At 42.1% G+C, this 144,179-nt stretch overlaps 2 protein-coding genes across 5 annotated transcripts; one reads left to right on the top strand and one right to left on the bottom strand.

The window, feature by feature from the left end:
* Nucleotides 1-33,017: 33,017 nt before the first annotated feature.
* On the bottom strand, nt 33,018-97,641 carry LOC139551090 (potassium channel subfamily T member 2-like). Of its 4 annotated transcripts, XM_071362481.1 has the most exons (29): nt 97,295-97,641; nt 97,017-97,096; nt 96,667-96,766; nt 92,081-92,125; nt 91,436-91,484; nt 91,192-91,251; nt 90,732-90,806; nt 90,198-90,281; nt 89,859-89,953; nt 81,225-81,405; nt 80,382-80,546; nt 79,981-80,117; nt 79,634-79,697; nt 71,442-71,550; nt 71,103-71,211; nt 70,692-70,841; nt 66,052-66,254; nt 65,565-65,781; nt 64,613-64,718; nt 64,155-64,327; nt 62,537-62,608; nt 62,047-62,181; nt 51,211-51,322; nt 46,702-46,803; nt 46,186-46,269; nt 45,101-45,262; nt 38,233-38,545; nt 35,496-35,586; nt 33,018-34,574 (listed from the first exon to the last, which is right to left on the bottom strand). In XM_071362481.1, the coding sequence occupies exons 1-29, from the start codon at nt 97,387-97,389 to the stop codon at nt 34,460-34,462; spliced, it is 3,483 nt and encodes a 1,160-aa protein (XP_071218582.1). In that variant the 5' UTR covers nt 97,390-97,641; the 3' UTR covers nt 33,018-34,459. The 4 variants fall into 4 exon arrangements, with proteins under 4 accessions (XP_071218582.1, XP_071218583.1, XP_071218584.1 ...); XM_071362482.1 differs by lacking the exon at nt 92,081-92,125 and having other exon boundaries at nt 45,134-45,262; XM_071362483.1 differs by lacking the exons at nt 62,537-62,608; nt 92,081-92,125 and having other exon boundaries at nt 45,134-45,262.
* A 14,190-nt stretch (nt 97,642-111,831) lies between these two features.
* Nucleotides 111,832-137,968, top strand: LOC139551285 (protein crumbs homolog 1-like). The gene is made up of 9 exons (XM_071362752.1): nt 111,832-111,880; nt 114,263-115,285; nt 116,700-117,253; nt 126,798-126,963; nt 132,895-133,816; nt 134,012-134,053; nt 134,246-134,368; nt 135,201-135,428; nt 137,680-137,968. Exons 1-9 carry the CDS (start codon nt 111,832-111,834, stop codon nt 137,966-137,968), a joined length of 3,396 nt encoding a protein of 1,131 aa, XP_071218853.1.
* Nucleotides 137,969-144,179: the final 6,211 nt, after the last annotated feature.

Raw genomic sequence — 144,179 nt, 5'->3', positions numbered from 1 at the left:
ACGCAGCCATCATACCGCTCAGGAAGGAGACGCGTTCTGTCTCCTAGAGATGAATGTACTTTTGGTGCGAAAAGTGCAAATCAATCCCAGAACAACAGCAAAGAACCTTGTGAAGATGCTGGGCAACGAGTCCTATATCGACATAACCTGAAAGGCCGCTCAGCAAGGAAGAAGCCACTTCTCCAAAACCGCCATAAAAAAGCCAGACTACGGTTTGCAACTGCACATGGGGACAAAGATTGTACTTTTTGGAGAAGTGTCCTCTGGTCTGATGAAACAAAAATAGAACTGTTTGGCCAAAATGACCATCGTTGTATTTGTAGGAAATAGGGGGAGGCCTGCAAGCCGAAGAACCCTTTGGAATTACCTGGATTTCTGCATAAATTGGTCATAAAATGTGATCTGATCTTCATCTAAGTCACAACAGTAGACAAACACAGTCTGCTTAAACTAATAACACACAAACAATTATATGTTTTCATGTCTTTCATTGAACACACTGTGTAAACATTCACAGTGTAAAATGGGGAAAAGTATGTGAACCCTTGGATTTAATAACTGGTTGACCCTCCTTTAGCAGCACTAAACTCAACCAAACGTTTTCTGTAGTTGCAGATCAGACCTGCACAACGGTCAGGAGGAATTTTGGACCAGTCATCTTTACAAAACTGTTTCAGTTCAGAAATTGTCTTAGGATGTCTGGTGTGAACCGCTCTCAAGGTCATGCCACAGCATTTTAAATCGGTTTGAGGTCAGGACTCTGACTGGGCCATTCCAGAAGGTGTATTTTCTGCTGTTGAAGCGTTTCCGTTGTTGATTTATTTCTGTGTTTTAGGTTGTTGTCCTATTGCATCACCCAACTTCTGTTGAGTTTCAATTGGCGGACAGATAGCCTTACATTCTCCTGCAAAATGTCTTGATAAAATTGGGAATTCATTTTTACGTCGATGATGGCAAGCTGTCCAGGCACCGAGGCAGCAAAGCAACCCCAAACCATGATGCTCCCTCCACTATACTTTACAGTTGGGATGGTTTTGATGTTGGTGTGCTGTGCATTTTTTTCTCCAGACATAGTGTTGTGTGTTCCTCCCAAACAACTAAACTTTAGTTTAATCTGTTCACAGAATATTTTGCCAGAAGCGCTTTGGAACATCCAGGTGCTGTTTTGCGATCTTCAGACATGCAGCAATGTTATTTTTTGGACAGCAGTGGCTTCTTCCGTGGTGTCCTTCCATGAACACCATTCTTTTAGTGTTTTACTTATCGTAGACTCGTTAACAGAGATGTTAGCGTTAGCGTGTTCCAGAGATTTCTGTAAGTCTTTAGCTGACACTCTAGGATTCTTCTTAACCTCATTGAGCATTCTGCACTGTGCTCTTGCAGTCATCTTTGCAGGATGGCCACTCCTAGGGAGAGTAGTAACAGTGCTGAACTTTCAAATTTTTTTGACAATTTATCTTACCGTGGACTGATGAACATCACGGCTTTTAGATATACTTTTGGAACCCTTTCCAGCTTTATGCAAGTCAACAATTCTTAATCTTAGGACTTCTGAGATATTTTTTGTTCGAGGCATGGTTCACATCAGGCAATGTTTCTTGTGAATAGCAAACTCAAATTTTGTGAGTGTTTTTTATAGGGTAGGGCAGCTCTAACCAACATTTCCAATTTCATCTCATTGATTGGACTCCAGGTTAGCTGACTCCTGACTCCAATTAGCTGGAAAAGTCCTTAGCCTAGGGGTTCACATACTTTTTCCAACCTACACTGTGAATGTTTAAATTATATATTCCATATATAAAATAAAAATACAATAATTTGTGTGTTATTAGTTTAAGCACACTGTGTTTATCTATTGTTGTGATCAAATTTTATGACTAAGAAATCCAGGTAATTCAAAAGGGTTCACATACTTTTTCTTGCCACCTATCCTAAATGCCATTGGTAATAGAATAGCGGCTATCTGGCTAATCCAAGATGGCATGGCAGTCAGACGTCTTGTCTCGTCCCATGTATATATCTTTTTATATATTTTTCTTCGTATTCGTTTTAATATTTTTCCTAAACCTCAACTTCAAAATACTCTCCTGCAACCCGCCTCACCCAATGTGGTGTGGATCTCTTTTTTTGAAGTAACTAGCTAACAGCTATCAGCTATCAGTCAGCTAACCACTGCTAGCGGTCATCAGCTAACCTTTAGCTCGGAAAGCTCTCGCCAGTTAGTACAACGTGTTTCAAACCAGAGCATACCGGACCTATTTTTCTCTCCATATCCCCGGATTCCTACCGCAAACTCTGAACCTTTTCATCTGGATCATCACAGCTAGCTAACCGCAACTTGGGTTGACTACTCCTGGCTAACGCTTCCGTTCCGGAGCTAGCACCAACTAGCCTGGAGCTAGCCCATGCTAGACCCATCTTCCGGCTAGGGCTCCTGGGCTACTCCTAGAGCCCACTCCTCGGATACAATATCTGGTCCCCTTCTACCGCCGGTACGTGGCACAGAACCCTGCCGATCTTTCACGACTGGAATACCGACATAATCTGCCCGAGGATCCCAACAGGCCACACAGGCGTGACATTCCCTGAAGGCCCATTCTGCTAACCTGCTAGCCTGCTAGCTATCTAGAGCATATTGGACTGTTAGCTGATCCATCGGCCAGTTTCTTGGACCACTATACCCATTTTGCCAATTGGACTTGGACCCCTCTGCTACTTGGAACCCTACTAATTCCACGACTGGTCTATCGATGTCACCGCACGAGGAGGCAAAAACAGACTTTTCCCCCATCGCGACGTCCATCTAATGCCCTTATGCTAGCTTGCTAGCCCCGGCCTGCTAACGGCAAGCTTGCTAGCCCCGACCTGCTAACTGTCTGAATCGTCGTGTCCCCAGCCAGCCCAACCACTCACTGGACCCATACGATCACTTGGCTACGCATGCCTCTCCCTAATATCAATATGCCTTGTCCATTACTGTCTTGGTTAGTGATTACTGTCTTATTTCACTGTAGAGCCTCTAGCCCTGCTCAATATGCCTTAACCAACCACGTTGTTCCACTTCCCACATATGCGATGACATCACCTGGTTTAAACGTCTCTAGAGACTATATCTCTCTCATCATTACTCAATCCCTAGGTTTACCTCCAATGTACTCTCTTACTACCATACCTTTGTCTGTACATTATGCCTTGACTCTACGCTATCGTGCCCAGAAACCTACTCCCTTTACTCTCTGTTTCCCGAACGTGCTAGACGGCCAGTTCTTATAGCCTTTAGCCGTACCTTTATCCTACTTCTTCTTTGTTCCTCTGGTGATGTAGAGGTTAATCCAGGACCTGCAGTGCCTAGCTCCACTTCTACTCCCCAGGTGCTCTCATTCGTTGACTTCTGTAACCGTAAAAGCCTTGGTTTCATGCATGTTAACATTAGAAGCCTACTCCCTAAGTTTGCTTTATTCACTGCTTTAGCACATTCTGCCAACCCGGATGTCTTAGCCGTGTCTGAATCCTGGCTTAGGAAAACCACCAAAAACACGGAAATCTCCATTCCTAACTATAACATTTTCCGCCAAGATAGAACTGCCAAAGGGGGCGGTGTTGCAATCTACTGCAGAGAGCCTGCAGAGTTCTATCTTACTATCCAGGTCTGTAACAAAACAATTCATCTATCTTCTGAGCTCGTGCTGCTAGGTGACCTAAACTGGGACATGCTTAACACCCCGGCCATCCTAAATCAAATCAAATTTATTTATATAGCCCTTCTTACATCAGCTGATATCGCAAAGTGCTGTACAGAAACCCAGCCTAAAACCCCAAACAGCAAGCAATGCAGGTGTAGAAGCACGGTGGCTAGGAAAAACTCCCTAGAAAGGCCAAAACCTAGGAAGAAACCTAGAGAGGAACCAGGCTATGAGGGGTGGCCAGTCCTCTTCTGGCTGTGCCGGGTGGAGATTATAACAGAACATGGCCAAGATGTTCAAATGTTCATAAATGACCAGCATGGTCAAATAATAATAATCACAGTAGTTGTCGAGGGTGCAGCAAGTCAGCACCTCAGGAGTAAATGTCAGTTGGCTTTTCATAGCCGATCATTAAGAGTATCTCTACCGCTCCTGCAGTCTCTAGAGAGTTGAAAACAGCAGGTCTGGGACAGGTAGCACGTCCGGTGAACAGGTCAGGGTTCCATAGCCGCAGGCAGAACAGTTGAAACTGGAGCAGCAGCATGGCCAGGTGGACTGGGGACAGCAAGGAGTCATCATGCCAGGTAGTCCTGAGGCATGGTCCTCGGGCTCAGGTCCTCCGAGAGAGAGAGAATTAGAGAGAGCATACTTAAATTCACACAGGACACCGGATAAGACAGGAGAAGTACTCCAGATATAACAAACTGACCCTAACCCCCCGACACATAAACTACTGCAGCATAAATACTGAAGGCTGAGACAGGAGGGGTCAGGAGACACTGTGGCCCCATCCGATGATACCCCCGGACAGGGCCAAACAGGAAGGATATAACCCCACCCACTTTGCCAAAGCACAGCCCCACACCACTAGAGGGATATCTTCAACCACCAACTTACCATCTTGAGACAAGGCCGAGTATAGCCCACAAAGATCTCCGCCACGGCACAACCCAAGGGGGGGCGCCAACCCAGACAGGAAGATCACGTCAGTGACTCAACCCACTCAAGTGACGCACCCCTCCTAGGGACGGCATGAAAGAGTACCAGTAAGCCAGTGACTCAGCCCCTGTAATAGGGTTAGAGGCAGAGAATCCCAGTGGAGAGAGGGGAACCGGCCAGGCAGAGACAGCAAGGGCGGTTCGTTGCTCCAGAGCCTTTCCGTTCACCTTCACACTCCTGGGCCAGACTACACTCAATCATATGACCCACTGAAGAGATGAGTCTTCAGTAAAGACTTAAAGGTTGAGACCGAGTCTGCGTCGCTCACATGGGTAGGCAGACCATCCCATAAAAATGGAGCTCTATAGGAGAAAGCCATGCCTCCAGCTGTTTGCTTAGAAATTCTAGGGACAATTAGGAGGCCTGCGTCTTGTGACCGTAGCGTACGTGTAGGTACGTACGGCAGGACCAAATCGGAAAGATAGGTAGGAGCAAGCCCATGTAATGCTTTGTAGGTTAGCAGTAAAACCTTGAAATCAGCCCTTGCCTTAACAGGAAGCCAGTGTAGGGAGGCTAGCACTGGAGTAATATGATCACATTTTTGGGTTCTAGTCAGGAATCTAGCAGCCGTATTTAGCACTAACTGAAGTTTATTTAGTGCTTTATCCGGGTAGCCGGAAAGTAGAGCATTGCAGTAGTCTAACCTAGAAGTAACAAAAGCATGGATAAATTTTTCTGCATCATTTTTGGACAGAAAGTTTCTGATTTTTGCAATGTTACGTAGATGGAAAAAAGCTGTCCTTGAAACAGTCTTGATATGTTCGTCAAAAGAGAGATCAGGGTCCAGAGTAACGCCGAGGTCCTTCACAGTTTTATTTGAGACGACTGTACAACCATCAAGATTAATTGTCAGATTCAACAGAAGATCTCTTTGTTTCTTGGGACCTAGAACAAGCATCTTTGTTTTGTCCGAGTTTAAAAGTAGAAAGTTTGCAGCCATCCACTTCCTTAGGTCTGAAACACAGGCTTCTAGCGAGGGCAATTTTGGGGCTTCACCTATAATCTAAGCTTCATGCCCTCAATCTCACACAAATTATCTATGAACCTACCAGGTACAACCCCAAATCCGTAAACACGGGCACCCTCATAGATATTCCCCTAACTAACTCGCCCTCCAAATACACCTCTGCTGTTTTCAACCAAGATCTCAGTGATCACTGCCTCATTGCCTGCAACCGTAATGGGTCTGCGGTCAAACGACTACCCATCATCACTGTCAAACGCTCCCTGAAACACTTCAGCGAACAGGCCTTTCTAATCGGTGTCCCTCTGACATTGACCTCATCCCATCGGACCTCTGTCAGTCTCTATGGGGGTGCCACAGTGTTCAATTCTCGGGCCGACTCTCTCTCTGTATACATCAATGATGTCGCCCTCGCTACTGGTGATTCTTTGATCCACCTCTACGCGGACGACACCATTCTGTATACCTCTGGCCCTTCGTTGGACACTGTGTTAACTAACCTCCAGATGAGCTTCAATGCCATACAACTCTCCTTCTGTGGCCTCCAACTGCTTTTAAATGCAAGTAAAACTAAATGCATGCTCTTCAACTAATTGCTTCCCGCACCTGCCCGCCCATCCATCACTACTCTGGACGGTTCTGACTTAGAATATGTGGACAACTACAAATACCTAGGTGTCTGGTTAGACTGTAAACTCTCCTTCCAGACTCACATTAAACATCTCCAATCCAAAATTAAATCTAGAATCGGCTTCCTATTTCGCAACAAAGCATCCTTCACTAATGCTGCGAAACATACCTTCGTAAAACTGACTATCCTACCGATCCTCGACTTCGGCGATGTCAATAACAAAATAGCCTCCAACACTCTACTCAGCAAATTGGATGCAGTCTATCACAGTGCCATCCGTTTTGTCACCAAAGCCCCATATACTACCCAGCACTGCGACCTGTATGCTCTCGTTGGCTGGCCCTTGCTTCATACTCGTCGCCAAACACCCTAGCTCCAGGTCATCTACAAGTCTCTGCTAGGTAAAGCCCCGCCTTATCTCAGCTCACTGGTCACCATAGCAGCACCCACCCGCAGCACGCGCTCCAGCAGGTATATCTCACTGGTCACCCCCAAAGCCAATTCTTCCTTTGGCCACCTCTCCTTCTAGTTCTCTGCTGCCAATGACTGGAACGAACTGCAAAAAATCTCTGAAGCTGGAGACTCTTACCTCCTTCACTAGCTTTAAGCACCAGCTGTCAGAGCAGTTCACAGATCACTGCACCTGTACATAGCTAATCTGTAAATAGCCCATCCAATCTACCTCATCCTCATACTGTATTTATTTATCATGTACATATTACCTTGACTAACCGGTGCCCCCGCACATTGACTCTGTACCGGTACCCTCTGTATATAGCCTTGCTATTGTTATTTTACTGCTGCTCTCTAATTATTTGTTACTTTTATTTGTTACTTTTTTTAGGTATTTGGGTATTTAGGTATTTAATATACTGCATTGTTGGTTAAGGGCTTGTAAGTAAGCATTTCACTGTAAGGTCTACACCTTTATAAGATGCATAAGTGACAAATAAGATTTGATTTGATTTCATGCTCGGCCCAGGTAGATTTTGTGTTCAAAGAATTTCGGATGGAGCCAATGCTTTTTCAATGGGAGTCATCCATTGCCGGATAAATGAAAACAGAGGACAATGGAAGATGAATGTAAGACAACAACAAAAATCACAAACGGTCCGTCTTTTTATGTACAGTGTCTTCAGAAGGTATTCATACTCATTCCACATGCTGTTATGTTACAGTCTGAATTCAAAATTGATTAAATAGATTTGTTTTTCTCACCCATCTACACCCAATACTCCATAATGACAAAGTGAAAATATGTTTGTAGAATCTTTAGCAAATTTATTGAAATTGGAATACAGCAATATCTCATATACATAAGTATTAACACCCCTGAGTCAATACATGTTACAATCACCTTTGGTAGCAATTACAGCTATGAGTCTTTGTGGGTAAGTCTCTAAGAGCTTTGCACACCTGGATTGTACGATTGTTTTTAATCTTCAACCTCTGTCAACTTGGTTGTTGATCATAGCTAGACAGATATTTTCAAGTCTTGTCATATATTTTAAAGCTGATTTAAGCCAAAACTGTAAGTAGGCCACTCAGGAACATTCAATGTCATCTTGGTAAGCCAGTGTATATGTGGCCTTGTGTTTTATGTTATTGTCCTGCTGAAAGGGGAATTTTTCTTCCTGTGTCTGTTGGAAAGCAGACAGAACCAGGTTTTCCTCCAGGATTTTACCTGTGCTTAGCTGTATTCCCTTAAATTGTATCTTAAAAACTCCCTAGTCCTTGCCGATGACAAGCATACCCATAACATTATGCAGCCACCACCATGCTTAAAAATATGAAGAGTGGTACCCAGTGATGTGTTGGATTTCCCCAAACATAACACTTTGTATTCAGGACATAGAGTTCATTTATTTGCCACATTATTTGCAGTTTTAGAATATTTTTATTCTGTACAGGCTTCCTTCTTTTCACTCTGTCATTTAGGTTAGTATCGTGGAGTAACTGAACTAAGCAAAAAAAGAAACGTCCTCACTGTCAACTGCGTTTATTTTCAGCAAACTTAACATGTGTAAATATTTGTATGAACATAACAAGATTCAACAACTGAGCCATAAACTGAACAAGTTCCACAGACATGTGACTAACAGAAATGTAATGTGTCCCTGAGCAAAGGTGGGGTCAAAATCAAAAGTAACAGTCAGTATCTGGTGTGGCCACCAGCTGCATTAAGTACTGCAGTGCATCTCCTCCTCATGGACTGCACCAGATTTGCCAGTTCTTGCTGTGAGATGTTACCCCACTCTTCCACCAAGGCACAAGCAAGTTCGTGGACATTTCTGGGGGGAATGGCCCTAGCCCTTACCCTCCGATCCAATAGGTCCCAGAAGTGCTCAATGGGATTGAGATCCGGGCTTTTTGCTGGCCATGGCAGAACACTGACATTCCTGTCTTGCAGGAAATCATGCACAGAGCGAGCAGTATGGCTGGTGGTATTGTCATGCTGAAGGGTCATGTCAGGATGAGCCTGCAGGAAGGGTACCACATGAGGGAGGAGTATGTCTTCCCTGTAACACACAGCGTTGAGATTGCCTGCAATGACAACAAGCTCAGTCCAAAGATGCTGTGACACACCGCCCCAGACCATGACGGACCCTCCACCTCCAAATCAATCCCGCTCCAGAGTACAGGCCTCAGTGTAACGCTCATTCCTTCGACAATAAACGCGAATCCGACCATCACCCCTGATGAAACAAAACCGTGACTCGTCAGTGAAGAGCACTTTTTGCCAGTCCTGTCTGGTCCAGTGACGGTGGGTTTGTGCCCATATGCGACGTTGTTGCTGGTGATGTCTGGTGAGGACCTGCCTTACAACAGGCCTACAAGCCCTCAGTCCAGCCTGTCTCAGCCTATTGTGAACAGTCTGAGCACTGATGGAGGGATTGTGCATTCCTGGTGTAACTCGGGCAGTTGTTGTTGCCATCTTGTACCTGTCCCGCAGGTGTGATGTTCGGATGTACCGATCCTGTGCAAGTGTTACACGTAGTCTGCCACTGCGAGGACGATCAGCTGTCCGTCCTGTCTCCGTGTAGCGCTGTCTTAGGCGTCTCACAGTGCGGACATTGCAATTTATTGCCCTGGCCACATCTGCAGTCCTCATGCCTCCTTGCAGCATGCCTAAGGAATGTTCTCACAGATGAGCAGGGACCCTGGGCATCTTTCTTATGATGTATTTCAGAGTCAGTTGAAAGGCTTTTTAGTGTCCTAAGTTTTCATAACTGTGACCTTAATTGCCTACCGCCTGTAAGCTCTTAGTGTCTTATCGACCGTTCCACAGGTGCGTGTTCATTAACTGTTTATGGTCATTGAACAAACATGGGAAACCGTGTTTAAACCCTTTACAATGAAGATCTGTGAAGTTATTTGGATATTTACAAATTATCTTTGAAAGACAGGGTCCTGAAAAAGGGATGTTTCTTTTTTTGCTGAGTTTACAATGTTGTTGATCCATCCTCAGTTTTCTCCTATCACAGCCATTAAACTCTGTCACTGTTTGAAAGTCACCATTGGCCTCATGGTGAAATCCCCGAACGGTTTCCATCCTCTTCGTCAACTGAGTTGGCTCGCAAATAGGTGTCCCTCTTTGTGAGGCATTGGAAAACCTCCCTACTCAAATGAGGGACCTTACAGATAATTGTATATGTGGGTTAAAGATATGAAAAAATCATGTTAAACACTAGTATTGCACAAAGAGTGAGTCTATGCAACGTTTTGTGACTTGTTATGCACATTTTTACTTCTGAACTTATTTAGGCTTGCCATAACAAAGGGGTTGAATACTTATTGACTCAAGACATTTCACCTTTTCATTTTTTATTAATTGTAAACATTTCGAAAAACGTAATTGGACTTTGTCATTAGGCCAGTGATAAAAACAAATCTCAATTTAATCAATTTTAAATTTGTCTGTAACATAACAAAATGTTGAAAAAGTCTCTGTGCAGGCTCTGTACATCCTTAAAATTGTAATATTTGGTTGCGTTGTCAACTAAACTTATTTCAATATTTATTTTGTAATAGAGTAAATAGACTAAAGTTCAGGCTATCTTAAAAACGAATGTAAGTTAACAGTATTTATTTAAGCTTAAAATGAGTAACACATCCATGGCCACATTTCGAGGTTACTGTAACTATAGTTGTCTTCTTATGTATTCATAGAAAGCATGGATGTTCAAGATAGCATGTAAAGTCACAGATCTGTGGAGCTCTTTACAATTCCTATAATAATCTGTGCAGAATCTCGACCGGCATTAATCACTTGCACTATGTACTTTTAATGTAATCTCAACTGCAATCCAGGTCATTTGGTTGTGCTATTAGACGAAGCACAGTGATAAAACTTAGTTTGGAAATAAAAATGCTATGTTTTTTCATCAGAAATCATTGTTTATAGGTACCTTCATGTGTGTGTAAAATATTACTGTTTTCAGATTTTTAATCTGAACATGTTATTTTTTGCAAAACGCTATATATCCATTGTTTAGCTGGGATGGAATGTTCGTATCCTGTATATTTGACTGTGATATGTGGTTGTCTCACCTAGCTATTTTACTGTAAGTCGCAAATTTAGCATTTACTAAAATGTCAAATGTAAACATTTTGCATACATTTTGCATACTCTTACTCATATTACTGTATTGAATTTGTTTTTTATATATTCATGTCACAAATGTATCATTTGTACAGTTCTTTATTACATGTTTTGTTATTTGTTACATTTGACTGTGTAAAACATAGCAGTACTACTTTTTTCTCTGAGAGTTAGGCAGAGACATATAGTATTTTGCAAAAAAAACATTATTTGTCTCTCTGAAATTAAATCATCAAGTGATAGAATTTAAACAAAAACATTTCTGTCATTGAATGTTTTAATAATTTAGCAGACACTCTTATCCAGAGCAATTTACAGGAGCAATTATGGTTAAGTGCCTTGGTCAAGGGCACATTGACCAATTTTTCACCTTGTCGGCTCTGAACTAGCAACTTTTCGGTTACCTGCCCAACACTCTAAGCGCTAGGCTACGTGCCACCTACACATTGGGAATTCAACACACTTTTGGCTGTCTTTTTGAGTGGCTAATTATAGGTGGCAATCTCACGTATCACGACTCATCCAAATATTACTCAATTGTCCACATTGAAATGACGTGGTGTGCCCAGTGGGATCCATGTTCATGTGTTTGAGTGTGGCCATAGCCAATGCAAATCTCCTTCGGTCTCTCCCTTCTTGTTTTTAAATCTACTGTGTGTCTCTGTGTATGCCCCTCTGATATGATGATGAACCTACTAGGCATGTAAACGTTTAGCATGCAAAATGTCACACCCAAATCATCTCAAACTAAGTTACTTCAAGCCACTGAGCTACACAATCCCTTTCAGAGATGAACATGTCATGCATATGCTAAGGGACATTGACATTCATTTTTGCTTAGAAAATGCTGATATTAGAGGATGGTGGAAGTAACTAGATTAACAAAACCGAAGTGTGTGTTAAACAGTCTACCCTTGACCATAGACTGCTTTCAAGGTAAGGAAACAAAAGATATATTTGTAATTTAGCTGAAATGTCCCTTTAAAGTGGCAATCAGCAGTTGTTACATCCATTTTAAATTAAATGAATGATGTACCCAATGATTCTTGTGGACTATAACTGATAAATGCCTCATGAGCTTAGTTCAACTTTTGTACCCCATCATAACCCAAAATGTAAGCTTATTTTACTCCAATGTTTGTAAACAAAGTAAATGTAAACAAGCACTATATAGCCTCAAAACATGGTTAAAACTACAGTTTTATATCATGGAATGGTCAGTTCTTGCATCCATAGCTCTTTCTATACATTTGAGAGTGGTTACATTTCTCCAGCCACATCCCTCAGCTTTTTACCACGTTATTGCTTCTACTGCTGATTGCCACTTTAAGGATATTATCAATGATTTGATTTAGTGGGAAACTTGTCTATCATCCCTGAGCTATTATCCGTGAGCTCTGACTTCTCCCACATGCTGTCACCTACTAAGAAAATTACCCCGATAACAGCATTTTTTGGCAGTTAAATGCAACAACAAAACATTATTTATACAAAGCAATCTGTTAATATGGTTTTTGAACACTCATTTGTTCATTTGCATGAAAGTTGTACTTTTAGTTTATTGTTGACAGCAGCTTGTTTGCTATTAACCAATCAGCATTTTGTAGCGAGTTCAAAGCATGTGAAAGCTTCCAACTCTTATTTACGACTTCACAACTGGTAAATAACACCTTCCCACTTGGTTAAACGCAGCCTTAGCAAGACTTGAGTAGATTTCAAGGCAAAGAATTTGACAATCTTGTGGCTAGCCTTAAAACTGCAGGTCAACAACTGTCAAAGGAGTGTGTTGGCATGGTCTCATGTTTAGATGAGATTACTCTTGGTTGAGCAGACACAAATATTCGGTATCTGCTCTTTAGCTATTCCTCTCTCTCTCCTTTAGAAACATCTACTTAAAACAAAAAAAAAACAGAAGAGACCAGCTAGCTACTTCCTTTAAAGATTCCCTTTGTGTGCTTATATAATGTTTTAAATATTCATGCTCTCCCCCTAGTTCCCGGACACTGTTTTAATAATGGGCTCCAAGTCTGATTTACGACTCAAATTAAGGAAGCTGCTAGGAGTGGGGAAAACATAAACGCTAACGCTTGGTGTCCTTTTAAAGAAAAGGAACAGGAAATCTATGTGCTGTGACCCAGAGAAGGTTACTGCAGTACCTTGTAATTGGCCCACGGAGAATTGCCCTTTTCTAGTCAGGATGGAGGGACAGTTTTCAAGGCACAATCTGGGATAAAAAAAATGTAATGGTAATTTCCATTAATATCCATTGCTTCTTGAAGAATATAGGTTAATGCATCATGAGTTTAGAACGGTCTCTTACCCTATCATACCCCAAAATGCAAGGTACTTCATCGATTAGTTCTATTACTCCATTGATTAGCTCCATCTATGAATTTGAGAGTGGTTACAATTCCCCAGCTTTATCCAAAACCAGGTGGTGGGGCTGTCATGTCTGGGCTGAAACACAAACTAAGAACTGAGTCTTTAAAACTACTCTGTTTGTTGATGCTGTGTCTTATCTGTCAGGACCCGGTGAGAGAAACAGTCACTAATAGTCGGCAGAACCCAGAAGATGAGGCAGACTCAGCAGTACTAGAGATGGTGGTTTAATAAAAGGACAAGATCTTCAGGCAAAGAATATAAATCCACCACGTCCAAAAATAAAGCCAAGAGGCACAAAATGGATATCCTCTAAAATACAAAGAAACTCCACAAAGTGGTAAAAACAGCAGGGAAAAACAAACCTCAAAAGACTACTCAAAAATACACAAGCACTAAACCAGAGAATCTCTGGAAAATCCAATAAGAGAAATATATGTTCACAACAAGGCTGGGGCTGGGTGCTAACATACAAACACTGAGCAAAGAACTGAGGAACACACAGGGTTTAAATACTAACAAGGGAACGACACACAGGTGCAAACAATAATTAGAGCAAGGAAATTAGAGCAAGGAAAAAACAAAAGGTACAAAAAAGGTGCAATGGGGACATCTAGTGACCAAAACCAGAACAGTCCTGGCCAAAACCTGACATTATCTCTTTTGAATTAAGATGTAAGCATGCATGTTGTCGGCAGCTATTCTCATTGGTAGACACCCTACTGCTAAGTCTGCTGTATGACCCATAGGAAATGTCCATCAGATCAATAAAACACTTGCAAGTATAAAGCATTACGTTCTCATCTCCCGTGGTTGTTGTCAAGGTTGAGCGTTTCACTTGACATCTGATGTACGTTTCAGTCCAAGAAGGCTGGAGAATCATTGAGATGCAGGTGAGAATGCCTGTCAATGCCAACGGTCAGCCATCCGCTACGCTCAGTACACGTGACTCTATAGTTACATCATCGATCTTCACCACAATTATCTCGAGTGTATTTCTGCAGCCTCTATTAGACATGGGTGATGGTTGTGGTTACACACAATCATATACAGTTGCTGGAGAAAAAAAGAAGAAAAAAAATCGCCATTAATCCATTTACAAGGATGATTCAGGAGGACCACTGCCCATTTCCTAGCTGGACAAGCCTCCTCTGCATAGTGATATTTCATTATGGGGAAAATGATTGGCTCACCTATTCCTCTCACACTGTCACCTTGTTTCAATAGTGTGGTTGTGAGCACTTGTAGTGTGACAAATCCCCCCTTGCTTGGGTACATCAAAACTATGATGAATATATCAAACACATGACCAGACAGATAGTTTCAGGACCGTTTTCCCTCCACAATTGATAGGACAGCTTGAAGCCAGGAACGCTCGTAGAGGCTTGATGTGGGTGATGGGAGCAATCTAATGTAGTCATGCAGAGGATGACATATACAGGATTCGCCATGTCATCTCATTTGTATCACATGCGATGGACAGAAATGAAATCCTCCAAGAGTAGTAGTTGTGGTGTAGCAAATCAAAGTTTATTGGTCGAGTGCACAGTTCAGCAGATGTTATTAGCGGGTGCAGCGAAATGCTTATGTTACTAGCTCCTAACACTGCAGTAAAATGTCAAACGGGTGCAAAAATAATCAAGAAAAAAAAAGAAAAACAAGAACGAATCCAATTAACAACCAAAATAGCATTGTAACAGTAATCCAAATGCAATGTCGTGTTTGACAATGATTAAATTATATGACATGCTATTTTATCAAAACGATTACCTAACGTTTAATTGATTACGTGATTGAATTAAAACATGCAACAATTAAATCATTAATAACCTGGGGCACCAAGGAAGCAATCATTTATATAGAGCGGTTATCTCCCGAATCCACTCTCTTAAAGATCTGAAGATCTTTTATATCAATAGCAGTCAATGATTAATCGTCACCTCGATCGGTCTCATTCTGATTGTCGTAAGTACTTGGTTATCTGCACAAACCCTAGCTAATACGTTTAATCAGCAATACACAAATTGGCTTAATTATTTATTTACTAAATGCCTAAATAATGACACAGAATTACATATATAAAAACACACACCGGATAGATCACACATTGATTACTAATCATGTCATGAAAAGACCCTAGTGGGCTAACGCGATATGACGGCTGGTTACACAAAGGGGGTTGGGCTTGAATGAAAGAGCGGGAAGACGTCGGGACAAAGGGATTGGGTCTATCAGACCTTGAGAAGCTACTCTACCATAAATACAGAATCTTATGCATTCTACTAACTGCCAATTCGGAAAAGGAAAATGCAAGATATATATATTTACTCTGAGCTGCGCTCGATAGATGGATGAGAGCTGGAGACTGGTTTACCCAGCAGAGATCGCCATTGTCCTTTGAAGAATCTTTCTGGTCGTAGTGTTGTAGATCGGATACGTTAAAGTACCCTGTCGTTCTTCTGAGATTGTCTGTCCTTTTCTAGGCCACGTACGTTTACAGCTGCAGCTGATAACTCGACGTCTAGGAGGTATCACTTCTTCTTTAGTGAATAATCGTTCAAAGTTCATACCAAGTTGCTATAATCAACTCGCGCTTTATTCTGGCTGGTCTAGTCGAAATTCATCTCAAAGTTGAAATTCGCCCTTTTAAACATTAGGCCAGCAGTCCTAACATTTCTGGAACTAAATGTTAGTTTGTAGTTGAAATTAGCCCTTTAAACGTATGGACACCAGTCCTCACGTCATCGGGAACTGAGTTTGACTTCCGTCAATGGGCTTTTGTACTGGGAGAGAAGGGCATAGTTCTCAACCAAACCAGTCTGTTCACTTGGGCGTGGCCACTGAGTGGGCCCACGTTTTACTATGAAACAATTCTCTTATTTAGGAGGCTAAAATTACATTGAATCTTTTCACAAATAGTTTCATATTTAAACATTTAAATTGCACAACAATTCCATGTGAATCTGATTGTGTAGTCTTTCCAAGATAAAATTTATGGCCGGGGTAGGCCGTCATTGTAAAATAAGAATTTGTTCTTAACTGACTTGGCTAGTTAAATAAAGGTTAAATAAAATAAAAAGGTATTGGGACAGTGACACATTTTTTGTTGTTGTGGCTCTGTACTCCAGATTATAAATGATACAATAAATCAAATCAAGGCCTCCCGGGTGGCGCAGTGGTCTAAGGCACTGCGAGATGGCTCTGTGCCACCAGAGATTCTGGGTTCGAGCCCATGCTCTGTCGCAGCCGGCCGCGCCCGGGAGGCCCATGGGGCGGCGCACAATTGGCCCAGCGTCGTCCAGGTTAGGGAGGGTTCGGCCGGCAGGGATATCCGTGTCTCATCGCGCACTAGCGACTCCTGTGGTGGGCCAGACGCAGTGCACGCTGACCAGGTCGCCAGGTGTACGGTGTTTCCTCCGACACATTGGTGCGGCTGGCTTTTGGGTTGGATGTGCATTGTGTCAAGAAGCAGCACGGCTTGGTTGGGTTGTGTTTCGGAGGATGCATGGCTATTGATCTTCGCCTCTCCCGAGTCTGTACGGGAGTTGCAGCGATGAGACAAGACTGTAACTACTACCAATTGGATACCATAAAATTGGGGAGAAAAAAGGGGTAAAATAAATAAATCAAATCAATATTTTTTTTTTTTATAAAGCCCTTTTTACATCAGCAGTTGTCACAAAGTGCTCATATAGGGGGGGGGGGGGGGTGATATTTGTGCGTCTATAACTTTCTCACTAATCATTATTCACAATTCATTCAGGATTATCCGTTATCATGGTAGCATCCACATTAATGTAGAAGTAAACAAAAGTGACACCAAAATGACACAATACATTATTTACCATTAATTTCTATTGAGCACAAAAGGATCAGAAACACAACCAAAACCAACAGCAAATGCATCCATCAAATGTGTAGTCACAAGCTTGATGTAATCATGGCTTGCTATGAATATGGGTTCAAATACTTAACATTTTACTACTTTAATACACATATAGCTTGCAGAGAACACCGGAACAAGAATTTTAATTGAATTACCAGTGAATTATTGTAATGTTTGTTTATGTAAGGGATGTGTTGGGGATGTGTAAGGGATGTGTTGCCAATTGGCGATTTGACACGAAAATAACATTTCATTCCTTCCTTCCTTCCTTCCTTCCTTCCTTCCTTCCTTCCTTCCTTCCTTCCTTCCTTCATATAAGTGAAGTTGTCCCAATACTTTTGGTCCCCTAAATGGAGAGACTATGTACAAAAAGTGCTGTAATTTCTAAACAGTTTACCCGATATGGATGAAAATACCCCCAAATTAAAGCTGACAGTCTGCACTTTAACCTCATAGTCATTGTATAATTTTAAATCTTTAAGAGCTAGAGTACAGAGCCAAAACAACAACAAATGTCACTGTCCCAGTACATTTGGAGCTTACTGTATGTGTAGTAAATATGTGGTGTGTATAAACAGTGTGTGGTGTGTATAAACAATATGTGGTGTGTATAAACGGTGTGTATAAACAACTAAAATGCAATGTTAAGTAGTAGAAATATTAGAATGAGCTGTGTCGAGAATGTTATTGTAATGGTGAGAGGTTATTATGTCTTGGGGGTATGATATTTGTGCGTCTGTAACTTTCTCAATCATCATTATTCATGTGCTGAAATGCTTTCTCTCCCCTTCCTTCACACTTGTATCTTTCCCTTCCCTTCCCCAGATAGGTTGTGTATAAAATGACACCCTATTCCCTATATAGTGCATTACTTGACCACTTGGTCAAAAGTAGTGCACTATGTAAGGAATAGGGTGCCATTTTGGAGGCACAAATAGGCTTTCAGCTTTGATAGGAATGTACATCTCTGCAGTGTCACCCTCAGGTCCATTTCAGGGTTAATTGGATGCGTTTGCTCCAAATCCGTAGCTTTAGTGTTTCAGTCAGAGGAAGTATTTGTTCTGCAGGTGCTGCTGTGCTTATGTCCTTCCCCCAGGCAGGGAGGCAGATAGTCAGGCAGACAGGCTGTTCCCATGACCCCTCCCCTGGTTCCCAGGCCCCAGGGCTGCAGACAGAGCTAGGAGGATTCACCATGCTGACCTCCTTCACACCACAGCCTGGCTCACTGGAAATCTCAGACACAGCACTCATCAGACCCAGAAGTGTTCTGTTCAGTTTTCATTTGGCTGTGTTTGAGAAGTGGAGCATCTATTTGTTAACTAATTGTCACTTCACCGATTGCTTTCAAAATAGAAACTGACAATATTCATATAATTACCTGAGCTAACCACTTTCTCTCCTGGACTTTACTATTGGGAAAACGTGTGAAACGATGTATCAAAGGAATGGGGTATCGTCGGAAATCATAGACACGGGACAAAAAATATTTGACACGTGTTTATGTGTTTTGGTACAAACCAACATTTCCGCCTTGTGTTTAATATTCTAGGGAACATCAATCACGATCAAGTAATGTCACACATATTTTGGTAAAAGCCATGCTGGAAGTTGATGGGAGATTGTAAGGGGGCAGTACAGTTTTTTATATTTGACATTCAATTAATTACATGTCCCACCAAAACGTCCCACCAAAACGTTTGGATTCCATGGACTTTCGGTCTCTCGTTATACAATTGTTTATGTGCCATAATACAGTCAATATTTGATGGATTTTTTTAATTTAAAAAAGTTGAGTATCTTACTCCATTATGCAGATGTTACATTTATCAGAACTGCATTTTTGACCTTTTATCAAAGGTCAAACACGTCAGCAGTAGAATCAACACGTGAAATGAGACTGAAATGTCGGGAAGTCTTTTGGATCCTTGTCAAGATTTATAACCAGGTAATCCAGGTTGTTTTTGAAGATGTTAATGATGGTAGATATTAGAAGAGAGGCATATGTGTGTTTACATCCGTACATTGCTTGTGAAAGAGACAGGGACAGAGATGGAGGGAAGGGAGGGAGAGGAATGATATGTAGTGCAGATGAAAATACGAATCTTATGACTGTGTATATGCAGTTCTGCTGTGAGATTGTTGGAATAGATTGGGAGATTTAAACTTATAGATTCGACCAAATCCAATTCCTCAACTTTTCAATGACGTTTGCTTGGCAGCAATATCTCCATGAATGTGAGGAGAACATGATGAACTTTTGATCAATTGACTCAGCTGTGATACCCTCAAGGTAAACTCATCTTGTGTGAGGGAAGTTGACAGTTTCAGAATTCTGAGACGCCCCAGCTATCAGATAACGTTCTGAGAACCATATGCTTCTTTGAGCTTGGTTGTCCTATGGTTATTTGGCATACAACCTTCCCAAAACTTTCTGGGAATGGTGCAGGATAGTTGCTTGGCTTTGGAACGTTCTCAGCACATTTAAAGAACTTGACCAACATTTTGTTTATTTTATTACAGAAAATTTCCAGGAAGTTCAAACACGATTACATTTCATTTCAATTTTGTTCATGTCTGTTCATGTCTTGTTCATGTCTGTTCATGTATGTTCTCCGACTGGTTTGACATTGGGAATATTCTCAAATAGTTCAGAGAAAGTTAAGAAACAACGTTCTTCTCTCTGAATTTCAGTACTTCAGCATACAATGAGTGTACAAAACATTATGTTCTTTCCATGACGTAGACTAACCAGGTGAATCCAGGTGAAAGCTATGATCTCTTATTGATGTCGCTTGTTAAATCCACTTCAATCACTGTAGATGGCGGCGAGGAGATGACGGGGATGGGCAAGACAAAAGATTTAAGTGCCTTTGAACGGTGTGTGGTAGTAGGTGCCAGGCTCACTGGGTTGTGTCAAGACCTGCAACTCAATATTAGGAAGGTGTCCTTAATGTTTTGAAAACTCAGTGTAGTTTCCTACAGGTTTCCTCATGGTTCTATTTAAAGTCATGTTCTCAAATTGCTCTGAGAACATTAAGAAAACTTTCCATAAAACCCCCAAGAAAACTTGAACTTTCAGAGAATGTTGTTTAAAAACACAGTTTTCCGCATCAACCAGACTTGCTTAATCCTCTATCTTGTTAAGTGTGTTCAGGTGTGTTGGCCGCGCCCACTAATTGGCCACACCTGATCTTAATAATTGCTTGTTTCCTTTGAAATGGGCTCTGTTTGAAGAGACTAAAATGAACAGCTTTGAATGCATAAAAAAACATGGCATGCTAGCGCCATGTTGATGGAGCAGTGGATTCATTCCATGGATAACAGAAGATTATACAGTAGGTTCTAATCTCACTGATGATGTGTCACAATAAAAAATAAACACATTTGCATGATTAGAACCTAAGCAAATTAATTTCCATCTGTGCTTGGAGTTCAAAAAAGTTAACCCAAATTAAGTTAGCAGTGTTACCAGGCACCACAGGCTGAAATTACATTTTTAGTGATTTTTTGTACTTTGGTCCATTAATATTATAATTTTTTTTTTTTACTTGATGAAAATGTATATTTTCTTTAGTTTATCATACTACTCTCTTCAACATTTTAATGAATTGTAATCACTTTGAAATTGACACATCAATAACTTCAAAGCTCACTACATTACACAATTCCAAAGCCCATTTCACAGAGAATGTTACAAACTGGACTATATTTAGTAACTTACTTTGAAGAGATGGTGTTTGGGTCTAAATAGATGTTTGGTAGTCTAAATTCAGTGTGTTTGCCTTTAACTGCCATTTCCCGAAAGTCAGACTCTTCCCACATGCCAACTCATTTTTCTCAGCTCCAGAAGCATCTTCATTCACCAAATGTTGTCTGGTTATCCTTAGATATATTCTCCAGACTTGCCCCGAGGGAATTGTTTATATGTTCTTCATTTTTTAAATTCTAGATAACATATTCTCTCTGTAAAAATTGGCCAAAAATGCATTTTACATGCATGTCTTTTTTGTGTTTTACAGATAGAAAGATGAAAAAAGTATTTATCCAGTATTTATTTTGGGGCGGCAGGTAGCCTAATGGTTAGAGCTGACAAGGATCAAAACTGTGGTTCTGCACCTGAACAAGACAGTTAATCCACTGTTCGCTGGTAAGCTGTCATTGTAAATAAGAATTTGTTCTTGCCTAGCTAAATAAAATAAATAAATACACAATGTAATATTTTGACTGACTTCATCCAGGGTCCAGAAAAATGCATTTGCGAGATATGCAAATATGTACATGTTTAATGAGATATTAAAGATCAGTCGAGCAGTGAATTTCAACCACAAAGACAAAGGAAGATTTTTAATGACTCGCAAAGAAGGGCACCTATTGGTAGATGGGTAAAAAAAAAATATCCCTTTGAGCATGGTGAAGTTATTAATTACGCTTTGGATGGTGTATCAATTCACCCAGTCACTAAATAGATACAGGCATCCTTCCTAACTTACTTGCTGTAGAGGAAGGAAACTGCTCAGGGATTTCACCATGAGGCCAATGGTGTCTTTAAAACAGTTAGAGTTTAATGGCTGTGATAGGACAAAATTGAGGATGGATCAACTACATTGTAGTTACTCCACAATACTAACCTAAATGACAGAATAAAAATAAGGAAGCCTGTACACAATACAAATACTCGAAAACATGTATACTGTTTGCAAAAAGGCACTAAAGTAAAACTGCAAAAAAAATGTAGCAAAGAAATATACTTTACGTCCTGAATACAAAGCGTCATGTTTGGGGCAAATCTAATTTAACATCACTGAGTACCACTCTTCATATTTCCAAGCATGGTGGTGGCTGCATTATGTTATGGGTATTGTTTTAACCTTTATTTAACTAGGCAAATTCTTATAAATTCTTATTTTCAATGACGGCCTAGGAACAGTGGGTTAACTGCCTTGTTCAGGGGCAGAACAACAGATTTTTACCATGTCGGCTCGGGGATTCAATCTTGCACCTTTTCAGTTACTAGTCCAATACTCTAACCACCTGCCGCCCTGTATGCTTGGCATCGCCAAAGACTAGGGAGTGTTTTTTAGGATAAAATAAATGGAATAGAGCTAAGCACAGGCAAAATCCTAGAGGATTGAAAATATATATAATACATTATCAACCCTGCAAGCGATACAAGACTATTATTATGGTGAGAGATTGTCACTTCTAGCTCAAAAGCCCGAAAAGGACAGCATGTCACGGCTTTGCTTTATAACAGACTTCAATCATCGCTCAAACGAAATCAAAAGTGCAATCCTGAAATACTGGCCTTTCACAAACAGTATCGATGCTCTAGCCTCTGGCGGAAAAATCTGCTCTGTTTTCATACAGACAGGCACACACAATCAGGGATACGCTGGTTCAATCTTTCCAAAAACCTGACCGTTCGTTCAATCTGGTTATCATTACTAGGGAACTGTAAGTGTGGAAGATGTGTTCAATATAACAACACTGGGAGCAGCCCTCCTACTACTGTAGGGTTTGAGCATTGCATGAAGGTAGGGAGAGGCAGTTCCTCTTGCTGCTCCTTAGGCAAGTACCATGGTTTTGTAGTGGGTGCAAGCATAGACTGGAAGCAAGTGGAGTGTGCGGAGGAGCGGGTGACATGGGAGAACTTGGGAAGGTTGAATAGCAGGCGGGCTGCAGCATTCTGGATAAGTTGTAGGATTTTGATGGCATAAATGGGGAGCCTAGCCAACAGCAAGTTGCAGTAGTCCAGACGGGAGATGACAAGTGCCTGGATTAGGATCTGCGTCACATCCTGTTGTAGATCATGAACCTGCAGGAGCGAGTCACTATTTGATGTTTGCAGAGAATGACAGGGTGTTGTCCTCGGTCACACCAAGGTTCGTTGCACTCTGGGAGGGGGACACCTTGGAGTTGTCAACTGTGATGGAAAGGTCTTTGAGCGGACAGGCCTTACCCGGGAGGAAGAGCAGCTCTGTCTTGTCGAGGTTGAGCTTGACAGGGTGAGCCGACATCCAACCTGAGATATCTGCCAGGCACGCAGTGATGCGTGTCATCACTGTCGTGACTTTACTTCCATTCATCTGATTATTTATTAATCAAATCAACTGTTTAATTGTTACCTGATTAAATTAATCAGGTAACAATTAACTCATTAGGAATTTGGTGCAACACGAGAGCAGTTGTTTAAAGAGTTACCATCTCCAGAATTAAACTCTAAAAAGGTCTTTACCTATCACATCCATAAAACAGTTAACGTATTAATCATAACCTCTTTTCATATCATCATTCTGAACAGTCATAACCTCCTTGCATCTGCAAAAACCCCAGCCTTACTTATGATTCAGTACTACACTAATTGGTTTAATTATTTATTTACTAGATAACTAGATGATAACACAGGATAAACATACACACTTAATACATTAGAAAAAGGTCCCTAGCGGACTGACAACATATGGCAGCTTATTACAAAGGAGATGGAGAGGGAGGGAGGGAGGGAGAAAGAGACACTTATCATTGATACATTTTAGGAACAACTCTCACAGTAAATCATATACTTTGCACACAAACCGCCGCCCGTTTGGAGTAAGAAATCATTAATTTATTTACGTGTGAATGCCTTTGTTCGCCGTTTATCACTGTCGGAACCAGGCCTTCTTAGGAAGGGTGTTGGGTCTTTCCGCGGCACGCTTGAAAGGCTCTGATTGTCCAAAAATGCCCGTCCCCGTCTCCTACTGTTGTTCACTCTGGAAGATGCTCCTTGGAAGATAGGCTAACCAGAGAGTAGTAGAATATGGTGATTTGAGAAGAGTAGTGGAATAGGATGGTTTGAAGAGTAGTAGAATGGTCCCACTTAAATTCGCTTTTCTAGATACTTTACCTAGGACAGCTAATCAGCCGTACCAGTGATTGTCCGGGAGGTGACGTTCTTGTCTCTACCTCGTGTTGAGATTTCAGAGTTCAAACCACTTTGTACGTGAGCTGCAGCTACACGCCTCTCTGGTCTAAATGTTAATTTCTTTACAAATCCTTTTATGCACTCTGGTCAAAAGGGACGGTTCCGTCAGGCTGACACACTCTCTGACCTCACTCGGGGCGTGGCTACTTACTGTGCAAAGTTTATAGAAAACAAATTATCTCTGATGGCTCCTAAAATCACATCACTATCTTAACAAAAATACTTGCATAATTTTCCATATTTCATGCAGAGGATGGAGAGGATGGAGATTTCATACATGTAGTGTATATACTTTTAAAGTTACAATATTTCCTTTATAACATTTTTAATGACATCTCAAAATAACAACCAATATGACAATATTTTCTCTAGATTGCCTCTGACCATTTCCCACGTTCTATGTTAGAAATCTTGTTCCAGTATTCGATTTAGAACGTGTTAAGAGCTTCGGCAGGAAAACGTCTGTGAACAAAAACACATTCCTGAATTTGGAGAGGGAGACCCTGGATCTCCTCTGCTTTAATTTACAACAGAGCATGAGGTGTCAACCCCCCACCAGCTCCCTCCTCCCCCCTCTGTGGGTGAGAGAGGGTCTGGTTACTGTCATCTATTGCCAAGCTGATCTGACCCATTCGGATCCTCACAGGACAGTCATGACACCACCAGGGTGTCAGAAGGGGGGAAGAAGAAAAGTAGTTGAGGGTCAGAACAACAGAACATGTTCATTTCACTGTGGTCCCTTGTTATTCGGTCCATCTCCTCTTCTTGAAGTCATGCACAAACTCAAGCAACTGCTGATCGAATTCCTCCCGGAGTTTTGGCGATAGTTCATCCATGAAATCAGCTATAAGTGACAGGGCCCGTGGAGATGATGTGAATAAGTTCCATATTCTACATGTCAGACACTTGTTCTGTAATATATTTCAATCTGTATGTTTTGTTCACATTATGTGTTTGATGTAGTTACCACTCAATTGTCCCTTTGTTTAGGCTAGGCTACTAGCTACACAGAGGTTACAATGCCGTTGTATGAAACCTGAACACGCTAGCTATGTAACTAACGTAATTAGCAATTACTACACATTCTAGTTATACCAATAACACCAATAATCAATACAAATATCCTGAACTCATGTTCAGCAGCAATAAGTCCATCCCTTGCTTGCTCGAATGTGTCTTCCACCAAAAAACACAGGTCCACGGGCTGAACAGCAACAAGCCAATGTTGGGTCCAAGGATCTCAGGTGGGGGATGGGCAGTGCTGGCTATGTATATGTGACTCAATTATCATCAAGATAGACTGAAGGTGATGCCGTTGAATGGCACAGACCTATCCAGATCGATACAAAAGCGCAGCGCACCGGTAGATCACATGTGCCAACCATACAAGCCACGTGCAACATTGTGCTGTCTGAGAGGCACGAGCTGAGTCACTGCAGAGGGAGGAATGTGCAGACATGCTATGTCATGATACATCAACTGAAAAGGACAAGTTATATCTCAGTGGAAAGCTCAAAGGATACAGAAACCGAATGTACATAGGTGCTGCGCATCATTCCCAGAAATTGATTTACACCTTGCCAAAACTTCAATACATTACCCTAGCCTTTTTGGACAATGCAGATGAGGACACTTTTTTTGGTAAATCTGAATGGAATTACAAAAAGTTTCCATGGATTAATTACAAACAGCCAACAAGTCCTCAGCATATGTGGGAACTCCTTCAAGACGGTTGGAAAAGCATTCCAGATGAAGAATCTCAAATATATAATATATTTTGATTTGTTTAACACTTTTTTGGTGACTACATGATTCCATATGTGTTATTTCATAGTGTTGATGTCCTCACTATTATTCTACAATGTAGAAAATAGTAAAAATATGGAATGAGTAGTTGTGTTCAAACTTTTGACTGGTACTGCATATCTTCACCAAATCTTTGCAAACTGGTATTGTTCCTGAAGATTTTAAAGTTGCCAAAGTTATCCCCCTCTATAAATCCATGGATACAAGATCTTTGACAAATTATCGCCCCATACTGTATATGTACTACCATGTTTTCCTAAAACCTGAAACATTTAAACCAACACTGTGTTATACAATGCATTTGGAAAGTATTCAGACCCCTTGACTTTTTCCACATTTTGTTACGTTACAGCCTTATTCTAAAATGGATTAAACCATTTTTGACTAAGAAAAAACTGTAAAAAAAAAGAAAAAGGGCAATTTATTACATATAAAAAACAGAAATATCACATTTACATAAGTATTTAGACCCTTTACTCAGTACTTTGTTGAAGGACCTTTGGCAGCGATTACAGCCTCGAGTCTTCTTGGGTATGAAGCTTGGCACACCTGTATTTGGGGAGTTTCTCCCATTCTTCTCTGCAGATCCTCTTAAGCTCTGTCAGGTTGGATGTGGAGCGTCGCTGCACAGCTAGTTTCAGAGATGTTGGATTGGGTTCAGGTCCGGGCTCTGACTGGGCCACTCAAGGACATTCAGAGACTTGTTCCGAAGCCACTCCTGCGTTGGGTTGGCTGTGTGCTTAGGGTCGTTGTCCTGTTGGAAGGTGAACCTTCGCCCCAGTCTGAGGTCCTGAGCACTCTGGAGCATGTTTTCATCAAGAATCTCTCTATATACTTTGCTCCGTTCATCTTTCCCTCAATCCTGACTAGTCTCCCAGTCCCTGCCACTGAAAAACATCCCCACAGCATGAAGCTGCAACCACCATGCTTCACCGTACAGATGGTGCCAGGTTTCTTACAAATGTGATGCTTGGCATTCAGGCCAAAGAGTTCAATCTTGGTTTCATCAGACCAGAGAATCTTCTTTCTCATGGTCAGAGTCCTTTAGGTGCCTCTTGGCAAAATCCAAGTGGGCTGTCAAGTGTCTTTTAATGAGTAGTGGTTTCTGTCTGGCCACTCTACCACAAAGGACTGATTGGTGGAGTGCTGCAGTGATGGTTGTCCTTCTGGAAGGTTCTCCCATATCCACAGAGGAACTCTGGAGCTCCACAGTGGAACTCCAAGGCCCTTCTCCGATTGCTCAGTTTGGCCGGGCAGCCAGCTCCAGGAAGAGTCTTGGTGGTTCCAATCTTCTTCCATTTAAGAATGATGGAGGCCACTGTGTTCTTGGGGCCCTTCAACGCTGCAGAAATCTTTTGGTACCCTTCCCCAGATCTGTGCCTCAACACAATCCTGTCTCGGAGCTCTATGGATAATTCCTGCTCTAACATGCACTGGCAACCGTGGGACCTTATATAGACAGGTGTGCCTTTCCAAATCATGTCCAATTAATTGAATTTACCACAGGTGAACTCCAATGAAGTTGTAGAAAAATCTCAAGGATGATCGGTGGAAACAGGATGCACCTGAGCTCAATTTCGAGTCTCATAGCAAAAGGTCTGAATACTTATGTAAATAAGGTATCTGTTTTTTATTTTTAATAAATTTGCCCCAAAAATATTTTTGGGGTTATTATGGGTTATTGTGTGTGGATTGATGAGGAACATTTTTTATTTCATCAATTTTAGAATAAGGCTTTAACGTAACAAAATGTGGAAAAAGTCAAGGGGTCTGAATACTTTTCGAATGCACTGTATATGAGCACCAATATGGTTTTATTGTGTATGCAAATTGGAGTGGGTCTAGGGTTTCTACAATGTGTTGATGTGAGCCATGACCAGCCTATTCAACGCATTTCATGGCTACAGATGTGAGTGCTACGGGTCGGTAGTAATTTAGGCTGTTTACCTTAGGGTTCTTGGGCACAGGGACTATGGTGGTCTGCTTGAAACATGTTGGCATTACAGACAGACAGGGAGAGGTTAAAAATGTCAGTGAAGACACTTGCCGGTTGGTTAGCGCATGCTCGGAGTACACGTCCTGGTAATCCGTCTGGCCCAATGGTCTTGTGAATGCTGACCTGTTTAAAGGTCTTACTCACATCTGCTGCGAAGAGCGTGATCACAGTCGTCCGGAACAGCTGATGCTCTCATGCTTACTCACAATATTTCTTATTCTTAACAGTGATTACAATGAAGGTGAATCTTTTTTTACATTTAAAGATAATTTGTTTATCTGAACCATTCCGAAAATGTTGCCATGCCTGAGTTGGCTTCATTGATTAGTGAATTTAAATTATTGTGTGATAAAACAAGTTGGTATCATCAGCAAAATGTATAGGAAGTACAGTAGAGGACACATCAGCAAGGTCATCCATATAGATTTGGAATAACAAAGGTTCAAGGATTGTAATGTAAACACATTGTATGATTACTTAAGGTAAATAGTTCTTTTTTTTTTTACATTAGCTAGCATGCCCAATTTGAAAACGCTAGCTCGAACATCCCTGACCTAAGTGTCGTAGCTGACTTGGCCTATTCAAGATAACATGCTACAGATCACTGAAATTAGGCTGATTAGACACCGAATAATTAGCTAGCTAGTTAGTAATGTTGTCACACCCTGATCTGTTTCACCTGTCCTTGTTATTGTCTCCACCCCCTCCAGGTGTCGCTTGTTTTCCCCAGTGTATTTATCCCTGTGTTTCCTGTCTCTTTGTGCCAGTTCGTCTTGTATGTTCCAAGTCAACCTGCGTTTTTCCCCGCACCTCTGCCTTTGCCATTCTCCTTTTTCTAGTCCTCCCGGTTTTGACCCTTGCCTGTTCTGGACTCTGTACCCACCTGCCTGACCATTCTGCCTGCCTTGACCTCGAGCCTGTCTGCCACCCTGTACCTCCTGGACTTTGAACTGGTTTTGACCTTTTTCCTGTCCACAACCATTCTCTTGCCTACTCCTTTTGGATTATTAAACATCTTAAACTCCAACCATCTCACCTTGTGTCATGATAAATGTAGTAGTATAAAGTTGTAATTTACAATCTACAAGTAGCAGTACACCAGAGCTAACGTTCATAAGAGGTTCACACTTTTCTTTCGATGTTGTTTGATCAGTGAGTAGGCCTATCATCTGGCCAAAATAACATGAAAAGTGATCAAAATATATTAACAGTATTGCAGTAATTTCAGCAGTTAAGTATTATTTTGATTTTAGATAGCAAAGCAATCGACATCCTATCCTAAACTTGTTGGAAGCAAGAGGCATCCTGCTGTCATTCGTTAGCCATGTCATTTTGAGCTGCATCCCATTTCTTGCTACCTCTGGCCACTAACTCCTCTGAAAGATGTGAAAGCATTGGGTAGATGTAGATTAATTGTCTACCAATACAGTTACAACAATCCACTACTTTTAATCTTTGAGGGGGGTGAACGAGTGCACAGGTGAGAAGGGGTGCATGCACATGCACACTGTCTTCCCATTTTCTAATTAGTCAACAATCATTGAAGCTGACAGCTGACTTGTTTCAAAAAGGATTGTCACTATATTGATTATTTCCAAATAATTTCATGCCTTTAATGCAAACAATACCAACAGATTCTGCTTTAAAAAATAATCAATATAGTGACAATCTTTTATTTTAAACAATCAAGCTGAGTGTTGATGTTTTTTTTAATCTCATGCCCAAATGGAATTAGACAATTTATTCATTGTCTAAAATACATTTGCAAGACTAGCCATCCCCTCTAATTACTTGGCTCCATCTGCCCCTCTGTTTAAGAAACTCAATAACCAATTATGCACCTTCATTTACAAATACACATACCTCCCAGACATCCTACCCAAACCCTTCAATCGATTCTTCCAGGTTAATTCCCAAATCCATGCATACAACACAAGACACTCCGATAACCTTCACCCTCCCCACTGCCGCGCCACACATTGTCACTTCTCTATCAGATACAGAGGTTCCATACTCTGGAATTTATATCTTCACATTGCCAAAACATCATCATCGTTGTACATCGTTTTCTGCGGATGTGGTTTTCATATAAACCCTTTTGGGTTTCTAAACTCACCTGCACACTGTTTTTACCTTGTTTTTATCTGTACTGTGTTGTCTTTCACTTATCTTCTTTGGTGCGAATAAGTAAAACCTAAAAAAAAGGTGTAGATGATTAAAAGATGCATTGTGATCTGATTGTGATCTTCCTGTCCACCTCGGGAGGTAGTCAGGCACGCATTGTGTCTGGATATCTTACAAGTATAGACGGATTGGGACAGTGAAACCATTTCTATCATTATCCCGCCTTCTAAAGTAATTGAGAGGTGACTTACGGCATCAATATGTGTTTTCAAATATTCTTTAAAGAATAGCTATCAAATTATTTGCATATAGGAAAGCTGGTCACAATGCGAACACAGTGGATGGATATGAGACACATTTTAATCCCATGTGTAGACATATTTCTGAGAAGGTGGGCAAAATCAGAATGTGGACAAGATCGGGGCAAATGACGCATGTTAACGGCAGGTATAAACAAGTCTTTTTTTGGGTCATTAAAGTTGGCAACAAAGTCACCTCGATGGGTCATCAAAGTTGGCAACAATGTCACCTCGATGAACACTGTGATAGTAACCAATGGTGAAACTTTTACTAGGTACAGTACATGGAGGACCTGTCCCCCCAAAATTTTTTAAACACATTTTTGTCTATTGATAAATGATCATGGAAAGACAAGATTTTAGTACGACTATGTATGTGCATGAGCAGCGAGGGTTAATTCTATTGGATAAAACAGCCATTGAAAAGCAATCACCACTGATATCAGTATTCATCCCATACTGTACATAAAACACATTTCACAAAGTGTGTGAAAATGGGTCTTAAAAATGTGCCTTCACACGACAGCTGGTCTCTGTAGTCTGCTCTCTCTCCTTCTCCCTCCCACCTCTCCCCCGTCTCACACCATTGTAGGTAAAGAAGTACCCTTGGGTCTCAGATCTAAACGTTCTCTCTCTCTCTTCCCCTGTCTCTCTCTCTCTATCCCCCTTCTCTCTCCACAGGCAGGTAAATAAATGCCATTGAGTCTTAGATCTAAACTACCATCACTGTCAGCACACAGGCCTTGATGTTTGTTTCCCCGATGACTCTTCTTCTTCCCTCGCTCTTACAAGACTCCCATGGCTACAATTAAGGCTTGAATTTGCATATTGAAGTGTCAAGCGAGCAGCGAGCGCTGCCCTCATAAGCAGAGATGAGGTTGTTGTTTTTCTCTTTATGAGACCACAACGACTGAGATTACGTGACGGGATCGTTTGCTGTGGCTCAGGAGACCACCACTTGAAGAGGCGTTGACACCTCAGCGGTGAAAGATATCAGCCGACGACATTAGCAACTTTTTTAATGTGGCTGTAAGCTCCCAGATAGTCCACTACCTTATGTGTCCCCTGCTGTTCCCCGGCATGTACGCATTTTAGCGGCTCTTCATTAAGGACCTGTCCTTTTTTTTAAAAAAAGGCTGTTTCTTTTTGAAGATGATGTTTCTGGAATGAGATGAGTGGTGCTGATGAGACGTGTTTTGATTAATTCTTTATCAACTAATTAAAGGAAAATATGAAAGAGTGTGAAGGAAGCAGAGTGAAGCGGAATAGATTCAAATCATGATTAAAAAAAACAACATTGGATTACTTTCCCCAATATTTTTTTATGTTGATTTTCACTGATCTTCTTCCTTTGAGCGAATTCAGACTTAGATGTTCTAGCATTGGCAGAGGCAGCTGTGGAGCGCCAATGAGGTGGAGTATGTAGGCTAGTGCTGCAAATCAAAGAACAGCTATGTGTCTTGTTCTCGGTTCAGTTCTAAATCTCCCTTGGGAGGCTCACTGATGTTGGGTGTGTTGTTGTGTGAATCTCAAAGGGTGGGTGTGTAATAGGGCAAAAAAATGTAAAACAGCATAACACAAGATAATTATTTGGTGTTCTAGATAATGAATTACAGAGGATACTATTGGTCCTAGGAAGGATGCAACATTTCCCCGATTTGATTTGTCGATGAGAGATGACATATTGAAGTGTCAAGTAGATTTTAGCCATTGCCAAGGACTGCTTCTGTCACCTAGAATTTCAATTTGCAAGTTGTTCATCATAAGCATTATTTCATTCCATTATCTGGGTAGTCTTATAGTGGCCAGAAATCAATGATAATTAATGCAAGAGCTATTCTTTCTTTTAAGACAGCATAACATTAGAGACGACATCCACTAAAATCTACAGATTTGATGGCAATCCAGGGTGGGATATACTTCATATACAGTCTGTGTTTGGACAGTTGTGATTTTATCACACCAACTAAGCTGTACATTACTGTCTAATAAATGTGAGTACTACTTTAGATACAATGCCCTTGGGAGAGGTAAAGCTGTTAGTCTGCCATCTCCCTTCCTCAGGGATTTTCTACTGTCTTCCTCTGAGCTCTTAAGCCTTTGTCTAATATGCCACACACACACTACACACACACACACAACTTTATCTAACCACACACACACACAAGCGTGCCTGCACATGCACACACACAGATAGACACGTGTGCTCTCTCTCTCTCACACATCCACTACAATACAGAGAGCTGTATCTCCAGTACTCCATGCTTTTGGCACCGCCCACATCACAGACCCAGGAGATACCGGAGTCCAAAAACCACTCCTCACGTGCAGACTAGAATAACTAAAAGACAGTATATATATATTCACAGAAAATGAGTTGTTTCTATGGCCACTCTGTAGGCCTACTTTTGAATACTTTTATGCTATTATGACTTCTGCCATCGTGATATAATGTTGATTAATGTGCACTGTCCCTGTCAACAACAATTATATATACTTAAGGCAAAGCGTTGTGCACTATACAGCCGACAATGCGCCTTTTAAAGGCATTTTCCTCCGCATTTCTCCCATCGTACTATTGCATTCATGGCAAACACTGCGCATTTTGGCTCGACCATCATTTCCTTTAAAAGTATGTTAGTGCGCTGTGCTCTAACATGCCTTGCATTAAATCCCAGTCTATATAAACTTAAAAGCTAATGAAGAAAAGAGTTCCCCACAAGTTCAGAAATCTATTTGCATTCAAAGTGTGCAACGATAATGAGTAAACATTGCATTATTTATGACAGACAATAAGAATGACAACAAACATTCAACAGATGAGCATAGTACAATGCATGATTCACATGACTATACAAATAAATAAACAAACAGTAAATATGATATCATGAGGTATAGAGAGCAATAGTAATAGAGCAATGTGGTGTCTTTTTGTAGGCACTAACTCTGCCATGGCTCGTTGGGCAAAGCCTATGGGGAAATTAACTATAACGCAGCACAAATGAAAATTAATTTTTGATAAACTGCAAAAATAACGTCTGTGGTAAACAGAGGCTTATGAGATCTTATAGGTTTTGTTCTAGAACACAATGTATATAAGATCTTCTAAGCCTGTGTTAACCTCCGACTTTATCTTCGCCGTTTATCCCAAAACCCCATTCTTTCCCCATTAATTTCTGCCATAGCAATGGTTGAACGAGGGTAACCAGAGGTTACTCATTTCAGTTTTTTTAGGACTACAAGCTGGCGAGCTCTATACTGTAAACTATGAGGACAGATTTTTTGCATAGCAACCCAAACAGTTCAGTCACCACCCCCCCAAACATGCAAACAAATACCACCATTTACATTTGAGTAATTTAGCAGATGCTCTTATCCAGAGCGACATACAGTTAGTGCATCCATCTTAAGCAAGATAGGTGGGAAAAATCACATCTCAGTCATAGTAAGTACATTTTCTCTCAATGAAGTAGCTATCAGCAGAGTCAGTGCTATTTGGGATGGAGGGAGGGGATCAAGTGGGAGGGTTATTTCATGAAAGGCAACCAATATTTGGGGTGAGGGGTGAGGTGGGGGTGTGAATGCTGTGGGATTATACCGTACTAAAATACTATTTGACGAGGTAGGGTTTCAGACATATTTGGAAGATGAGCAGGGACTCTGCTCTTCTAGAAGAGCTTTGACCACGGGGTGTCTTTCAAATCATTGAGTTCCTAAACTGAGTTTATCCTCTGGAAAGGCCACATTGTGAAAGCGAGAGATACAGTTTAAGACACACGTATATCTATGTTAATTGAAAAGTAGATAAAGTATGGGGATGATACAGTCCAAGATTATATTGATTGCACCACCCCGTGCTCTGCGCAACGCAATGTGAATTGTAGCACATAACATAATTATGGCATTAAAGGGATGGTTCACTTTGTTGGAAGTTTTAGCTAATTTTCGATATTGCCATTTCATCCTAACTGTTTTACATGAGTTGGTTATTTAGCTAGTTTTATTATTATTATTTTCTAATTTAACGTCCAGAATCTCCTGGCAAGGATGTAGCAGTGCAAAAAAATGAATGATCCCTTTAACACCCCAATACTACTGTAAAGGCAGGTTGTGTGTAGGTAGGGATCAAAAAGAAGACTCGGTCTTGGTGTGCTCCCCAACACAGGTGTTGTTTCCCAGACTCTCCCTGCTGTCACCAGCCTTAGGGACATACCCCACGGGATCTGAACGGATGAGATACCTGTAAAATAGGATGGAGAATTCCTCTCACTCTGAGTGGTTTGATATTTTCAAACATTTGTTTATACACAAAACAATACGGAAATGGGAGTAATATCGAGTAGGAGACATTCCTGATTTTTTTTCTTCGACTTTTATGATCTGTTAAAGCTCTGACACGCCATTTGAACATTGAACAGTGTTGGCAGTCAAACTCCTTGGAAGACCTTGGAAGTCGTCAGCCACTCAGCCTTGTTAAAACACTCCAAACCAGAAGGTGGCAGTGGCGTTGTTTGGCAATGCATATCCGTGCCTATTGCTTATTGTCTAGATTCCAATCTCTCTGCGATAATGTTGTTAATTTGTAGAACGCCCTTATTGATACTAGCCAGAAGGCCACAGCTAGATAACTACCTAGCAAGATGACGAAGAAACAATTTAATTCACTCTCTATGATCCCATACTGCCAGTACCAGCCCATAGCCAAATGTTTAGCTATCACATCATTGCTAGCTAGCTAAGGACACTGCACTAACACGGCAGCTAACACTGGCAGCTGTTTCATGGAAAGTAGCTTATCCATTATGATTGAATTATTATGTCAATACTAGCTACAGTGGTTAGCTAGCTTGGAGGAAGTATTTAGTGTTGTACTACCATCCCATAGCCTACATTGCATATGAAGTGTGACTGGCTCATCCGTGGATGTACGGAGAAAATGCCCTCTTTTTAAAAAAATATATATATATATTGGTAGGTTCGTTGTTACGGGGTCTTCACGCAGCAGGTAAAACTTTTGTTCTAGCAAGAGAAGGAATGGTCTTCCACTATGATAAGTACCTATTGGCAGTGAGATTCTCGGTGTTTCATGCTTTCGTCCGCACATCATCAACTGTTTGGGTGTGTCTTTAGCCCATACTTAACTACTTACTGCCATACTTACACTATGTCATTCAGTTCCAGTTTGGTGTCGGGAGGTGGGTTGATCAACACATACGTGTGGGAATGCGTGCTCTGGTTCTCGCTCATGTCATCTAGAATAGGAAAAAACAGCAGTCATAGGTCCTGTTCATACTTGTGAACTCTTGATCAAGTTTAAACGTAAACTTTTTATCCATCTCAAAATTTGCATCAGCCAATTAGAATTGTCGACGTAGTTGAACATGATAGAATGCTACATGTTAGCTTTTCCCATGAGCTAGCCTGGCACACATAGCCCTATGCTAACACGTCCAGCTGGTAGCCAAGTCAACAAAGGTAAACCTTGGATTTTGAGTTTTAAGATATCCCTCTGTTGGCCAAGTTGACCTATTGTAAGCAGTGGTGTAAAGTACTGTAACTGTACTGTAACCCAGGGTCGTTACAGTACTACTTACTAAGTAGTCTGTATTTTACTATTTATATTTTTGGCAACTTTTACTTCACTACATTCCTAAATAAAATAATGTACTTTTTACTCCATACGTTTCCCCTGACACCCAAAAGTACTCGTTACATTTCGAATGCTTAGCAGGACAGGAAAAGGGTCCAATTCACACACTTCAAGAGAATTTCCCTGGTCATCCCTACGGCTTTGGATCTTATGGACTCACTAAACACAAATGCTTTGTTTGTCAATTATGTCTGAGTGATGGAGTGTGCCTCTGACTATCTTCAAAACATTTTTTTTTTAAATGGTGCCCTCTGGTTTGCTTAATATAAGGAATTTGAAATGATTTATACTTTTACTCAAATAGTATTTTACTGGATGACTTTCACTTTTTTTTTTTTGTCATTTTCTTTTACAGTATCTTTACTTTTACTCAAATATGACAATTGGGTACTTTATCCACCACATGCCATTGTTTGCTGGATATAAAGTTTAAGATCTTTGATTGACTGATACGGAATTTGATACAGGAAATAATCATGGCCAGCTGATATTGTGTTAGCATAGGGCTAAGTGTGCCAGGTAATTTTGTTATACACTGAACAAAAATATAAACCAAACATGCAACAATTTCAAAGATTTTACTGAGCAACATATAAGGAAATCTGTCAATTGAAATACATGTATCTATGGATTTCACATGACTGGGAATACAGATATGCATCTGTTGATCACAGACACCTTTAAAAAAAAGGCTGTGGCTCAGGGGTTCGTTGTCCGTAGCTTATGCCTGCCCATACCATGGTCATACCATACCCATACCATGGGGCACTCTGTTCACAATGTTCACTTAAGTAAACCGCTTGCCAACATGACGCCGTACACGCTACGCTGTCTGCCATCTACAGTTAAAACAGGGATTCATCCGTGAAGAGCACACTTCTCCAGCCTGCCAATAAGGTCAAGACCCTGGTGAGAATGACGAGCACGCAGTGGACTTTCCTGCAGTCAGCATGCTAATTGCACATACGTGGCACTGTGTTTTAGAGTGACCTTTTATTGTCCCCAGCACAAGGTGCACCTGTGTAATGATCATGCTGTTTAATCAGTTTATTGATACAGTATGCCACACCTGTCAGGTGGATGAATTATTTTGGCAAAGGAGAAATTGTCACTAACAGGGATGTAAACAAATTTGTGCACAACATTTGGGAGAAATATGTCTTTGTGCATATGGAAAATTTCTGCTATCTTTTATTTCAGCTCATGAAATACAGGACCAACACTTTACATGTTGCATTTATATTTTTGTTTAGTGTATTTTGTGTTTTTATGTGCAATTATTGGGAGACTATTCAGCCTGAAGAACACCACGGGAGATTACTCGGGCTGGTTCAAAGCATGGACTGGCGACTGAGGAGCTGCAGGGAGGTGACTTGACTCAGCGAGGATGGCGAAGCAGTGGAAAGATTTGCAAGGCAAGGTGGAACCAGTCTACTTGCAAGTCGTCGCAACCAACGTGGACAGTGATGGACGCTGGATGATTAGTTCTGCGAGCTATTCCCAAGGAGTGCAACCACTGCCATTTGGTGGACTATTTAAATGTGTTATTGTTTTGGTCTTTGCACAGTTGTTGAATTATTTTGACCATGTGATGTTTACTACAGATCAGCATTTAACTGTGAATGTGTAAAATGTTCAATGTGCTGAAGAGGACCACAATGGAAATAATTGTAAAACTTTTTAGTGTTATGCTCAACACATTTTTTTCATGCATTTCTGGCTGCATTGTGTTTTTAAATGGTCAATTAAATCAATCAATCTCATGGGAAAAGCTCAAATGTAGCGTTCTATCATGTCATCGATTCTCATTGGCTGATGCAGATTTTGAGAAGTTTAAGTATGGACACCCAGTGATTTAAGCTACGGCCAGCCAGAGATTTTACGGATTGACGGATGATGGACAATGGAGATGATTGTTCTTTAAAACCTCTCAATGTCTGCCTTTCCCGCAAATGCAACTTGTCCGAAAATAGTTAACTAGAATTTAACTTTTGACAGACAATGATGAATGCGGTCAAACAGACGTATGAATATGTACTCAATTATATGCATTCATCATTGTCCGTTTTTGTCCGTGTGTTGACTGACAATCATCTCTGTCTTCTATCCATCCACCCATCCATCCATCAATCAACTAAGCCTGGGTCTCATGTTTCAAACACATAACATATTTTGCCTTCTATTCCAGGTCTTGGAAATTCAACTAGCAATCCCCCAAAAACATCCCTCCCCAGGTGTGGTCTCTCACCGTAAGCCGTGGCAGAGAGTCCCAGGCTCTTCATCCGGTTGTTGACCAGCTCAGCCAGCTCCTGTCTCTCTGAGCGTCTGGCCCTCAGAACCTGCTGGGCCCCCCTCTGAGCCTCCCTCTGGTTCCCCCGTGGGCCTCTCCAGCTCAGCTTTCGTGCCCACTGCATGCTCTTCCTCCTCAGCAGGGGAGCCTTCCCGTCCGATGGGTCGCTGGAGGTGGAGCTGCGGTGGAGCCCTCCGGCCACAGGGGGAAGCTCTATGTCGGCCTGCTCCTTGGCGTCATCAAAGTCCTCGACACATATCGAGAGCTGTGACTGAGTACAATCGAAACACAATGCCATATAAATTAATGAAGTCCATGGTGAAACAGGGTAAAATGAAATGACCAGAACAAAGCGACTTAAAACACACAGAAATATGGAGTTAAATTGATGCCCAAAAAGTTTCACAAATGATCAAGAGCGAGGCCAGAGAATTTAGAAGTGGTTTTGACGATGATTTCTTACTGACATTACCACCAGTGGCAAGTCTCACCGCGTTTGTCAAGCACAATTTAACCAAGACATATTACAGCAGAGGAAATCCAACTTCATCTGCACTAAAATTCGATTTAGGGCTCTATTTTTGGCTGATGCTAAGGAGGCGCAACAGTCAAATGCACGTTAGTTTGCAATTTCTTCATGTAAGAACTGGCACGCTAGAATTTTCCACCCCTTATACCAGGTTAGGCAATTGACCTGTCTAACATCAACTGCTCGCTTGCACTGAGGTGGGAGGGGTGGTAATATTTGTGGTGTGTCCTTAAAATCAAACGCAAAAGTGACAATTTCATGCAACACTAAAAGAAAATGTCAAGACCCACCAAAAGCAGGTCTTCACTGATTTTTAGAGCGGCAGCACAGCCTATCCAGCCGGGATGCCCATGGAATGAGATTTTTATTTCCTTCCTCCCATTTCATTAGATTAAAAAACAAGAATAACCTACCCTCCCCTTAATCAAGGCTGGTTTAGCAGCTTCACAGAAGTGCATATTTGTATCCTGGACAAATATTAGCCAAGTAGCCTGTGAATAAAGGGGTTTTAAATTATCTACTGAGAGTGTCTTGAAATATGAGTTGAGTGACAAAATATGAGTGACAAAATTCCTCCAAGAGCGTGGTGAGACTGATCAACAACTACGGGAAGCATTTGGTTGGAGCAATTGTAGCTAAAGGTGGCTCAACCAGTTATTGAGTGTACTTTTTCACACTGGGGCATTGGGTGTTGCATAACTTGGTTTATGAGTATGTCATTGTTGTGCTATTTGTTCACTTAGGTTCCCGTTATCTAATATTAGGTTTTGGTTAAACATCTGATAACATTCAGTATAGAAAATATGCAAAAGTAGAGAAAATTAGAAAGGGGGCAAATACTTTTTCACAGCACTGTATATGTTTTTTTTTGCATGGGGCTGCGTCTCAGTCCACCGCATCCACCGTTATGCCGGCCTTCCGCATCGGCAGTGTAAGGTGCCCATGCTGCAGCTGTGTTTATCAGACCATGAGACATCCCGAAAATCGGTCTTCTCATGAAAACGGTTTGGCCTACAAACTAATATGACTACTCTATGGAAAGATGACTCTCACAAACCTACGACCAACAAAAACGGGACTCGTCTGAAGATAACCGGTACCAGTTTAAAAAATGAATGGAAATAGAGAGGTTAGTTTTGTGCCTACCAAAAACATTGGGTTAAATATGTGTAAAAAAAAAAAAACTATAATATTTCCTGAGCTTTCTTATACAGATGAAGTCGGAAGTTTACATACATCTTAGCCAAATACATTTAAACTCGATTTTTCACAATGCCTGAAATTTAATCCTAGTAAAACATTTCCTGTTTTAGGTCAGTTAGGATTATCACTATATTTAAAAAATTTGAAATGTCAGAATAGTAGTAGAGAGAATGATTTATTTCAGCTTTTATTTCTTTCATCACATTCCCAGTGGGTCAGAAGTTTACATACACAATTAGTTTTTGGTAGCATTGCCTTTAAATTGTTTAACTTGGGTCAAACGTTTTGGGTAGTCTTCCACAAGCTTCTCACAAGAAGTTGGGTGAATTTTGTCCCATTCCTCCTGACAGAGCTGGTGTAACTGAGTCAGGTTTGTAGGCCTCCTTGCTCGCACATGCTTTTTCAGTTCTGCCCACATATTTTCTATAGGATTGAGGTCAGGGCTTTGTGATGGCCACTCCAATATCTTGACTTTGTTGTACTTAAGCCATTTTGCCACAACTTTGGAAGTATGCTTGGGGTCATTGTCCATTTGGAAGACCCATTTGCGACCAAGCTTTAACTTCCTGACTTAAATCTTGAGATGTTGCTTCAATATATCCAAATAATTTTCCCTCCTCATGATGTCATCTATTTTGTGAAGTGCACCAGTCCCTCCTGTGGCAAAGCTCCCCCACAACATGATGCTGCCACCCCCGTGCTTCACGGTTGGGTGTAACGATTGTCGTCGGGAGAAGGAGAGGAGGACCAAAGTGCAGCGTGGTACGTATCCATAATACTTTAATCAAGATGAAAACACGAACAAAAACAACAAAACGACCAACGAACAGTTCTGACAGGTGCAACAAACACTAACCAGAAAATAACCACCCACCAACACAAGTGGGAAAACAGGCTACCTAAGTATGGCTCTCAATCAGAGACAACGATAGACAGCTGCCTCTGATTGAGAACCATACCAGGCCAAACACATAGAAAAAGAAATCCTAGACCTACAACATAGAATACCCACCCACATCACACCCTGACCAAACTAAAAAATAGAAACATACAAAGCAATCTACGGTCAGGGCGTGACAGTACCCCCCCCCCCCCCCCCCCCCCCAAAGGTGCGGTTTTGCGGCCGCAAAACCTGAACCAATAGGGGAGGGTCTGGGTGGGCATTTCACCGCGGTGGCGGCTCTGGTGCGGGACGTAGACCCCACTCCACCTTAGTCTTGGCCCCCTTATGTAGCGCCTCTAGAGTGGCGACCCTCGCCGCCGACCCCGGACTGGGGACCCTTACAACGGACCCCGGACAGGCGGGAGACTCTGGCAGCGCCGGACAGGCGGGAGACTCTGGCAGCGCCGGACAGGCGGGAGACTCTGGCAGCGCCGGACAGGCGGGAGACTCTGGCAGCGCCGGACAGGCGGGAGACTCTGGCAGCGCCGGACAGGCGGGAGACTCTGGCAGCCCCGGACAGGCGGGAGACTCAGGCAGCGCCGGACAGGCGGGAGACTCTGGCAGCGCCGGACAGGAGGGAGACTCTGGCTGCTCCGGACAGGAGGGAGACTCTGGCTGCACCGGACAGGAGGGAGACTCTGGCTGCTCCGGACAGGAGGGCGTCGCTGGAGGCTCCGGACTGGAGGGCGTCGCTGGAGGCTCCGGACTGGAGGGCGACGCTGGAGGCTCCGGACTAGAGGGCGTCGCTGGGGGCTTCGGACTAGAGGGCGTCGCTGGAAGCCTCGTGCCATAACTCCTTACTGGAGGTTTCATGCCATGGATCATCACTGGAGGCTTCGTGGCATGGATCATCACTGGAGGCTTCGTGCCATGGATCATCACTGGAGGCTTCTTACCATGGATCATCACTGAAGGCTTCGTGCCATGGATCATCACTGGAGGCTTCGTGCCATGGATCATCACTGGAGGCTTCGTGCCATGGATCATCACAGGAGGCTTCGTGCCATGGATCATCACTGGAGGCTTCGTGCCATGGATCATCACTGGAGGCTTCGTGCCATAGATCCTCACTGGAGGCTTCGTGCCATGGATCATCACTGGAGGCTTCGTGCCATAGATCATCACTGGAGGCTTCGTGCCATGGATCATCACTGGAGGTTTCATGCCATGGATCATCACTGGAGGCTTCATGCCATGGATCATCACTGGAGGCTTCGTGCCATGGATCCTCACTGGAGGCTTCGTGCCATGGATCATCACTGGAGGCTTCGTGCCATGGATCATGACTGGAGGCTTCGTGCCATGGATCATCACTGGAGGCTTCGTGCCATGGATCATCACTGGAGGCTTCGTGCCATGGATCATCACAGGAGGCTTCGTGCCATGGATCATCACTGGAGGCTTCGTGCCATGGATCATCACTGGAGGCTTCGTGCCATGGATCATCACTGGAGGCTTCGTGCCATGGATCATCACTGGAGGCTTCTTGCCATGGATCAACACTGGAGGCTTGGCTCTGGGAGAAGGCACATGACTCACCAGGCTGGGGAGACATGCAGGAGGATTAGGGCTTAGCACAGGTACAGGACTCACCAGGCTGGGGAGACATGCAGGAGGCCTTGTCCTTGGCCGAGGCACCGGATGCACTGGCCTTGGAGGCGCACTGGAAGTCTCGAGCAAAGAGCCTGCACAACCCGTCCTGACTGTATGGTGACTTTGGCCCTGCACGTGCGGGACGCAGGCACAGGATGCACTGGGCTATGCAGACGCACTGGAGACACAGTGTGAAGAGCTGGCGCAGGATAACCCGGGCCGAGGAGACGCACTAGAGGCCTGGAGTGCAGGACTGGCACACTCCTTCCTGGCTCGATACCCACTCTCGCCCGGCAGATGCGAGGAGCTGCGATGTAACGTACCGGGCTATGAACACGTACTGGAGACACCGTGCGCTCCACCGCATAACACGGTGCCTGACCAGTACGACGCTCACCACAGTACGCACGGGGAGTTGGCTCAGGTCTCCTACCTGACTTCGCCAATCTCCCCGTGTGCCTCCCCCCCAAAAAAATTCTGGGGCTGCCTCTCGGGCTTCCTTGCCAGCCGTGTTCGTGTCGCCAACTTCATTCTCCGATATCCCTCCTCGCACTGTTCCAGAGAATCCCAGGCGGGCTCCGGCACTCTCCCTGGGTCGACCGCCCACCTTTCTATCTCCTCCCAGGTTGTCTCATAGTCCACATAGTGCTGCTCACCTGTCCAGGAGTCCCTCTCACCACACTGCTTGGTCCTTTGTTGGTGGGTGGTTGTGTAACGATTGTTGTCGGGAGAAGGAGAGGAGGACCAAAGTGCAGCGTGGTACGTATCCATAATACTTTAATCAAGATGAATACACGAACAAAAACAACAGAACGACCAACGAACAGTTCTGACAGGTGCAACAAACACTAACCAGAAAATAACCACCCACCAACACAAGTGGGAAAACAGGCTACCTAAGTATGGCTCTCAATCAGAGACAACGATAGACAGCTGCCTCTAACTGAGAACCATACCAGGCCAAACACATAGAAACAAAAAACCTAGACCTACAACATAGAATACCCACCCACATCACACCCTGACCAAACTAAAAATAGAAACATACAAAGCAATCTACGGTCAGGGCGTGACATTGGGATGGTGTTCTTCGGCTTGCAAGCATCCCCTTTTTACCTTCAAACATAATGGTCCATAATGGTCCTTATGGCCAAACATTTCTATTTTTGTTTCATCAGATCAGAGGACATTTCTCCAAAAAGTACGATCTTTGTCCCCATGTGCAGTTGCAAACCGTAGTCTGGCTTTTTTATGGCGGTTTTGGAGCAGTGGCTTCTTCTTTGCTGAGGGCCTTTCAGGTTATGCCGATATAGGACTCGTTTTACTGTGGATATAGATACTGTTGTACCTGTTTCCTCCAGCATCTTCACAAGGTCCTTTGCTGTTGTTCTGGGATTGATTTGCACTTTTCGCACCAATGTACGTTCATCTCTAGGAGGCAGAACGCGTCGCCCTCCTGAGTGGTATGACGGCTGTGTGGTCCCATGGTGTTTATTCTTCCGTACTATTGTTTGTACAGATGAACGTGGTACCTTCAGGCGTTTGGAAATTGCTCCCAAGGATGAACCAGACTTGTGGAGATCGACAATTTTTTTGTTGTTGAGTTCTTGGCTGATTTCTTTGGATTTTCCCATGATGTTAAGCAAAGAGGCACTAAGTTTGAAGGTAGGCCTTGAAATACATCCACAGGTATACCTCCAATTGACTCAAATGATGTCAATTAGCCTTTCAGAAGCTTCTAAAGCCATGACATCATTTTCTGGAATTTTCCAAGCTGTTTAAAGGCACAGTCAACTTAGTGTATGTAAACTTCTGACCCACTGGAATTGTGATACAGTGGATTATAAGTGAAATAATCTGTCTGTAAACAATTGTTGGAAAAATTACTTGTGTCATGCACAAAGTAGATGTCCTAACCGACTTGCCAAAACGATAGTTTGTTAACAAGAAATTTGTGGAGTGGTTTAAAAACTGGTTTTAATGACTCCAACCTAAGTGTATGGAAACTTTCGACTTCAACTGTATCTCCTAGAAATATTTTAGCCATTTATGAATGTGTTATTCAATACGTTGCCATGGGATTTGATACTAAAGGCCAAATTCAATATTTTATCAAATACATTTATTTTTATTATTTTTTAATCCCTAAAGGGGAACTAAAATAAAACATCAATACATAAATGATCCATGACCATCTTAAAATAATTCCATATGTCAGCTTGAATATTAATTGGTTTTCACAAATCATGGAATCTCATAAATGGGGCTGAACTTACTTGGGAGTATGGCTCGCATTGCTTATGGGGGAATAAAAAAGCAAAGAAGAATAATATCAATGACTCTTACTGTGTTGTAATGTGCTTAAATAATCATCAAAGCATGCATACACTAAACATGTTAACGTAACGAATGAAGAAAAACACACACACACACACACAAAGCACGACAGAATGACTTCAATGGACCACAATGACTCTATAATCAATGTCGCTGTAATATGTAATTAACTCAAACATTCAACCTAAACTGGCATTTTACGGCCAAACAAATGATATAACATTATTAGAACACCCGTGGGGTCTAGAGGGCACCTCGGAGGAATCAGCCATCTGGGATTCTGTCCTGTAGATGCCGATGGGAATGTCACCGACGGTGGAACACAGTTTCTGATAGAGCCTTCCATACGTCTGGATCCAAAGGTCCTCCTCGGAGATCTGCATCTAAAAGGTGAGGAGGAGGTCATTTCTAATGGCTTTTCTCTATACAGGAAAAACACATTCCTTGCAGCAGCAACATATTGGATCTAGATTCCAGAAACACTGCATTACACTATAACCATGAGAAGTACACCGACTGCAGTCACTTACCTGTCAATATAAGGATGTGGACAGACAAGGGAAGCATGCACTAAGGCAGTTTGCTGAGTATATTCTCCGATCTTAGCTGCTGTGCTGTCACACATAGGACTACTGTACTGTACAATGGGTGCATCTCAAAACCTCTTAAGGATCTGACCCTTTTTTAAATGTTTTATGTTGCCTAAAATTACATACCCAAATCTAACTGCCTGTAGCAAGGATAAGCATATTCTTGATACCATTTGAAAGGAAACACTTTGAAGTCTGTGGAAATATGAAATGAATGTAGGAGATGATAACACATTAGATCTGGTCAAAAATAACAAAACTTTTTTGGGGGTGTTTTTTCCCCATCATCTTTGAAATGCAAGAGAAAGGCCATAATGTATTATTCTAGGTTAGGTGCTATTTAGATTTTGACCACTAGATGGCAGCAGTGTATGTGCACAGTTTTAGACTGATACAATGAACCATTGTATTCCTGTTCAAAATGTTGTATCAAGTCTACCCAAATTGGTTTATTGATACATTTTCAAGTTCATAACTGTGCACTCTCCTCAAACAATAGCATGGTTTTCTTTCACTGTAATAGCTACTGGGGGGGACACACCGATCTCGTAGAGGTTAATGGTCTACAGAAGCCTCCTTACTTCTTTCCTTCCATCTGACATAAGGAGAGGAAGCCACATTATACTATTGGGATTAACCAAGAGAATCCTTGCATCTGGAATGAGAAGGAAGATACTTTTGACTATTCAGGTGCACCCCGACAGAGAGTAACTCACAGAGCAAAGGAAGCCAGAGCCTGGGGTGGTGTCCAGGCCAAGCAGCAGCCTGGTGATGGAGATAATATAGTCTTTGACAAACGACTGGGAAAGCAGACCAGGACAAACAGAAGAAAAGTTAAGGAAATTATGTCAAAAAGTGTCTTTGTGCACAGTCATTTAATAAACAGGGGCATTTATGATTAATTCAAAAAAGCATTATATCCTATGAACACTGGGATACATATCAACACATTGTATGTTCCATTAAGGGTTTTAAAAGTAAATATCTGGTTGGTACATTTTTGGGCAATAAATAACTATAATCGCTCCAGTACATGCCCTTTAGCAAAACCAGTCTCTGCCGCAGAGATAACCTTGTTTTAATTAGCCTCTGTAGGCTAATTAAAGAGATTAGCCTCTGTATACAGTACCATAAACCTCTAATTAGGTAGCTACCTCAACAGAAAGTATACATCCAATAGCATTCCTATGCGCTCTGCTGCAGTACAGTACAGATTATTACTGCCTGGTTACCTGGTAGAGGAGAGTGTCCAGCATGCCGATACTGAAGACCCTCCCGGCAGCAAATGGCAGGCGGAACATGAAAGCCAGGTTGGAGCCTTTCTCCCGCTCTTTCTAATAAGTAATAAGTAATAAGTAATATTAATACATATTTGTAGAGTGCTTTTCAATACATGCAGGAATCACAAAGCTCTTTCTGCTCCCATAGACATACTGTATATCAGTCAGGGACACAGAAGACCAACAAACTAATGTTAGGACAGCATCACAGGGTGTATAAATCTGTAGCATCCATCCATCCTCTCATCCACCAAATATGGTGATGAGAGGAAGTCTAGTGGTGGGAAGTGGGAGAAGATGGAGCTAAATTAAACACGGCCAACATTTTCTCATCGATGAAACATTTGATCTCAATACAGTTTTTTGTTACCAAAACTAGAATATATTATGGACAGAGTTCACTAAGCTTTGTAGACTTGACCCATTCAAAAAGTTTTTAAAAATGGCATTGTTTAGAAGCAGTGCAAGGGCAGATTGCTATCGCACATGAGCACTTCACAGATTAGGCATTCCCTAACGGAAATATGGAAATACATGCCAATAGGATCTCATTAACTTGAATCTCGTTAGCCTGTGCTTGGCCCTGCCCACCTCTTTGTTTGTTCTGCCCACCATGCTTAATTTGCTCCCATTGGAAATGACATCGATGAGATACAGTCACCTTCAAAATGATTGCCACCATTGATAAAGATAAAGACAGTATAAAATAAACAATACAAATACTGAGCTATATTATATGGTCAAAAAACTTTGAACATTAGATTATTTTATACTAATACAATTGCTCAGAGAAAAATATTTAGTTTAACAATTAATTTAAAGCCAATAGAGAATTTCTGTCAGCTGGTAACTGTCTTGCAAATAACTGCCGGTTCCGCGGTAATTGACCATTAATTAATATAAACACGTGTAGGTAATTTACGTGAATTAACATAAACACATTTAGCATCTCTGGGCTTCCATGCATAGCCTACAACCTACTGATGCAGACATTTGGAACATGTAGCCTATAAAAGTCACCTTGTCATAGAGAGATTTACACGGTTATCAAAACGTCACACAGGGGTAAGCATACATGAAACACAGCCTTTATTTTAAGTGTTTCTAAAAACCCTCATGGGAAAAATGAATGGTGGAAAAACAATTAGAACAATTTCTCTGTTTGACCGCTAGGTTTTATGGGTATTATAACTCATACCCTGGTACTCTTTGACCATCAGCGGAATCAGAGCTCCGTTTTGGATAAGCATAGTTACTGTGACTCGTGACTGCTGGTGTGTTGGTAACATAGTCACTGTAACAGCCCTAGGTAAGACATATGTAAAATCCATTTGTCATCCATCACTATAGGAAAAGGTACAGAACTCACAAACAAGAAAATAAAAATGGTTGATCTTCATAATTCAGGCATTGGGTACAAAACTGCTAAAAAAACAAAACACATACTATTATTAGAGCAACAATTAAGACATGTATAACCACTGGAACATTGGTAAACTTGCCTGGTATTGGACACAAGTGTATTTTGTCCCCACACACAGTAAGGAAGATGGTTTGGGAGGCAAAGAAAAATCAATTAGACACCACCTCCATGCCAATAAACTCATTGGAAGGGTTGCCAGAAAATAGGCATTTATTGAGAGCAACCAACCAACGTGGAGTAGGCTAAGTTACATTTGCACTTGGATTGTACCCGGTGCTATGGTCAGATGACACAATGTTTAGCTCTTTGTCCATGCACACCAGTGAAGGATGGATATGCAGAACATAACCTCACACTGTAACATATGGTCGCGAATCATATGTTATTGGGCTGTTTTGCTTCCACTGGTCACTGGGCCCTTGTTAAGGTCAACGGCATGAAGGTCAACGGCATTTTGCCAAAAACCTGCTGGCCTCTGCCAAGAGGTTGTAACCTGGCCGCAAGTGGATCTTCCAGAAAGACAATAACCCTAAGCACACATCAAAATAAAAAAATAAATGGTTATTGACCACAAAATCAACATTTTGCAATGGCAATCTCAAAGCCCTTTGAAAACCTGTGGTTTGAATTGAAGTGGGAATCCATAAGCTCAGATCAAAGGATATGGAAAGATTCTGTATCGAGGAATGGCCTAAGATCCCTCCCAATGTGTTTTCCAATCACATAAATTATTTTAGAAAAAGGCAGTTGTATTAGTATAAAATAATATAATTAACCAATTTTTTAGAATACAATATGCTGAGTATTTGTATTTATTTTATACAGTATTTTTTTGCTCATCTTTATCAATGGTGACAATAATTGGAGGTGACTGTATCTTGGGTTAATTACCAGTATCTTTGGAAATGGAAACGTAATATGTTTGTACTGTATGTAGGCTATTGTCCAATCTTTGCATAATTATGTATAACCATCTGTTCCTTTGCTTTGAAGACTACTCAATTTGAGTAGCCTTTGCTGCTGGAGACAACAAGACATTGGTGTAAACGTTGAATTTATAGAGCTACAGACATCTGCACACAATAGTTTGAAGAAATAATTAGTAAAAACACCTATACAATCCAATGCGTGATATAGAGCAGCACACTGAACAGACGACAACGAGCTTCTACTTTACGGTTGGCCTGACATCTGCAGCATGAATGCGATCTCCGCCGTCCGCCAATGTCCGGGACATATGTTGTGTTGTGTTCAAAACAACTGGGAAATGGGAACTTGAACATTTCTGACTTCAAACTTCAGTGCGCTCGAGACAACGAACTCAGACTGGTAAAAATAGTTTTGAACGGTCATCCAACTCGGGAATTACAAGTCAGGAACTCTGGCCTCTTTCTAGTGTTCCGGCTTTCCGACCTGAAGATCACCGACGTCATGATTTAATCGTCTGAAGGTAACCAAGTACGGGGCCTTAAAAATTGCAAAAAGTGCATAGGTAGTAAAATGTACAAAAAATAACGTGACCAAAAATGGGTCTAAAAAATATATTTTTCTCAGATCTAGGACAGACACTCCAAAACATTGTTCCATATAATACATTTTTGCCTGTCTGTTTTGCCATTTAAGAATGTGTTATTTAATGCGTTTCTATGGATTAGCCTATAGCAGTAAAGGCCAAAATTCTATGTTTCATCAAATATTTTTTTAATAATTTTTTTTTATGCCTACAGGGGTTCTAAAATTCAAAATCAAATGGCTAAATTATACATTTTATTACCATCTTTAAACAATTTCATACAGTACCAGGCAAATGTTCGGACACACCTAATCATTCAAGGGTTTTTCTTTATTTTTACTCTTTTCTACATTGTAGAATAATAGGGAAGACGTCAAAACTATGAAATAACACATATGGAATCATGTAGTACCCAAAAAAGTGTTAAACAAATCAAAATATATTTGAGATTCTTCAAAGTAGCCACCCTTTGCCTTGATGACAGCTTTGCACACTCTTGGCATTCTCTCAATGTAATGCATTTGAGCCAATCAGTTGTGTTGTGACAGGGTAGGGGTGGTATACAGTAGATAGCCCTATTTTGTAAAAGGCCAAGTCCATATTATGGCAAGAACAGCTCAAATAAGCAAATAGAAATGACAGTTTCTCTGTCCTTTGGTCTGATGAGTCCAAATTTGAGATTTTTGGTTACAACCGCCATGTCTATATGAGACTCAGAGTAGGTGAACGGAGTATTTCCGCATGTGTGGTTCCCACTGTGAAGAAGGGAGGAGGTGTGATGGTGCTTTTCTGGTGACACTGTCTGTGATTTATTTAGAATTCAAGGCAACTTAACCAGTATGGCTACCACAGAATTCTGCAGCGATACACCATCCCATCTGGTTTGCGCTTAGTGGGACTATCATTTGTTTTTCAACAGGACAATGACCCAACACACCTCCAGACTGTGTAAGGGCTATTTGACCAAATAGGAGAGTGATATGAGTGCTGCATCAGATGACCTTGCCTCCAACAATCACCCGACCTCAACCCAATTGAGATGGTTTGTGACGAGTTGGACCACAGAATGAAGGAAAAGCAGCCAACAAGTGCTCAGCATACTGTATGTGGGATCTCCTTCAAGACTGTTGGAAAAGCATTCCAGGTGAAGCTGGTTGAGAGAATGCCAAGAGTTTGCAAAGCTGTCATCAAGGCAAAGGGTCGGTACTTTGAAGAATCTAAAATCTAAAATATAGTTTGATTTGTTTAACACTTTTGGTTACTACATGATTCCATGTGTTATTTCATAGTTTTGATGTCTTCACTATTATTCTACAATGTAGAAAATAGTGAAAATAAAGAAAAACCCTTGAATGAGTAGGTGTGTCCAAACTTTTGACTGGTACTGTATGTTAGCATAGTATATGTGGCAATCTAAGGGCTAAGACCTATAGGGGTTTTAAAATGTGCTTTGTCCGGTGTCCAGTGTGTTGCTCTATATCCCGGCCTTGAAGTACAGTTTGTGTACATTCGGTGACGATTTTACCTTCTCCAGTTTAGAGAGAGCCAGAGAGTACCAGTCCTTAGCTCTGAATTGCATAAACCTCATGTTGGCCGGGTGGGTTAGCTCTGTGATGATACTGAGACTGGAGAACAACCTGTGTGAGAAGAAACACAATATACAGTGCATTCGGAATGTATTCTGACCCCTTCCATTTTCCAAATTTTGTTACATTACAGCCTTATTCTAAAATGTATTAAATTCATGTTTTTCTTCATCAATCTACACACAATACCCAATAATGACAAATAGAAAACAGATTGTTAGACTCGAAATTGAGCTCAGCTGCATCCTGTTTCCATTAATCATCCTTGAGATATTTCTTCAACTTCAATGGAGTCCACCTGTGGTAAATTCAACTGATTGGACATGATATGGAAAGGCACACACCTGTCTATATAAGGTTCCACAGTTGATAGTGCAGGTCAGAGTAAAAACAAAGCCATGAAGTTGAATGAATTGTCCGTAGAACGCCGAGACAGGATTGTGTTGAGGCACAGATCTGGGGAAGGGTACCAAAACATTTCTGCAGCATTGAAGGTTCCCAAGAACATACTGGCCTCCATCATTCTTAAATGGAAAAAGTTTGGAACCACCAGGACTTTTCCTAGAGCTGGTCGCCTGGCCAAACTGAGCAATCGGGGGAGATGTTTTGTATTTTTTTATACATTTGCTAACATTTCGAAAAACCTGTCTTCACTTTGTCATTATGGGGTATTGTGTGTAGATTGATGAGGGAAAAAAACGATTTAATCAATTTTAGAATAAGAATGTAACATAACAAAATGTCAAAACAGGGAAGGGGTCTGAATACTTTCTGAATGCACTGTATTTTAATGACCTGATATAGTTTATATCATATCGCTAGATAACAACAGTGGGTGCAATTCATGAAACATTAACCCCAAATCAATGTTTTTCAAAACATGTTTGTGCAAGTTTCTATGTTGTCTGGTGAAAATACTAAGATGAGTTGAAATGTTTTGATTAACTGTCTGACAACATGAAACATGAGAACTACAATAAATCAGAAAACAAATTAATTCACTGATGCATTGTGGTAAGGTTGCCAAGGAAACTAGCTCCTTTTCCTGTCTTTCATCTACAATCCCTCTCATCAAAATTAATCTTGAAATCCACCTCTAAAATGTTAAACTGCGTTTAAAGGTTTATTAAAACATTAGCCTGTATATGACACTTTTGATATCATATAAAGGCCTGCATAAAATGCCTGAACATGTGGTTCGGTGTATTGGACTATAAAATAGTTTGATCAAAGATGAAAAACATAACAGTGATTTTGTTAACCCTGTCCGCATATTGATAATGGTTTTCTTTCAAATACTTGTTTCGATGTCTCACGATAGGGATTCGCTGACAGGCGGATCACTACAGGAAGAACCAATCACACAGTGTCTGTCAGAGACAGACAGGTCGAGTGGCAAATGAGGTGAGCATCTCCGTCCTTATAAGGCGCCACTTGCCCCACCCTCTGGTTATTCTCACTCTCAACACTACACTCTCTGAAGCTCTCCTCAGCATGACTTGATCCCTGTCTTCCTGCTTAACTGTTCTCAGGCCAACCGTGAGGTTAACGCTGCCAAACGTCGGACCTCAGCTCCTGTCGATAGTGTTATGTACTGATGAAAAGGAAAGTTTTTGCTTCAAGTAGAATTTGTTTTGTACTTCTTAGTAGCTAGCGTCACACGGCTAGCTATCTAGACCTCATTAGCTCATGCTGCAAAGCATAAGCTAACCTGTCTAGCTCGCTGGAAAGCAAGCTAACCACACTAGCACAGACGGCATATCCCCCTTCTCTCGTTTTGTTTAATATACGTTCACTAGTTTGTGTCAACTAGACCGAACGTTTTTAGCCTCACAGTTCTAAGGTCGTAGGAGAATATAAGCCATTAGCCGGAAGGCTTTTAACAAGCAAGCTTACTCCTATTCAAAGCCTCCTTGCTGACACATTGTTTTTACAACAGGAGCCTTGGTTCTATACAAAGCCCTGTTCTATACAATGGCCACTGCTACCCCATCCCAGGATAAGTCAAGCACTCAAACCACCACGTTCTTGCGCTTGGGGATCCATGATTGCAGGGAAAGATTTCCACCTTCTATTCATCAACTGCCTGGGAAGGGAACTTGCTCAAGCAGCACTCGACGACCCCGCAGAGTCCTTCGATCACTACAAAGCACTGACTAGGGCGGGTTTGAGGAGGCGGCTAAAACAAACCTCTCTCTCTGCCGCCCCTCTAACATCAAAGCCACCGGCCGAGGCTGAGATTCAGCTCTCCGCGACCGGGCCCAGCAGGGGCGAAGTCACAGATAGCCTAGATTCCGTCCCCTTACTGTCTGACGACTTGGTGTCAGGGGAACGCCAGCTAGGGGATGATGAGGATGATGACGGGATTAATCTCGTGGTTCTCCTCGACTTTGCAACCGAAAGACCCTGTTCTTCCCCCTTCTTAAGTCCCAATGTCACCCTGCTACCAGAATGGGGGGGGGGGGGGGGGCTGCCCTCCCCAGCTTGGAGTTCGACATTTGCGAGTGAGCCGCGGCCAGACTTCGGGATCAAGTGGCCCACTCCCTTGGTGTCAGGATTCTGTACAATGGGAAAATACTCTGCTTCCCACGGTCCCAGCTTGCCTCAGGGAGGCAAAGGGCTCATGGGCAAAAACCCTTACCAGAAAGATCCTTGCTAGGGGCTCTCCTAGCCTGGACATGTAAAATGTTCCCCCACTGGCTGACCACCTTGACCCCACTTGCCAGACAGAGCGCTTTTCTGCCTCCATTTTTCAGAAGACGTACAAAGCCCAGTCAATCAGAACACTCAACGTGATCTCTTTATTGATGGCTTATCAGGCTGAGATACTGAAGGACACCGTAAATCAAATCAAATTGTATTAGTCACATGCGCCGAATACAACAGGTGTAGACCTTAGAGTGAAATGCTTACTTACAAACCCTTAACCAACAATGCAGTTTTAAGAAAAATAAGTGTTAAGCAAAAAAATAAGTAAGTAAAAAGTGTAAAATAAAAGTAACAAATAATTAAACAGCAGCAGTAAAATAACAATAGCAAGGCTATATACAGGGGTACCGGTACAGAGTCAATGTGCGGGGCCACTGGTTAGTCGAGGTAATTGAGGTTATATGTACAGGTAGGTAGAGTTAAAGTGACTATGATAAGATAATAAACAGAGAGTAGCAGCAGCGTAAAAAGGGTGGGGCAATTCAAATAGTCCCGGTAGCCCTTTGATTAGCTGTTCAGGAGTCTTATGGCTTAGGGGCAGAAGCTGTTCTTCAGGCTAGGGTCCTTTTTTCTCAATTTCCGCCTCACTGACGTGCCCAAAGTAAACTGCCTGTTGCTCAGGCCCTGAAGCCAGGATATGCATATAATTAGTTCCATTGGAAAGAAGACACTTTGAGATTTGTAGAAATGTTAAAATAATGTAGGAGACTATAACACAATAGATATGGTAGGAGAAAAACCAACCGGATATTTTTATATTTTTGAGAGCCCATGCTCTTACATTGGAAAGTATAGGGAAATAATTAAATCTAGCCCCCAGTATTCATTTCCTATGGCTTCCACTGGATGTCAGCACTCAATGTTCAAAGTTTCAGGCTTGTTTCTTCCAAAACGAGTAAGAATAATGAGTTTTACTATTGGTACACAGACTTGGAAATGTGTGTATGCGCAAGCAATGAAGAGGACACGCACCTACTAATATCGTTTTCCTATTAAACATACTTCTTTCTGAAATATTATGGTTTTATTACATTTTAGGGTATCTGAGGATTAAATAGAGACAAAGTTTGACTTGCGCCAACTAAACTGACTTTTTGGAATATAAAGAAGGATTTTATCTAACAAAACTACACATGTTATACAGTGGGGAGAACAAGTATTTGATACACTGACAATTTTGCAGGTTTTCCTACTTACAAAGCATGTAGAGGTCTGTAATTTATATCATAGGTACACTTCAACTGTGAGAGAAGGAATCTAAAACAAAAATCCAGAAAATCACATTGTATGATTTTTAAGTAATTAATTTGCATTTTATTGCATGACATAAGTATTTGATACATCAGAAAAGCAGAACTGAATATTTGGTACAGAAACCTTAGTTTGCAATTACAGAGATCATACGTTTCCTGTAGTTCTTGACCAGGTTTGCACACACTGCAGCAGGGATTTTGGCCCACTCCTCCATACAGACCTTCTCCAGATCCTTCAGGTTTCGGGGCTGTCGCTGGGCAATACGGACTTTCGGCTCCCTCCAAAGATTTTCTATTGGGTTCAGGTCTGGAGACTGGCTAGGCCACTCCAGGACCTTGAGATGCTTCTTACGGAGCCACTCCTTAGTTGCCCTGGCTGTGTGTTTCGGGTCGTTGTCATGCTGGAAGACCCAGCCACGACCCATCTTCAATGCTCTTACTGAGGGAAGGAGGTTGTTGGTCAAGATCTCGCGATACATGGCCCCATCCATCCTCCCCTCAATACGGTGCAGTCGTCCTGTCCCCTTTGCAGAAAAGCATCCCCAAAGAATGATGTTTCCACCTCCATGCTTCACGGTTGGGATGGTGTTCTTGGGGTTCTACTCATCCTTCTATTCCTCCAAACACGGCGAGTGGAGTTTAGAGCAAAAAGCTCTATTTTTGTCTCATCAGACCACATGACCTTCTCCCATTCCTCCTCTGGATCATCCAGATGGTCATTGGCAAACTTCAGACGGGCCTGGACATGCGCTGGCTTGAGCAGGGGGACCTTGCGTGCGCTGCAGGATTTTAATCCATGACGGCGTAGTGTGTTACTAATGGTTTTCTTTGAGACTGTGGTCCCAGCTCTCTTCAGGTCATTGACCAGGTCCTGCCGTGTAGTTCTGGGCTGATCCCTCACATTCCTCATGATCATTGATGCCCCACGAGGTGAGATCTTGCATGGAGCCCCAGACCGAGGGTGATTGACCGTCATCTTGAACTTCTTCCATTTTCTAATAATTGTGCCAACAGTTGTTGCCTTCTCACCAAGCTGCTTGGCTATTGTCCTGTAGCCCATCCCAGCCTTGTACAGGTCTACAATTTATCCCTGATGTCCTTACACAGCTCTCTGGTCTTGGCCATTGTGGAGAGGTTGGAGTCTGTTTGATTGAGTGTGTGGACAGGTGTCTTTTATACAGGTAACGAGTTCAAACAGGTGCAGTTAATACAGGTAATGAGTGGAGAACAGGAGGGCTTCTTAAAGAAAAACTAACAGGTCTGTGAGAGCCGGAATTCTTACTGGTTGGTAGGTGATCAAATACTTATGTCATGCAATAAAATGCAAATTAATTACTTAAAAATCATACAATGTGATTTTCTGGATTTTTGTTTTAGATTCCGTCTCTCACAGTTGAAGTGTACCTATGATAAAAATGACAGACCTCTACATGCTTTGTAAGTAGGAAAACCTGCAAAATCGGCAGTGTATCAAATACTTGTTCTCCCCACTGTAGCTGGGACCCCTGGAATGACAAATCAGAGGAAGATATTGAAAAAGTAAGTGAATATTGTAAAAATATTTTGATGTGGGGCGCCATCCTCAAACAATCACATGGCATGCTTTTGCTATAAAGCCTAAGACAGTGCAGTTAGATTAACAATAATTTTAGCTTTCAACCGATATAAGACACTTGTATGTACCTAAATGTTTAATATCCATAATTTTTATGATTATTTATTTGAATTGCGCGCCTTCCAGGTTCACCGGAAGATGTCCCGCTAGTGGGACGCCTCGCAAAGCCTTTTGGACCTAGACTTTGCACTCTGATAACGCTTGCCGTGCGGTAGCAGAGAGAACAGTCTATGACTAGGGTGGCTTGAGTCTTTGACAATTTGTAGGGCCTTCCACTGACACCGCCTGGTATATAGGTCCTGGATGGCAGGAAGCTTGGCCCCAGGGATGTACTGGGCCGTACACACTACCCTCGCGTCACTGGGCAGCTCGCGGTCTCCTTTTCCTCCAACCCTACCCACTCAGCCCCTACACAGATGATCATGCGCTGTCGCATTCTTTGCTCCTCTTCTATCCTATCATCTCTCCCTTCTGCTAAATTCTTCTGCCTCTTCGACCCTACTCTACTCCCCCTATGACTCGCACTGTTCCTTTTCCTCCTTGCCGGCTAGGCCCTCCCCTCCTGCTCCATGGCTGAGTGACGAATTGCGAGCTTATAGAACACGACTGCGGGCAGCTGAGCAAAAATGGAGGAAAACTAAACTTCCTTATCATCCTTTCACTCCCTCCTCTCTACCTTCTCTTCCTCTGTATTTGCTGCTAAAGCCACTCTATTGCTCTAACCCTAAACTATTTCCACCTTCTCCTCTCTCCTTAATCCTGCACTCCCTCTCTGCAGACAACTTTGTCAACCACTTTGGAAAGAAGCTCCTTAGCCGATTGAGTTCACTGGTCCCACTCACACAGAACTACCCTACGCATTGACCTGGCTGCATCCCCTCTGACTTCAAAATGGCCCGAGTTGCTCCCCTTCTGAAGAAACCAACATTCGACTCATCTGACGTCAAAAACTATAGACCTGTATCCATTCTTTTATTTTCAAAACACTTGAGCGTGTTGTCTCTGACCAACTCTCTTGTTGTCTCTCTCAGAACGATTTTCTTGACCCTAACCAGTCAGGCTTCAAGACGGGTCACTCAACCGAGACTGCTCTTTTCTGTGTCACGGAGGCTCTCCGCACGGCCAAAGCTGACTCTCTCCTCTGTTCTCATCCTCCTAGATATATCTGCTGCCTTCGACACAGTGAACCATCCGATCCTACTCTCAACCCTCTCAGGGCTGGGCGTCTCAGGCTCTGCACACTCTTGGATTGCATCCTACCTGGCTGGCCGCTCCTACTAGGTGATGTGGAGAGGATCTACAGTGCATTCGGAAAGTATTCAGACCCCTTCACTTTTTCCACATTTTGTTACGTTACAGACTTATTCTAAAAAGGATTTTCCTCAATCTACAAACAATGCCCTATATTGAAAGCGAAAATGTTTTTAGAAATGTTTGCAAATTTATAAAAAATATAAAACCGATACCTTTTTACAAAAGTATTCATCCTGTTTCCATTGATCATCCTTGAGATGTTTCTACAAATTGATTGGAGTCCAGCTGTAGTAAATTCGATTAGTAGTAGTAGTAAATTCGATTGATTGGACATGATTTGGAAAGGCACACACCTGTCTATATAAAGTCCCACAGTTGACAGTGCATGTCAGAGCAAAAACCAAGTCATGATGTCGACGGAATTGTCCATAGAGGTCCGAGACAGGATTGTGTCGAGGACACTCTACAGCACTCCACCAATCAGGCCTTAATGGTAGAGTGGCCAGACGGAAGCCACTCCTCAGTAAAAGGCACATGACAGCCCACTTGAAATTTGCCAAAGGCACCTAAAGGACTCTCAGACCATGAGAAACAAGATTCTCTGGTCTGATGAAACCAAGATTGAACTCTTTGGCCTGAAAGTCAAGCATCACGTCTGGAGGAAACCTGGCACCATCCCTACGGTGAAGCATGGTGGCAGCATCATGCTGTGTGGATGTTATTTAGCGGCAGGGACTGGGAGACTTGTCTGGATCGAGGGGAAAGATGAACGGAGCAAAGTACAGAGAGATCCTTGATGAAAACCTGCTCCAGAGCACTCCGGACGTCAGACTGGGGTGAAGGTTCACCTTCCAACAGGACAACGACCTTAAGCACACAGTCAACACAATGGAGGAGTGGCTTCGGGACAAGTCTCTGAATGTCCTTGAGTGGCCCAGCCAGAGCCCGGACTTGAACCCGATCCAACATCTGTGGAGAGACCTGAAAATAGCTGTGCAGCAACGCTCCCCATCCAACCTGACAGACCTTCAGAGTATCTGCAGAGAAGAATGGGAGAAACTCTCCAAATATAGGTGTGCCAAGCTTGTAGTGTCATACCCAAGAAGACTCAAGGCTGTAATTTCTGCCAACGGCGCTTCAACAAAGTACCGAGTAAAGGATATGAATACTTATTTAAATGTGATATTTCCGTTTTCTTTTTTATATATACATTTGCAAAAACTTCTAAACCTGTTTTTGCTTTGTCATTATGGAGTATTGTGTGTAGATTGAGAAAAAAAACTAACAATTTAATCAATTTTATAATAAGGCTGTAACGTAACAAAATGTGTAAAAAGTCAAGGGGTCTGAATACTTTTCCAATGCACTGTATGTCTGCACCACATACACTCACTACTGCTGTCCCCAGGGCTTGGATCTTGGCCCTCTCTATACACCAAGTCACTCGGCTCTGTCATATCCTCACATGGTCTCTCCTATCATTGCTATGCAGATGACACTCAACTACTTTTCTCTTTCCCCCATTCTGACACCCTGCGTGCCTGGCAGTATCGTAGCTTGGATGTCGGCCCACCACCTCAAGCTAAGGCCTGGCCGCTCAAAGACCTCTCCATCATGGTTGACAACTCCACAGTGTTGCCTTCCCAGAGTGCAAAGAACCTTGCGTGACCCTGGACAACACCCTGTCGTTCTCTGCAAACATCAAAGCAGTGACTCGCTCCTGCAGGTTCATGCTCTAAAACATCCGTAGAGTATGACCCTACCTTACACAGGAAGTGTCGGAAGTCCTAATCCAGGCACTTGTCATCTCCCGTCTGGATTACTGCAACTCATTGTTGACTGGGTTCCCCGCTTGTGCCATAAAACCCCTACAACTTATCCAGAAAGCTGCAGCCTGCTTGGTTTTCATTTACATTTTTACATTTAAGTCATTTAGCAGACGCTCTTATCCAGAGCGACTTACAAATTGGAAAGTTCATACATATTCATCCTGGTCCCCCCGTGGGGAATGAACCCACAACCCTGGCGTTGCAAGCGCCATGCTCTACCAACTGAGCTACACGGGACCACACAAGTTTTCAAACTTGCCAAGTTCTCCCCTGCTACCCCGCTCCATTGTGCACTCCACTGGCTTCTAGTGGAGGCTTGCATCCACTACAAGACCATGCTGTTTGCCTACAGAGCAGCAATAGCAACTGCCCTTCCATACCTTCAGGCTATGCTCAAACCTTACACCCCAACCCAAGCACTCAGTTCTGCCACTTCTGGTCTCTTGGCCCTCCAACCCTTACGCGAGGGCAGCTCCTGCTCAGCCCAGTCCAAGCTCTTTTCTGTGTTGGTACCCAAATGGTGGAACCAGCTTCCCCCTGAAGCTAGGACAGCAGAGTCCCTGCCCATCTACCGAAAGCACCTGAAACCCTACCTCTTCAAAGAGCATCTTAAATAATAACCTTCCTCACCTTGACACCCCCCCCCCCCCCAAAAAAGAAATCCTGAACCAACAAAATTGCGCTTGACCCTCCCTTACTATGCCTGTGATAAGTGGTTGTCCCACCTAGCCATCTTAAAACTTCTTTGTGATCGGTGTCCCGTCCGCGGGATGGTTGAGCTAACGTAGACTAATGCGATTAGCATGAGGTTGTAAGTAACAAGAACATTTCCCAGGACATAGACATATCTGATATGGGCAGAAAGCTTAAATGATTGTTAATCTAACTGCACTGTCCAATTTACAGTAGCTAGTACAGTGAAAGAATACCATGCTATTGTTTGAGGAGAGTGCACAATTTTTAACATGAAAAGTTATTAATAAACAAATTAGGCACATTTGAGCAGTCTTGACACACAATTTTTAACATAAATATAATGGTTCATTGGATCAGTCTAACACTTTGCACATACACTGCTGCCATCTAGTGGCCAAAATCTAAATTGCACATGGGCTGGAATAATACATTATGGACTTTCTCTTGCATTTCAAAGTATTATCTTTTACCAGATCTATTGTGTTATATTCTCCTACATTCCCTTCACATTTTCACACACTTCAAAGTGTTTCCTTTCAAATGGTACCAAGAATATGCATATTCTTGCTTCAGGGCCTGAGCTACAAGCAGTTAGATTTGGGTATGTCATTTTAGGTGAAAATTGACCATCTGCTAAATGACTCAAATGTGGCAGTGAGGAGGCACGTCTATGAAAAAATAAATAAGATTCCCTGTGCAGCAGCTCATGTTCATGGTCTTGCTCACATGAAAAAATGGAGGCGCTGCATTCCCAGGTTCCAGCCAGGAACCTGAAAAGGAATGCTCTCCCTCCGGTCTCAGACTAACAGAGCAGGATGACGGATTGCCAGTTGCCATCTATCATGGTCCTCCTCTTATGCCCTGCACATTCTGCCTAAAAACTGTCGTGTGTGCAAGCGAACACAGTTGAATAGGTTCACGAATGCACCTCCTCAGAACGCCACGAGGGGGAACCATCACTCTAGGTGAGCGAGGCAGGGAATAAAACCTGGTAACACCTACCAATTTCTCTGTGTGGATTCCTGTCACTTTCGTGCATTTCAAAACTCTGGTTTGGTTTTACAGGGGAACAGGTTTTCTTGGCTCACCACAAAACTCCCTTAGGGCACCCTTATCAGGCGACAGAGCCCCATACAGCTATCTGTCCCTCCCTTTACAGGAGTGAGCGGCTGGGTATACTTTTGCTGTTGTTAATTTTCATCTTCGGAGTAGGGACAAGAAAGACCAGACACATAGCTGCTCTACTGCTCAGGATTAGGACGTCTGGGTAACCAATATGTTTCCTTCTTCCTTTTTAGCTACACTGTTTGACGGCTTATGTTATTCTGCCGGCTGCTCTGTCTTGCCGATATCCCCGCTTGGTGACACCGTATAGCCAAACACAGAACAGTGTCTGCACATTGACGATGGTTCCGGTACCTGAACAGTGTCTGCACATTGACGATGGTTTTGGCATCAGCCATGTAGTCCTCCTCTGCACTCATGGTGCTCTCCTTGTCCACCACCACCATGTTGGCCGCAAAGGACACACCGCAGCGCAGGAGGTCATCTAGGCTATGCGAGACACACACACAATTTGACTTGAATTTGACTTCTTGACTTGAAAAGGTCAGGAAAAATTCCAGACCGTAGTTATAGACTGTCAGGAAAACCTCTGGGGCCTGCACATGAGCTAGCTATATTTTGAAAGATTCGCTGTGGAGAGAGAATCGTAACTAATAGTTTCTCAGGGGCTGTCTAGAAAGGTGACTTTGGACACAGGACTTATTTGAGAAATTGATATTTCGGTTCACTCAGTCCATTTCCTTTAGATGTATTCTTGATAGGGAGACTAATAGCATACAAATGCAGTACATGCACTAAATTAGATGATTGATAAGGTCATAAGGTGATGTTGTGCGTCACGTACTTATCGATGGAGCCGACCATGTAGAACACCATGGGGAACCAACAGATAGCCTCCAGGAACTGTGTGTCAGGCCTGGTGAGACAACATAACACATCACAACATAGAAAATAATGGAATATAATTCAATTGAATAGATCTTCATTGTCCATATGAACAGATATTGTTATTTTTGTTGTCACGGTATCCAACCCGACATATCCAAAAGAGACAGTCACTTTTATAAAATAGAGAAAATATGGTAGGAAGTGCTGATTTGCTTGCGGTTAAAGTACCAATAAGGGGGCTCATTGGTATCTTGCTGAGTTCAAGATAAGCTATAGCTATTCAATCTCATTTGACATTCACTTTCCAGCTGGCACATAACGTTTTGAGAACCATATGTTTCTTAGAGCTTGGTGAGCACGTGGTTGTCCTATGGTTATTTTTTAATACAACCTTCCCACAACTTTCTGGGAATGGTGCCGGATAGTTGCTTGCCTTTGGAACGTTCTCAGCACGTTTAAGGAACTTGACAAAAAAAAAGAACTTTTCTTGGTATCTCATTACTGTGTGTGGGGGGGGGGGGGGGGGGGTCTGATGGTTGAAAAGCAGCTCTCGGGGGAACAGTTGGGGGATCTTGGATGGTTGGTGTCCTGGCGGTTGGGAGCTTGGGCGGGTCCCCGATTTGGCTTGGTGGGAAATCTGTCAATGTGCCCTTGGGCGGGGCGCTTGTCCCTGGTTGCTCCTGTGTGTCACTCTGGACTGGAGTGTCTGCTAGACGACTGAATGTAATGTGAATGTTGAGCGGCTTCACTGCAGTTAGATTGTATGTTTTATAAACGTAAGGGGAAAAAAAGAAGGAAAAAAAAGACATATGCTTACTGTCGCTAAGAGTCGTTCAGGTTCAGCATATAGCTAGCTAGCAAAGTGATTCACATTTCTTGCTAGCTAACCAAATGACACTCGCATCTCTAGCAGTAGCCACCGAAAAACGATATGAGGGGGAAAAACTCAGTCACTCATCCACTCCTCCAGTGACATAACATCCTCATAGTTATGTCATTGTTACTTTTACTGTGACAGTTGGGTACTTTTTCCACCACTGATGATTTGGGCCATCAGGTGATTGGCAGATATAGGCTTACTGTAGAACAATACACTTACCTTCAGTGTGGATGCTCGCCCACGTTTTATAGCTAGGCTATGTATAATTTGTCAATATACAGTAGTTATGGTCTTTGGCGTGGATGGCCCTAACATTGCTAAACTGTTATACGCCGGCTACAGTAGCACAGGCCTACTGTAACCACTGGACCACACGGACTCCACCACTCATTTATTCTGCTTATTGCTTGCCTTGAACATATAATAACACCACATAGGCTACTTGAACTGGCGCCCAGTGGACCTGCAGTCTAAGGTACAACGTAGGTAGCTATGGTACCGCATTGTATACAAACACTGCTTCCAGCTGCACCCCGGCGGCGATTCTAAATATTCCTTCAGATATTCAAATCTTCCTGCTGCAGGATTGTTATCATCCTGCGACGAAAATCTGTAACGCTTTTACAATGGAGATCTGACCAAGAGGGCAGCACAATAAAAAGGGTATGAGGATCACATAAAACGCTGTTCTTACTGATTATCCAGGAGCAGCACAATCGGGTTCAGCTCTTTCTTTAGTCTGTAGGAAGCTCTAAGTGGGACGATGAAGTTGTACAGTCCATTCCCCGCCGTCTCAGCCGACACAATGATCAGCTTGTTCTTAAAACTATACACTTTGGCGTCCTCAAAGTTGTTATGCTGACAACCCTATGGGGAAAATAACATACATTTTTATGTTGTTGTTTTTTATGTATTAATTAAACAAATATGTATTTGAATTAAAATAGCATAGGCTATACTTTGTGGTCCGGTTTCCCGGACACAGATTAAGCCTGGTCTTGGACTAAAAAGCAGATTCCCCATTGTGCATGCATTTTAGTTCAGGTCTAGACTTAATCTGTGTCTGGAAACCAGCATCAATCGCGGCAATGGTTAACATGGCTTAATACTACCTATATTGCTTGAAGTGATTAAGTGACTTGCATCATTTACCCCTTCCAGTCTGAGGCAACAGTATGGTACTTTCTCCTTCAGTAGATGGCAAAGTGTTGGAGAACTACCGATGTAGGGCAGGTTGGGAGAATAGCCTTTCACATAGCTTCAAATAAACAGACACACAATTCACATTTTATGAGTATGGATCTCCCATTCAAATTCATAGCCAAACAAATGTCATTATTGTCTCACAAATCATAATCTACTGCAGGTGTTCTCCAACTCCAGTCTCGGCGAGAGCTACCTGTTGTGCAAGTTTTTGTTCCAGCACTAACCTACCTGAATCAATCACCTATGCATGGTCTTCAGTCTAGAACATACAGGTGTAGGGTCTTAATTTGATCACTCTTTTGTTGCTGAGAATTTTCTTGCACCACAGGAAATGCAGATGAGCTTTGTGATTGACAATAAATTGACTGAAAACCCACACTAACACACATTTGTATTAACATTATTGGACATGTAACTTACTTTTGGCCAGCTAATAGCCTGATGACTGATCAAGCGACATTATGGACTAAACCAGTGGAGGCTGGTGAGGGGAGGATGGCTCATAGTAATGGCTGGAATGGAGAAGATGAAATGGAATTAAACACCTTCCATTCCATAAGTCCATTCCAGCCATTACTATGAGCCGTTCTCCCCTCACCAGCCTCCACTGGACTAAACGTTCAAATCCTGTTGCTGCAGGATTATTTTGCTGTGACAAAATATGTCAAAATAAGATCCTATATCTGTAGTTAATTGAATCAAGTGCACACTGTAGCACTCCAGGACCAAAGTTGGAGACCACTAACTGAAATAACCAAAAGGCTTACATACTCTTTTTTTACCCCATTTAAAAAAAGAAATGGAGAATAAAAAGTAAGACATATTGCATGGTATCAATGTTTCCCCAATTTTTTTTTGTTTGGCTTACATCCTCTTATAGAAATTATATAAAACATACTCCTCAGTTGATAGGTCCTCGTCGGAGGGCAGGTTCTCATCCTCTGATTGGTCGCTATAGAGGTCACCTGTGTGCAGAGAGGAAGTGTCTGGCACCTCTAGCACGGGGCTGATGCTGGGCCTCCTGCTGTTACCCTTAATGTCCTCTGGGGGGAGACAGAGAGTGGGCCCACAGTGGGGCTTGCAGCCTGTGTTCTGAAGGTCTATGGCCACAGTGCCTGAACAAGGATACAAAGTAGCACAACATTTACAACATACTATTAATTGTTGGCATTTTTCTGTGTCTGTCTTACAAGTGAATTCATTCATAATATTTCAGAAAAATACCAATTGTAGTTCAATAATGCAGAATAATCCATGTTAATATATACCAATATCCACACTAGCACACTATACTTATCCAATACATTACTCACTTGCTAGTGTACATCACTTCATACTACGTAGTACATAAGTTTTGATATTGAAATAGAGCTCATATTACTGACCCATACTGGCGATGACACTGGGTACTGGCAGGCGAGGCCGGCTGACCATCCTCTCCCTCTGGGTCTTAAAGGTAGAATACTCCTCCTTGGTGATGTTGATGTAGAAGCAGGTGTCATTGGGGCTCATTCGGAACTGGGGCCCGGGGTTCAGCAGGATGCTCTTACTGCCCTCCCGGCACACCCCGATCAGACACACACCATACCTGAGGACAGAGATAGAGATATAGGGCAAGTGTTAGATTATACAGAGTGGAGATACAGAGGGAGAGAAAAGCCTGTTTGACTGGGCGCCTGAGTCATTCCTGACCACATGATGAGACCAGAGTGTTTGCTAAGGCCCTAGGTTTTTCCAGGTATGGTCATGAGGAGTCACTTGAAGTGTAAGAGGAATTGGAGACGGAGGAATACAGTGCTGGGGCAGAGGACTCGTAGAGAGGACGACAGGCTACTGTTCTGAACATTGTGGCGAGCTTTCTATTGCCCAGAGCTGCCGACGCATCCCCCAAATGGGTGCTTCACAGAGTGGAAGAGGAGAATTCCAGTGGCTATATGATTAATGCTGGTTACTAGACTTGCCCTCTATAAGATCATCAGCAGACTCCATCACCATCATTTACCATCCTCTGAACAGCTCTCCGCTCAAGCCATGAACTGACTCTGTCCTTCTTTGTAGGATGCAGCTTTCAAAGACTTGGCATCTATTGGTTGACCTGTCATGATATATTGCTTGTTTGTTTGTTTTCTGCTTATGAAGTGCGTTGAGATTTCTGTTATGAAAAGTTCTATAAAAGTTTCATCCATTATTATTATTATTGTGGTCAAGGGCCTACTCTTGTCCTTTGACCTACATTTTGTCACCTGTATTAGAATACTCATAAATAGGGCTGGTTTTAAATATGTCGAATCAGTCCTAATTTCAGTTTAAAAAACTTGCTGATGTTTATTGTATACCTGGTATAAACACCTAATAGCTACCCTGACCATCTGCATTCACCCTTTTTGCGCAAACTTTTTTTGACTCATCACCTACGCCGCTGCTACTGTTTATTATCTATCCTGTTGCCAAGTCACTTTACTCCTGGTTATAAACTCAGCAAAAAAAGAAATGTCCTCTCACTGTCAACTGCGTTTATTTTCAGCAAACTTAACATGTGTAAATATTTGTATGAACATAACAAGATTCAACAACTGAGACATAAACTGAACAATGTGACTAACCGAAATGTAATAATGTGTCCCTGAACAAGGGTCGGGTGTCAAAATCAAAAGTAACAGTCAGTATCTGGTGTGGCCACCAGCTGCATTAAGTACTGGAGAGCATTTCCTCCTCATGGATTGAACCAAATTTGCCCAATCTTGCATTGAGATGTTACCCCACTCTTCCACCAAGGCACCTGCAAGTTCCCGGACATTTCTGGGGGAAATGGCCCTAGCCCTCACCCTCCGATCACACAGGTCCCAGACATGCTCAATGGGATTGAGATTCGGGCTCTTCGCTGGCCATGGCAGAACACTGACATTCCTGTTTTGCAGGAAATCACTCACAGAATGAGCAGTATGGCTGGTGGCATTGTCATGCTGGAGGGTCATGTCAGGATGAGCCACCAGGAAGGGTACCACATGAGGGAGGAGGATGTCTTCCCTGTAACGCACAGCGTTGAGATTGCCTGCAATGACAACAAGCTCAGTCCGATGACGCTGTGACAACCTGCCCCAGACCATGACGGACCCTCCACCTCCAAATTGATCCCGCTCCAGAGTACAGGCCTTGGTGTAACGCTCATTCCTTCAACGATAAACGCGAATCTGACCCTCAACCCTGGTGAGACAAAACCGCAACTCGTCAGAGAAGAGCACTTTTTGCCAGTCCTGTATGGTCCAGTGACGGTGGGTTTGTACCCATATGTGACGTTGTTGCCGGTGATGTCTGGTGAGGACCTGCCTTACAACAGCCCTACAAGCCCTCAGTCCAGCCTCTCTCAGCCTATTGCAGACAATCTGAGCACTGATGGGAGGGATTGTGGGTTCCTGGTGTAACTCAGGCAGTTGTTGCTATCCTGTACCAATCCCGCAGGTGTGATGTTAGGATGTACCGCTCCTGTGCAGGTGTTATTACACGTGGTCTGCCACTGCGAGGACGATCAGCTGTCCGTCCTGTTTCCCTGTAGTGTTGTCTTAGGCGTCTCACAGTACGGACATTGCAATTTATTGCCCTGGCCACATCTGCAGTCCTCATGCCTCCTTGCAGCATGCCTAAGGCACGTTCACGCAGATGAGCAGGCACCCTGGGCATCTCTATTTTGGTGTTTTTCAGAGTCAGTAGAAAGCCTCTTTAGTGTCCTAAGTTTTCATAACTGTGACCTTAATTGCCTACCGTCTGTAAGCTGTTAGTGTCTTCACAACCGTTCCACAGGTGCATGTTCATTAATTGCTTATGGTTCATTGAACAAGCATGGGAAACAGTGTTTAAACCCTTTACAGTGAAGGTCTGAGAAGTTATTTGAATTTTTATGAATTATCTTTGAAAGACAGGGTTCTGAAAAAGGGACTTTCTTTTTTTGCTGAGTTTATGTACATAAAGTTGAAGTCAAAAAATTTCCTTGGAATATTCCAGAAAATTATGGCTTTAGAAGCTTCTGATAGGTTCATTTAAATAATTTGAGTCAATTGGAGGTGTACCTGAATATGTGGACAACTACAAATACCTAGGTGTCTGGTTAGACTGTGAACTCTCCTTCCAGACTCACATTAAACATCTCCAATCCTAAATTAAATCTAGAATCGGCTTCCTATTTCGCAACAAAGCATCCTTCACTCATGCTGCCAAACATACCCTCGTAAAACTGACCATCCTACCGAACCTCGACTTCGGCGATGTCATTTACAAAATAGCCTCCAACACTCTACTCAACAAATTGGATGCAATCTATCACAGTGCCATCCGTTTTGTCACCAAAGCCCCATATACTACCCACCACTGCGACCTGTTCGCTCTCGTTGGCTGGCCCTCGCTTCATACTCGTCGCCAAACCCATTGGCTCCAGGTCATCTACAAGTCTTTGCTAGGTAAAGCCCCGCCTTATCTCAGCTCACTGTTCACCATAGCAGCACCCACCCGTAGCACGCGCTCCAGCAGGTATATCTCACTAGTCACCCCCAAAGCCAATTCCTCCTTTGGCCGCCTTTCCTTCCAGTTCTCTGCTGCCAATGACTGGAAAGAACTGCAAAACTCACTGAAGCTGGAGACACATATCTCCCTCACTAGCTTTAAGCACCAGCTGTCAGAACAGCTCACAGATCACTGCACCTGTACATAACCCATCTGTAAATAGCCCATCCAACTACCTCATCCCCATACTGTATTTATTTATTTATCTTGCTCCTTTGCACCCCAGTATCTCTACTTGCACATTCATCTTCTGCACATCTACCATTACAGTGTTTTAATTGCTATATTGTAATTACTTCGCCACCATGGCCTATTTATTGCCTTAACTCCCTTATCTTACCTCCTTTACATACAATGTATATAGACTTTTTTCCTAGCACGGGGGTGGCAGCATCATGTTGTGGGGATGCTTTGCTGCAAATAGATTGCATCATGAGGAAGTAAAATTATGTGGATATATTGAAGCAACATCTCAAAACATCAGTCAGGAAGTTAAAGCTTGGTTGCAAATGGGTCTTCCAAATAGACAATGACCCCAACCATACTTCCAAAGTTGTGGCAAAATGGCAAAAAGTCAAGGTATTGGAGTGGCCATCACAAAGCCCTGACTCAATCCCATAGAAAATTTGTGGGCAGAACTGAAAAAGCGTGTGCGAGCAAGGAGGCCTACAACCTGACTCAGTTACACCAGCTCTGTCAGGAAGAATGGGCCAAAATTCACTCAACTTATTGTGGGATGCTTGTGGAAGGCTACCCAAAACGTTTGACCCAAGTTAAACAATTTAAAGGCAATGCTACCAAATACTAATTGAGTGTATTTAAACTTCTGACCCACTGGGAATGTGATGAAAGAAATAAAAGCTGAAATAAATCATTCTCTCTACTATTATTCTGACATTTCACATTCTTAAAATAAAGTGGTGATCCTAACTGACCTAAGACAGGGAAACTTTACTAGGATTAAATGTCAGTAATTGTGAAAACTGAGTTTAAGTGTATTAGGCTAAGGTGTATGTAACCTTCCGACTTCAACTCTATCTATAAATACCTCGTTCCCCTGCACATCGATTCGGTACTGGTACCCCGTGTATATAGCCAAGTTATCGTTACTCATTATGTATTTATTATTACTTTTATTATTACTCTTCTATTATTTCTCTATTTTCTTTCTCTCTGCATTGTTGGGAAGGGCCCATAAGTAAGCATTTCACTGTTAGTCTACACCTGTTGTTTAAGAAGCATGTGATGAATAAAATAACATTTGTTGGTGAAAAGTGTTTCTTGAGCATTTAAGCCCATATATCAGTCCTCATCCATGGATACAAATGAAAGAGCACAGTAAATCTAACCATTAGATCTGGGATCACAGGAAAATATCTTCATTTGTCAGTTGGTTTGTTTAATGGCAAGTCTGTGACCCTTGACCCTAGGACCCCCCCCCCCCTAAAATGTATTGGTGTTTTCTACTTACTTCTTGTGCGATTTGAAGGAGGTGTAGGTGAAGCTTTTCCCCATGAATTCCGAGAAGAAGACGCTGTCTCTCATGGCGATGTTGTAAACCTCGTTCCCGGAACACTTGCCATAGGTCCTGTGCCAATGCTCTGGAGACTGCTGCCCCTCCCTGAAGCACATAGAGTAATGAAGAGGGTATTCATATGAAGTGTAACCGTTTAGTTGGGTTTAGTTTAGGCTTTCGCTGCAGACAATTGAACAGGTATCACATGAGGGTCTGTAGCATTTCTTCCTTTCGAAGACTTGATGGGTTATGTAAAGACTTGGGTAGAGACTTGGTGGGTTGCCTACTGTACTTTGCAGATCTTATGGAGTGTACACCATTGAAGTGTTGACTAGATATGAGGGTGGAGGGTGGTTGTGTACTTACAGGCCCTGTGAAGTGTGGACCAGTAGGGTTATGAGGGTGGAGGTCGCTGGACAGATGCAGTTCAGGGCCAACATGGCATACTTGAATTCCTCCTCACACACAACGTGATCTAAGGCAAAGGAGAATAATAACATTTGACTACGTTTTAAAAAGAGTATTACTGAGATGGGACTCAATGAGACTAACCTGAATACATAGAGAAAATAGACATACAAAACTAGAGAAGGAAGGGTTAACCCATTATTGGGGCCACAATTCAGGATATTCCCAAAAAATCTATGCCAAGGTCCCATATCATCTAAACAAATGTTTCTTAACAGTACATTCATTCGTCTTTACCTGCAAATTTCACATGGAATTTATTCTCTGGCTTTAGAATCTGGACATAAATGGGGCACTTTGGAGCGAAATCCTTCACAGCCCAAGCTCGCAGAATTGTCTGATGGTCCTTGGAGGAAAACAAGACAACAAAAACACATCAGATGTACATTTGTTAGAGTTTAAAGTTACATTGCTTTATGCACTGCAGTGTGGTTATAACATTTGCGCCTAAAAACAATGGGTGACCAAGCATTCTGGGGTCTCGGGCCTTGGCTCTGGAACGAGCTCACGCTCCACCTCCGCATGCCCCAGACCACCACTCCCTTTAAGTCTGAGCTCAAGAAATACTTCTTCAAACTGGCTTTCGCTAATTGTGCTACATTTTGTGGTGTCTTTTTTTGGTCTTATACGTTAGTTTTAAGTTCTATTGTTTTGTCCTTGTCGCCTCATTATTTTGTGCATCTTGTATAGTACTGTGCTACTAGCTATCTTTTAATTTCTCGCCTATTGTTTTTAACTCTTTTATTAAAGCTTTTTTCTTTTAATGGTTGCTTTTAATGTAAAGAGCTTTGGAATTTACTTAAATAAATGAAAAGCGCTCTACAAATGCAATTTATTATTATTATTATTGTTATTAGAGGTACGTTTATGTCAGATGTCATACAAAGCTTGTGCAATACAAAGTCCCTCTGTCTACCTTGTATAAGTCCTATTATAAGTGATACTCTTGCCGGTGTGTATCATAGTATTTTCAACTCAATTTGCAATAAAACTTATTTTAGCTCCACCATGCTATAACCAGTCAGATCAGGCACAGCTTGAACACTACTTAACTGAATAAAATGCTGTATCAGAAATTAGAGGCATGGTTTCATGAATTCTTCAATGCGAATCTACTCATAATGACATGTTCAGAACAGTGTCATAGCGCAGTTTCGAAAAAATTGTGCATTATTATAGCTAATCTCATTCGATTTTACACATTTTGACAGGCTGAGAGGAAATGTTGCTTTTTTTTTTTTTTCAGGGATTCTTGAAAGACAGTACTCATCTCAACTTTTCCCCCACCAATATTTGTCTTAATATTAAAGTTTCAGCTATCACACAATGAAAAAAATAATAATAATAAAAAAAGTGTTTTGTTATTTTTTATCATAACATGTAACTAACTGGATTTATGTCATTTCCATCAGACACCATAAAAGGCATTTCATTTTTACAGTTATTGTCCAACAAGTGTTTAAACGACTTAATTGTTTAATAATTCAAACTTTAGATTATTGAAATATGTAATACAAATCTCCAAACTTGTTTTTGCTTTGTTTTATAGTACTATTAAATCGTCAAGGGCTAATTTCGTTAGCATTTTGGGATGTGTTTCTCGATTCATACTGAACAAAAATATAAATGTGTTGGTCTCATGTTTCATGAGCTGAAAATAAAAGAGCTGAATAAAAGATCACAGAAATGTTCCCATACGCACAAAAAGCTTATTTCTCTCAAATGTTGTGCACAAATATGTTTACATACCTGTTAGTGAGCATATCTCCTTTGCCAAGATAATCCATCAACCTGACAGGTGCGGCATATCAAGAAGCTGATTAAACAGCATGGTCTTTACACAGGTGCACCTTGTGCTGGGGACAATAAAAGGCTACTCTAGAATGTGCCGTTTTGTCAAAGAACACAATGCCACAGATTTCTCAAGTGTTGAGTGAGCGTGCAATTGCCATGCTGACTGCAGGAATGTCTACCAGAGCTGTTGCCAGAGAATTGAATGTTAATTTCTCTACCATAAGCCACCTCCAACATCGTTTTAGAGAATTTAGAAGTAAGTTCAGCCAGCCTCACAACCGCAGACCACGATTAACCACACCAGGCCAGGACCTCCACATCCGGCTACTTCACATGCGGGATCGTCTGAGACCAGCCACCCGGACAGCTGATGAAACTGTGGGTGTGCTCAACCGAGGAATTTCTCCACAACCTGTCAGAAACTGTCTCAGGGAAGCTCATCTGCATGCTCATTGTCCTCACCGGGGTCTTGACCTGACTGCAGTTCGGCGTCGTAACCAAATTCAGTGGTGAAATGCTCACTTTCAATGGCCACTGGCACGCTGGAGAAGTGTGCTCTTCACAGATTCACAGGTTTCTCTAATGATTGCCTCGCCTGGTTCACCAACTACTTCTCTGATCGAGTTCAGTGTGTCAAATCGGAGGGTCTGTTGTCCGGGCCTCTGGCAGTCTCCATGGGGGTGCCACAGGGTTCAATTCTTGGACCGACTCTCTTCTCTGTATACATCAATGATGTCGCTCTTGCTGCTGGTGATTCTCTGATCCACCTCTACGCAGACGACACTATTCTGTATACTTCTGGCCCTTCTTTTGACACTGTGTTAACAACCCTCCAGGCGAGCTTCAATGCCATACAACTCTCCTTCCGTGGCCTCCAATTGCTCTTAAATACAAGTAAAACTAAATGCATGCTCTTCAACCGATCGCTGCCTGCACCTGCCCGCCTGTCCAACATCACTACTCTGGACGGCTCTGACTTAGAATATGTGGACAACTACAAATACCTAGGTGTCTGGTTAGACTGTAAACTCTCCTTCCAGACTCACATCAAACATCTCCAATCCAAAGTTAAATCTAGAATTGGCTTCCTATTCCGCAACAAAGCATCCTTCACTCATGCTGCCAAACATACCCTTGTAAAACTGACCATCCTACCAATCCTCGACTTCGGTGATGTCATTTACAAAATAGCCTCCAAAACCCTACTCAATAAATTGGATGCAGTCTATCACAGTGCCATCCGTTTTGTCACCAAAGCCCCATATACTACCCACCACTGCGACCTGTACACTCTCGTTGGCTGGCCCTCGCTTCATACTCGTCGCCAAACCCACTGGTTCCAGGTCATCTACAAGACCCTGCTAGGTAAAGTCCCCCCTTATCTCAGCTCGCTGGTCACCATAGCAACACCTACCTGTAGCACGCGCTCCAGCAGGTTTATCTCTCTGGTCACCCCCAAAACCAATTCTTCCTTTGGCCGCCTCTCCTTCCAGTTCTCTGCTGCCAATGACTGGAACGAACTACAAAAATCTCTGAAACTGGAAACACTTATCTCCCTCACTAGCTTTAAGCACCAGCTGTCAGAGCAGCTCATAGATTACTGCACCTGTACATAGCCCATCTATAATTTAGCCCAAACAACTACCTCTTTACCTACTGTATTTATTCATTTATTTTGCTCCTTTGCACCCCATTATTTCTGTCTCTACTTTGCGCTTTCTTCCACTGCAAACCAACCATTCCAGCGTTTTTATTTTTTATTTTACTTGCTGTGTTGTATTTACTTCGCCACCATGGCCTTTTTATATTTTTATTTATTTATACATATATTTGTTTGCCTTCACCTCCCTTATCTCACCTCACTTGCTCACATTGTATATAGACTTATTTTTTTTCACTGTATCATTGACTATATGTTTGTTTTACTCCATGTGTAACTATGTGTTGTTGTATGTGTCGAACTGCTTTGCTTTATCTTGGCCAGGTCGCAATTGTAAATGAGAACGTGTTCTCAATTTGCCTACCTGGTTAAATAAAGGTTAAATAAATAAATAAATAAATAAACAGATGAATCCCGGTTTCAACTGTACGGTGCAGATGGCAGACTCTCGTGTGGGAGAGTGGTTTGCTGATGTCAACATTGTGAACAGAGTGCCCCATGGTGACGGTGGGGTTATGGTACGGGCAGGCAGGCGTAAGTTACGGACAATGAACACAATTGCATTTTATCGATGGCAATTTGAATGCACAGACATACCGTGACAAGATCCTGAGGCCCATTGTCATGCCATTCATTCGATGCCATCACCTCATGTTTCAGCATGTTTCAACTTGTAGACTTGTTTACGTGCTGCTGTGCGGTTTGTTGCTAACCTTACTTCGCTACCTGCCAACTTTACGGTTTTTATTTTTTAATTACCGTTTTATATTTTTATTTATTCCCTCGCTCGACTTCTTCCATTCAACTTTTTCACCCCGGACGCTTTATCTGGACGTGGTTCGTCAGGACCTCCACCAGCCAAAGCTAAGTAGTAACAATAACATTATGCCTTCTAATTGCAGTCGCTGTACTCATAATTTACAGGGGAACGATTGCCTTATGGCGACGATAGCTGCAAGCCCAGCTTCAGACGCAATTGTTAGGCAAGGGTAATTTAAGTGTAGGAAAGGATGAAACAGTGTCTGTGCCACCAATAAGTACAGATAGTAGTATAAATCCCCACGCACAGTCCCCGCAGCCGGACAATTTTCTCATGGCTTCTGGTAGGAATGCTCAAACGGTGTCGCTCATTCAGCCGACAGAAACTTTCAACAGGTTCTCCCCATTAAGCAACGGGTCGGAGTCCGAGGGTCTGAGACATCGAAGCCTCCCACCATTAGCTCTGACAAATTGAAAACCCTAGTCATTGGCGACTCCATTACATGCAGTATTAGACTGAAAACAAATCATCCAGTGATCATACACTGTTTACCAGGGGGCAGGGCTACCGACGTTAAGGCTAATCTGAAGATGGTGCTGGCTAAAGCTAAAACTGGCGAGTGTAGAGAGTATAGGGATATTGTTATCCACGTCGGCACCAACGATGTTAAGATGAAACAGTCAGAGGTCACCAAGCTCAACATAGCTTCAGCGTGTAAATCAGCTAGAAAGATGTGTCTGCATTGAGTAATTGTCTCTGGCCCTCACCCAGTTAGGGGGAGTGATGAGCAAAGTCTCACAACTCAATCGCTGGTTGAAAACTGTTTTCTGCCCCTCCCAAAATATAAAATGTATAGATAATTGGCCCTCTTTCTGGGACTCACCCACAAACAGGACCAAGCCTGGCCGGCTGAGTAGTGACAGACTACATCCTAGCTGGAAGGGTGCTCTCATCTTATCTACGAACATAGACAGGGCTCTAACTCCCCTAGCTCCACAATCAGATAGGGTGCCGGCCAGGCAGCAGGCTGTTAGCCAGCCTGTCAGCTTAGTGGAGTCTGCCACTAGCACAGTCAGTGTAGTCAGCTCAGCTATCTCCATTGAGACCGTGTCCGTGCCTCGACCTAGGTTGGGCAAAACTAAACATGGCGGTGTTCGCCTTAGCAATTTCACTGGAATAAAGACCTCCTCCGTTCCTGTCATTATTGAAAGAGATTGTGATATCTCATCTCAAAATAGAGCTACTTAATGTTATATCCCTCACTTCCAAGGGAATTATAGTCAATGAACTAATCACTGATCATAATCTTGATGTGATTGGCCTGACTGAAACATGGCTTAAGCCTGATGAATTTACTGTGTTAAATGAGGCCTCACCTCTTGGTTACACTAGTGACCATATCCCCCGCACATCCCGCAAAGCCAGAGGTGTTGCTAACATTTACGATAGCAAATTTCAATTTACAAAAAAAAAACGACTGCGTTTTCGTGTTTTGAGTTTCTAGTCATGAAATCTATGCAGCCTACTCAATCACTTTTTATAGCTACTGTTTACAGACCTCCTGGGCCATAAACAGCATTCCTCACTGAGTTCCCTGAATTCCTATCGGACCTTGTAGTCATGGCAGATAATTTCAATTTTATTTACTTTAATATTCACATGGAAAAGTCCTCAGACCCACTCCAAAAGGCTTTCGGAGCCATCATCGACTCAGTGGGTTTTGTCCAACATGTCTCCGGACCTACTCACTGCCACAGTCATACTCTGGACCTAGTTTTGTCCCATGGAATAAATGTTGTGGAACTTAATGTTTTTCCTCATAATCCCGGACCACCATTTTATTAAGTTTGCAATCGCAACAAATGATCTGCTCAGACCCCAACCAAGGATCATCAAAAGCCGAGCTATAGATTCTCAGACAACCTAAAGATTCCTAGATGCCCTTCCAGACTCCCTCCACCTACCCAAGGACGTCAGAGTACAAAAATCAGTTAACCACCTAACTGAGGAACTCAATTTAACCTTGCGTAATACCTTAGATGCAGTCACACCCCTAAAACAAAAAACATTTGTCATAAGAAACTAGCTCCCTGGTATACAGAAAATACCCGACCTCTGAAGCAAACTTCCAGAAAATTGGAAAGGAAATGGCGCCACACCAAACTGGAAGTCTTCCGACTAGCTTGGAAAGACAGTACCGTGCTGTATCGAAGAGCCCTCACTGCTGCTCGATCATCCTATTTTTCCAACTTAATTGAGGAGAATAAGAACAATCCAACATTTCTTTTTGATACTGTTGCAAAGCTAACTAAAAAGCAGCATTCCCCAAGAGAGGATGTCTTTCACTTCGGCAGTGATAAATTCATCAATATCTTTGACAAAAAGATCATGATCATTAGAAAGCAAATTATGGACTCCTCTTTAAATCTGTGTATTCTTCCAAAGCTCAGTTGTCCTGAGTCTGCACAACTCTGCCAGGACCTCGGATCAAGGGAGACACTCAAGTTTTTTAATACTATATCTCTTGACACATTGATGAAAATAATCATGGCCTCTAAATCTTCAAGCTGCATACTGGACACTATTCCAACTAAACTACTGAAAGAGCTGCTTCCTGTGCTTGCCCCTCCTATGTTGCACATAATAAACGTCTCTCTATCCACTGGATGTATACCAAACTCACTAAAAGTGGCAGTAATAAAGCCTCTCTTGAAAAAGACAAACCTTGACCCAGAAAATATAAAAAACTATCGGCCTATATCGAATCTCCCATTCCTCTCAAAACATTTTGAAAAAGCTGTTGCGCAGCAACTCACTGGCCTCCTGAAGACAAACAATGTATACAAAACAATTCAGTCTGGTTTTAGACCCCATCATAGCACTGAGACTGCACTAGTGAAGGTGGTAAATTATCTTTTAATGGCGTCAGACCGAGGCTCTGCATCTGTCCTCGTGCTCCTAAACCTTTGTGTTGCTTTTGATACCATCGATCACCACATTATTTTGGTGAGATTGGAAACCCAAATTGGTCTACACAGACAAGTTCTGGACTGGTTTAGATCTTATCTGTCAGAAAGATATCAGTTTGTCTCTGTAGATGGTTTGTACTCTGACAAATCAACTGTAAATGTTGGTGTTCCTCAAGGCTCCGTTTTAGGACCACTATTGTTTTCACTATATATATCCTACCTATTGGTGATGTCATTCGGAAACATAATGTTAACTTTCACTGCTATGCGGACGACACGCCACTGTACATGGTGAAGCCCAAAATTCTTCTCCCTGGAAGCCTGTGTTTCAGACATAAGGAAGTGGATGTGAATACAACTCCACTCTAGCCTGGTCTTACAAGCCACTTCATGTATTTCTTTCAGTTTATATACCCTACACTCACTAGAAGTATAGTTCTGACTGAACTCTGCCAGAGAGAACAACATACAAATGGTCTACATGTGTGGGCAAATAGAGGAAAAATCTGTACTTTTAATAACCAGACTAGCCGAAACTAAAATGATCTAATAATATTACTGTACACTAGCTAAAATGCCTTGGGTATCAGCAAGTTTTGTTTACGAATATTCAGCAATGAACAAAATATGAATTTAACCTCAATCTAACACAAAAAGTCTGTGTCACACCCTGATCTGTTTCATCTGTCTTTGTGCTTGTCTCCACCCCTCTCCAGGTGTCACCCATCTTCCTCATTATCCCCAGTGTATTTATACCTGTGTTCTCTGTCTCATGCCAGTTCATCTTGTCAGGGCCTACCAGTGCGTTTTCCCATCTCCCTGCTTGCTCAAGTTCTGTTCCCTAGTTTCCCCAGTTCTGACCATTCTGCCTGCCCTGACCCCGAGCCTACCTGCCATTCTGTACCTGCCTGACTCTGACCTGTTTATGAACTTCTGCCTGTCCTGACCCCGAGCCTGCCTGCTGTTCTGTACCTGCCTGACTCTGACCCATTTACGATCCTCTGCCTGTCCTGACCCCGAGCCTGCCTGCTGTTCTGTACCTTATTGACTCTGCCCTGGATTACGGACCTCTGCCTGCCTTAGACCTGTCTTTTGCCTGCCCCCTGTTTTGGGTCAATAAACATCTGTGACTCTCGCTGTCTGCATCTGGGTCTTATGCTGAGTTCTGATAGTTTGGACAAATGCCTGGTGGGCTGGTCACTCCTTAGGCCAGTGGGCTGGTCTCTCTATTAGCAAGTGTACGTACTGCGGCAGTGCGGTCCACCTCACAGCGACTGCTTAGGATGAAACAAGCCTCGGCATTGTCCAGTCTGGAAAAGAAGGACAGCCATTCAATACTAAGTGGTAACATCTCAATACTCTACAGTGGCTTCCTCTCATCTCCTCTCCAACTGTATACCTACCCACACTCATCTTAAACATAGGAGAGGTGAAAGGAAAGCAATATGGTGGATGCCTATTGCCTATTCACTATTGGTTTTTACCAGTCCAGCTCTTCCACATCAGTGCAGTTGAAGGAAAGGAGACCAAAGATCCAAAGAGAGGAAACTATTTTAGCGGAATGAGACGCAGCCCTTAGTGTTGATGACTCACTTGGCCCGTATGAGATCCTGGTCTTTGAGGGCTGAACCCTGGAGGTAGATGACACGCTGGGACCATAGGGGGATGTGGAGGACCCGCCGAACCTGGGGGTCCATCTCTGTCGGACACAGGATGATGACGTAGTAGTCCTGAATGGGGAGGAACACAGAGGAACAGCCTGGGTCGTGTTCATTCGACACCAAATAGACGAAAACGGACTTAAACAGGGAGGGACTACCTGGACTTGTCCAATAAGTAATGCACATTTCTGTTGCCAAGTGTTTTAAAACCTTTCCTGTTAAGCGCCTGAATGAACAAGACCCAAGCATACACACACGCACACACCAACTCAATCACCCACCCACCCACATGCATGCATGCACGCACATACCAACACACACACACACACACACCTGCAGCCCGGGGTGGGCGTAGAACTCATTGAGGAAGTCCATCAGGAGGTCTATCTTGAGGGAGCTGACACACAGCACCACATGTTTCTCCGTCTGGGCGCGGTGACGGCTGTAGTTCCCCCCCGACTTCTGTCTCTCCATCCACAGGTAGGCCAGCTGCTCAAACTGACCAATAGCGCCCAGCACAGGCACACCTTACTAATACTGCTCATGTTGTGCAAAACAAATGCTCAAATCAATCCAATAGGCTAAATGCATGGCTAAATGCATGGCTAAATGCATACAGTTCACCCAATCCGACACATTTCGTAATATAGAGTAAAGCATTTATCTTTTAATCGCTGTGTTCTTCCATGCTGGTCCCATTGAGCTATTATTTTCTCCAGCCCAGTACCAACACGCCTGATTCGTACAGTCAAGTAATCATCAAGTCAGGTGTGTTATTCCATCTAGCTGGTACAAAAGCCTGCAAACCCTTTGGGTCTCCTGGACTAGTACTAGAAAAAAGCTGCTTCAACAGAACATTGAAATTGTGTCCATTAAAAAAAGGCCACAGTAAATGTTTTTGTCTTCATTGAGGCAATATGTTTACAGGGAGAATGGCAGAACAGCAGCAGTAGGGATACTTTTGGCCTACAAATGCCTCTACAATGCCCCGAGCATGATTATGCACCGTCTAGTTCAGCTGACTCCCTACTCACATGTGTTCTATCGATGTGGCATTTCCTAGATGTCCAGACATTAGTCCAGATGATTTCCCTTTAGCAAGCAGTGTGGTAATTTTGTGTGTGTCTGTCTGTCTGTATGTGCGGTGCAATGTGTGTTTTTGGCCAACTCTCTCACCTGAATGGGCAGCACCACAAGGGCCACTGAGATCATGATGATCACCAGCAGCTTGGAGGGCCACACGTTGGGCGTGACGTCGCCGTAACCCACTGTGGAGAACGTGACAACACAGAAGTACCAGGAGTCGAACAACGTCAGATTCTTGCCCGCCCGCTCCAGGTGCTGGATTCCACAGATACTACCAGGGATACAGGGAAGCAGTAACACACAGGTTGTGAAGGGAGTGGTGTCATTGCATCATTTGGGGACAGTTTACCAGACACAGATTAAGCCAAGTCTTTGATTTTTAAGGATTTTCATTTGAGTTTCTACATTGAGTTTGTGTTTTAGTCCAGGACTAGACTTAGTCTGTGTTGGGGAAATCAGCCCTTGGTGTCTACACTGAAACATATGAAGTAGGGCCAAGACTTTTCCCAGACCACATGACCAAACCAGGAAAAACACTGCGTCCTTTAACCTTTAACTAAGGCAGATGGTCAAGAAAAACTATTGGTTCTGCACATAGGGCCAGTTTTCTGGACAGTTGTTACTGTTACTCCTTGACTAAAAAGCACTTTCAATTGAAATTCTCATTGAGCCTTTTGAACCGGGACTAAACTTAATCTGTCTCCGGGAAACCGGCCCATAAGGTTTTAGTCGAGAAGAAACATAAACCTACAAGACTTTCAACTGAACTCCTCAAAGCCAGGCGTATATCCTGAAATCTCTTTGTAACATATATCGCTCATCGATATATTTATATGTACATATAGTTATTCCATCCCTTTACTAGATTGGTGTGTATTAGGGAGTTGTTGTGGAATTGTTAGATTACTTGTTAGATATTACTGCACTGTCGGAACTAGAAGCACAAGCATTTCGCTACACTCGCATTAACATCTGCTAACCATGTGTATGTGACCAAATGAATGTGATTTGTTTCGATTTTTTTATTGTTAATGATGTTCGATATACTGTATGCCCTCAAATATATCTGAGGATGTATTTATTAACTAAAATGCTCTGCATATTATGGAAACGTATTTGTTCAATTCTTGAATGAATACATAGTATCCATCCTATCAGTTTTTTTGTTGAATGTTGTGGTCAGTCATGTATTGACATTGGAAGTAGCTTAACCTGTGATCCCACTGGTCCAATACATCGATTAGTAAAACTTGGCCAACTGAAAGAGTGTGTTCAATTCTTATTTTTTAGAGGAACGGTTACATGGAGCAATGTCGTCATTCCAGTAAACCTGCATTTACCAGCCAGGACAAACAGACCTTAAGAGGAATATTCTGTCTACACAGACATTAGTGTGTCTCAACATGATTTCATTTAATATCTTTTTAAATACATCTAAATATCATCTATAACATATATGTTGTTTTGAGAACTGATAACTGACGGACTACCAGACAAGGGTGTGTACGCACGTGCTTGTGTGACCATCATCATGAGTATCACTTTATGATCATAGAGGGACAGCGAAAAAAACATTACGTTCGCACACACGCACACACGCACACACACACACACACACACACACACACACACACACACACACACACACACACACACACACACACACACACACACACACACACACACACACACACACACACACACACACACACACATTATGGGCAGGGCAGCAAAAGGCAGAACTGAGATCACTTAGCGGCCATTACCCCAAGGCCATTACCTACTCATTCCAGGGATTTTCTTTATTTTACTACTTTCTACATTGAAGAATAATAGTGAAGACATCAAAACTATGAAATAACACATATGGAATCATATAGTAACCTAAAAAGTGTTGAACAAATCAACATATATTTTTAGATTCTTCAAAGTAGCCACCCTTTGCCTTGATGACAACTTTGCACACTCTTGGCATTCTCTCAACCAGCTTCACCTGGAATGATTTTCCAATAGTCTTGAAGGAGTTCCCACGTATGCTGAGCACTTGTTGGCTGCTTTTCCTTCACTCTGCGGTCCAACTCATCCCAAACCATCTCAATTAGGTTGAGGTCGAGTGATTATGGAGGCCAGGTCATCTGATTCAGCACTCCATCACTCTCCTTGGTGAAATAGCCCTTACACAGCCTGGAGGTGATAGTCCCACTAAGCACAAACCAGATGGTATGGCATATCACTGCAAAATGCTGTGGTAGCCATGCTGGTTAAGTGTGCCTTGAATTCTAAATAAATCAGCGACAGTGTCACCAGTAATGCACCCCCACACCATCACACCACCTCCTCCATGCTTCACGGTGGGAACCACACATGCGGAGAACATCCGTTCACCTACTCTGCATCTCACAAGGACAAAGTGGTTGGAACTAAAAATCTAAAATTTGGACTCATCAGACCAAAGGACAGATTTCCACCGGTCTAATGTCCTTTGCTTATGTTTCTTGGCCCAAGCAAGTCTCTTATTATTGGTGTCCTTTAGTAGTGGTTTCTTTGCAGCATTTCGACCATGAAGGCCAGATCCACACAGACTCCTTTGAACAGTTGATGTTGAAATGTGTCTGTTACTTGAACTCTGTGATGTATTTATTTGGGCTGCAATCTGAGGTGCAGTTAACTCTAATGAACTTTTTTTTATTTAGCTAGGCAAGTCAGTTAAGAACAAATTCTTATTTACAATTACAGCCTAGGAACAGTGGGTTAACTGCCTTGTTCAGGGGCAGAACGACAGATATTTACCTTGTCACCTTGGGGATTCAATCCATCAACCTTTCGGTTACTGGCCCAACGCTCTAACCACTAGGCTACCTGCCTCCCCTTATCCTCTGCAGCAGAGGTAACTCTGGGTCTTCCTTTCCTGTGGCGGTCCTCATGAGAGCCAGATTCATCATAGCCCTTGATGGTTTTTGCGACTGCACTTGATGAAACTTGAAATTTTCCGAATTGACTGACCTTCACGTCTTAAAGTAATGATGGACTGTCGTTTCTCTTTGATTATTTGAGCTGTTCTTGCATTAATATGTACTTGGTCTTTTACCAAACAGGGCTATCATCTGTATACCTGCCCTACCATGTCACAACATAACTGATTTCTTCAAACGCATTAAAAATGAAAGAAATTCCTCAAATTAACTTTAACATGGCACACCTGTTAATTGAAATGTATTCCAGGTGACTACCTCATGATGCTGGTTGAGAGAACGCCATGAGTGTGAAAAGCTGTCATCAAGGCAAAGCGTGGCTCCTTTGAAGAATCTCAAATATAACATATATTTTGATTTGTTTAACACTTTTTTTGGTTACTATATGTTATCATAAATGTTATTTCATAATTTTGATCCCTTCACTATTATTCTACAATGTAGAAAATAGTAAAAATAAAGAAAAAACATTCAATGAGTAGGTGTTCAAACTTTTGACAGGTACTGTATATTTAATAGATTTGAAATACATTCCAAAATATATTATGGAATATGGCATTCGGGAAAGTATTCATACCCCTTGACTTTTCCCACATGTTGTTACGTTACAGACTTATTTTTAAATTGATTATAATGTTTTTTACTTCTCATCAAACTACACACAATACTCCAGAATGACAGAGTGAAAACAGGTTCAGACATTTTTGCAAAGGTATTACAAATAAAAAAACACAAATACCTTATTTACATAAGTATTCAGACCCTTTGCAATGAGACTCGAAATTGAGCCAGGTGAATCCTGTTTCCATTGATCATCCTTGAGATGTTTCTACAACATGATAAGAGTCCACCTGTGGTAAATTCAATTGATTGGACATGATTTGGAAAGGCACACAGCTGTCTATATAAGGTCCCACAGTTGACAGTTGTGGTAGAAACAGTATGTACAGTTGAAGTCGGAAGTTTACATACACCTTAGCCAAATACATTTAAACTCAGTTTTTCACAATTTCTGACATTTAATCCTAGTAAAAATTCCCTGTTTTAGGTCAGTTAGGATCCCCACTTTATTTTAAGAATGTGAAATGTCAGAATAATAGTAGAGAGAATGATTTATTTCGGCTTTTATTTCTTTCATCAGTGGGTCAGACGTTTACATACACTCAATTAGTATTTGCAAGCATTGCCTTTAAATTGTTTAACTTGGGTCTGTCACGACTTCCACCGAAGTCGGTCCCTCTCCTTGTTCGGGCGGTGTTCGGCGGTCGACGTCACCGACCTTCTAGCCATCACTGATCCATTTTTCATTTTCCATTGGTTTTGTCTTGTCTTCCATCACACCTGGTTCCAATCCCATCAATTACATGTTGTGTATTTAACCCTCTGTTTCCCCTCATGTCCTTGTCGGTGATTGTTTGTTGTATGTATTGGTGTATGTTGTATGTTCTGGTGTGCGACGGGTTTTGCACCCTCTTATTTTATTTTGTATATTTTGGTTTCCGGAGTTTTTTGAATATTTATTAAACGGCTCCGTTTATACCAAGTTCACTCTCCTGCACCTGACTTCCCTATCACCAGCAGGGTCAAACGTTTTGGGAAGCCTTCCACAAGCTTCCCACAATAAGTTGGGTGAATTTTGGCCCATTCCTCCTCACACACGCTTTTTCAGTTCTGCCCACAGATTTTCTATAAGATTGAGGTAAGGGCTTTGTGATGGCCACTCCAATACCTTGACTTTTTAACCCATTTTGCCACAACTTTTGAAGTATGCTTGAGGCCATTGTTCATTTGGAAAACTCATTTGCGACCAAGCTTTAACTTCCTGACTGATGTCTTGAGATGTAGCTTCAATATATCTACATAATTTTACTTCCTCGTGAAGCCATCTATTTTGTGAAGTGCACCAGTCCCTCCTGCAGCAAAGCACCCCTACAACATGATGCTGCCACCCCCGTGCTTCACAGTTGGGATGGTGTTCTTCGGCTTGCAAGCCTCCCACTTTTTCCTCCAAACATAACAATGGTCATTATAGCCAAACAGTTATATTTCTGTTTCATCAGACCAGAGGACATTTCTACAAAAAGTATGATCTTTGTTCCCATGTGCAGTTGCAAACTGTAGTCTGGCTTTTTTATGGCGGTTTTGGAGCAGTGGCTTCTTCCTTGCTGTGCGGCCTTTCAGGTTATGTCGATATAGGACTCGTTTTACTGTGGATATAGATACTTTTGTATCTGTTTCCTCCAGCATCTTCACAAGGGCCTTTGCTGCTGTTCTGGGATTGATTTTCACTTTTTGCACCAAAGTACGTGGATCTCTCAGAGACAGAACGCATCTCCTTCCTGAGCGGTATGACAGCTGCGTTGTCCCATGGTTTTTATACTTGCGTACGATTGTTTGTACAGATGAACGTGGTGCCTTCAGGCTTTTGGAAATTGCTCCCAAGGATGAACCAGACTTGTGGAGGTCTACAATTTCTTTTCTGAGGTCTTGGCTGATTTCTTTTGATTTTCCCATGATGTCAAGCAAAGAGAGTTTGAAGGTAGACCTTGAAATACATCCACAGGTACACCTCCAATTGACAAAAAGTATGTCAATTAGCCTATTAGAAGCTTCTAAAGCCATGACATCATTTTCTGGAATTTTCCAAGCTGTTTAAAGGCACAGTCAACTTAGTGTATGTAAACTTCTGACCCACTGGAATTGTGATACAGTGGATTATAAGTGAAATAATCTGTCTGTAAACAATTGTTGGAAAAATTACTTGTGTCATGCACAAAGTAGATGTCCTAACCAACTTGCCAAAACTATAGTTTGTTAACAAAGAATTTGTGGAGTGGTTGAAAAAGTGTATGTAAGTGTATGTAAACTTCCGACTTCAACTGTAGATTATTTTGGGGGGATACAGGAGCCCTTCCTAACTCAGTTGCCGAAAAGGAAGGAAACTGCTCAGGGATTTCACCATGATGCCAATGGTGACTTTAAAACAGTTAGTGTTTAATGGTTGTGAACAACAAATTTGGTTGTAACAACAAATTTGTGGAGTGGTTAAAAAATAGTTTTAATGACTCCAACCTAAGTGTATGTAAACTTCTGACTTCAACTGTATTTAACTGATCTATTTGATATTAATGTTTAACAATTCATATTTAACTAATAGTAAGAGATTTCTGTCCTACTAGTGTCTGTGTTTTCATGGGCTCCATTCTCGTTCCCTGCAGCTAATTTGGGCATACAGTATGGTCACTGGAGATGGCTTGAGCTTACAAATTAGTTAAAGACTGCATCTTATAGACAAGAATGTGTTTTACTAGAGAAAGCTTAGGAGTAGAACAATCCCTCATTGTCTCAAAATCATCCTCGCATCTGGGAAACTAAGCGAGGGTGGGGTTAAGACAACAACCCACGTGCAGATAATGACAGGATGAACCCAGAGTGGCTTATGAGGCCCCTTGGTCTGCAAGTGGCGGGTTGAACCAACCATGATTGAGCATTGTTAATGTCCGCTATATATAGTACTCTGCATTTGTATAAAGGTTAGGTTACTCGGTACAACACTCAAGGGTGTGGGGACGACCAGACTCATTATTGCAATAATGAATCACTATTAAATAAAGATAGTTGTTTGAAGAAATGACCAAGTCTCTCTCAGTACTGAATTTCCATGACAAAGTGCATGGACTCATGGACATTCAAAGACTTATCCCGAAGCAACTCCAGCATTGTCTTGGCTGTGTTCTTAGGGTCATTGTCCTGTTGGACTTTTTCCATTTAAGAATGATGGAGGCCACTGTGTTCTTGGGGACCTTCAATGCTACAGACATTTTATGGTACCCTTCCCCAGATCTGTTCCTCGACACAATCCTGTCTCAGAGATTCAAGGACAATTCCTTCGACGTCATGGCTTCGTTTTTGCTCTGACATGCACTGTCAACTGTGGGACCTTATATAGACAGGTGTGTGCCTTTCCAAATCATGTCCAATCAGTTGAATTTACGACAGGTAGACTCCGATCAAGTTGTAGAAACATCTCAACGATAAGCAATGGAAACAGGATGCACCTGAGCTCAATTTCGAGTCTCATAGCAAAGGGTCTGAATACTTATGTAAATAAGGTATTTCTGTACATTTTTTATAAATGTGCAAAAATGTCTGAAAACCTGTTTTCACTTCGTCATTGTGGGGTAGTGTGTATAGATTGCAGAGGAATTGTTTTTTATTGAATCCATATTAGAATAAGGCTGTAATGTAACAAAATGTGGAAAAAGTCAAGGGGTCTGAAAACTTTCCAAAGGTACTGTAAATACAAAATGCAAGCAGAAAGAAAAACACGTCCATAAAAAACAGACACATTCATGACTAATAAAGTCCTCAGAATACATTTTAAGGCATTACATGCATTTGAGCAAAGACGCAAATGTGCTACATATGACTTTTAATATACCGTTTTTTTTCATATGGGATGACTTTATTTCACATTAGAAAGATCAGATTCACACATTGTATAAGATTACTTCCCAAGCAAAGTCCAATTTGTTTGACATCTCAACTTTAGGTTGTAGCTCAGCTTCTGAAAGCCATAGAGACAAACCAAAGATATTCCCATGTGCATCAGAGTCGAGTCGTCCGCGGGCATTTTACCACTTGTTTCTAGCCTAAAGCATAGCAGATGAATGTTTTAGGTATTAACAATTGCAAATTGTAAAAAATATATCTTTTTTTTTAACCCTCAAATCAAGGAAGGTCCAACGCCCCTACACGAAATGTTGCCCCTAAATTGGGGACCCCTACCTTAGATAACATAGCTAATCACTGTCCTTCCATTTCACTTCCATCTGGTCATTCGACTAACTGTCTACTGACTAGCTGTCTATTGACCAATAACAAACCAATTCAGTATTGTGACATCATTCTATTACCATCACGAAAAGCAACGGCAACGTCGTGCTAGCATTATACCTTAAAAACAAAATAAACCATGATCCCACTGGGCACACACTAGTTCAGTCAATGTTTTTTTAACGTAATTTCAACAAAATTACGTTGAACCAATGTGGATAGACGTTGAATTGACATCTGTGCCCAGTGGGATATTTAATGTTCTATGCAATGTGAATAAACACAGTGAAATACTGCCTGTTGAGTGCAGGGTAGGTTCTTTGGAATATTTGCCTTCAACTTTCCTTAAAAATACATTTTACAGGATCTAGTAGTAATTGCTGCCACTACCTTGCTTTTGTGGCATCGCACACATTACATTAATGGTCTTGTGGCAGTCAACAGGAAGCCAGATATTGAGGGAATTGTTCCGAGGTAATTGACATTGTAATGCCATTTACACAGAGTGCACTGGAGAAAATAGGTCCCAGAGCTGTACACTTGGTAACCCAGAAATATGATGTCAGACGTGGTGCATTAGTGGCAAATGACTGTAAGTGCTTGAAGCTCTGAGGTGGAAAACCGCAGATAATGGCCAGCAATTCAATCTGGGCTGACCCCGTAAAATCCTATTGGATGTGGGAGAGGGAGAGATGGTCCAAAGCAGGGTGCTTTGCCTCCTCCATCCACTTATTGAGTTAGCAATTTAGCATGTCCTCTCAGTCTAAGTGCTAACATCTTTTTTGTTGTTGTTTATCGTCATTTCTGAAACGAATTGTTTGCTTAATTTAAAATTGGTTTTCGAAGTGCCCATGTTTGGGATGCAGACTGCAATCTACCAGTGCACACACATTCAAGCAGGCACCCACACACTCACCAAGTGAATATGAGGCAGAAGAGGGTGGAGATGAGGATGAGCACCTGGTTGAAGATGGCAGACTGTGTTCGCTGTATGGCACGATGCAGGTCATTCTAGGGGGGGGAGGTTATGGATGGTAAACCTCTTACCTCTATTTTTGTAAAGGATTTTTTTTCAAATATTTCATTGCTAAATAAGGTAGGTACACATAGTTGAGATGGGGAGACAGAACAGAGGGATAGAGCAGTGGCAGGGATCGAACCACTGCCTCCAGATGTAATGTGTGGTCCAGAGGCAGTAGCACTATCACGACATGCTGATTCAGCCGTATCTGAGTTGAGGCATGTTAACACTCACAATCATATTCTCCAAGGCATGCTTGGCCAACCAGCAGTTCAGGAACACTGGGATGAAAAGGTTCCGCAGAGGGAGCCACATGATCTGAAAGAGCACAGAGATCGTTATAGGCTATCCCATCTATAGAAGCCCAAAACGTTCCTGACAATGTTGCCAGATACAAAGAGATAGGTTATCACAATGTTTCAGCAATGTAGCTGTGTTAGCTGGGGAGACTCTGGTCATGATTCTCTCGGGGACAAAACATACTACTAGGAGTTTGTAGGCACGTACAGTATATGATGTGACTTAAAACATCTTAAAATCCCAGTTAAAACCCCATACAATTTAGAATTCAGCCGTGTTCATCATTAGCTGTGACTATGGGAGGAGACCATAATAGCCCTGCCATAGCATTGTGTTTTGCTAGAGTCCAGGGCCCATATTCCTGTCTCAGAGTGGGAGTGCTGATCTAGGATCAGTTCCCCCCCCTCTTAATTATTATTTGAAAGGAAAATCTGATCCTAGGCCCTGTTCGAGTGTGTTAACTCTTACGGTGAGCAGGAAAGGCACTGTGTTCACCATCTCCAGGATAAACGTCAACCGAATTATCTGCTCCCAAATGTTGCCCTGAGGACAAAGTAGAGAGCAGTCATGTTTCTTCCTTTGTATCTCTTTTAGCCCTTTTTGGGGTTTATCTTCTGCTTCCTTTTGGGGCAGCAGGTAGCCTAATGGTTAGCGTGGTGGGCCAGTAACCGAAAGGTTGCTGGATCGAATCCCCGAGCTGACAAGGTAAAAATCTGTTGTTCTGCCCCCAGTAGGTCGTTATTGTAAATAATAATTTGTTCTTAACTGTCTTGCCTAGTTAAATAAAGGTTACATTTAAAAACAAAACACAGTTAATCTGTTTCACAATCTATTGACTTTATATATAGATATACATACTGTAGAGTAGACATTACAATGAATGTTTCCTAAGACTGAGTGACATCCTATGGAGTGGGATGGTACTTACCTTGTAACTCAGGTAAGTCAATAGAATAGTTTCAAAAAGACAGATAACTGCCACAGACACCTGTTGAAGAAATAGAATCAAGCACCTTGTTTTCATCGAGTCTTATAAAAAATGATTGGGAAGCAGGTTAACTGAGAAAATAAACAACAAACAGTAGTAATTTCATAGTGCCCATGTATACAGTAGTTAGCAAACAACTACATTTGAATAAATTATGAAGAAAATTTGTTGGCAGAAATTTCACCTGTAACGGCCATATTAAAAGACTTCGTTCGACCCACATTATGGGAGACCTGGTGGGGGGAAAAGCTGTGTGTTAGTTTACAACTGGAGATTGAGATGAAGAGAGATACTTGAATCATGTCCAGAGAATGACTAGCCATCAGTGGTGTGTAGAGAATAACTAATTGGTTGTGCTTGATGTTGGATTAAAGAGTCCCTGAAAACAATACATTGTCCAGGAGTTTTCCCAAACTTAGGACAATGTTTCTGTTCAGGATGGTACCCTAGTATGAGAGTGGATTTAGGGACACTGGTGTAGGGTTGAGACATGAAACCACTACAAACATCTGACAAGGCTTCAGAAAAGGCGAACAGCTTAAAGCAGTGGATTGCTGTCCTGTTGCTTGCAGTCATCGTGGTGTGTTATAGCAACCAACTGCTGGGTTCCGGTGGCTGTTTGTGCCAATTCAACATCTAGAATTGTTGGGAAATAACTGGAAAATGGCGGCCAATATTTGGGTCAGAACCACATTGTTCTGCTGTTTCCTCTCTAAGTGAGTGTGTCTCGATGTATTGTTACCGGGTAATATTGATATTATTAGGTCTGGATACGCTTCTCTTTTATTTAACACTCTATTAGATAAGAGTAGATAGCGTAAACACTCACCAGTCAATATTTAAAAAGATGTATGTTTGATTGGGGCATCCCCAGCTGTAGAGAGAAGAAATATGTCAAAATATTTAACATGCACTATGCACAATAGTATTGAAGAAAATTAAATTCTACAGTCATTTCAAAACAAGGACAACGGCAAGGAAACTGACTGTACCCATCTCATCATTTTATCAAAACTGAGTACAACGTGACCCAACTCTTATTTGCTTACGTTTCCAGATGAGGATGATGTATTGTAAAAGCATTTAGATTTACAAAGCTTACATAAATTAACCCAATTGAAGCTACGCTGACCAATGTAATAGCTCAGATCGAAAAGCGACTCAGATGTAGGTTACAATGCTTTCTGTCCACCAGCATTATAAAGTCCACCCACACAGACATGGCCAGAGAGGAAGAGGCGAAGCAAGAGGGTTTACTCAAAATCCTAAAATCTATCAACGTTAAGCAGATCATTAATTATTAAGACCGTTTTTACCTGGGGGACAACAACTGTAGAATTTAGACAATATAAAAATGTATTGCTATTTTGATACATGAGACTTATTTGATTTAATAGAAGTTTCTTAATGCTTAGGTTGTTACGAGTGTACTGATAGTGCTTTTGGAAAGTATTCAGACCCCTTCCCCTTTCCCACGGTTTGTTACGTAACAACCTTGTTCTAAAATGGATTAAATTATATTTTTTCTTAATCAATCTACACACAATACCCCATAATGACGAAGTGAAAACAGGTTTAGACATTTTTTCAGATGTATTAAAAAAATGATTTTTTTTTGTTGTAGTCCCAGACATGAATCAGGTAATTTTGTCTGGGACTACAACCAAAAAATATGTTTAATTTTTTTCTTTTTTTACTGCTGTTTTGACTGAGCTAGAGTCTAGAAAGAATGATAGACAGTGAATTGAATGATTCCGTACATGTTCAGTGCATTCACTTCCTCTGTTTCCAGGCATAGAAATGAAAGTATTAGAATCATTGTCGTTAGCTAGGTTTCCTTCCAATTGGCGACAGATTTTCATGTGAATATTAATCAAATCTGCATAAAACAATACGGACATTTCCCCACCAGAGATGTGTTTCCATCAAACTGACTTATTGCGGATAAAAGGCTGTGCATGATGACATAGTGCACATAAAAATAACTGTGGTTAAATTCCCATGTACCGAATAAAAAGTGCAAGTTAAATGGGTTTCCATAGAATCTTCAACTCTACTGATCCCATTGGGCACAAACTGGTTGAATCAACGTTGGTTCAACATCATTTGTCAATATATTGTGGCGTGGAATCTAAGTGGAGAATACATTGGATTTGAAAAAAAGTTATCAATGTAAAATGTTGTTTTGAGGGTGACATTTCAGCCACAGGATTACGTCATCATGGTAACCAAATTTCAACAGACAAACCTTGTATGAAATATGTTGAATTTGTACCTTTAAAACAATGTCTGATCTTCAGCATTATATCCACTATCAGGAAAAGAAAAAAAACGAACAGAACGTCCTACTGGAGAGTTGATCTATCTACACCTACCCTTTGGTCTCCTATCCAGGGTTTTAACCAAGTTCAGCCCTTCTTAGCTATGTATGATATTTGTCACTGACTATTACCGATGAGCCTCTGTGAGAATCATTGTTGAGAGATCACAATGTAAAAACTAAATAGATTCCCCGTTGCTATTGAAATCATTCCGAAGGGTAGATTTAAGAGCAAATGAAATGTAACCATACATTATCACTCATAAATCAATGATACTATTTCGGGCCTAAATATAGCATTTGCTAAGTCATCAACAGCTATTGTTTAATTTCAACCCAGAATTAATCAGAAAATATACAATACAATAGGCCTTGGGTTTCCAACATGAATCCAGCATATCAATTATTCATTCGTAGAAAAAATGGAATTAAAGCCAGACTAAGTCAGTGGCACAGATGGAACTATCCAAGCAGAATATAAATCCCCTTTAAAATGTTTATATTTGGTTGCATTGACAACCAAACACAATATCTCTTTTGAAATACAATAAATAGCCTATTAACTTGGCAACAAGTTAACAAATGATATGCTGAATTCCCCACTTAAACTCAAAAAATTAAAGTTAAAGAACGGGATTAAGCCAGTGGCTCAGATGGAACTATACAACTCCTTTAAATGTTGATATTTGGTTGCGTTGCGTTGCCAACTGAACACAATTCAATATTACCCTTGTAATACAGCAAAGCAAAGGTTATCTTACAAACTAATGTAACATTTAACCTTAAAATGTGTAACACATACAGTGGGGAGAACAAGTATTTGATACACTGCCGATTTTGAAGGTTTTCCTACTTACAAAGCATGTAGAGGTCTGTAATTTTTATCATAGGTACACTTCAACTGTGAGAGACGGAATCTAAAACAAAAATCCAGAAAATCACATTGTATGATTTTTAAGTAATTAATTTGCATTTTATTGCGTGACATAAGTATTTGATCACCTACCAACCAGTAAGAATTCCGGCTCTCACAGACCTGTTAGTTTTTCTTTTAGAAGCCCTCCTGTTCTCCACTCATTACCTGTATTAACTGCACCTGTTTGAACTTGTTACCTGTATAAAAGACACCTGTACACACACTCAATCAAACAGACTCCAATCTCTCCACAATGGCCAAGACCAGAGAGCTGTGTAAGGACATCAGGGATAAAATTGTAGACCTGCACAAGGCTGGGATGGGCTACAGGACAATAGGCAAGCAGCTTGGTGAGAAGGCAACAACTGTTGGCGCAATTATTATAAAATGGAAGATGTTCAAGATGACGGTCAATCACCCTCGGTCTGGGGCTCCATGCAAGATCTCACCTCGTGGGGCATCAATGATCATAAGGAAGGTGAGGGATCAGCCCAGAACTACACGGCAGGACCTGGTCAATGACATGAAGAGAGCTGGGACCACAGTCTCAAAGAAAACCATTAGTAACACACTACGCTGTCATGGATTGAAATCCTGCAGCGCACGCAAGGTCCCCCTGCTCAAGCCAGCGCATGTCCAGGCCCGTCTGAAGTTTGCCAATGACCATCTGGATGATCCAGAGGAGGAATGGGAGAAGGTCATGTGGTCTGATGAGACAAAAATAGAGCTTTTTGGTCTAAACTCCACTCGCCGTGTTTGGAGGAAGAAGAAGGTTGAGTACAACCCCAAGAACACCCTCCCAACCGTGAAGCATGGAGGTGGAAACATAATTCTTTGGGGATGCTTTTCTGCAAAGGGGACAGGACGACTGCACCGTATTGAGGGGAGGATGGATGGGGCCATGTATCGCGAGATCTTGGCCAAAAACCTCCTTCCCTCAGTAAGAGCATTGAAGATGGGTCGTGGCTGGATCTTCCAGCATGACAACGACCCGAAACACACAGCCAGGGAAACTAAGGAGTGGCTCCGTAAGAAGCATCTCAAGGTCCTGGAGTGGCCTAGCCAGTCTCCAGACCTGAACCCAATAGAAAATCTTTGGAGGGAGCTGAACGTCCGTATTGCCCAGCGACAGCCCCGAAACCTGAAGGATCTGGAGAAGGTATGTATGGAGGAGTGGGCCAAAATCCCTGCTGCAGTGTGTGCAAACCTGGTCAATAACTACAGGAAACGTATGATCTTTGTAATTGCAAACAAAGGTTTCTGTACCAAATATTAAGTTCTGCTTTTCTGATGTATCAAATACTTATGTCACGCAATAAAATGCAAATTAATTACTTAAAAATCATACAATGTGATTTTCTGGATTTTTGTTTTAGATTCCGTCTCTCACAGTTGAAGTGTACCTATGATAAAAATTACAGACCTCTACATGCTTTGTAAGTAGGAAAACCTTCAAAATCGGCAGTGTATCAAATACTTGTTCTCCCCACTGTACATGGCCACTTTGAGGTTACTGTAACTATTAATGAATTTTTATGTAATCATGTTCAAGATAGCATGCATAGGTTGTCACAGGTCTGTGGAGAATTCCACAATTGCTATAATAATCTGAGCAGAACCTTGAACGGCATTGATCACTTGCACCATGTACTTTAATGTAATCTCAACTGCAATCCGGGTCATTTGGTTGTGCTATTCGATGATGCACAGTGATAACACATTATTCAGTTGTATAAATAAACAAAATATCTGTCAGTGTATTCCTACTGTATTTGAACTTGGCATAATTAATTATAACGACACAAAAAGATCCCACCATGTCGAATGAACTAACTGTCTGTCGACATTATAAAGGTGAACCGGCATTTTCTGCTTCCATCAGCCCGATTGTGAATGTTTTCATACAACAGGTAATTAATCCGCATGAAATGGCTGGATGGAAACCTGGTTAGTAAGACATTTTCCATGGCATGGTTTTGGTACTGTTAATGGCTAATAGTTTCCACATTCTCTACTAATTATCCCTTGTTTCTTCTCTGAGAATTACTATACCTTGAGGGCCATCTTTAGAGGGCTGTTGTCAAATTGTAGTCATAGAAATGCAACATTTCTTTGACAATTCAGTGAATACCAGGTGGTATCTACATGTACCTACGAGACATTCAATTACTATCCTTACCAGCCATGTCCTTTGGATGGGTCATCTGTCAATACGCGACACATGTATAAGAGACAGCTCAGAACCTTTAGGGAGAGGTCAAACACTTGTATTCTTAGGCCTAGGAGACAAAGACAGAGACGTTATAATGGCATACCTAGGGTCAGTACTTCCTCACCATGTGACCTGACCAGGAACATCTCTGGGCCCCTTTGCTATAACTGGTTCAACAGTTTGCTATTTGTTGCTGATGCAACGGGTGAATTTTTACTATGTCTTTAAAATAAAGTACAAATAAGATTTATTAGATGGATAGTAACAGCATATAGTGTAGTTCAACTGTGACTACACAGTTAAAAAACATTACTTACTTGATCTTTGGTTTTTGATGAAGAACAGTTTAAGTGTCTCTTTGAAAGTACTTTCATTGGCATAAAATTCGACTTGCACCCTTAAATAAAGAGAAATATAAATAGTTTCTATAAATAAAATATTTACTAAGCATTTTCACATGGGTAAGGCTGGATATTAAACAAGTGCAAGGATTCCACAGGTGCAAACTCTTAAATAAATGTACAACAATGTTAAACCACATGGTAATTCTGTATTATTTCAATTGTAGCTAACACGTCAAACAAACTCAACGTACCTGTCGTCATTTAGTAAATTCTGGTCCCCGAGGAGTAAGTCCCTGAATCTATACCTCGGGGGAAGACGGGGTACTTCGCTCTCCAAATCAACCATAGTTCTCCTTAGCTGTAGCTACATCAGTTGAAACAAAAGCTCAATCCAGATCTCAAATGTACACTTTTATAACAATGTTTCAAAACAATTGTTGCACTCTGTCGTGCATCCTTCTTCCAAGCGCCCGAAAAAGACTGCATCCATCACAAAAATATTGTTTTTTTATTTGGAAAACAAGGAAGCAGCTATATAGGCAAATTATTCAAAATCGTCCCATTGTTGAGCATCCTTGAGTGGATGTGTGCGACTAGACACCCAAGAGCATCATTATGCTCTTGAGACGTTGTGCATGTGTCATCTCACTGCAAGCATCATCCAAAGCGCACATCGCAGTCATTGGAGTCGTCAGTTTATTGGTGATGATGATTAGGCTAATAATGATGATGTGAATATACACTATATATAAAAAAGTATGTGGACACCCCTTCAAATTATTTGTTTTGGCTATTTCAGCCACACCCGTTGCTGACAGCTGTATAATCTCCATAGACAAACATTGGCAGTACAATGGCCTTACTGAGAGCTCAGTGACTTTCAACGTGGCACTGTCATAGGATACCACTTTTCTAACAAGTGAGTTCGTCAAATTTTGGCCATGCTAGAGCTGCCCGGTCAACTGTAAGGGCTGTTATTGTGCAGTGGAAACGTCCAGGAGCAACAACGGCTCAGCCGCGAAGTGGTAGGCCATACAAACCCACAGGACTGCCGAGTGCTGAAGCGCGTAAAACTCGCCTGTCCTCGTCTTGCAACAATCACTAATGAGTTCCAAACTGCCTCTGGAAGCAACGTCAGCACAAGAACTGTTCCATGGCCGAGCAGCCGCACACACGCCTAAGATCACCATGCGCAATGCCAAGTGTCGGCTGGACTAGTGTAAAGCTCGCCGCCATTGGACTGGAAATGCGTTTTCTGGAGTGATGAATCACGCTTGAAGTTAGCTACATCCTTTACTATTCAAAACAATACTGTTTTGTTTGAAATACATTCATATGCACAAAAATGTAGGCTACATAGCCAGAGAAGAAGAGGTGAAGCAAGAGGATTTACTAATCTGTCTGTGTGAGATAAGCACTTTTCACTCAGAGTACAACAGTATGATTCATAATATCCATAAAACCCAGCGGTCAAACAGGGAAATAGTTCCAATCATTTTTCCACCATACATTTTTTCCCCATGAGGATTTTAGAAATAATTCAAAAAAGGACTGTGTTTCGTGTAGACTTACCCTGGCGTGACGTTTTGATAACCGTGTAAATCTCTCTAGAACAAAGTGACTTTTATGCAAAAATTACCCAATTATCCAAGTTGAAATGACATGGTGTGCCCAGTGGATAATGACTCATGTCCCAACAGGTTCATTTTCACAGATCTACTGTAACTTTCTCCAACAGGTGATGAGGCCCCACTGCCAGACCACAACCTAGTGGCTCAGGTCTATTTTTACCTGGTAATGCAAACTTTGTTTCCCACTTTTCACCAGACTATTTTATCATATTTAGTGCCTCAAATAGAAGCTAGTCCAGTAACACTTACATCCAAGTATAATGATGACATGATTACAAGGCATATAAAAGGTTCTATTATACCTGGATTCTCAAAGTTAAGTGTTACTGTCAAGCAGTCGAAGCTAGAATCTTGCCGTACTACGCCACTAGGTGTGGTATGAGCCCTAGGAACTCAATTGAATAACTATAAAATAACAGGCTCTTGGTTTGGGGAGGGAGCAGTGTAACAGTGACCCAGAACCAAACCAAGAACCTATTGCATTCAGTTTCTTGGGCTCATATCACACCTAGGTGGCGAAGTATGGCTACATTCCACCCTTTGCTGCCTGACATTTGGCATAGTCATCAGAATTGGGTCTTTGGAGCAGTGTGCAGTTAACCAATGGTCTATCCAAAATTATCACTCCAGTGTTAAAGTGGGGCTAAAGTGGGGCTAAAGCTTAAGAGGGTGTGAACAATGCTGAATGGGTGTAGACAAAGAAGAGCTCTCCAGTAGGTGTACCAAAACATTCTAAGACCATTTTCTCAAAAGTGAGGTTACAAGATTATCAACATTCAAAGCATAATTACTTTCCCATTGTTCCTCAACTGTAGTGTATGATATACCATTTTCTAAGCTCTGAGTCTCTACTTTTATTCATTGTATTCATTCAAATGTTGCTACATAAGACCGGATCGGTCACAAATGGTGAAGCAAATCCACTTGTATAGGTAATTAAATGAATCACTAGCTAAAATGAGCAAGATACAATCACACATCCAACTGTCTTGTCTCATGATGTATCAACCATCATTGTCTTTTATATCAACTTCCTATATACCAGATCCCTGTACAGTCTAGCAAAGGACTTTTGACCTGTTGGATCTTACAAAATATATGTTTGTGAAGGAAGGAGCGAGTCAGACATTTCCGTGTAAAGGACAGGATTCTATAACACTTTTTTGGTTACTACATGATTCCATGTGTTATTTCATAGTTTTGATGTCTTCACTATTATTCTACAAAGTAGAAAATAGCATATATAAAGAAAAACCCTGGAATGAGTAGGTGTGTCAACTTTTGACTGGTACTGTATATTTACAAAAAATATATACGGGGGATTGGAAATGATGCAGACAATTACATTGATAGAAGCCACAATCTCTCTGCAATATTAAAGTGATCTACACCCTAAAAATATATATACAAAAATAAATATGAATAAGCTCTGATTTATAAATATATAGCAACAACATTGCAAAGTATTTTAAGCATTTAAGCAATATGGCAAACAAACACATACTGTACATTTACACGTACATTTTGTGATCCTTTCAGATCTACAGGAACTGCCTAGGGACAGAGCCCACTATTGCAACCATTTACCCACTTGTTTCTAGCCCCAAGCACTGAGGATTCCACCCCTGAAACAACTAGCTGGAAAGTGCAATGTTGTTTACTTTACACCATATTATATTACTGTAAACCAAAAAAGTCCTGATGCTTTGACTTGATTGACATGGTGCCAACTGCCAAATAGAGGACAACATATATACAGTTGAAGTCAGAAGTTTTCATACACCTTAGCCAAACACATTTAAACTCAGTTTTCATTTAATCCTTGTAAAAAATTCCCTGTCTTAGGTCAGTTAGGATCACCAATTTGTTTTAAGAATGTGAAATGTCAGAATAATAGTAGAGAGAATGATTTATTTCAGCTTTTATTTCTTTCGTCACATTCCCAGTGGGTCAGAAGTTTACATACACTCAATCAGTATTTGGTAGCATTGCCTTTAAATTGTTTAACTTGAGTCAAACGTTTTGGGTAGTTTTCCACAAGCTTCCCACAATAAGTTGGGAGAATTTTGGCCCATTCCTCCTGACAGAGCTGGTGTAACTGAGTCAGGTTAGTAGGCCTCCTTGCTCGCACACACTTTTTCAGTTCTGCCCACACATTCATTTTCTATAGGATTGAGGTCAGGGCTTTGTGATGGCCACTCCAATACCTTGACTTTGTTGTCCTTAAGCCATTTTGCCACAACTTTGGAAGTATGCTTGGGGTCATTCTCAATTTGGAAGAACCATTTGCGACCCAGCTTTAACTTCCTGACTGATGTTTTGAGATGTTGCTTCAATATATCCACATAATTTCCCACCGTGCTTCACGGTTGGGAAGGTGTTCTTCGGCTTGCAAGGCTCCCCCTTTTTCCTCCAAACATAATGATGGTCATTATGGCCAAACAGTTCTATTACTGTTTCATAAGACCAGAGGACATTTCTCCAAAAAGTACGATCTTTGTCCCCATGTGCAGTTGCAAACGGTAGTCTGGCTTTTTTATGGCGGTTTTGGAGCAGTGGCTTCTTCCTTGCTGAGCGGCCTTTCAGGTTATATCGGTGCAGCCAGCTGGTTTCTTCACGCATCGTGCCGACAGAAACAAACATCTTTCTGGTAAGAAGAGGGGCGGGGGGTATGCCTTATGATTAACGAGACGTCCTCACAATCAAATGTCGACCGCATTATCTACCAAGGGAATTCTCTTCGATTATAATCACAGCCGTATATATTCCCCCCCAAGCAGACACATCGATGGCCCTGAACAAACTTTATCTGACTATGTAAACTGGAAACCACACACCCTGAGGCTGCATTCATCGTAGCTGGGGATTTTAACAAGGCTAATCTGAAAACAAAACTCCCTAAATTCTATCAGCATATCGATTGTGCTACCAGGGCTGGTAAAACCCTAGATCATTGTTATTCTAACTTTCACGACGCATATAAGGCCCTCCCCCGCCCTCCTTTCGGAAAAGCTGACCACGACTCCATTTTGTTGCTTCCAGCCTACAAACAGAAACTAAAACAACAGCCCCGTCACGGACCAGGAGGTCTTGCTCCCAGACAGACTAAATAACTTTTTTGCTCGCTTTGAGGACAATACAGTGCCACTGACACGGCCCGCTACCAAAATCTGCGGGCTCTCCTTCACTGCAGCCGAGGTGAGTAAAACATTTAAACGTGTTAACCCTCGCAAGGCTGCAGGCCCAGACGGCATTCCCAGCCGCATCCTAAGAGCATGCGCAGACCAGCTGGCTGGTGTGTTTACGGACATATTCAATCAATCCTTATCCCAGTCTGCTGTTCCCACATGCTTCAAGAGGGCCACCATTGTTCCTGTTCCCAAGAAAGCTAAGGTAACTGAGCTAAACGACTACCGCCCCGTAGCACTCACTTCCGTCATCATGAAGTGCTTTGAGAGACTAGTCAAGGACCATATCACCTCCACCCTACCTGACACCCTAGACCCACTCCAATTTGCTTACCGACCCAATAGGTCCACAGACGACGCAATCGCAACCACACTGCACACTGCCCTAACCCATCTGGACAAGAGGAATACCTATGTGAGAATGCTGTTCATCGACTACAGCTCAGCATTTAACACCATAGTACCCTCCAAACTCGTCATCAAGCTTGAGACCCTGGGTCACGACCCCGCCCTGTGCAACTGGGTACTGGACTTCCTGACGGGCCGCCCCCAGGTGGTGAGGGTAGGTAACAACATCTCCACCCCGCTGATCCTCAACACTGGGGCCCCACAAGGGTGCGTTCTGAGCCCTCTCCTGTACTCCCTGTTCACCCACGACTGCGTGGCCATGCACGCCTCCAACTCAATCGTCAAGTTTGCGGACGACACTACAGTGGTAGGCTTGATTACCAACAACGACGAGACGGCCTACAGAGAGGAGGTGAGGGCCCTCGGAGTGTGGTGTCAGGAAAATAACCTCACACTCAACGTCAACAAAACAAAGGAGATGATTGTGGACTTCAGGAAACAGCAGAGGGATCACCCCCCTATCCACATCGACGGGACAGTAGTGGAGAGGGTAGTAAGTTTTAAGTTCCTCGGAGTACACATCACGGACAAACTGAATTGGTCCACCCACACGGACAGCGTTGTGAAGAAGGCGCAACAGCTGGAGCGCGTGCTACAGGTGGGTGCTGCCATGGTGACCAGCGAGCTGAGATAAGGGGGGACTTTACCTAGCAGGGTCTTGTAGATGACCTGGAGCCAGTGGGTTTGGCGACGAGTATGAAGCGAGGGCGAGCCAACGAGAGCATACAGGTCGCAGTGGTGGGTAGTATATGGGGCTTTGGTGACAAAACGGATGGCACTGTGATAGACTGCATCCAATTTGTTGAGTAGGGTATTGGAGGCTATTTTGTAAATGACATCGCCGAAGTCGAGGATCGGTAGGATGGTCAGTGTTACGAGGGTATGTTTGGCAGCATGAGTGAAGGATGCTTTGTTGCGGAATAGGATGCCAATTCTAGATTTAACTTTGGTTTGGAGATGTTTGATGTGAGCCTGGAAGGAGAGTTTATAGTCTAACCAGACACCTAGGTATTTGAAGTTGTCCACATATTCTAAGTCAGAACCGTCCAGAGTAGTGATGCTGGACGGGCGGGCAAGTTGTGTTTTTTACTTGAATTTATTTGCTAAATATTTTCTTAACTCTTCTTGAACTGCACTGTTGGTTAAGTAAATAAGCATTTCACGGTAAGGTCTACACTTCGGCGCATGTGACAACATTTTTATTTGAGATGTGTTTGTGCCGTCATGTGCATTAGTAGAACTTATTTACATTTGTTTTTACCTACACTTGTATGTTGACTCAATATTGCCGTTGTGGTTTTCATTTTTGGCTGACTTTTCTTGGTGAATGTACAATCGTCGCGAATTGAATTATGGGGAGTTACAGGCCCTGAAGTGAACATAGTTGTTTGTACACGCAAACTCGACTAAAAATGAGGGCTTACGTTGCAAACCTCCCTTGCTTAGCTAATCATTTGTACCGCCCTCCGAGATGGTGAAGGGGATTCCCCCAAGGGCATAAGGCGAGGGTAAGTGGACGAGGGTGTGTCTTTTATGAGATTGAACCTCAGCTAATGGCGGAAATTGCCAAACTGACGTGTATTTCCTGGTTGGTAGGTCCCTTGTCACGCGAGAGTTCGGAACGGGAGAAGTGCTTCTCGGTTTTTAATGGTCGTCAGTAGTTACAACAGATTTGAAACATAATCCTAACCTTTAATCACACTGCTAATCTTGTGCCTAACCCTAACCTTAAATTAACACCAAAAAGTAAATTTTTGTTTTCATAAATTTTGTACGATGTAGCCAATTTTGAAGTTGAAACTAGTAGAAACCGTTGTTAATACCAGAGTCCCATAAGAATCCGGGAGGGTGGGGAAAACCAAGGTGCCCGTCAGGAAACCAAATTTCCCTCGAGTCCAAGAGACTATGTCACCATAGTAATAGACATCAGTGAAGTACCAAAACTGTGTATTACATACCAGTCGGAGAAGTCTTAGAAACGTAATTAAATCTGGGCAGGTCAATACAGTTCCCTGTCATTAACGTTTCAAGACTGCCACCTTGTGGCCAAAAGCAGATACAACTTTCAACCTGAGCGATATGAATGTGTCATCTATCTGTAGAGTAAACCATTGTAATATCTGTGAAGAGGCCCTCAAATCATCACCCTTAAGATGTTGGAAAACCCAGGGACTGAATGCAAAATCAATTGGTATATAGTAACATTGATGGACCATCGGGGTAATGTTGACTATGTTAAAATATGTCATATATCTTCCCCAGAATATGACAAGCCATAGTCTGTTCATAATAAAATGCATTAATTCTGTTGTTATACTCACACTAAGGTCAGAGTTCACTGCTGTGGTGAGAAGTGCAGGGGTGCCTCTGTGGAGTGCATCTGATGTGCCAGTTGCAAAGTTGACCTTGATGAGATTAAAACATGCAACCTTTGGGTTGCTAGATGTTTGAGTTATATTGCCACCCCGACCAATCACACTCTTTTAGTTTTTGCCTCAAGTAACCTTCTGTCTTATGTAACCAAACTTAACATATCATACTAATTTGAGTGTCCCGGATTTTCAGATAAAATAAAATAAAATTTTATTTGTCACGTGCCGAATACAACAGGTGTATTCACCTTACCGTGAAATGCTTACTTACAAGCCCTTAACCAGCTATGCAGTTTTAAGAAAAATAAGAGTTAAGAAAATATTTACTAAATAAACCTCAAGTAAACACCAAAAAATCAGACTTCAGAGATTTTGCAATTCGTTCCAGTCGCAGGCAGCAGAGAACTGGAAGGAAAGGCGGCCAAATTAGGTTTTGGCTTTAGGGATGATCAGTGAGATACACCTGCTGGAGCACGTGCTACGGGTGGGTGTAGCCATCGTGACCAGTGAACTGAGATAAGGCGGCACTTTACCTAACATAGCCTTGTAGATGACCTGGAGCCAGTGGGTCTGACGACGAACATGTAGCGAGGGCCAGCCGACTAGGGCATACAGGTGGCAGTGGTGGGTCGTATAAGGTGCTTTAGTAACAAAACGGATGGCACTGTGATAAACTGCATCCAGTTTGCTGAGTAGAGTATTGGAAGCTATTTTGTAGATGACATCGCCGAAGTCGAGGATCGGTAGGATAGTCTGTTTTACTAGGGTAAGTTTGGCGGCGTGAGTGAAGGAGGCTTTGTTGCGAAATAGAAAGCCAACTCTAGATTTGATTTTGGATTGGAGATGTTTGATATGAGTCTGGAAGGAGAGTTTGCAGTCTAGCCAGACACCTAGGTACTTATAGATGTCCACATATTCTAGGTCGGAACCGTCCAGGGTGGTGATGCTAGTCGGGCGTGCGGGTGCAGGCAGCGAACGGTTGAAAAGCATGCATTTGGTTTTACTAGCGTTTAAGAGCAGTTGGAGGCCACGGAAGGGGTGTTGTATGGCATTGAAGCTCATTTGGAGGTTAGATAGCACAGTGTCCAAGGAAGGGCCAGAAGTATACAGAATGGTGTCGTCTGCGTAGAGGTGGATCAGGGAATCACCCGCAGCAAGAGCAACATCATTGATATATACAGAGAAAAGAGTCGGCCCGAGAATTGAACCCTGTGGTACCCCCATAGAGACTGCCAGAGGACCGGACAACATGCCCTCCGATTTGACACACTGAACTCTGTCTGCAAATTATCCTTGAGATGTTTCTACAACTTGATTGGAGTCCACCTGTGGTAAATTCTATTGATTGGACATGATTTGGAAAGGCACAAACCTATCTATATAAGGTTCCACAGTTGACAGTGCATGTCAAACCAAGCCATGAGGTCAAAGGAATTGTCTGTAGAGCTCAGAGACAGGATTGTGTCGAGGCACAGATCTGGGGAAGGGTACCAAAAACTTTCTCCAGCTTTGAAGATCCCCAAGAACACAGTGGCCTCCATCATTAAATGGAAGAAGTTTGGAACCACCAAGACTCTTCCTAGAGCTGGCTGCCCAGCCAAACTGAGCAATCAGGGGAGAAGGGCCTTAGTCAGGGAGGTGACCAAGAACCCGATGGTCACTCTGACAGAGCTCTAGAGTTCCTCTGTGGAGATGGGAGAACTTTCCAAGAGGACAACCATCTCTGCAGCACTCCACCAATCAGGCCTTTATGGTAGAGTGGCCAGACGGAAGCCACTCCTCAGTAAAAGGCACATGACAGCTCGCTTTGAGTTTGCTAAAAGCCACCTAAAGACTCTCAGACCATAAGAAATAAGATTATCTTCTCTGATGAAACCATGACTGAACTCTTTGGCCTGAAAGCTAAATGTCACGTCTGGAGGAAACCTGGCACCATCCCTACGATGAAGCATGGTGGTGGCAGCATTCTGCTGTGGGGATGTTTTTCAGCGGCAGGGACTGAGAGACTAGTCAGGATCGAGGAAAAGATCAACGGAGCAAAGTACAGAGATCCTTGATGAAAACCTGCTCCAGAGCGAAGGAGCACACAGCCAAGACACAGCCAAGACAATGCAGGAGTGGCTTCGGGAGAAGTCTCTGAATGTCCTTGAGTGGACCAGCCAGAGCCCCGACTTGAACCCGATCGAACATCTCTGGAGAGACCTGAAAATAGCTGTGCATCGACGCTCCCCATCCAACCTGACAGATCTTGAGAGGATCTGCAGAGAAGAATGGGAGAAACTCCCCAAATACAGTTGTGCCAAGCTTGTAGCGTCATTCCCAAGGAGACTCCCAAGAAGGCTGTAGTCGCTGCCAAAGGTGCTTCAACAAAGCACTGAGTAAAAAGTCTGAATACTTATGTAAATCTGATATTTCAGTTCGTTATTTATCCATTTGCAAAAAATTCTAAAAACCTGCTTTTGCTTTGTGATTATGGGGTATTGTGTGTAGACTGATGAGGGGAAAAAACAATATAATCAATTTTAGAATTAGGCTGTAACGTAACAAAATGTGGAAAAAGTCAAGAGGTCTGAATACTTTCTGAAGGCACTGTAGATAATAAACAGTGAGTAACAGCAGATATAAGCGGTTAAGGAGCTTTTTGTACCTAGACTTGGCGCTCCGGTACCTCTTGCCCTGCGGTAACAGAGAGAACAGTCTATGGGTAGCTGGAGTCTTTGACCATTTTTAGGGTCTTCGTCTGACACCGCCTAGTATAGAGGTCCTGGATGGCAGAGAGCTTGGCCCCAGTATGTACTGGGCCGTACGCACTACCCTCTGTAGCGCCTTGCGGTTGGAAACCAAGCAGTTCCATACCAGGCGGTGATGCAACCAGTCAGGATGCTTTCAATGGTGCAGTTGTAGAACTTTTTGAGGACCTGAGGACCCATGCCAAATCTTCTCAGTCTCCTGAGGGGGACTCGTTTACTATGTTACGTCTAATCTATGAGACTAGGCTGGTTTATTGACTGGGGTTTATTGACTGGGAAAGGGTGAAACTTAGTCAAGAAGTCAACAACTCAAATGCCTTCACTACAGAATGGCATAAATATCCAACAGAATGAAAGCTAGACAGGACATGCACAGAGGATGTTGTTCCTACTGTGACCAAACCAAAAACGTAGATAGATGGCAGCATTTGCGCAAAACTGAAAGCGTGAACCACCACATTTTAGCACGGGAAGGTGACTGGGAACATGGACGTGTACAAACAGACCAGCTATGACCCCCATAATGCTATCCCTTACAAAAACGTCCTACAGGAATCCTGCCGGAATTCAACCTTTTGTGAAGGAATTGTGCAGGTGTCCTGCAGGAATCCTGTAGGTTTGATAAAATCAGGAAAAGTCCCTGACAATAAGAACTTATCCAAACCAAAAACCATGGATAGGTGGCAGCATGTCCTGCAAAAGCTTTGAAAATCCTGCACAAACATGACAATTCCTGCAGGACCAAAACCTTCAGGATTTTGATATTGCTGCAGGATATGCCAAGTCGTGTAGGACCATGGCAATTCCTGCAGGACCGAAACCTGAAGGATTTTGATATTGCTGCAGGATATGCCAAGTCGTGTAGGACCATGGCAATTCCTGCAGGACCGAAACCTGAAGGATTTTGATATTGCTGCAGGATATGCCAAATCGTGTAGGACCATGGCAATTCCCGCAGGACCAAGGATATCCCAGCACGAATCCTGAAGAACCGAATCCTGCAGGATTTTGATATTCCTAGGGCCATATCAGATAGTCAAAGTGCTGGGCTGGAGAAGATAAAGTGTGTGGAGGTGAAAAACTTTTTTTTCAGAACATACTAAAAGTCAGAAACATACTAAAACAACAACACATTCTATATGAACATGTTAGGGGGTATCAGTTATTTTTTATGTGTTGTGTTTGCAAAATATTTGTAAGTTAGATAGCTTTGCTAGCGTGTTCTCTAACACTGGCTGCTAGATAGCTAGCTAGCTTTGACACAAAAAAAACCCATTTAAAACTTTTGCTTCCATGGAAAGTGACAAATGAGGTTTCATATCCCTCTCTAGTACTGTCTCTTTAGTGCTGTTACAAGTTAGGCAAAATAAAAATACAATTTTTAAATGGATGGTGAAAGATTAGATTTCTTGAATGACTAGGCTAATGGCTTCTTGGCTAAAGTAGCACTTAACAACACAGTAACAATGTCACATAACTGATCATGAGATGTAAATATGGAAGTGATTGCATTTATATACACTGAACAAAAATCTAAATGTAACATGTTTCATGAGCTAAAATAAAAAATCTGCAAAATTTTCCATACGCTCGAAAAAGCGTATTTCCCTCAAATTGTGCACACAAATTTGTTTACATACCTGTCAGTGAATATTTCTCCTTTGCCAAGATAATCCATCCACCTGACAGGTGTGGCATATCAGGAAGCTGATTAAACAGCATGATCATTACACAGGTACACCTTGTCCTGGGGACAATAAAAGGCCACTCTAAAATGTGTAGTTTTGTCATGCAACACAATACCACCCTGCATACCACTGCTGGCTTGCTTCTGAAGCTAAGCAGGGTTGGTCCTGGTCAGTCCCTGGATGGGAGACCAGGTGCTGCTGGAAGTGGTGTTGGAGGGCCAGTAGGAGGCACTCTTTCCTCTGGTCTAAACAAAGATCCCAATGCCCCAGGGCAGTGATTGGGGACACTGCTCTGTGTAGGGTGCCGTCTTTCGGATGGGACGTTAAACGGGTGTCCTGACTCTCTGAGGTCATTAAAGATCCCATGGCACTTATCGTAAGAGTAGGGGTGTTAACCCCGGTGTCCTGGCTAAATTCCCAATCTGGCCCTCAACCATCACGGTCACCTAATAATCCCCAGTTTACAATTGGCTCATTCATCCCCCTCCTCTCCCCTGTAACTATTCCCCAGGTCGTTGCTGCAAATGAGAACGTGTTCTCAGTCAACTTACCTGGTAAAATAACGGTAAAATAAAAATAAAAAAATGCCACAGACGCCTCAAGAGCTGTTGCCAGAGAATGTAATGTTCATTTCACTATCATAAGCAGCCTCCAACATATTTTTTGAGGATTTGGCAGTACGTCCAACCGGCCTCACAACCGCAGACCAAGTGTAACCATGCCAGCCCAGGACCTCCACGTCCGTCTTCTTCACCTGCGGGATCATCTGAGACCAGCCATCTGGACAGCTGATGAAACTGAGGCGTATTTCTATCTGTAATAAAGCCTTTATGTGGGGAAAAACTCAGAGAAATTCTGATTGGCATGGGCCTATGCCCGCCCATGGCTGCACCCCTCCCAAATCTGTCCACATTACATCAGCCATAATAGCAGTATTTTGTCAGTATGCCAGTATATGTATATTGTGTTGTTTGGCTCCCTCTAGTGGGTGTTTATAGAAAGCCAGCCACACCAATGTGTCAGAGGAAATACCATCCAACAGGCAACCGAAGTCAAATTGCAGCCCACCACAAGGAGTCACTAAAGCACAATGGGACAAGGAAATCCCACCCAGCCAAACCCTCCCCTAACCTGGACGACGCTGGGCCAATTGTGCACCGCCTCATGGGTCTGCCAGTTGTCACACAGCCTGGTATTGAACCTGGGGCTGTAGTGACACCTCAAGCACTGCGATGTAGTGCCTTAGACCACTGCAGCACCCACCCCTTTTGCCCTCAGAACAGCTGGGACATGGACTCTACAAGGTGTCGAAAGCATTTTGATTTTACTAGGCCAGTCAGATAAAAACACATTTTTACTTACAATGACAGCCTTCCCCAGATGTGATACAGCCTGGATTCAAACCAGGGACTGTAGTGACGCCTCTTGCACTGAGATGTAGTGCCTTAGACTGCTGCGCCACTCGGGAGCCCATATGTCATTGAAAGAGCAGATGTTCTTAATTTTTTGTATACTCAGTGTTCATGCCATTTCACTTGTTAAGATCAACATAATATCCCAGTGTGAAATCTCTTTTTATTAATGTTTTGTATACTCAGTGTAGAGACACATCAAGGCCTCCCAAGTGGCGAGAGATCCTGGTTCGAGTCCAGGCTCTGTCGCAGACGGTGATGACTGGGCCGGTGCACAATTGGCCCAGCGTTGTCCGGGTTAGGGGAGGGTTTGGCCGGCAGGGATGTCCTTTAGAAACAGGTTAGGAAAACTTACCCAGCAGGTTAGGGGAATTCTATGTTCGGTACAAAAGTTAATGTCTCCTCCCCCTTAATTTCTTAAGATTGTAATATCCTTTTTATACAATTTAGCAGGTTTGGATAATTAGATTATGGTTAGGGAAAGGTTTAATGACTCTCCTGACCTGCTACAAAACGTAACTTCCAGTCATAGCTGTACTCTTTTGACAATCGTGGTTACTGCCTTCTTCATCTCATCCCCATTCGTCCTTCTCCATGTCTTCTTTGGGCAGCAAACCTTCCTTTTACTTCAACAGTATAGACCCCTTTAATGTTCTGCCCTTATTCTCCCTCATTTCAGACCCACTTGCAATTTGTATTATGACTATGACATGCTATTACATACAGTACATTAGGCAACTCAGTACGTCAGCATCAACAAATATGAATTAATCAGCATAAACGTAAAAACAATACCTCGGTGAGATTTACTGACGTCATGCAAATTGGCTCCCTATGTACAGTGTGCTACTGCTGTGTTTTACTGTACAGTAGGTTTGATTCAACACCTGTACCAGTGTTTCATTATTGAACATGTTTTGGTGACAGAAGTGCCACAGCGAGACAGACTAGAGCCATATTGCCTCCGCTGGCCTCTGGCCAATGCAGATTCTGTCTCCTACTCCTAATATAGGTGAGATAGGTCCCAGTCTCTTATGTAAGCTTTCGTGTTTCTAGAATGGAGATGTTCACCATGGCTCAAATTAGTCCTGTAAACTCCTCCCTGGACAACACTCCATTTGTAAGACATTTTAAGTGCATTAACTTAATCCAGAATAGGCTACTTGGCTTGTAGTGATCCCAGCATTAGACTGGACTGGGCAGCCATTTATGTATGGGGGAAACACAAGGGAAGAAGCTGATATCTGTTGTTATGGTTTCCAAACCACTTCTATGAAATGCAATGGAGTCGTATATCGATATTTCGATTTCTTCTGATTAGGAGGACTTGGCAAGGACCATGTTGAGAATCAACGTGTGTGTTTGGATTTTGTGGTTGTGCTATACAGGTAATTTTGCTCTCTTGTTCATGCCCACTGGACACAGTGGGTACATCTAGCTTTGATTTACATTTGGTTGAGTTGTCAACTAACGTGAATTCAAGGTTAAAAGTTGGGTGAAAAAAAGACAAAATTCCCTTACCTTGATAACTTTTTTAAAAATCCAATCAGTTTTCCACATTGATTCAACATTTGTTTTAATGATACGGAAACAATGTTGATTCAATTAGTAGTTGCCCAGTTGATGTTGTTTGTTCTGTGAGATCACATGCTATATAGTGTGCACTGTACAATGAGTATATACAATTGTGTCATCATGCTAATGTTTACATATACAGTTGAAGTCGGAAGTTTACATGCGCTTAGGTTGGAGTCATTAAAACTCGTTTTTCAACCACTCCACAACTTTCTTGATAACAAACTATAGTTTAGGCAAACTATAGTTTTAGGACATCTACTTTATGCATGACACAAGTCATTTTTCCAACAATTGTTTACAGACAGATTATTTCACTTACAATTCACTGTATCACAATTCCAGTGGGTTAGAAGTTTACATACACTAAGTTGACTGTTGGAAAACAGCTTGGGAAATTCCAGAAAATGATGTCATGGCTTTAGAAGCTTCTGATAGTCTAATTGACATCATTTGAGACAATTGGAGGTGTACCTGTGGATGTATTTCAAGGCCTACCTTCAAACTCAGTGCCTCTTGGCTTGACATCATGGGAAAATCAAAAGATATCAGCCAAGACCTCAAAAGAAATTGCAGACCTCCACAAGTCTGGTTCATCCTTGGAAGCAATTTCCAAATGCATGAAGGTACCACGTCCATCTGTACAAACAATCGCACGCAAGTATTAACACCATGGGACCAAGCAGACGTCATACCGCTCAGGAAGGAGACGTGCTCTGTCTCCTAGAGATGAACGTACTTTGGTGCATATCAATCCCAGAACAGCAGCAAAAGACCTTGTGAAGATGCTGGAGAAAACAGGTACAAAAGTATCTATATCCACAGTAAAACGAGTCCTACACCAACATAAGGCCGCTCAGCAAGGAAGAAGCCACTGCTCCAAAACCGCCATAAAAAAGCCAGACTACGGTTTGCAACTGCACATGGGGACAAAGATCATACTTTTTGAAGAAATGTCCTCTGGTCCGATGAAACAAAAATAGAACTGTTTGGCCATAATGACCATTGTTATGTTTGGAGGAAAAAGGGGGAGGCTTGCAAGCCGAAGAATACCATCCCAACCGTGAAGCAGTGGCAGCATCATGTTGTGCGGGTGCTTTGCTGCAGGAGGGACAGGTGCACTTCACAAAATAGATGGCATCATGAGGCAGGAAAATTATGTGGATATATTGAAGCAACATCTCAAGGCATCAGTCAGGAAGTTAAAGCTTGGTTGCAAATGGGTCTTCCAAATTGAGAATGACCCCAAGCATACTTCCAAAGTTGTGGCAAAATGGCTTAAGGACAACAAAGTCAAGGTATTGGAGTGACCATCACAAAGCCCTGACCTCAATCCCATAGAACATTTGTGGGCAGAACTGAAAAAGTGTGTGCGAGCAAGGAGGCCTACAAACCTGACTCAGTCACACCAGCTCTGTCAGGGGGAATGGGCCAAAATCCACAAAATTATTGTGGGAAGCTTGTGGAAGGCCACCCAAAACGTTTGACCCAAGATAAACAATTTAAAGGCAATGCTACCAAATACTAATTGAGTGTATGTAAACTTCTGACCCACTGGGAATGTGATGATAGAAATAAAAGCTGAAATAAATCATTCTCTCTACTACTATTCTGACATTTCACATTCTCGAAATAAAGTGGTGATCCTAACTGACCTAAGACAGAAAATTGTTTGTGAGGAAGGATTAAATGTCAGGAATTGTGAAAAACTGAGTTTAAATGTATTTGGCTAAGGTGTGTGTAAACTTCCGACTTCAACTGTACCTTTTTAACCTAATGATGTATTTTCTATCATGTTCAAACTAAATGTAACAAAATAAATTACAAGTATCTATTTCCATAATTAAAGTTATATTTATTGTTTGATATCGAACAAGTAAAGAACGTGTGCAAGTACGTGAACATGTTTTACCAACCAATAGTGTCATACTTCCCTAGATAAAGTAATTAACTAGTTATGTGTGAATATGGATATATTGGACAATAATGATGGATGAAGATTTTTTTAAACAAACTGGCATGTCATGGGCCAAACCTTTGGATTAATGTTTCTTAGTATGGCCAAATTCACATGCAAAAAAAATATAGAATTTTTCCATTTCCAATATAATATGAATAACATATCAATTCCAAATAGATGCAAAATGAATTGCCAACTGGTTATGTTATCTGATTATGTTTACCTATCTACACAGGTGCTCTCTGTGAGGAGGACACTTATGCATGTGAACTGCAACCGTGTCAGAATGGTGGCGTCTGCGACAGCCAACATGGCGGCTACAGGTGCCTCTGCTCTCAACAGAGCCAAGATGGCTTACTGTACGGAGGCGAGAATTGCACAGTCGCCCTCTTGGGCTGTGACGGCAACCGCTGCAAGAATAGTGGCATCTGCTCTCCCCTCTTCCTGAACTACCGCCACACCCACACCTGCACCTGCCGCGCAGGCTTCACCGGCTCCAAGTGTCAGACGTCAACCATCTTCTCCTTCGAGTCCAGCGGCTACATGTATGTGGAGACCCAGCTATCGGACCCTGAAGTCCCTCTCAACGTCACCCTTAGCTTCAAGACGGACCGGCCTGCCGGCACCCTCCTCCAGCGCCGGGTCGACGACCTGCTGCTCACCATCGAGCTTGTAGACAGCCGCTTACGCCTCAGCATGCTAAGAGCTCAAGGGACAAGAAACCCAGTATTTCTGGAGCTACCGCCGAGCGTGGCGGACAGCCAGTGGCACACGGTGGAGGCCTGGCTGGGCTGTGAGGAGGAGGGGAGCAGTGTGAGGCTGCTTCACTCCCCCTGCGCTGAGGTGGGTTGCACCAGGGAGTTCCCCGCCACCGAGACACCCCTGCTGGAGCAAGGCTCCGGCCTACGAGAGCCCAGCTCGGTTCGCCACAGCCTCTTTCTAGGAGGGGTGGGAGTGGGCTGGGGCTCCGGTGGGGTGGCAGGGGAAAGGGAGACTGAGGCTGCAGACGCGCCTGCCCCACCTGGCCCAGCTGCTTACTTCCTGGGCTGTTTCCGGGACGTGTTTGTGGAGTCACGGCTGGTAGTGCCCGCCGTCGCCAACTCACCGGCTCAGGTCAACGTCACAGCCGGGTGCAACGACAGGGACAAGTGTGACGACAGTCCGTGTCAGAACCGGGGGTATTGCATAAACCAGGGATGGAGGAGCTATGTGTGCGAGTGCTACAGACCGTACGAGGGGACTACGGACTGCGCTGAGGGTAAGGCCTGAGGGATGTGGTCTTGCGCTTGCATGTCTGAAAACACTGTAAATGTAGCAGCAAAACACTTGAACATTGCAACATATGAAAACAATGGGCATAATGAAGCAGTAACATGATACAATATGAGAGCCAATAGCTTGCTCTATTTTGATCTGTTCCATTTCAATGCAATAATCTCACATATCCTATTAGAGCCAGCGTGTGCTTCTCATGCAGCTCTGATGAATGTAGCTTACAACAAAATGTTCAAACTCAGAAAGTAGGGATAACTCTGGACTTCACTAAGGACTCTGGTATGAGTTTCATAAACTAATCACCTGAGGTCAACAGTTCAGCCTCAATAGAATCACTCCAAAATCTAAATGGCTGGCATCCTAATGTGGCACATAAGAGGTGGATAAAAGTAGCCTGTGGTAGACTGCAAAGGAGCTTAGAGAACTAGCTAAAATAGCGTGTAGAATACACACACACATGCAACCATGTAAACACACACACACATGTACACATATGCATGTACACACATATACATACACAGTAACACACAGATATACACACAGGCAAAGAGGAGCAGATAAACAACACCTGACTAGGATTAAGGAAATGTTTAGGGATTAAGGACCGCCTTCACTTGCCGTAGAACAGGGTTTCCCAAGGACTCTCGCAACAATCCTCTAACGCAGGGGTGTCAAACTCATTCCATGGAAGGCCTAGGTTTTTCTTTTTTTCTTTCAATTAAGACCTAGACAACCAGGTGAGGGGAGTTCCTTACTAATTACTGAATTTATTTCATCAGTCAAGTACAAGGGAGGAGCGAAAACCCGCAGACACTCGGCCCTCCGTGGAATGAGTTTGACACGTGCTCTAACGTGATAGGTAGAAATAACTGTTCTGAGTACCCGTCCGCTTCACCTAGAATCAGGGATGGGCAACTGCTCGGGACCGGATTGCCCCAGCTAACACAACTGACTCTAATAATCAACTAATCATGGTCTTAAGTTTAGAATGCAATTTGTTTAATCAGGTGTGTTGGCTAGGTAAAAAGTGATACCAATCTGGCCCTCGAGGACTGGAATTGCCCATCCCTGTGACTTGAAGGAGTGATATAAACATCACGGGGTGATACCAAGTCAAAGTTGGGGGAGATTTCAACTTTGAATTCACTTCCTGACTTGACTCAGTTGAAATGGAATTGGCACCAACTCTTTTACCCAGGCCAGTAAACAAAACCAAAAAAAGGCACTAGTAGTTCACCCGGAGATCGAAAGGTAGTGGAAACCATGCTATTGTCTTTGTATTTTGACACTCTCTCTCTTTCTCTGTTAGTTCTTCATCTATCCATTTAGTAATTGGTAGAATAGTTTATGGAACTTTATTAATTGTTAAAAACTCTCTTTCTTTTTTACCAACACAGAGTACAACGCGGCCAGGTTCGGCAACGAGGACGCGGCGAGCTATGCCGTCTTCTCCTTGGATGATCCCCCGGGTTCTGGCACCATCTCCATATCCATGTTTGTGCGAACGCGGCGCTCGAACGGCCTCCTCCTGGTCCTGGCCAACAGCACCAGCCAGTACCTCCACCTGTGGCTGGACGATGGCCGGGTAAAAATTCAGGTGAACAACTTAGAGAGCCTGTCGGGTCGAGTCGTGGTCAGCGACGGCCACTTTCACTTGGTGACGGTGCGGCTGGAGGGCGACTTTGTGACCCTGTTCCAGTCGGCCCATAGCCAGGGAACCATCCCCGTCCGGCCCGTGGTGGCTCAGCCAGGGGACCTGGTCTACGTCGGGGGCCTGGCCGACCAAAGAGCCTCGGCCTCCTTTGGGGGTTACCTGAAAGGCTGTATCCAGGACCTGAGGATTAACAGTAAACGGCTGCAGTTCTTCCCCATAGCAACCCCAGTGGCCTCGTACGGCCTGGTGGAGCTGGTCAATGTCACACAGGGATGTACCAGTGACAACGCCTGTAGTGTGAGTAGCTGGATATACAGTATACTATACACATACAGGTATTTTGCCACAACATAGTTGCGCCATGACAATACCAGTTTTTAAACCCAGAGTTCCAAGTGGCCAATATTTCCGGGGATGCCCGCGAAGCAGACCAAACAGAACAGACTGGGATTTGGGAAGCCAAAGGGAGCGTGAAAAATAACTTCCTTAGTGTGAAGGCCACATCTAGTCGTACAACTAAATGTCCCTATGCTTTTTTTTGTGGGAGGGGGTTGTATCAATGTCAATCAAACAAGAGATAGCAGTCACATGACTTGCACAGAAACAAAACATGAGCATGAAGGGGGGCAGTTCAAGATACAACAATTTTTGAGATAATATTACATGAGTGGTACCTAACAAATGTCTTTGATTTAACCCGCCCACTAGAGTTGAAGCCGTGCGATGCAGCTTAGCTGTGGATTTCTCTAGAATAAGAATGTCCAAAAAGTACATTTTCCAGGAAGATTTCAAATAAGTATTTGGATCAACAACAAAAAATGTATTGCCTTTTTGGCAGCAGTTAGGACACACATTAACACTTTCAATTTCATCTAATCCAATAGAATGTCAAATATTTCCTAGTAGAAACAGACCAGGCGACATAGGTACATTTACTTCTATCAAGGTGCGAAGAAGGTATTTAACGTACTGTATGTCCAGAGGTCAGAGACCACTGGGCATTCCCGAAACATATGTACATAGCTCCGGACTGAACCAAGAATGCAACCGTTGCAGAGATTATTGCCAGAGAGTTTAATCTGGAAGCGGCGATATGGTATATAATAACATTTGTGAATACATTTTAAATGAATGAACAGGTGAGAGAAGTTTTCTGATGAGAAAACATTGTTCCATATCACCTTTCAGTTCAAATGTTCTCAGAAAAACCTAGAAGTTCTCTCTTCCAGATGGAAGGGACCGCAGTTGCACTCGTGTCGGTAGAGTTACATTTGGAGTAGAGAGTGGAGACCAGGCCAATAGATTTGGGAATATTCAAAAGTCTTAACCAGGATCAGAGAATCTCAGGTACTCCAAAGGCTTTTAGAGCCGAGCGGAGCCTACGGTAAAAAGAAAAGAAAAGTAAGCAAGTCCCTAGAAGATGATTGATTCTTTGAGGTCTTGAAAAGTTTGAAGACCTGACTTGTTAAAGATGTCACTGAGGGTGAAAATATTTCTACTAGACCATTGAGGAAAATCAAATGGTTTTGAGCCTGATAAGATTAGGTTATTGTTTCATAAGTGAGAAGGGCTGTGAAAATGGAATGAGATCATAAAATGTCCATTGGCCTGTCGCCACACTTTAACAGCATTAGCAACTATTGGACCCGTTCTGAGACATGTAGATTCTTGTTTACAGCCAGAGAATAAGAAGTCTTGTAGTCTAATAGGTTTTATTAAAGCCTCTTCATTTGGACCCACTGCGGCTTGATTAGTGGGATCTAGACAGATTTTCAGAAATCTCAAATGGAAAGAAAAGTAATTATTTAAAGTTAGGTAGAGCCAGTCCACCAAACTGTTTGGTGGACTGGGCGCTGAAGGGTATTCTGGGTCGTTTGTCTTTCCAGAGGAAATTCCTGCACAATATATACAATTCTTTGAAATATTGAAGAGGGGTGAATTGGGAAGCATAGAAAATACAAAATTAAAGCAAGGAAGAATGTTCATCTTAATCACTGAAATTCTACCCTGAAGTGTAATATGTAAGGGAGACAAGTGGGCCAAGTCCTCTTTAATTTTCCCAATAGTAGCTGAGTAATTGTCAGCTACTATTGTCAGCTACTAAAACAAAAAGGTTCAAATAATTTAAAGGTGCAATCTGCAATTGCTACAGCCATTTTCGGACTTGTGAATTAACAATATGTACCCACCCATTGATTCTTGAAGAATATGATTTATAATTGCCTCATGAGCTTAGTTCAACTGTCATACCCCATCAGAACCCAAAATATATTTTACTCCAATGTATGTAAGCAAAGTAAATGTAAACAAACACTATAAAAACATGGTTAAAACTATCATTTTGATAGCAGGGATGGCCAGTCTTTGCGTCCATAGCTCAGTCTATGAATTTGAGAGTGGTTACATTTCTTAGCCCCATCCCTCAGCTTTTTACCGAAACGGGGGCGCTCTGTTATTGTTTCAACTGCTGATTGCCATTTCAAGAGAATGACGTATAGAGTTAGAAATATCTGATAAGAAAACTAGAACATCATCTGCGTACAAGGAAATATGATGGACAGTACCTTTAATACTAATAGGTCTCTGGACTTTGTTGCACAGCCTGGGCAAGAGGCTCGAGAGACAAGGCAAATAAAATTGGGGATAATGGGCAACCTGGTCTTGAGCCTCTTTGCACCCTAAACTGCGGAAAAGTGGATCAGCTGGTGAGAACTCAAGCAAAAGGCTCGTTGTAGAGAGTCTTAGGCCTGTGAATGATAGAGGAGCCAAACCCAAAACACTTTAACACAACCCAGAAGTATGTCCATTCTAAGCGGTCAAGGGACAGCACCAAGGAACAGCACTGCACAGGAAGATTGTGCACAGGAGCTGAGTCGATAACATGAAAGCGACATTGGAAATTATCTCACGACGAGTCTGCCTCTCATAAAACGTGATCAAAATGGATCAAACCATGCACCTGCTTCTCCAATCTCTTTGTCAGCACCTTAGAATAGACTTTTAAATCGCCGTTCAAATGTGCAATATGTCTATCTATAACTTGAGCATTCAAGAGGGTCCTTATCCTTCTTATGAAATAGGGAAATTAGGGCTGTTGAACCCATTTGTAAACCCATTTGTAAAATGAACCCATTTGTAAAGAGTAGTTTATTGAATTTAAAAGTAATGGGCTATTTAAATACCAAAGTGCTAACAGGAGTTTTAGAGGCATACCTCCAGGCCTGGGGATTATTATTTTTCTGCATAGATAAGGCGGCCAATTTCAGTTCATGGATTGAAATGGGGCATTCATGTTCTTCCGCTTGTTGTAATGAGATGGAAATCTCAAGTAGTTCAGATGAGGTTAGTAGATCAGGATCTTAAGAAGATTTGGATGTGTAGGGATTAACACTGATTCATTTGGGAGGGTGAAGAGCATTAGGTTCCATTGGAGTCTTTGATGGCGTCGATAGAGGCTAGACATTGATTGTTTAAGATTGTTTAAGCTCCAAGAGCCTGCTAGGTCTATCTGCATTTTCATAATTCGATTGTCCAGTTTGTAAGTATAAGAATTCACCTTTAGCATTTGTGAATGTTTCATATTCTGGTTTTAGAGAGGCAAGTTGTTTAGTTCTGTCTATTTGGAATTGTTATTTTTGTAGTGTTTCTAGATGTGCTATTTCTTTCTCCAAACAAGCAATTTCAGAATAACAGTTTCTTTTGAAATTGGAGAATGAAGTATAAGATCCTCTAATGAACCATTTAGTGACTTCCCAAAGGATATGAGGGTTATTCGTTGTTTCAAAGTTTAGGTCTAGAAATTCTGTAATTCTTTTTGAAATTTTCTCCAAACAAGCAATTTCAGAATAACAGTTTCTTTTGAAATTGGAGAATGAAGTATAAGATCCTCTAATGAACCATTTAGTGACTTCCCAAAGGATATGAGGGTTATTCGTTGTTTCAAAGTTTAGGTCTAGAAATTCTGTAATTCTTTTTGAAATAAATCATGGAAATAAAGATGTAATCCATGCAAGAGCAGGTTTTGTGTTTTGCAGAGAAGGTGTAATCTTTGCAGATTTTTTTTTAGTCGCCACGTGTCAACAATGTTGAGCTCCTTTAGAAATGATTGGAAGTAAATTGAAGCGGTCAAACGGGATGTAATTGTCACGCCTACTCCCGCTTCCCTCCCAGGCTACCCGTCATCATACGCAACTGTTACCATCATTACGCGCAGCTGTGGTCATTGGACTCATCTGGATTCCCTCGCTTTGGTGATTGCCCCTGCATATATGTCTGCTCCTCTGTGTTCCCTGTAGTAGCATTGTTTGTCGTGTTTATGTCCAGACGCTGTTCCTGTTCCGTTGCATGTCCGTCTATATTAAAATGGCTCCCTCCCTATACCTGCTTCTCATCTCCTGCATTGGGTGTTACAGCAATAACACTGAGAATAATCTAAATGCGGGTTGAGAAGGAGATTAAAATTGCCCGCCATTATTATGGCTGTGTCTGTAAAGTCCAGCATTCTGAGTTTCAGATTGTTTTGATTTTTGGGGGGTGCATATACCGACACCAGACAAAGTCTTGCACCATTCAAAGTGATAGTTACAAAACAGTATCTTTCCCTCAAAACGCCCCTGGTTTTCGAATGTGCACGAGTGTGCAATAATTCCTGTTCAGAAATCGTTTTACATCTTCTTGTTTTAGACGAGTTTCTTGAATAAAATCAGTATCTATGCATTTTCGTTTGAATAAATCTGAACTCCATAATCTCTTGAAAGGCGAATGAAGGCCCTTGGTGTTCAGACTCAGTATATTGACGTTAGTCATTGAGATGTAAACAAATACACGTTCTTGGTGAGTAAAGTAAAAATCTTACATGATCGAGAACTGTTTATCGAATATAGAAATGACTAACTTCACTTTAAATGTAGAAAAGTGATTACCTCAATTGTATCAATCAGCCTTAACTCAAATATAAATCAGTAAATGCAAAACAGTTAACTAAACTCAAAGCAAAAATTCAGAATCATTCTGTCTTCCTCTGTGTTGACTTTAGCCTAGAGCTCAAAGGGAGCGGTTGAGACCTGAGACACACGTGTAGTTATCGGCCCTGTCATTACTCAAAACCATTCAAGAAACCTGTTTCACTAGTAGTTACATAGTGATTTTTTTTGTCATTACTCAAACCAATAGTAGCTACTGAGTACTGTTACATGCACACAATAATGTGATTATTGTGAATAGTTAGATTAATATAATAGTTTATTAAAATGTTTACGTGCTTTGCAAGAAGAACGATCTCCCTTATAATCCTGTTACATGGACACATGAAATCAGGCTACCTGATGGCACTCTTATAAATGCAGAAAATTGGCAATCAAAATAAACGTTCTACCACAGCGACCATGTTATTTTTTGGAAGCATATTTGATTCTGAGTTCGGACATGTAAAGTTTGTATGTGAAAACTATTTCTAAGTCGCATAGATGCAGTTGTTTTGAACTCAAGCTAAAGAGGTGTAGGCTCGCTCGGCTAGTGCACCTGCACAGATCAAATCAATAGTGTGCAACCGCAGCCCGCAATTCGGGGCGTTCCTGCATGTGGGTATACGCACAACGTCTTCATGCTTGTGACAGTTTTGAATGTACAGTACCAGTCGAAAGTTTGGACACAACTTCTCATTCAAGTGTTTTCATTTATTTATTTTTACTATTTTCTACATTGTAGAATAATAGTGAACACATCAAAACTATGAAATAACACATATGGAATCATGTAGTAACCAAGTGTTCAACAAATCAAGGCAAAGGGGTGGCTATTTTGAAGAATCACAAATACATGATTCCATATGTGTTATTTCGTAGTTTTGATGTCTTCTACAATGTAGAAAATAGTCAAATAAAGAAAAACCCTTGAATGAGTAAGTGTGTCCAAACTTTTGACTGGTACTGTAGGTCAAAAGGGAAATAAAAGTATTATCTAAGTTATTTTGCTCTCGTCTCTGGAGTCCTCCTTGCTAACTAGTAGGAGCGAAAGCGGTAGACAGCGTCCTTCGCTCCCACCTGCTGAACACGCGCCCTCGCCATCGTAAACAGAACTGCGGGAAAACAGCGACCGACAGGTGGGGACAAAGGACACTGTCTACCGGTGTACGGCTAGCCAGCTACCATTGTCGCCCCCGCCCCTTCTTTTGTGGGGTTTATCGGCAGCTGGCATCCAACCTTATTGTGCGTTAACTCCACCTAATGTACTGGAGTTCCCCAACTGTCCTAATAATACAAAAAAATTGCTCTGAAAACGAGGTGTTTTAATCTGTGTATGTTTACTTTGATTTTGCCTTTACGCCAATTGAGATAAGCAGAGTAAGCTGTTTAAAGGACTATTGCATAATCTGCCTACTGCCATAATCAGTTTAATACCAAATGATTACTGAGCATGTAAACATACTCACTGTGATCCTGTAGGGTTTGAGTTGTATCAGTGTGAAAAAAAATTGTACCGCCCCCCACTAAGCCACGCCTTGAGTGAATTGTAGAGTTACCACCCATGAATTTGTTCATTTTCAATCCTGTGGCCTTCACCAAGTGAGTTCCCAGATGAATGTTATCATTATAATTCAACTCTTTATGACGATACATATCTCATAAGACCTCATTTTGAAGCCTAGCTTTACCCTAATACAGTGGCCTGAAACTCAAAGTAACAGGCCACATCAGCCCTGCAAGTAGGGTTGCAAAATTACAGTAACTTTCAAAAAATCTAGGTTGAAGGATTTCCAGGAATCTTCCAACTGGGATTTCTGTAAAACCTGGGAGATTTTGAAGAATTTTGCAACCCTACCTGCATGTCACATTATGCTAGATTGTAAAGCAATGTGTAGTTAGAGGGTGTGTCCCTCATTGTCACTTCCTATTATCCTGAATCGAGGGGTGTCGGGTGATACCACCTCCGTCCAGCATGTAGGGGAAATGGATTTCCCCCTCTCAAAATGTGCTAGAATGTACTATTTAAAATGGATATAATTAAAACAATTCATGTTAATGATGATACATAACTAAAATCATATTTATGGTAAAAATGTTAAAAGATTAGATCCTTGGATGAATTATATGTGTATCTTCACAGCCTACCTGCCTCAGATGTTTGGAACTGTCCGAAAGGCTTTCGTTAACCCTCATTTGAGTTGCTCCTGGTCTGCTATTTGTATCTGTATTTATTATGGATCCCCATTAGCTGTTGCCAAAGAAGCAGCTACTCTTCCTGGGGTCCGGCAAAATTAAGGAAGTTATACAATTTTTAAAAAATTACAATACATTCATTACAGAATTCACAACACACTAAGTGTGTGCCCTCAGGCCCATACTCCACTACCACATACCTACAACACAAAATCCATGTGTGCGTGTGTGTGTATGCATGTGTCTGTGCCTATGTTTGTGTTGCTTCACAGTCCCCACTGTTCCATAAGGTGAATTTTTATCTGTTTAAAAAAAATCTGATTCTACTGCTTGCATCAGTTACCTGATGTGGAATAGAGTTCCATGTAGTCATGGCTCTATCTAGTACTGTGCGCCTCCCATAGCCTGTTCTGGACTTGGGGACTGCAAAGAGACCTCTGGTGGCATGTCTTGTGGGGTATGCATTGGTGTCAGAGCTGTGTGCTAGTCGTTTAAACAGACAGCTCGGTGCTTTCAACATGTCAATACCTCTCACAAATACAAGTAATGATGAAGTCAATATCTCCTCTACTTTGATCTCTGTGTACATCCAAGGGCCAGCCGTGCTGCCCTGTTCTGAGCCAATTGAACATTTCATAAGTCCCTCTTTGTGGAACCTGACCACACGACTGAACAGTAATTCCAGGTGCCACAAAACTAGAGCCTGTAGGACCTGCCTTGTTGATAGTGCTGTTAAGAAGGTAGAGCAGGTAACTCTTTATCCACAATATAGCAGGGGTGTAAAGCCATAACACAAGTTTTTCCGGACTATGATCGATAATGTCAAAAGCCGCACTGAAGTCTAACAAAACAGCCCCCCCAAACTTTTTATCATCAATTTCTCTGAGCCAATCATCAGTAATTTGTGTAAGTGCTGTGCTTGTTGAATGTCCCTCCATATAAGCGTGCTGAAAGTCTGTTGTAAATTTGTTTAATGTAAAATAGCATTGTATCTGGTCGAACATAATTTTTTCCAAAACTTTACTAAGGGTTGGTAACAGGCTGATTGGTCAGCTATTTGAGCCAGTAAGGGGGCTTTACTATTCTCAGGTAGCGGAATGACTTTTGCTATGTAGACCTCAGTTAAGATTAAGATCAGTTCACTTGTATTTATTTACAGACCTTATACTGTATGTATTCTATTTTATGCACATTATGGTTTTGATTGTCTTACTTTGTAAATACACTATATACACAAAAGTATGTGGACACCCCTTCAAATTAGTGGATTCAGCTATTTCAGCACACCCATTGCTGATAAGTGTATAAAATCGAGCACACCGCCATGCAATCTCCATAGACAAACATTGGCAATAGAATGACCTTACTGAAGAGCTCAGTGACTTTCAACATGGTACAATCATAGCATGCCACCTTTCCAACAAGTCAGTTTGTCAAATTTCTACCCTGCTATAGCTGCACCAGTCAACTGTAAGTGCTGTTATTGTGAAGTGGAAACGTCTAGGAGCAGCAAAGGCTCAGCCGCGAAGTGGTAGGCCACACAAGCTCACAGAATGGGACCGCCGAGTGCTGAAACGCACAGCACATCAAATTTGTCTGTCCTTGGTTGCAACACTCACGGCCGAGTTCCAAACTGCCTCAGGAAGCAACGTCAGCACAAGAACTCTTCTTGGGGAGCTTCATGAAAAATGGGTTTCCATGGCCGATCAGCCTAAGATCCCGATGCGCAATGCCAAGAGTCGTCTGGAGTGGAGTAAAACTCGCTTTCATTGGACTCTGGAGCAGTGGAAACATGTTCTCTGGAGTGATGAATCACTCTTCAGCATCTGGCAGTCCGACAGACGAATCTGGGTTTGGCGGATGCCAGGAGAACACTACCTGCCCGAATGCATAGTGCCAACTAAAGTTTGGTGGAGGAAGAATAATGGCCTGGGGCTGTTTTTCATGGTTCAGTCTAGGCCCCTTAGTTCCAGAGAACGGAAATCTTAATGCTACAATGTACAATGGCATTCTAGATGATTCTGTGCTTCCAACTTTGTGGCAAGTTTTGGGAAGGCCCTTTCCTGTTTCAGCATGACAATGCCCCCTGCTCAAAGCGAGGTCCATACAGAAATGGTTTGTTGAGATCGGTGTGGAAGAACTTGACTGGCCAGCACAGAGCCCTGACCTCAGCCCCATCGAACACCTTCGGGATGAATTGAAATGCCGACTTCACTAATACTCTTGTGGCTGAATGGAAGCTAGTCACCGCAGCACTGTTCCAACATCTAGTAGAAAGCCTTTCCAGAAGAGTGAAGGCTGTTATAGAAGCAAAGGGGGGACCAACTCCATATTAATGCACACAATTTTGTAAAGAGATTTGTTCAACGAGCAGGTGTCTACATACTTTTGGTCATGTAGAGTAATTTAAGGTTTAGGAAAATAAACCCTCCAATATTTCTTCCATACTCCGTTCAGTCTTTCATTGCCTGCTTGGTCTGTCCCTTTTCTCTAATTTTTGAGCATGAGCTTAGCTTGCTAATGACATCGCTTATAAGTGTGATTAAGGATGTCTATTGGAGAAGCAGATCCTGGAACTCTTCATTCATATTCTCTTTGACAACATATTTGCCCCAAGACACAGCACAGTTGCCCCGCCATGACAAAGTCAACTGCTTGACAGAGTTATTGTTTGTCTCCAACAGAAAAACCCGTGTCTGAACAGCGGAGTGTGCTACTCCATGTGGGACGACTTCATCTGCAATTGTCCTCCCAACACTGGAGGGCGTTGCTGTGAGGACGTCAAGTGGTGTGAGCTGTCTCCATGTCCCTCGACTGCAGCCTGCCAGTCCCTCTCCCAGGGCTTTGAGTGTGAGTTGTTAGTTCGAGAATCCCTTTCTGAACAGATTATAAAGAGATTATCAATCAAATTACATTCTGCAGAATTCACTATTACTTACAGCAATGTTTCCAAAACCTCTCCTTGAATATCCCCAGAGAGTTCAAAATAATTGACCTAATCCAGTATCTGCACACCTGATTCAATTACCGGTAGCTCACTAATCATCAAACCCTTTATTAGCTGAATTAGGTCTGCTTAATAAGTTGGATCAAGTGTGCTGTACTTGAATAGATCAAATACGTGAAACTGTCTGGGGGTTCTCGAAGACGGGTTAGGAAATATAGACATAAAGCAATTGCTTCTCTGTATTTGGCATATTGTATATAGAGTAGGCTATTATGTCGGCCTATTCACACTGTCAGTGTGTATCCATTGAATGGACTGTTGGTTATTCTGCCTTTTATAGACTTATTTGATGGAGTGATTGTGAGACCCAAACATTTTTGCAAATGCGTTTTTCCAACACTTACAAAAATACATCTAGCTCTGGCTCAGAACGTTTGTTTCTCGGTTTCTTTTTGTCTACATAATCACTACAACACAAGCTAATAGAGGATACGTCTAGGTCTAAGGAGAAAACGATATAATGCATGGATCAACTAGATTCAGCCGGGGGCCGGTTTTCTTCTTGAGCAAATGGTCAGGGGGAGACAACAAATTGACTGCAGAAGCCCAAACAGATATAATACTTGACTCAAACAGTTGAGTTCAGGTGCATCCTGTTTCCATTCATCATCCTTGAGATGTTTCCGCAACTTGATTGGAGTCCACCTGTGGTAAATTCAATTCATTGGACATGATTTGGAAAAGCACACATCTGTCTATATAAGGTCCCACAGTTGACAGTGCATGTTAGAGCAAAAACTAAGCCATGAGGTCGTAGAGTTGTCCGTAGAGCTCCGAGACAGGATTGTGTCGAGACACAGATCTGGGGAAGGGTACCAAAACATTTCTTCAGCATTGAAGGTCCCCGAGAACACAGTTTGGCCAAGCTGGCCGCCAGGCCAAACTGAGCAATCGGGGGAGAAGGGCCTTGGTCAGGGAGGTGACCAAAAACCCAATGGTCACTCTGACAAAGCTCCAGAGTTCCTCTGTGGAGATGGGAGAACTTTCCAGAAGGACAACCATCTCTTCAGAACTCCACCAATCAGTCTTTTATGGTAGCGTGGCCAGACGGAAGCCACTCCTCAGTAAAAGGCACATGGCAGCCCGCTTGGAGTTTGCCAAAAGGCACCAAAAGGACTCTGACCATGAGAAACAAGATTCTCTGGTCTGATTAAACCAAGATTGAACTCTTTGGCCTGAATGCCAAGCGTCTTGTCTGGAGAAAACCAGGCACCATCCCTATGGTGAAGCATGGCGGTGGCAGAATCATGCTGTGGGGATGTTTTTCAGCGGCAGGGAATGGGAGACTAGTCAGGATCGAGGGAAAGGTGAACGGAGCAAACTACAGTGAGATCCTTGATGAAAAGAGCTCCAGAGCACTTAGGACCTCAGACTGGGGTGAAGATTCACCTTCCAACAGGACAACGACCTTAAGCTCACAGCAAAGACAATGCAGGTGTGGCTTCAGGTGTTCTTGAGTGTCCAGAGCCCGGACTTAAACCCAATCTCTGGAGAGACCTGAAAATAGCTGTGCAGTGACGCCCCCCCCCCCCCCCCCCCCATCCAACCTGATAGAACTTGAGAGGATCTGCAGAGAAGAATGGGAGAAACTCCCCAAATACAGATGTGCCAAGCTTGTAGCGTCATACCCAAGAAGACTTGAGGCTGTAGTCGCTGCCAAAGGTGCTTCTACAAAGTACTGAGTGAAGGGTCTGAATACTTATGTAAATGTGATATTTCAGATTTGTGATTATGGGGTATTGTGCATAGATTAATTAGAAGAAAAAAAACGATTTAATCAATTTTAGAAAAAGGCTGTAACGTAACAAAATGTGGAAAAAGTCAAGGGGTCTGAATACTTTCCGAAGGCTTTACCCTTACCCTGAAAGTAGTCTATGGGCCAGGAGAGACTGTAATCCATGGCTCTGATTTCTTTAAACAGCCACTAACAACTTCAGACAACTTTAGCTAAGGCTAACCAAAAAAATCAGTTGGAGAGATGCGGCAACCGTTCAATGTTCAAAATGTCATAGTCCTAACTGAAAGGTGATTTGGCCCAGTTGTTGAACATTGCACTTGCACCCATCTCTCTCGTAGATTTTTGGTTAGCAGTGGCTAAAGTTAGCTGAAGTTAATAGAATCCATTATAATTAATTCAAACCATGGTTTACAGTCTTTCCTGGCAGATACGTCTACTGACTAAGGTCTAAAATAGAGAACTTATCCTTTAATTCCCAATTAAACAACCTGTCTCAATCCAGAAGTACTGCAACCTTCGCACCTGGTGCATCCACTTAGTAAATCCAGACCATATGGATGGATAACGCTGATAACGTGTCATGTAAGGTTCCCCCATCCAGTAGAGCTTACTGATGTGTACTGTAACATACAATGTATATAGGTGCCATCTGTCATTTGATTTCCAGTCAACAGCCCACTTGTTGTGTCTTAACAAATGTAACTTTCTCCAATGTTACTTATTGTGCCACTGAGGATATTCAAGTTACAGATTAATGGCTCTATTTTCAGCTTGTTTGCAATTTCCACCTGTTCTATTTTCAAATCCTAGTGCCAAGAGTGGTAATTTACCTGTCATATGAGCTTGCTTGCACTGAGGTTGGAGGGGTAGCAATATTTGAGTTGTGTCCTTAAAAACGCGTGCCAAAGAGCCAATTTCAGTATGTGCTGGTGAGGATATTTAAGACCAACCGAAAGCTGATTTTAGCAGTTGGCCATGGCATGGATTTTGACAGCGGAAGCGCAGCCTATCCAGCCGTGACGCACAGTGCCCATATGCACAGGGAACAAGAGAGATGTGCCTTTTAATTGTTTAATTTGATTAACAACCAAGCAGAGCCTCCATTCCTCTCAATGAAGGCGGTTTATTTTGTCCTGCCCAAAGCATGCGCCAAGTAGTCAAGACTATCAATACAGGGTTTGGCTTGTGAGACTGCTTTGAAATAAATCTTAATCACTAAAGCTTTATTAAAATATCAAGTTTGGGAGCAGCAAAACAGTTGTTGTACATTATTTTAGCCAGCTCCTGTTATTATTTTGGATGTTGGGAAAATGGAAGAAGAGATGGATAATAAGATAATCCAGTGACACTCCTATTTAGAAACATTTAAGTTATTTTCCTGTAACAATTGCTTGTTTTACGTTTAGTTTGATGGCTCTGGTGTCTTTCTTATCCTGGCCATACATTAGGCAAGTAGCCTATCCATTAAAGGATTCTAAAGGGTCTACTCAAGGCTCTTGCCATCATGCTTTTGCATTATTCACAATTCACATAGGCAGTGGCGATTTTTAGCATGTAAATCTTGGTGGGGCAAACAAACAAATAAATGTGGGATGCATGCCAGCAACACAACACAACACTAAACAATACATTAATTGCACTATAACGGTGACAAACGGTGCCCACAAACTGTTAGGGCCTACATAAAGCTGTCCCAACAGCAGTCCCAACATCTTACGACTGCTACACCTGGCTATCAGCGGAGCCTTGTCTGGCAGCAAAACAGTTCATTCAGACTCAAGCATAGCTGATATGCCTGACTTGCTTTAAACAAATGTGGTTTCTACTGACAATTGAGATTTACAAACTATGGCATAAGGGGACGACAAGCGGATAAGAGGCAATCCGTAATTTCGATTTAAGACATTAATGAGCGAGCTAGGACGGACGTAGTCAATATAGCTATTTGGTTAACACTTTTGAAATGTCCAGCGACATAAATCAGAACATGGGCCATTCTTACAGTGTTCTCCCTGTACACCAAGTCAGAACCATAGGATAAATAAAGGGGGCATATAAGCAGACAATGAGAACTCTTACGATATTTGATTACATTTCTCAAAAATAGGTTATAGGCTACATGTGCACCACCAAGTCAGAACAGTAGGCGAAATTAAGAGGGATAAATAGACCAAATTATTAGGGTGAGGCACATGGGCTACTAACATCTTACTCCACAATATACACTTAATATTACTTTCTTAGCTACAGAATACATATCTCCCTGGCATATTACATCATTGATGCAGCAGCATACAATACATTTTTGGACTCACCTTGCTGTGCTGTGCTCACTTGAACAGGAAGGCGTCGCGGCGGTGCTTCGTGGGCAAATTTTGTCATCAAAGTCTGGCAATCTCTAGATTTATGGTGCTTTCAAAACTGGGAACTTTGAAAAAAACAAGGTTGAATCATCTTCAGGTCGTAGCTCTAGAAAAAGAGGCTGGATTTACAATTCCGAGTTGGAATGACTGTTCAAAATGTATTTTCCCAGTCGGAGCTCATTTATTCCCGACTTCCCAGTTGTTTTGAACTCACTGAAGCCAAGTTTTCGCAGTTCCAAGTTAACATGTTTTGAGCGCGGCACGAATCATGCTTCATTGACAGCATGGCCAATGTTGAATGTTTATCATTTTAAACTTGGAAAAGAGTCCCTTAATCCCAGATTTGAGACCACACAGCCACTGTCACTGATTCCTTCCAAACCACTCATTGTTAAATTTGCTATTTCCAACTTGTGTAATGTTTATGTCCAATGGCCAATGAGCACCGATATGTTTTATCTATAATTTCTCTTCATTATTTATCTTCATATGACAAGGATTAAAAAGGATTGCTAGCTAAGATTTTGAAAGTATAATGTTGACATGATCAGTCCAATCAAAGCTACTGTACATTTAACGTGATTTGACGTCATTTTAGCTGTGGCCAATGACCTTGAGCCTTCTTGAATGGCCACTTCTAATGTAACTCGCAGCACCCGAGGGGCTAGAATTTTCGAAGTATACCCTTAGACTTGGCAGTGACGTAGTGTCCCCATGAGTGACCCACCACCACAGAAAGCATCGAGCTAGGCTGAAACACCTACATTTTGGAGCTGCCTTTCTCAAGAAAACAAAAAAGAGTTTGTGTGCAGCTTTATTAACTGAATGAAATATATAATTTTTTACATTGTTTGCAAACTGATATGTGACATGTATTAATGCCAAAATAACATGCAAAACAGGCATTTTTTGCAAAAAATGTGAGGCTACCCCACCTGCCCTGAATGACGGGTCGCCACTGCACATAGGACTACCTGCAGTGCATAATCCATTTGGCTTGTATTCATCCCCATTTCCAAAGAGTGCGTCTTATCCAGTTACCAAAGACGCACTCCTCCAAACATATTCAAATGTTTCAGTCGAAAAACATAATTAACGGTAGGCTTAGGCTATATCTTGCTTATTGAATGTGCCTCATACATAGGCTAACATACAATTTACTGGAGCCTAGTATTTGTTATTTGAGGAGAAGCCTCGTTGAAGCCAATTACAACAATGTTGATTGTCAACACTCCAAACATATTGATAAAATGCTGGATGTTGCCATCACTCATTACTGTAACCTATGCTCTTTAATACATTTTTGTATAAATCCACAATGGACTAGGACAACAATATTCCGTGTCCCCGGCCGAATTATAGTTGATAACAACGCAAAACCGTCAATAACCTACTCAACCTGAGGTAAATGCATGCAGTATGAAGCCATGGAATGCCTTGATTGGCCAGTGAGTGGCCAAACCCTCATCATACCTACAACTTTTTTATTCATCAAAACCCAGCCATTTCATGCCACTGCAAGCTATTGCGCTCATAATTCCGGCTGTGAAAATAGAAAAAGTATTTCTGACACACCCGGGGCCTATAGCGCTACCGGCAGCACTAGGTTTATGTTAGGTTTGTTAAAATAGAACCCTACGTCTTAATTAACCCTCTGCTGTTTTGCATTCCAGGTGTGTCCAACGTGACCCTCTGGAATGACGGCATACTGTCCTACAGAGGCAATGAGAAGATCAGCCGCCACCTCAGCAGCATCCTCCTCAGTGTGCGAACCAGGCAAACGGACACCACGCTACTACACGCCGAGAAAGGCTCTGAGTTCCTCACAATCTCCATCCAAGACTCTCGCCTGGTGCTGGAGCTACAGGCCGGCAGTGGCGAGGCCTCCCCCAAGCTGACTGTACAGAGCCAAGGCCTTCTCAGCAACGGCCAGTGGCACACAGTGGAGATCTCCATGGAAGCTCCAGATCTACAGACCTCCAGGTGGATCATGGTCCTGGACGGGGGAAGAGAGGGAGGAGAGAAGGAGGTGTCTGAAGCCGCCTCTGGGAGCCTGGACTTCCTCAGGGAGGGAGTGGACATCCTCTTGGGGGGTTTGGGGCCCGAGGCTGGGGGGAACCTGGCTGGATGTCTGGGCCCCGTCCAGATCGGTGGGCTCCCGCTGCCCTACTATGGCGACACCGACCTGAACCTTCCCAGGCCCCAAGAGGAGCAGTTTGTGAGGACCCCCGGTATCGCCACCCCACAATATGGCTGCTGGGGAGCCAGTGTGTGCTCGCCCAACCCCTGTCTGAACCAGGGGGTATGTGAGGACCTCTTTGACCTCTCCCTCTGCAGGTGCCCGTCTGAGTGGATTGGGCCACAATGCCAGAATGATGCGAACACCTGCGCTGTCAAGCCCTGCGTCCATGGAAACTGCACTGTCCTAGGGGAGGGTTACGTATGTGCGTGTGAGCCAGGGTACGGGGGTGCCAGGTGTGAGAAAGATGTGGATACGTGTGAGAACAACAAGTGCGGCCCAGGGGCCACCTGTCTCAGGGGCCTCCAGAACTACGCCTGCCTCTGCCCCAGGAACATGACCGGGCCCCTCTGCAAGTGAGTCTCAAACACTCCCCAGTTTGCCAATCCCCATTCAGCTAACATAAGGCTAAACGCTAAGAGAATATGTCCAGAGACAAATATGCAAAGCACAACAAAACCATCCAAAGCTATGATTCAATTGTGTGTGTGACATATTACATAAAAGGGTGATGTGAACACAAAATTACCCTTAAACTCATTCTCTTTCAGTGAGAAGGTTCCAGAAGTCCCGTGGTACATTGAAAAGATACCGTAAGAAATTTAAAATTCTTTCAAGTAATTTGTAAAAAATAATCTCATCTCAAGCCAATACAGGCTCACGCAGAGTGACTAGACACATCAACTGAATCAACTAGCTAACAATCCTGTTTGAACCATGATGCCAGCTATCAGACTCTTAACTGTCATGTCTCATTCTTATATGTTTGTGTCGCTCTACTCTAGATACCCCAACCTGCCCGTATCCATGTGTCCTGGCCACAGATGGAACTACAGCTGCTTCAACGGGGGGAACTGCTCTAAGCTGGACAACACCTGTGATTGTCTGCCAGGTTTTATAGGGCAATGGTAAGCCATGGCTGTAAACAATAGTACATCTGTAGTAAACGCTTGTGTCAATGAATCTTAATGAAACCAAAGTGTAATTTCAATGTAATTCAGGCATTCTTCAAGATTAAGACAATCCTTGTCCTGAGCAAAGGATCCCAATTTCAATCTCCAAAACTCCCCCCAAAAATTGTAACTGGCAAAAAATGTAAAAGATACGAAAACGGTTCTTATATAGTTCATTGCACTAACCCTCTGTGACTTTAAACTGTGACTCCTTAATTAAAGATGTGTCCCATGGTTTGGTCAATGATTTTTCTTAAAATCATAAATGACTGAAGAATGAACAGGGTCAACTATATCATGAGGACCCCATCTTCATTTCCTGATTACATATAGTGTAACAAGACGAGACCACTTAGGGTTGGATAAGTTCTCTACTTGTGATAGATTTAAACAAACCATATGGATATCACCATGGTCAACACCATAACCTGTCAACTCCATCTCCCTTCAAGATTAAGATAAAATATGAATTATCAACGGAATTAGCGCTGGACCATTATATAGTGGTATAAGTAAAACAAAAATAAGTTATTGTTGGACAATAAATGTGAAAATGAAATGCCTTTTATGGTGTCTGAAAGAGTTGACATAAATCCAGGTAGGTGCATTTTATAAAAACGTTTTAATTGGGAGATTGCTGCTTTAGACAGTGGGATAGCTGATACTTCTGGTCTAATTGGTCTATTGTACCAATGTATATTAATAATAATAATCTTAATATTATTAAAATATCAAATAACTATAAAGTAATAGAAGTATATTTCATGAAATCCCCCGTCTGTAACAGGTGTGAGGTAGACTTTGATGAGTGTGCGTCGTGTCCCTGTGAATACGGAGGCTACTGCCACAACCTCGTCGACAACTTCCGCTGTGATTGTGAGATCAACTTTACAGGTGACCAGTGCCAGATCGATGTCAATGATTTCTACCTGTATCTGGCCCTGCTGCTGTGGCAATACATGTTCCAGCTCACATCCTACCTCCTCTTGCACCTCGACGATGCCCCCGAGATTGAGTGGGTACACCAGCTGATGGACGGCAACTAAGGGCCCATTGGGAGCCAACATGTGCTACGAAGAGTTGATTGAGTTTTCTGGGTAGATGTTACCCCCCACCTCCTAGACACAGTTCTAGGATCAGCATACCCTCCCCAAATCCTTACCTTCACCATTAAGGGGTACATAGAAATCCTGTCCTCAGTATTTCACGGGGCACCCCACTCCCAATTAGCTAATCTGGACGACTAGAGGGGAAGTGATACTGTACATATTTCCGTACTGTATGTGTGCAACATGGCTTGCGTTAAACAAGTCAGCCAAAGAAGGTGACGTGATAGAAGCGTTAACTTTAATCTGTTCTAAATGAAATGACCTGCAGCTCTTCCTATTACCATAGAGTATATTCATTTTAATGTCTATATCCATCCAGATATGACTTTCATACTGAAAGCCCATCATGGTAGACGGCTTTTTTTCTGTGCCTTACAACCAGAAAATATTTGCGGGAACAATGTTTTTTCTAAGGTATTTATGTTTTCTAATTTAAGAAGATGAATGTTAATTGAATCCCATTTGTACGTATGTATAACTTGTGTATGTATATATTTTGTACATACTGTACCTATTCTTTTGAGTTGCACACGGTAAAACAGTGAGAACATCTATAGTTGTGAAATGTTGTTACGAGCAGGTCATTTATAATAAGAAACTGTATATTTAACACCAAACCAGAAAGCTATAATTCCAATATGTACATACATAATATGTAAAGGTGAAAATATGACAATAAACTTTGTGTAATAATGCACTGAGTGAATCTAAATCAAACTTTTTTATATCCATGTTTATGTTACTTTATATTACTCTGTACATACTTTCCATTTGTATTATTTATTTATTCAGGAAAAACCCATTGAGACCATGGTCTCATTCCAGAGGGTGCCCTAAACACAACCAGTACAATGTATAAAAAAACAACAAGCAATACAAAATACCACATTTATGAAAAACAGTTACAGTCCTCAGCTACTACTTCTTCAATTAACACCATAAACTGTCTGAGCAGCACCAGAACATCTAATTGTAATGAGTTTTGCAAATTGTTCCTGCAGTGAGGCTAAAAACGGATTTGCCTAAATCGGTGGAGACCCGAGGAACCTCAAAATGTTAACCAACCCTGTGAACGGGTTTGGCAACTCATGTTTTTATACTTCAACAACGAAGTTAGGAAAGTCATAAGCTTGTGTAGGAGAGCTTTGTAAACAAAAAGGGAATAGTGACAATACAAGAACCGGAAAATAACTTTGTAAACATTTTCGGGTTACTTCCTTGAAATTCCGATTTAAAAAAAAATGTAATCGAGTTAATCTCAGGAATTGCTGTGATTAATTGCTATGAATTGCAAACCCTGAATTTGAACAAATTTGCACAAGAGTTTTCATACAAAAAAAAAACAAGAATATTGACGTCCTGATTTTGTCTGAAGTAATGGTTAGCAAAATTAGGTCAACTGAGAAAGCACACTTTCTTTAACCTCAATATAAACTTGTTTTTACATTGGATTGTTGTTTTTATCTGTATAGATTATTTATTTGGGATGTTTTCAGTGTATTTTAAAGGCTTTCAGACAATGCGATTAATTACGATAAAAATAAAACGAGTGGACTAAAATTACAAAAAGTTAACTGATTAACTCTGACAGCCCTAATAATAACATATTTCATTTAGCAGTCACTTTTATCCAAAGCAATTTACAGTCAGTCATGTGTGCATACATTTCCTAATGTGTGGTCCCAGTGGGAATCAAACCCATGATCCTGGCATTGCAAGCGCCAAGCTCTACCTCTACCAACTGAGCCACACAGAACCACATATTGTGATACCTTAACCAGCCTTCTCCTAAAGAATTCATATGTCAGGTGTTTAAATCAACATTTTGATTTGATATCTCCTAAAATAAATCATTTAAATTTGTATATTGACTTGTTTCAACAAGGAAATGTGCGTACAAGTGGTCTGAGGCGGTCATAGAATTCAAGAACACATTTCTGATGAGAAAGAATGATGAATGCCAAAATGTTTGTCAATTATATTTTACGGCCACATATTGAGACTCAATATCTCTCTGTTTTGTAATATCGTACCAATGTATATGCATAATAATATTATTGACATTATAATATTAAATTAATTAATTCATATTTAATGTTCTTATTTAATTAATAAAATAATAACAATGTATTTAATTAAATTCCCTGTCTGTAACAGGTGTGAGGTAGACTTCGACGAGTGTTTGTTAAACCCCTGTGATAACGGAGGCTACTGCCAAAACCTCCCCAATGGCTTCCACTGTGAGTGTGGGATCAACTTCTCGGGCGACCAGTGCACGATTGACTGCAACGACTTCTACTTGTACTTGGGCCTGGTGCAGTTGCAATTCATGCTCCAGCTCATTTCCTACCTCATCCTGCACATTGATGATGGCCCAGAGATAGACTGGGAACACCAGCAGATGGACAACGACGAGGAGCCCATTGGGGCCAACATGGATGACTAGGGGCCATTGGGAGCCAACATGGAAGACTGAGGAGCTAATGGAGCCAACATGGAGGACTAGGGGCCATTGGTAGCCAACATGGAAGACTGAGGAGCTAATGGAACCAACATGGATGACTAGGGGCCATTGGGAGTCAACATGGACATCTAGGGGTCATTGAGAACCAACATGGGATGACTAGGGCCAATTGGGAGCCAACATGGATGACTAGGGGCCATTGGGAGCCAACATGGATGACTAGGGGCCATTGGGAGTCAACATGGACATCTAGGGGCCATTGAGAACCAACATGAATGACTAGGGCCATTGAGAGCAAACATGGACAGACTGAGGGGCTAATGGAACCAACATGGATGACTAGGGCCAATTGGGAGTCAACATGGACAACTAGGGGCCATTGTGAGTCAACATGGACAACTAAGGGCCATTGAGAACCAACATGGATGACTAGGGGCCATTGGAAGCCAACAAGGATGACTAGGGGCCATTGGGAGCCAACATGAATGACTAGGGACTATTGGGAGCCAACATTGACAACTAGGGGCCATTGGGAGCCAACATGGGCTACAACGAGTTGATTGAAAGTTTTGCGTAGATGTTGCCCACACGTCCTAGACACAGGTCTAGGATCAGTATACCCTCCCCAAATCCTTACCTTCACCATTAGGGGGTAAATGGAAAAACAGACCTCAGATCACATCTAGGGGCATTCCATCCCCTTTTAAAAATGTTGCCTAAAATGACATTTCAAATCAAATCAAATCAAATTTTATTTGTCACATACACATGGTTAGCAGATGTTAATGCGAGTGTAGCGAAATGCTTGTGCTTCCAGTTCCCACAATGCAGTAATAACCAACAAGTAATCTAACCTAACAATTCCACAACTACTACCTTATACACACAAGTGTAAAGGGATAAAGAATATGTACATAAAGATATATGAATGAGTGATGGTACAGAACGGCATAGGCAAGATGCAGTAGATGGTATTGAGTACAGTATATACATATGAGATGAGTAATGTAGGGTATATAAACATAAAGTGGCACAGTTTAAAATGGCTAGTGATACATCTATTACATAAAGATGGCAAGATGCAGTAGATGATATAGAGTACAGTATATACATATGAGATGAGTAATGTAGGGTATGTAAACATTATATTAAGTGGCATTGTTTAAAGTGGCTGGTGATACATTTTTACATAATTTCCATCAATTCCCATTATTAAAGTGGCTGGAGTTGCGTCAGTAGGTTGGCAGCGGCCACTAAATGTTAGTGGTGACTGTTTAACAGTCTGATGGCCTTGAGATAGAAGCTGTTGCATTTCTGTTCAAAATGTTGTATTAAGACTGCCCAAATGTGCCTAATTTGTTTATTAATAACTTTTCATGTTCAAAATTGTGCACTCTCCTCAAACAATATCATGGTATTCTTTCACTGTAATAGCTTCTGTAAATTGAACAAGAATTTAAGCTTTCTGACAATATCAGATATGTCTATGTCCTGAGAAATGTTCTTGTTACTTATAACCTCATGCTAAGCGTATTAGCCTACATTGGCTCAACCGTCCCGTGGAAGGGACACCGATCCCGAATAAGTTTTTAAGTTAATGTGGACACCGTACATATTTCAGTACTATGTATGTCAGTCGGCCAAGGAAGGCCAAGTTAACTTTCATCTGTTCTAAACAGAATGACACGCAGCTCTTCCTATTACAATACAGTATTACAAGAGAAAGATCAGTATTTTGACAATGAGTTGTAAATGTTGTAGTTGTAAATGAGAACTTGTTCTCAACTAGCCTACCTGGTTAAATAAAGGTGAAATCAATTTAAAAAAATGTACAACTTAATGTTAGATTGTTCCTCACCCTGAAAGTGACCATGAATTACAGTTTCTCCTGGCTCATAAACTACTTTCAGGGTGAGGAACCATCTAACATTAAGTTGTAAAATACTGAACTTCCCCTTTAATGTCTATAGCCATATAGACCAGATTTTCATACTGAAACTCCCACATGGTAGAAGGCTGTTTTTGTGCCTTACAATCTGAATACATTTTCACTGAACTTTTTTCTAAGGTATTGCATGTTTTTTTATTGTAATGAAGCAGAATGTTGATATAAACTCCATTTGATATTTATATATAGCTTGTGCATTTATTGTATAAATTAGAATTAATTGCAGGATTTACTGTATTTATTAGCGATTAATTGCTCATTCTGAATTTGCATAAATTAAGCTGTAATTTAAGATTTTTCATACAAAAAAATACTACGGGAATATTGATGTCTTGATTGTACTTAAAAGTTAGCAAAATCAGGTAAATTGAGAAAGCACACTTTCTTAAAGGCCCAGTGCAGTCAAAAACGAGATTAACCTGTGTTTTATATATATATTTCCACATTATGAGGTGGGACTAATAGTGTGAAATTGTGAAAAATGTCAATGATGCCCTTTTAGTGTAAGGTCTGTTTGAAAAAACTGCCTTAATTTCTGCCTGTTTTGTTGGGATATAGTTCCAAACGTCTCTGCCAATAACATTTTCCGTTTTCCCCTCTCCACTACAGTTTACTATAGAATACTACAGTACTTACTGTATAATTCTATAGTAAACTCTAGTATACTTAAGCAATAAGGCCAGAGGGGGTGTGGTATATGGCCAATATACCACAGCTTTCAGTCAATCAGCATCCTACACACTGGTATCCCTCAATCATGTCTAGTACCTACTATTGAATGTTGTAGTATACTGTAGAATACCATAGCAAATACTACAGTATTATTCGCAAAAACACTACACTTTAACTATATCAATAATTACAGTATTTGATTTGCTTATACACTGCCCATTCCCTCCCACATATCGCAATTTGTGCCACCCATAAGTGAAAAACCTACAAGCCAAGTATTTGTATTTATTATGCATCCCCATTAGCTTACTCTTCATGGGGTCCAGCAAAATTAAGGCAGTTTATACCATTTTAAAAACATTACAATACATTCACAGATTTCACAACACACTGTGTGCCCTCAGGCCCCTACTCCACCACTACCACATATCTACAGTACTAAATCCATGGGTATGTATAGTGCATATGTTATTGTGTGTGTGTATGCATTTCTGTGCCAATGTTTGTGTTGCTTCACAGTCCCCACTGTTCCATAAGGTGTTTTTTTAATCTGTTTTTTAAATCTGATTTTATTGCTTGCATCAGTTACTTGATGTGGAATAGAGTTCCATGTAGTCATGGCTCTATTTAGTACTGTGTGCCTCCCATAGTCTGTTCAGGACTTAGAGACTGTGAATAGACCTCTTGTGGCATGTCTTGTGGGGTATGCATGGGTGTCCGAGCTGTGTGCCAGTAGTGTAGACAGACAGCTCGGTGCATTCAGCATGTCAATACCTCTCATAAATAAAAGTAATGATGAAGTCAATCTCTCCTCCACTTTCAGCCAGGAGAGATTGACATGCATATTATTAATATTAGCTCTCTGTGTACATCCAAGGGTCAGCCGTGCTGCCCTGTTCTGAGCCAATTGCATTTTCTAAGTAATTTTTTGTGGCACCTGACCACACGACTGAACAGTAGTCAAGGTGAGACAAAACTATGGCCTGTAGGACCTGCCCTGTTGATAGTGTTGTTAAGGCAGAGCATCGCTTTATTATAGACTTATTTCTCCCCATCTTAGCTACTACTGCATCAATATGTTTTTACCATGACAGTTTACAATCTAGGGTTACTCAAGCAGTTTAGTCATCTCAACTTGCTCAATTTCCACATGATTTATTACAAGATTTTAGTTGAGGTTTAGAGTGTTTTGTTCCAAATATAATGCTTTTAGTTTAAGAAATATTTAGGGCTAACTTATTCCTTGCCACCCACTCTGAAACTAACTGCAGCTCTTTGTTGAGTGTTGCAGTCATTTCAGTCGCTGTAGTAGCTGACGTGTATAGTGTTGAGTCATCCGCATACAGTCACTCTGGCTTTACTCAAAGCCAGTGGCATGTCGTTAGTAAAAATTTTAAAAAGCAAGGGGCCTAAACAGCTACCCTGGGGAATTCCTGATTCAACTGGATTATATTTGAGAGGCTAGAACATTCAGTGCATTAAGAAAGTATTCAGACCCCTTGACCTTTTCCACATTTTCTTATGTTACAGCCCTATTCTAAAAATGGTTAAATTCAAAATCTTCCCTCATCAATCTATACATAATAACAAAGTGAAAACAGGTTTAGAAATGTTTGCTAATTTATTAAAAACAAATAACAGAAACATAAGAACTCAGAACCTTTGCTATGAGACTTGAAATTTAGATCAGATGCATCCTGTTTCCATTGACCATCCTTGAGATGTTTCTACAACTTGACTGGAGTCCACCTGTGGTAAATTCAATTGATTGGACATGATTTGGAAAGGCACACACCTGTCGGTCTATATAAGGTCCCACAGTTGCCAGTGCACATCAGAGCAAAAACCAAGACATGAGGTCGAAGGAATTGTCTGTAGAGCTCCGATACAGGATTGTCTCAAGGCACAGATCTGGGGAAGGGTACCAAAAACGTTCTGCAGCATTGAAGGTCCCCAAGAACACAGTGGCCTCTATCATTATTAAATGGAAGAAGTTTAGAACCACCAATACTCTTCCTAGAGATGGGCTCAAACTGAGCAATCGGGGGAGAAGGTCCTTGGCCCGGGAGGCGACCAAGAACCCAACGGTCACTGATAGAGCTCCTCTGTGGAGATGGGAGAACCTTCCAGAAGGACAACCATCTCTGCAGCACTCCACCAATAAGGCCACTCTTCAGTAAAAGGCACATGACAGCCCACTTGGAGTTTGCCAAAAGGCACCGAAAGACTCTCGGAACATGAGAAACAAGATTCTCTGGTCTGATGAAACCAAGATTGGACTCTTTTGCCTGAATGCCAGGGGTCACGTCTGGAGCAGACCTGGCACCATTCCTACACTGAAGCATGGTGGTGGCAGCAGCATCATGCTGTGGGGAGGTTTTTTAGTGGCAGGGAATGGGAGACTAGTCAGGATGAACGGAGCAAAGTACAGAGAGATCCTTGATAAAAACCTAGAACAGGAAAATGACCCTAAGCACACAGCCAAGACAAAGCAGGAGTTGCTTCGGGACAAGTCTCTGAAAGTCCTTGAGTGGCCCAGCCAGAGCCCGGACTTGAACCCGATCGAACATCTCTAGAGTGACGCTCCCCAATCAACCTGACAGAGCTTGAGAAGATCTGCAAAGAAGAATGATAGAAACTCCCCAAATACAGGTGTGCCAAGCTTGTAGCATCATACCCAAGAAGACTCGAGGCTGTAATCGCTGCCAAAGTAGTATTTCTCCAGTATGTTTCATCAAATAAAAAGCCTCCACTTCTATCTCAAAGATAATAAAACACTAGAGAAAATGATTAAGGTCTGCAAAAACACTACAGTAAATAATAGGGTATACCATAATCTGTACTATAAACATTATTTATACTATAGTTAACTGTAAATACAACAGTATACTACAGTAAATACTACAGTATTAAAGTCCACAAAAAGCTACAGTGAATGCTATAGTATACTACAATCATGTCCGTAAAAACCAAGCAACATTCTTGCTTGAGAAATTACCCATTGCTAAGAAGCCATTTTGTTTCTTTATGATCAATTGAAAACAATTACAGTAAGGTACTTAAATTGTTACCCAGAAATTATTTGATATTGCAATTACAAACGGCTGCATTGGACCTTTAAACTCAAAGTCAACTTGTTTTTACATTGCATTGTTGGTTTTAGCTGTATATATTATGTACTTGGGATCACAAAAATATATATAGTGCACTAAAATTACAGAAACTGGAGTGATTAACTCCACACATACACATATTTTTTTTAATCAAAGATGATGGTACAAAATAAAAGAGCTTGTTTTTTTTCTTTGTATTATCTTTAACCAGATCTAATATGTTATATTCTCCTACATTAATTTAACATTTCCACAAATTTTAAAGTGTTTCCTTTCAAATGGTATCAAGAATATGCACATCCTTGCTTCAGGTCCTGAGCTACAGGCAGTTAGATTTGGATATTTAATTTTAGGCGAAAATTTAGGGATGGATACTTAAGAGGTTTTAAGACATGTTTTTACTAGCAGTACGTATACATAATAGATCCAATACAGGAACTGGAAAATAACTTTTGCGGAT

This window comes from Salvelinus alpinus, chromosome 23, assembly GCF_045679555.1.
Source record: "Salvelinus alpinus chromosome 23, SLU_Salpinus.1, whole genome shotgun sequence".
Lineage (NCBI taxonomy): Eukaryota > Metazoa > Chordata > Actinopteri > Salmoniformes > Salmonidae > Salvelinus > Salvelinus alpinus.
Note: the sequence above shows the minus strand (reverse complement) of the source record. Positions and strands in the feature narration are given on the sequence as shown.

Bases quoted from the DNA above. Each gene is read 5' to 3' on its own strand.
- LOC139551090 (XM_071362481.1), bottom strand. From the start codon at position 97,389: ATGGTTGATTTGGAGAGCGAAGTACCCCGTCTTCCCCCGAGGTATAGA. The intron at 62,182-62,536 runs GTACGTGACGCA...TGTCTCGCATAG, and splicing joins ATGGTCGGCTCCATCGATAA to CCTAGATGACCTCCTGCGCT. The intron at 38,546-45,100 runs GTTATATCATTT...GATTGTACTCAG, and splicing joins CCCACGGGTGTTCTAATAAT to TCACAGCTCTCGATATGTGT.
- LOC139551285 (XM_071362752.1), top strand. From the start codon at position 111,832: ATGTTGAGAATCAACGTGTGTGTTTGGATTTTGTGGTTGTGCTATACA. The intron at 133,817-134,011 runs GTGAGTCTCAAA...ATTCTCTTTCAG, and splicing joins ATGACCGGGCCCCTCTGCAA to TGAGAAGGTTCCAGAAGTCC. The intron at 134,369-135,200 runs GTAAGCCATGGC...CGTCTGTAACAG, and splicing joins CCAGGTTTTATAGGGCAATG to GTGTGAGGTAGACTTTGATG.